Here is a 144,179-nt window from a genome sequence, read left to right on the forward strand (position 1 = left end):
AGATCTTCAATGTCTCCCATTTCACAGACTCTAAACTGTGTATCAGCTGTCCTTCTCTATCAAAGATAAAGACTGAGGAGTTCTTCCATCCTTATTTCTGGTCAACACGAAGTTGTGTGGTGCCGTCGACACGCTGGAAGGGAGGGATGCCATCCAGAGGGACCTTGACAGGCTGGAGAGGTGGGCCTGTGCCAACCTCATGAAGTTCAACCAGGCCAAGTGCAAGGTCCTGCACCTGGGTCATGGCAATCCCAGGCACAAATACAGGCTGGGCGGGGAATGGATTGAGAGCAGCCCTGAGGAGAAGGACTTGGGAGTGCTGGTGGATGAGACGCTTAACATGAGCAGGCAATGAGCCCTTGCGGCCCAGAAGGCCAACCGCATCCTGGGCTGCATCAAGAGGAGCGTGGCCAGCAGGTTGAGGGAGGTGATTCTCCCCCTCTACTCTGCCCTGGTGAGACCCCACCTGGAGTACTGTGTCCAGTTCTGGAGCCCCCAACACAAGAAGGACATGGACCAGTTGGAGAAGGTCCAGAGGAGGGCCACAAAGATGATAAAAGGGCTGGAGCACCTCTCTTATGAGGACAGGCTGAGAGAGTTGGGGCTGTTCAGCCTGGAGAAGAGGAGGCTCCGGGGAGACCTGATAGTGGTCTTCCAGTACCTCAAGGGGGCCTACAAGAAAGATGGGGAAAGGCTGTTTAGTAGGGCCTGTTGCGATAGGACGAGAGGTAATGGTTTTAAAATAGAGGGGGGTAGATTTAGATTAGAAATTAGGAAAAAAATTTTTATGATGCGAGTTATAGAACACTGGAACAGGTTGCCCAGAAAGGTGGTGGAGGCCCCATCTCTGGAAGCGTTCAAGGCCAGGCTGGATGAGGCTCTGAGCAACCTGACCTAGTCAGGGATGTCCCTGCTCCTTGCAGGGGGGTTGGACTAGATGACCTTTGAAGGTCCCTTCCAACCCTAACCATTCTATGATTCTATGATTCTATGATTCTATGATTTCTCTTGGTGTTACAGGATCCTCCAGTATTCATTTAGTTATATCCCCTTCCACAAAGTCCAAGTGAAAGGGAAGATCCAGAAGACCCAGAAAGATATAAGAGATAATGTAAGTTGTGACTTTTCAAGCTAATTTGTATCTGTGAACTCAGTGGTTTATCCCCCGCCTTCCTCTGCAGTTCAGATCTGCTAGGATCCTCAACACTAGAACATGTTGCCCAGAGAGGTGGTTGATGCCCCATCCCTGGAAACCTTCAAGGCCAGGTTGGATGAAGCTCTGAGCAATCTGATCTAGTTGAAGATGTCCCTGCTTCTTGCGAGGGGATTGGACTAGATGACCTTTAAAAGTCCCTTCCAACCCTAACAATTCTGTGATTCGATGAATATCAAGGAAACCAAGAAAAGGCTGAAGTTACCCAGGCAGAGGGCAGAAATATCTGCAACTCACAGGCATTGTGCAGAAGGCTGGCTGTTAGAACCTTTCAAAGCTTGCCTGAATGCAAATTACCATTTAAGCCATGTGAAGAAGGAATCACTTGCAATAAAGTACGTATTTATTTCAGCTCTGTGAGCTTGTGGGCTTCTTGGCATCAGAAGGGGATCAATAGAAGCCACTTACGATCAATGTTTCCTTTAGTGATAGGAGACTTACTATTTTTCTGCGTATGTGAAGCTATTTCTGCTTTCTGGATAGTGCTTTCAGTCTCAAGTACAGTTCCTGTTTGTCAATATCATCCTTCATTGTTCTGTGTGTAGAAGGGACTGGAGAAAGTACAACTTTCCTCCCAGAAGGGTCCAGAATTAATTTCGTACTGGGTGCATGAGCATCTCTCCAATCTTTTTTTCACAGAGATTGCTGCAATAGGTGTACCTCAGTCACAAAAGAGTGGAAAACACAGAAGGCAAATGTTATGTTGCATCATAGAGTGTGCTCACTCTATGTGTGCAGACGTAGTCAGCTGGTCTCTGAACAAATCTAGAATCAGAGGCTTGCCCCAAACCTATATATTAATAACTTTATTTCCTTTAGCACTGTAGATACAAATAATTTTAAGCTTAAGTAAAATATTTCTCATATGTGAATATTGAAATCACGATATACCACCATCTCTCTACAAATGAAACCAGAAAATTTTGGAAGTATGGTACAGATACGCAAGGCAGATTACACGGCAGCAGCTTTAGTGTAAATGCAAAATGAGCTGGATCAATGCGCATGTCTGTGAAGAACTAGGCCAGGGCTACTGAGCCCAGGTTTTGCAGGACTCAACATGAGTCGGTAATGTATGCTTGCAGCCCGGAAAGCCAACTGCATTCTGGGCTGCATCAAAAGAAGCATGGCTAATAGGTCGATGGAGGTGATTCTCCCCTTCTACTCTGCTCTCGTGAGACCCCCACCTGGAGTACTGTGTTCAGCTCTGGATCTCACAGCATAAGAAGAATGTGGACCTGCTGGAGCGAGTCCAGAGGAAGGCCACAAAGACAATCAGAGGGCTGGAGCACCTCTCCTATGAGGACAGGCTGAGAGAGTTGAGAGTGTTCAGCCTGGGAAAGAGAAGGCTCCGGGGAGACCTTACAGCAGCCTTCCAGTACCTAAATGGGGCTTATAAAAAAGATGGGAAGAAACTCTTCAGCAGGGCCTGTTGTGATAGGATGAGGGGTAATGGTTTTAAAATAGAAGAAAGCAGATTCAGAGTGGGCATCATGAAAAAAAAATTTACAATGAGGGTGTTGGAACACTGGGACAGGTTGCCCAGAGAGGTGGTTGATGCCCCATCCCAGGAAACATTCAAGGCTCTGAGCAACCTGATCTGTTGAAGATGCTCCTGCTCCTTGCAGGGGAGTTGGACTAGATGACCTTTGAAGGTCCCTTCCAATGCTAACCATTCTCTATGACTCTATGACTGCGCTGACATGGCTATAGTAGTGAGTGATTGCATCTGTTCAACACTGTAGGAGCACACCATTTAGTGCTCAAATATTTCAATAATACACGTCAAGAAATAAAGAAGCCCGTAGGTTCTCCTAGAAGCATGTAATTTCCTTGCAGTGTTTCAGCAAGTTGCTCCTTCGCTTCATGAAGGAAAACATTTCAGTGCAATGTGGTAATCAAGTACATATTTTATTACAGAAAACTATTTCATGCTGGTATCTTGTGAAATCTCAGGTCATTACAGTATAGAGGATTTTTACTTTCAATGTTTAGACCTGTCTCCCATGCCATTCTCTTTTATTTTCCCATGCAAGTATTTATTTAAAAAGGGTAGTCTCTTTTACTTATCCATACATGCACTTGCTGTGTGCGCCTGCAAATAGAAAAGACTGCCCTTCCACAGACACTGCAATACCACAGAGATTGAACTTGACTTCAGACACATCATAAAATGTTTTATTATAGTGGATCATATAAAAGGAATCAGAAACAGAAAAACCTAACTTCTGTTAACTGATCAAACATTATTCAGCCTCCATGTATACATAAGCCACTTAATCTCTCTGCAGTCTTTGTTCAGCAAGATGTACCACGGAATAGAAAAATTAGTTTATTTGGGCAACCCAACTACTACTACTGTTCATGAACTTTTCATGCTCTATAGTACATTTATTTTAGGGGCATTCCAGTGCTGTGAAATATCTTTCAAAGTTAAACACGGTAAGACTGCTACTTGCCCTCTGTCACTTCCATGGGAGAACATGGAGATCTGCACTATCTGTATTTCAAATCCTAAAAGCAACAAGTCATTATTCCTTTTCTAATTTTTTTTTTTACTTCATTGTTTTTATGATTCATAATCACCTCAATCAAAGGCTTGGGGATTTTAGTTTTTCAAATATAAAACATCATAGGAAAACAAAACCATTTTCCAATTAGGGAAATGTTTGATTTATTAATTTTTAAAACAGATTTATTAGAGTCATAGAATCATAGAATGATATAATCATTTAGGTTGGAAAAGATGCTTAAGATCTTAAGATCATTGGGTCCAATCATAAACCTAACACTACCAAGTTAACCAAATGTTTCCTGATATCATAAGAATAAATTAGAAGTTAAGTTAAAATTGTAAAACCTTTACAGATTATTAACTGAAAAGCACTCCAACTCAGAAAACGTCATTTATTAAAATGTCATTTGATAATGGAATAGGTTAAAATACTTAAATTAAAAAGAAATTTCTTTTCAATGCAACAAGAAGAAAAAATGTCCCATTGCAAGAAAATTCTTCTCCTCATATAATACTAAAATATGCTATAACTTTTCAAATTATTGTCTTAATCTAGAATAATTTATTTTTTTCACTTTGAATAATAGGAAGAATGGTTTAATCTTCTTAAAAGGCACTTAATGTAAGAACACACTTATTTATGTAATTGAGAATGTCATTAATTTTTTCAGCTAGATTTAGGGCACAAAAGACCATGACATTTCTCTCAGTACTGCAATCTTTTAGGTTACTGATCTACAAAATTGTGTTGAGAATTGTAGATTAAGTAACTTTCCAGCTGTCTTTGCCGTGCAGTGACTGGCATGGTCTGTGATCTGTCTATACCAAGTGCCTCTGTTACGCCTGGCACCAGCCACACAAGGGTCATGGAACAACATTTTAGCAGCCCTTTGTCAATATTGCGGGGGGCTCTGCATCCTCTTCTTTCATTGCCACATGGAAGACAAATATGAGGAGTTGTATGTGTGCACATATAATCACATATACAGACATCATACACTTATGTAATATATAGAAGCATGTTTCTGGATGAGCTTTTGCTATGTTGGTCCCTAAATCCAAAATCAGAGCCTCTATAGCAAATTTTGTTCTTATGGAGTCACACAGAGGCATAAATGTCTGTCTGTGAGACTATAAATCCAGGTTACTGAACAGATTTATGATAAAAACCTTTTTTTCCTCAACTTTTACACAGTAAATTAATAGATCAACCTACAACGGGCAAGCCATCAAAAGAGGAGCCAAAACACAGAAAGTGGTGTGGAAATAAAAAAACTTCATGAAAGTATTTTCAAATTCTCTCTTTGGTTTGAATAAGTGAACTAAGCAATATCTAAATTGCTTTACCTGAAGAGCTGTGCTAGAAGCACATGTATAATCTAGAGATATTTTCTGAGTTTTTTTTCTTTTTTGTTGCATTTGTTTTATTTTTCTTAAATAGGTCATCTTCCCTCAGTAAGCCAGTATAGCTGTAGAAATATGGATTACAACATCTGTGGACTACACAATACTGCATCACCAAGCATACTTAAAATCATATAGAGAGTTTAAGATGTATAGCAGAGAAACCAGAGATGTGTTTTTAGAAGAAAATCAGTAACAGTATTTTTCCATATCATCTTATTTGATAACATTTATAATTTCTCACAAAGGCATCAGGGTAAGCATTTTCCGAGGTTCTTAATGTAAAAAGATTAACCTCTCTGCATTACCACATTGCATGACATGTTGTGCAATACAAAAATTTTGAAAAAATAGTGACAAGTGATAACAAAAGACCAGGCTAGCTAGTTGCATAACAGTCTTTGATTTTCACTTCAGGAAAGGAAAGGGTTATCATTGGCCTCTAGAGGAAATTTTAGAAAATAGCTGTCTACATTGGCAGATGAAAAGAAATACCTTCACTCCCATAATTACACTCAGGAGGTGACAAAGAGAACTGTGAGATCCTTGTCCACAGGTTTAAATCAAGAGAGAAACAAGAGGAAAAAAGGGTGGGAAAAGAATGAGAGAGAACAGCTTGAATGTCAATGATCAGAATTACTGAGCCTAAAAAGAACCTGCTTTTTGAAGGAATTCAAAGTCATCAACAAAAGCCCTTGTATAAGTTGTCTTGCTGACTAGCAATTCTTCCACAGAAGGGAAAACAAACAAAAAAAAATCTTTCTTAGAATACAAGGAATTAAAAGCTAAGGGCATTAATTAATTTAATTTAAAAATAAAAATGAAAAAAAAAAAACAAAACCAGAAGAAAAAACAACAGCCAAAAAACCAATCAAAAACCAACTCACTTTCCAATTGCTATAAGCCTTGCTAAAATTTGAGAGGATGTCGTAGTTCAGCCCCGATCAGGGGGCTCCATCCCTGCCAAAACCAGGACAGTAGAAAATTTAACTGCAACAATAATTTCTTTGTATAGTAGATACTTTCAGTGTGAATATTGTTATTTCTGTATCAGATACAGATAATAGTAGTTGCTGAAGTATTGAATTCCACTCCTGGTATCCCATCTTCTCAGGATGATTTGCAGGACTGAGTACTAAGTCACATGCATGATGCCCCAAATACTAGTCCCAGTACAAAGATCAAAGCAACTTGAACTAGATAAGGAAGTGCAGTGTGGCTGCACAGTGATTAGAACAGTAGAAGATCACATTAGCAACAGTGTTATAGATCACCAGAGTAAGGCTGGATGTCTGCTGGTGACGGTATGGTAATATCATATAAAGAAAAACAATTACAGTATGAAAAGAAGGCTCAGCAGGAAAGAAAAATGGTTTCAGGGATTCTTGGTGGAAATTCTTGATAAAATGTAACAAAAAAAAAAAGTGGATTTAAGAGGACAAAAACTGAGAGAACTCTTTCATTTGACCTTATTATACATCTTACTTCTTTTGCAGTAGTGCACGTAAAGAGGAAAATAGCACTAATTAGTACACTTTTAAAGAGACCGGGGCATTTTTTTTGCCTTATTTTGATCCAAAGATATCATTACAGAGGCAAAAGTCAAATAAGCAACTCAGTAATTTTTGGCTGGTTTTTAGTACGAATAAATAAGCAAGTGCCTAGGAAGCTTAGTCATGTTTTCTCCACTTTTCTTACAAAGTCTTCTCCGTATCAACTATATCTTTGTCTGCTGTAAATTTTCAAAGAATTTATATCATACAAACTTCAAGTAAGCATATCTGGGCCTATGAAAAAGATGTGAAGTTATTGTAACAAAGGCATGAGTCTTTAGGGAGTGGACAGATACGTGTGCCATACTGGATCAGGTCAACGGTTCATCTGATCTAGTTCCCTGTCTCCAGTGTTAGGGATTACTAGATTCCTCAATGGAATTGCCAAAAAATACAACCAGAGAAAGACAAAAAATCTTCTGCCCTGCCTACACTGAAGAGCATTATTCTAACCTTGACAAGTAGAGTGGCAAGGTTGATGTATTGACATAAGCACGTGCAAGTCCTCAAAAAATTGTTGCATTTATTATTGTTAATTTGGAATATCTTTGCTAAGTGAATATTTTCTCCCCAGAATAAAAACAGAACATAGCTTCTCTTTACATTACGGACCCTGGTATAAGGTGTGAGAAACACAGAGTCGTTTGAATTGTTAGCTTCCATGCTGTGGAAAGGTGCTGAAATTACAGTCTACGCTCACATAGCCTTATTCTCACAGAGATATGTGTCCTTATTTCCCTACTTGCTCTTCAGTCAGCATCAGACTGAAGACTTAAACACACTATTAGCAATCATCCTACATCATACAAATTTAGCACAGGTCAGTATGGATAGCATGTAAAAGCTAGTACATTTAGCTTCTACTCTATGTATCACCACCACATGAATTTACCTGGTAACATGGTGACTTCATCTTCTGCATCTGCTGCTTCAGTCAAACCAGTCTTTACTTCAATTTATCATATTACTTAGAGTTAAACTAAAATAAAAATCTAATGACTCTATAAAATATAAGATTTGCCATCAAAAACTTTGTGCATGTGATTATTGCAACTTCCCTAAGGACAGAGTTTTACATACTAGAATCATTATCTTAGCTAGATGCTACTCCATTGGAAAGAGCATTGGAAGACTGAGGGAGCATTCCTTAAAATAAGGAGTCTTGCCTTAAAACAAAAGGAAAAACAGCTTTAATGCAACCTATGGGAGATACATTTGTGTGATCATTTTCTTCCTGGAGTACTGCTGCAAAAGATAAACTTAATATGCTGAGGTAGAATGTTTTTGTTTGTTATTTGTAATTGCCAGAGAGTTGTAATCCTTATATCTGCAAAATTGTATTAAAAATATTTCTTAGTTCCCTCCAGCTCTTACCCTACAAAGAACTCACCAAATTTATGGAAAGGCAGTAGACAGTTCTGTTCACCGTCTGCCCGCTTAAACTCAGACCATCCTTTGGTGCAACAGAGATATCATATTCCCACTTAACAGGAATGATAGTTTTGCACAGCCTCATTGCAGGGTACTGAAACTCATCAAGAGGATCAGATGGTGTCATACTCCTGTTAGATTTTATGATTCTTTTTCATGGTTTACCAATAAAGAAAGGAAGTGTCAGCTAGAAACAGTAACTTCTACAATACCAGCATGAAGAAAAGCTAGCTCAAGACTTTCAAAATCATTTGAATGCATAAAAAAAAAAAATAAAAAAATTAGTGGGTGAGGAGGGAAGGATTGTTTTTCCTATGATATAAAAGAAAAGTAAAAAAAAGTAATGTCTCTACCTGAGACATCATTTTATGTTGCTTTTATGCACAGAAATAATTCTCCAGTGCTGCATGCTGGACAATGGTCAATAAAATGTTTATTCTTACTTTTCTGCATAGCATTGTTTACAATTAATGGGTTCTAAAGTGTCCAAGAAGTAACAAGTAGCTGAATGCCAACCGTCTGATTTTTAAGCACTGTACAATTACTTACTATGTATAACGGTATATGGTCCTCTGTAAGAAAAAAAAAAAGATATTAGAGGAATAAAAAGGTATCGTACATTAAAAGTGCAATATTTTAAAAATAATGTATGTCCATAAAGCCCTGGGATCTATTGATATTCTCTTATGTTGCAGCTCTTGTACTGTAAAATGAAAATACATGACAGGTACTGTGTTAAAACTGCAGTAAACCAAGCTTTAAACAATAAAAACAATATCATCTACTGTTTTTTCAGTGTAATTCTTCTTTTAAAAATGCTATAGTCATGACTAGGGGAGGATCCTTAGGGTTAGATTAAAATTATAACTTCTTAATGTAAAGAATTTAAGACATTCTGGAGTTTTAAATTCTCCATTAATCTCTAGTACATGCTTGCTTCAGAATCCTCTAGGTGGTTGTTATCTTTTAAAGGTAAGATTGTCTCTTGTCTTCCACATACTCTGGGGAGTAAAGAAATATGGAAAGCTTTTAATTCCTTGGCTGTTTGGTTGTCTGCAAGGCATAATATAGGACAGAAGAGATGGCAGATAAGTCTCTTTAGAGACACTCTTGTTCTTCCCATTTGCACTAGAGGGGAATAAAGAATTGTTAATGAGAAATATTCAAAAAATTAGTTTCCTTGTACTGTGTCAGATATCAGAAATGAATAAATATTAAGGGAGAAGTAATCTGCTACAAGAAGTAATGTTTTTCCTGGAGTAAAATAGACACTAAGTAAATGAACTGTGACTTCCACTGGTATGTTTTTCAGAAGTTTCCTTCTAGGCAGTGCTGTAATGTGCTGCCCCTGACTAATGAGATATTCTCAAATCTCCCTCTCACTATGTCCAAATGTGCGTGTCTCAACAGCCAAAGAAAACTTCCCGAGTTTAGGTGGAGTGAGGCTGGAAGGGAGGAGGAAACACGAGTTCCATTTTATATTAAACCAGACAAATAAATAAATGTTATTATGAACATTAGAAGGCAGAATATCCTCTCAACTCACCTAAACTCCATGGGAGAATAGTACCTATAATAGACAACAGATTTATTTACTGTGTTCTCTCTCTTCTTGAACATCATATCCATGAGGATATAAGCCTTACTGAATGTACTCTTCCTCCCCCTGCTGATAATTTAAGGAAAATTTATATAAAATGTGGATGTGCAATTTTGATTTCAAGTAGCTATGAATCTTTTTTTTTGTTTGTTCTCCTAATACAAGGCTGAAGATAATGCACTGAACTACATGTTACATAACTATTCATTTACAAGGCAGAATTAACCACCCTGAACTTATATTTATCTCTGAAATACCTTTTCAAACAGGGGGGCTTTGTTCTGAGGAACATCAATTTTTCTTTAACTTTTAGATTTTGTTGGACATTATTGAGCTTTGCTACTGCTACACTCCAGCCTAAATACTTTAGGCAAAGTGTGAGTACCTGTGCAGAACACTGCTTTGTGCCGCATGGATTTAGCCTGAAGTCATTAATTAGCTTCCTTTCCTACACACACACAAAAAAAAAAAAAAAAGACATTAAACATGTAGTGAATTGTAATATTTCTAAATGCTGAAATGGGATTCAACAGCTGAAGGAAGGCTTTGAGTGTCCACATACTGGATGTAATCAACTCTTAGTCATTCTACTTTACACTTCCTGTGCATTTACCTCTGACTGAGCAACCTATCTGAATTACCAGAGATTTTCCACTTATATTCCCAGCACAAGATGAAATCCTTACCACATTGATGAAAACAGGAGGAGTTTCAAAGGATCATGATTTCATTTCAGATATTTCTTGCCACTCAACCCTTTAAAAATATTTCTGCCTCTGTTTCCTTACTCAGAGCAAAACCGTTGTTGAAGATGCGTGAAAATTATCACTTCCTATCACTAGTCAAAAGATAGTCACTAGTAAAAAGATAAAGGATAAATTCAGAAAGCAGTGTGAATAAAAATGTAGCAATGTTATTCTTTTAACAAATCTTGCTGAGTTTTTCGATGCAGCTCAATACCATAATGCATCGTAATGGCTTTCATAAAATTGTTATGGCTCTACTGAAACTTCACTACTGTCCATCACTTGCAGACTGCCCATACTAATGTCTGTCTGGATTACTTGTAATCTTATGTGGTAGTACTAAAAACCATTTGCTGTACAGCATATGGCTATTTTTCTTTATTATGCCAGCTACTACCAGGCTAGACTGCAAAACTACGCACTTCATCTTGCAAGTGACACACACTACGATATGTATTAGAGTAGTGGCCAGGTGCCCTAATTAAGATCAGAGGTGAATCCTGTTCAGCATCATAGGATCACAATGGGAGCCATAAGCAGCTTACTAAAAGTATAAACAAAAAGGAGGGAGGACAAAATTCAAGGAAATAGATGCACAGGGAGATGGAGAGATTGAGGCATGGCCACATAGTATCTAAGCAGCAGTGAAAAGGTTGTAAATCAATTTTCTTTACATTCTGTTTGCCATTAGACCAGTGTCTCTCATTCACAGCTTCATGAACGGCTCTTAGCCTACAAGATATAGGCAGGAAATCCACAAAATTGGGCTAAAAAGAGTACACCTGCAATTGCTTACACCTTCCAAGTAATAAATTCATGTTTAAACAGAGTGTAATCAACCTGCCTTTTACATTGAGGAAAATGAAATTACATATTTTATTAATTATGTGTCACTGTAAGTAACAATGCTTTGTTTTATATAGTTCGACATGAACCTGTCCATGCCACGCTGCTGACTGGAATACTTGTGTAAGCTGCAGGTGTTGCAATGTGTCTTCACTCAGCGCTGGGGCTCGTCGAGGGATCTCTTATTGTGACACTGAGATGATCTATGCTTGCAAGACACAAATGCAGAAGCATCAGTCCTGTTTCCTCTGGGGCTATAGTCGACTCTTGAGTGCCCTCTCTGCTTTCTGCTAGTTGCAGTTTGCAGCTAATGGCCTGGGCAGTGCGCCCATCCAGATCTGAAGCCAAATTGCCTGAATCAGACATCAACACCTAGCAAATGTTCAGCTACACTCCCATAACTGATTTTACAGGCTCTGTTCCTGCAAATAGCTAATCCTATCTTTCCTGCGGTGAAGCAAAATGTTAGCCATATGATGCCTGTGTGTACCTTGAAAGGAGTCTGGGGGTTGTTTGGGAGTAGTTGAGATCCAAACACTAAGTTATGGGGAATAGATAGATTCTTCATTTTGAAGGTGGTGAGGCACTGGAACAGGTTGCCCGGAGAAGATGTGGATGCCCCATCCCTGGAAGTGTTCAAAGCCAGGTTGGAAGAGGTTTTGAGTTACCCGATTTAGTGAAAGATGTCCCTGTTCACAGCAACAGGGGGTTGGAATTAGATGATCTTTGAGATGCTTTCCAACCCACACCATTCTATGATTCTATGACTCTATGATACTATGATGATGATAAATTCAAAAAGATGTCATTCAGGATTTTGTGATTACATTCTTTTTATAATAGACTTCTTTAAATGTTTATATGTCACAAGAGGAGTTGTATTTTTTCTTCTGCCTGAACCACCAGTGTGTCATGGGTGTATCATCCCTACTCAGCAACAGAGGGATTCAGCTTTAAAAGGAGAACACAGCCCCATGGCAAGTGTTCTGCAACATCTGCGAGGCATCAGAGTACTTTGTACAAGCACATTTCAGTGTCATGCCAAACAAAAATCAAACATTGCTGAATTGCTGAATATATTTTCTGAATTCTCCATTTCATTAATATTGCTGCCTCCCTTCTGTATTTTTAATTTCTCTGGATAAAGAATGCAGACTGCTATTTCCATACCAGAATTTCCTTTTGAGTACCAGAGATATTAAATAGTCTTTAAGAACACTAAAATATGTCTTTTAAAAATATATAGGTGTATCCTTCATTAGTAATATTTTCTCACAGAGCTCAAAAATGACAAAAAAAAACCCCACATAAATATGAAATCTGTTCTTAACGGAATTTCAAATTGTGCTGCTGGAGACTAGCCCTACAGATATTTTAGACTATCTGTTAGTGTGTTTTTTAAAGTAACTTCCAAGATATCAAATTTGTCTCCTGACATGTTAGATGATTGAGATTCAAGCCTTAACAGATGTAGGACCACGGAAACAACTGTGTACAGCCTGAGTAAAATGTGGCATCTCCCAAGAGAGCAGTGCATTTCTGATATCTGTGGGATGAAGCAGATCACATAGCCAAAACCTTCCTCATTTTAATTTATGAAGAGTGTCTACATAACAGTCCTGTTAGTGCTTACAATGTAGAAAAGGCAGAGAAGAGTGTATTTTATCTTATTTTTAGCTAGCTTGCCTATCCCTAGGAAAGTGGCAGTGGCACAAATTATCAGTTCTGATCCATGAGTCAGACTGTTTTTTGACTAAATTTCATACAGTCATGGCTAGACTGCAACCAGTAGATACAAAAAAAATAGTTGAAAGTTTTCTTAGCTATTTCTGTCCTATATTTCAGTCATTTCTGTGGGGGAAAAAAAAACCTAAAAATAAAAAAAAAAAACCAAAACAAAACAGAAGTCCAGAAACCTACAAATCAACAAGTTTATTTTTGTATCACCACCATCAAATTTTTCCACTCTTGACTTATGACATGTCCTGTAATTATTTTCTGTTGCCAAAACCTAAATACAATGTTTACATTATTCTCTGCTATAGTGTTGAAAATTAGAGTGCGAAAACAGGCAGAAATTATAATTGTCAATTACACCCTTGGGATGCTGTACAAAACAGTGGTTGAATCAAAAGAAAAGATAAAAGCAGAAGTTGGCCATTTTATATGGTTCATTATGTACTATGTTTTAATTTATATGCAGATTAGATGTAATTTCAACATTAAAATGGGTAGAGGAGGTTGTTCGAGCTATTTGCACAAAATATTTAGTGAACATCTACCTCACCAAACAGAAAGCATAGATTAGAGAAGAGAAGTCTGAAAGAACCCAGCAAATACAGCTATCAGTTTTATCAAGAATTTAGAGTGCAGTCACCACTCAGAGCACAGACTAAGGTCTCATTGCAAACTTCCTACTCTCATCTTTATACAGTGAAACTTCACCTGTCTTTAAAAGTGATATACAAGCACTGCTGAATGTTATTTGTGATTGTTCATAATAGTCTGAATTCTACTTTAACTTTACCTTTACTTTTTCTTCCTTATACTAAAGGGAAAATTTCCTAGTAAGATTTAAAAAATAAAATTGTTCTCAAATTAGACATTTTGGAAGCCTTTACAACTGAAATTTTTAACACCTACTCAATTCATATTAACGAAAGATAAAAAAAAATACATATGTTGCAAATGCTTGCAGGCGTTTTAACCCTTTTTAACAGCAGACAATAATAGCACAATGCATTTTAAATATCTTACTAAAAATGTAATTTTCTTATATTTGAAAACATTTTAGTTTTTCTTGGTTTTAGAGTGAGGATAATAGATATTGTTAAATTCACTACAGATACCCAGCAAACATTTCACAAAAAAAAATACAACATGTGAAACAAAGTCTATCCTTTACTGAGACACAATGAACATCTGTCGTAGTTCAGCCCCGATCGGGACCAGACTACGCAGTCTGTCTCTCGCTCCCCCCACCCTCCGAGAGAATAGGGGGAGGTGATATAAGAAAAACGGCTCAAGGTTTGAGATAAGGACGGGGAGAAATCCTTAAAGTTACTGTCACGGGCAAAACAGACTCGACTTGGGGAAAACTATTCATTTATTACTACAAACAGCAGGATAATGAGACAGGGAACAAGATAACCTCCCCCCACCCCTCCCTCTCCCCAGGCTTAACATTATCTCTACTACCTTCCCCTCCCGAGCGGCACGGGGGGGGGGGAAGGGAATGGGGGTCGCGGTCAGTTCATCATACGTTGTTTTACGCCGCTGTATCATCGTCGGGGGAAGAACTCCTCGCATTCCTCCTCTGCTCCAGCGTGGGGTCCCTCCCACGGGCCACAGTCCTCCGTGAAACTGCTCCGGCGTGGGTCATCTCTTCCACGGGGTGCAGTCCCTCTAGAACAGCTGTCCCAGCGGGCCCTCCACGGGCCACAGCCTCCTTCAGGCCTCCACCTGCTCCGGCGTGGGGTCCTCCACGGGCTGCAGGTGGATCTCTGCCCCTCCGTGGACCTCCATGGGCTGCAGGGGGACAACCCGCTCCACCATGGTCTTCACCACGAGTTGCAGAGGAATCTTGGCCAGGAGCCGCATTACTCCTCCCCCTCCTTCTTCACTGACCTTGGTGTCTGCAGCCGTTCCTCACAACAGGCTGGCAGACGCCTCTCAGGATCCTTTTTACATCTTATTCACTTCTCATCTCCTCTCCACTTCTTGCAGCCAGGCCGGGTCGAGTCGGGCCCAGTCGGCTGCCTGGCGGGAGGCCAGAGGGTGAGGCCTGCAAGGCCCATGAGGCTCGCGCCTCCCCCTCTCTGCCCCCCGCTCAGCTGCTTCACATCTTCTCCTCCTCTTTTTCCTGTTTTCCCCTACTTAAATACGTTATCGCAGAGGCGTTATCACGGGACATTCTGCTACCAATTGGCTCGGCCTTGGCCAGCAGCAGGTCCGCCCTAGGCCCGGCCGAGTCCACTGAACAAAGGGGAGCGACTTCTAGCAGTTTCCTACAGAAGCTACCACCTTAGGCCCCCCCTCACTAACAAAACCAGAACAACATCTCAACTTAAACTTGCGTTCATTAAATATTTCAAAACTTATACTGGATTTCTTAGGAGCGAACAGGGAATTCTTGAGGATAGTATATTAATGCTGCTATGGGTTCCTATCTCCAATACCACAGATTCAACAGACTGAGTAGTTCAAACATCGAAAAGGAACTATTTCCAGAAAATACTCTCCTCTCACTGTAATACAAAATAATTTCAGTAGATATACTTTCATAACTTCTTTAGCAAATCTCAAATCTACAGACATGCTTGAAATAACCTTTATTCCTTCAGTATCCTTTAAGGAATAAGTCCAATTAGATTCTAGTAAAGGGAAACAAGAGACAGTTACAAAAGAAACGAACTTTTAATCTTTTCAATTATTTAATGATCTTAGCAGCACATCACTTTTTCCAACCAAGTTCAAATGGGAAATTACACTTTTCTTTTAGCACATATCATACAGACATTTGTTCATTTCTTTGCTTGTTTTTTTCCTTTTATGTCTTAATAAGTCTCCACTTAGGTTATTGACTTTTTGGGGAACTTCTAGGGTTCCTGGCAATTAAGCTCAGGAATGCCAGTCTAAGAAGAACGTGACTTCATAACTTGAGAAGTTATGATGTCAATGTGCGTTTTTTATGGTTTTGGAGTTGTGGTCATTCCTTTGGAATATCTGAAAATTGTGGATTTAAGGAAGTAGCTACAGTCATTCCAACACTACGAACAAAATTATTATTTAATCTTGGCCATTTTTATAGTAAAGCATACTGAAGCCTTCTACCTAGCTATCCTTACATGGAATTTGCAAAAGTACAGTGGTGTTAAGATAGGTCCATCAAACAGATATGAGTGTATGATATTATTTCCTGAAAAGTGGAGGTTCAAATTTTGCAACATCCATGCACAACTTACAAAGTTTTCAGGACAGATAGTTCATCTTAACAGCCCACTAAGCTAACAGCAAATCAGCTACTTTGGATAACACACAACAGAAACATCCATGGATTCGAAAACAGTGAGATACCTTCTTACACCTAGCTTTAAGATAGAAATATGGATAGTAAAGGGTTATCTTTGACAGACTGTAATACGGGTGATAAGTTGGGTACATTTATTATCTTATCCTTGATGACTTTTCTCTGAGGTTTAAAGATATCTTTAGAGAGTACAAGCTCATAGAGCTTTGAGAAAATCTTACAGTGCATTTATTTGACAAAAAGATGGCCTAGTAGAAAAAAGATCCTTAAAGCAACTACAATATAAGGAAACAGCCATAAAAAACTACGTGAATCTCCAAATATTACTGTGCAAGTCAGTACTAGTATTGAAAATTCAACTGCTGTCTCTTTGGCTTCTAAGCATTTATCCATCAAATCACACACCTGTTAATTTTGGGGAGAGTTGATATCAAAATATGATATTCCAATTTCTTTTCAATAAATATCTTAAATGCCATAATTTTAATTAAAACACTTATTGAGTATAATATATCTAATAATTCCTTGTTTTAACAGGTATTTAATTCAAATACTTATACTTAGGTAGTTTTACAAGCAGTAGACTCTGATAAAATATTATATATAACAATATGCATATATTATTAATGCTGCCAGTGCTTGGAAATATTACAGAATGTCCCCCCTCTGCAATATTGGACAAACTGCTTGTCAAAAATATTTTTTGTACATACTGAAGTTAATATATATATATATAAAAATATGATGCAGAACAATAAAGTTCCTTTGTGCATGTAATTTCAATTGTTGCATTCAGAGTATCTCAAATAAGCCCCAGGAACTAATTTAGATTAATCTATCATCCTATTTCAAAGAAAAATCTATCTTCCATGTTATTCTAAAACTTTTTGATATACCTGAAAACATTTCATATTTCCACTCAAATCAGTTATCAAAGATGTTGCCCTTTTCTAGATTAAAATTAACACTTACTACTAGATTGCTCCAAGGCCATCAGTTTGGACACTTAGAGAACAGCAATGTACAGGTCCAAAGAGTAGAAGCTGCTTTACTTTCCATCTCTGCTTCACGTTCATAACTTTCAGAATTACATGAAGACACTTCTGATTGATAGTTCTCAACAAAGAAGGATTGTAAATACGGGGCAATGTACCCATAAGAGGTACATCTGCAGTGCAAATGCCTCACAGAGGGAGTAGGAGTGGAGAAAAATGTGGAAACTTAAGATTATAACAATATACCCCGGTTATCTATTTTCTAAAGTGCAGATCCAACTGTTTTAATAGAAAAAAATACTCCTTGAATATATGTATTTATTTTGATCCAAATGCACAGTGGCAATCCATGAGGCCTTTTAAATACAGCAAGAATTCTTTGGTTTGCAGACACTCATGAGAGACAAGGCACCAGATGTTTCATCCATTCTTGCTGCCCACAGCTTCAAACCTACTAGCTTCTAGCTATCTCAGCATGGAGAAATTGCAGGCGTGATTATTTACATCAAATGACTTAGCAGAGCAATAAACAAGGTTATCAAGGGATTTTGAGACATGAGAATGTGTTGTTTACTTGAAGTAAATAGATGTGCATAGATGTGCAGAGTTTCATTCAGATTTCTCTGTGGGATTTTCTGTGTAAAGACTGAATCTATCTCAAATATTAAGACCTAAAATTGCTCTAGACAGTTACTACACACAATTCTTCATCCAATTTATTAAAAAATCAGAAGCAGAGTGCTGGGTTCAAGCTACAGTAAATTTCAAATATGTATGATGGAAAAGTTTTTTTGACCATTTGTTGTAGAATATAGCACTACTCGTGTAAAAATTAACTGCACATAAATATGACTACTTGAATTTTAAAGATTTTGTGATGAGCCGTCTGGCCACATATTCACTAGCAACCAGTTTCAGCTGAGTTAACTCCCTTTGCTTATGTTTTCTGCTGCTAGAACAAGAGAGAACAAAGGCAAGATTCTTCCATAAGGGTCATAGGTTTGGATTAAAAACAGAGAGGAAAAGATTTACTTGTGTTTAAAGTTAATTTGTTTCTAACAAGAGCTCAAAACAAAGAAAAACCCTAGCTAAGGAAAGGTCCATTTCATTTCAATGACCTAAAATGTCAGCTCTTGCTAACTATGATTAGACTCTAAATTACCTTTGCAGTGGATCAGGGAGGTGCAGAACACAACAACCACATACTTTAATCCACTTTTTTTTCAACAGAGAGCAGAACATCTCACCTTTATGACAGAAGCAACTCATACCTACTGGATTAGATGGGCTGAAAAGAAATCTCCCCTATATTGACTGTGCCAGTGAAGGTCATGTCCTCTCCCCTAGTCTTACATACAGGCTGTACAAAGCAGGTGTTTCCTTAGATGCAGCAAGTATAATACAGTCTTTCTGGTGCCCCTAGAAAGTACTCCTTCCTTTCACCTCCTCAGAGCCCTGATTGCCTGCCCCTTGCTCCTCTCAGCAGCCACTTTTCTTATGCTATGTACTCCACTGCTTTTCTCTGCTTGGCCCACTTCACTTAAAATGTTTCTCCTAGCTCAGTATGTGGCTTCCCTGAGGGCATGTGAGCAATCTCATCCTCTCGTCAAAGTATGTCACTTTACCCTGAGTGTAGGAGGCAAGAAAAGATGTCACATGTGCATGGATTACATCTCCAGGGCCTTCCAGTATTACTCCTTCCTGCTGTCCAGTCACAATCTCTTTACCAAACGTGTAGTAACCACACAATGAACTGAAAACAAAGAAGAGTTACATTATCTATCATGTAAGCATCAAAAATGTGGCTGTGTATTTCTGCCTAAACATAAAATGTTTACCATTACTATATACAGAAATGCTGTTATTCTAGTCAATTTACAACTCTAAGTGGAAAAAAAAAAAAAATCAATGTAGCATTGTTAAAGGGTAAGAAGCCATACCTGGTGCGTATTGTTGAGCTACCAATCAATTCTATGTGGAGAAATTTTTCTCCGAATCTTCTGAATTTCATTATACTGAATATCTATGCTATTCATTCTTTGGAACATCATAGCCAGATTCTCAGCAAATACAAACTTCTCCAACATCCAAATGTTCATATTCAAAGACAATTTTTTTCATCTGTTTTTTTGTTTACACACATTGAGAAGCAGAGTTTCTGGGGACAGAAATAAGACATAACTGAAAGCCATTATGTCAGATAGCCTGACAGAGTTTGTACAGAGAAACAATGACTCTTCAGCCTCTCTCCTACCTGTTTTCTCTCTGCAAAAATGCTTTTTAACTGTATGTCCACAAGTCCCTGGAATAGCTATGACTAGATGATCCCTAGGAGCTAGCAAAGAAAAGCATATCTAGTTGTCCTGGTTTCCTGTCAGTAACTTAAATTTGGGTTATTAAGAATTGGAAAAAATGTACCTCTCCTGCAGGAACTTTAAGAGTCTGTAAGTCCAAGAAGACTGACAAGGGTTATTTCTCTAAAGGAATCAAAGATCTGATTTCACCAGAGCTGAAACACAGAGCTGTGGATTGGTATGTGTTAGAATTGCAAAATGCCAGGATACCTTCCAAAGCAGCTCAAACAAAATCACTGGAAAATCTCTACAGCATCTGTAACACAAAGTCCAATGGTGGCTTAAAACAAAAAAAAAAAATCAGTGCAACTATTTAATTTTAGTATTCATTCTTCTATATATGAGATACAAAAGGCTATAAAGGCACTATGCTTTCACTCAAGTTGGAGCTGATGAATTTTATTCTCACCTTATGAATAAATATGCAGTTACAAAATAGTTAATTTTTTTTTTCAGAATCTGAAGCTGCGTAAAAGTCCTTGCAATCTCTTTTTAGCTGCTATGCAGTTCTATGATAATTATTTATTCTATTGATATATTGAAAAATACTCAGCTGGGTGTGTGGGGAACACCATATACATCTTCTATAACTATTAATGAAAATTGCAAGTCTAAGTGCTTGCATATACCTCACTGGAAATGTATTCCATAAAATGTTACTTTATCTCCTGATACAAACTACTAAAAACAGCTGAGACCTTGGGTGAACAATATGCCCATGTTATCTAAGATGCTAATATATCTTCTGAGAAGCTTGGAGAGGCAAGGAAGCTGTACTGGCAGCACATATTGCTTCTACCTTTACAAGACCCAAGAGATCTCCAGGTAATTTATTGTCTATGATTTTTCCTTGCTCAGTAGAATGATTTCTTTCCATTTGAAGTTTTTAACATGCTTAGGCATGCACAGGGAATAAGAGCCGACTCCATTTAAGAGATATTTTGAAAGCATGAGGAGTGATTTAAATTAAATGACAAAAAGTTTTATCAGATTACATATTGCAATTCAAAGCAGTGTTTTGCCAGAACTGTTTTCAAAACTAGATTCACTAGGTACTGTCATTGTCTAGGAGACTTGTCTTCCATGTTGTTTCATTTGTGCCAGATTTATATTGTAACCCCTCTTTGTAGAAAAAAAAAAACAACTCTTGTTCCAGCTCAGACCCTTACTGGCCCCTCCACAAATCACCCATCCTTTCAGACCTCTTTGGGAAAAAAATATGTCTCAAGTTACAGTATGGGACACCAAAATTAACTCCCTGAGACAGATGCTTTAATAGAACTGAATATACTATAAATTAGTGCATAAGAGGTTCATATTATTCAGAGTTGAAAGATACTGACTAACAAAAAAAAAAAAATTTGAAAGCAGCCCTTGACAATTTTGAAGTTTCTGAAAAATTACAGTAGCTTCCCTCTGAATCTGGTTGAGATTTTAAGCACAAATGTTCAGATATCATGAGAAAATGGTAATCTTCCAATAATTTTTTAGCCAATGCTAAAAAGTTGTAGTACTCTGACCAAGCCTCTTGTCAAGAAACTTATTTTGATGTTGACTCTCACTGAAACTGAGCTTTGAGTAGCACTGAGTCAAGAAAATTTAGCAGAGTTGGTGAGGAAGCTTTAGGCCAAACAATTCTCTTTAAAAAATGACATGTCATGGACAAGTATGTTTTTGTAGATGATGAGAAATGTTTTAATTGGGAAAAAAAGTTTCAACTGAAAATCAACATACAAATCAGCTTCTTTATGGACAATGACTTTTCATTTTGAACATATGCTTATTAAAAATTTTTAAGTAAGACATTACTGACATAAAAAATAAAATACAGTTTTCTGAGTGAAATAAATTTATTAGTGTAGCACTCCACCCCTCATACACACATACACTTTCTTTCTCTATAATTTATCATTTTACTTTTCATTCTACTTTTAGGAGGGAAAATAATGCACCATTTACTAAATGTTCGAGAGATAAAAAGCTATGTTTCCTAACCTCGTGCATTATTGAAACTTACCTATTATCCTCTGTACTTAGATAATAAACCACTAGTCAGTTAATTTTGGCCTAGGTGCGTAGTAAACACATGGGATCAGCAGCTGCTGTAATTAATGTTTATATTGTTTACATGGCAGGTGAGTTTAATATTAGTTGGATCTATGGTTTATATTTACTATTCTTTCTAGTCAGAGATCTTTATGTGCTCTTCATATCTATTATTCCCTCTCTGGCTCCTTATAATTTAATTTTTGCTTGCATTCAATTTATTAACCACTAACCTGGACAATGTGGATTTGTATAGATGTAATTTTCCTCTCCTTGTTATGTCAATCTCACAGTTATATCTATACTCATTGGTAAAATCGCTGAGGGATCTTTCTCTGGGTCTGGGGCCATATGGCATGGCACAGCTTGCATTCATAGAGCTGAAGTCTTTTTTCTTCCTAGCGAAGGCAGTCTGTCATAACAGATTGTTGTGGTGGTCACTAACCCATGCTAACCCCTGGCATCCTATATCCTGACAGAAAGCAGAATAGAATAGAATAGAATAGAATAGAATAGAATAGAATAGAATAGAATAGAATAGAATTTAATTTCAATCAGAAGGTACTTAAAATGATCATCTAGTCCAACTGCCTGATTAATTCAGAGCTGACCAAGTTATGGCATATTGTTAAGGGCATTGTCCAAATTCCTCTTAAACACTGACTGGCTTGGAGCATCCACCATCTCTCTGCCAATTTTTGACGAGCCTCTAAGTAAAGGAATACTTCCTAATATCCAATCTAAACCTCCCCTAGTGCAGCTTTGAACTATTCCCACACATCTTGTCAGTGGATAGCAGGATCTCTACTTCCCCTCCTCAGGAAGCTGTAGAGTGCAATGAGATCGCCCCTCAGCCTCCTTTTCTCCAAACTGAACATGCAAAAAGTCCTTAGCCGCTCCTCATAGGACATTCCTTCCAACATTTTCACCAGCTTTTTTACCCTCCTGTGGACATAATTGAGTACCTTAACATTCTTCTTAAATTGTGGGGCTTGGAACGGCAAATAGTATTCAAGGTGAAGCTTCACCAACACTAAATACAGTGGGATAATGACCTCTCTTGTCCCACTGGTTATACTGTGTTTGATGTACCCCAGGTTCCGGTTTGCTCTCTTGGCTGCCAGGGCACACTGATGTCTCCCATTGAGCCTGCTGTCAACCAGCACCCCCAGATGCCTTTCTGCAGGGCTGCTCTCCAGCCGCTTCTCTACAGTTGTGTCCAGCATTACTCCATCCTAGGTGCAGAATTTGGTATTTATTCTTGTTAAATGTTGTGCCATTGATGATGTCCAACACTCCAATCTATCTAGATCCCTCTGCAAGCCTTCGTGTCTCTCAAAGAGAGTCAGCAGCACTTCCCAGTTTGGTATCATCAGCAAATTTGCTAATAGTGCATTCCATTCCTGCATCCAGATTGTTGACAAAAATATTGAATAAAACTGGCCCTAGAATCGGAGTCTGCTTATAGTCATACGCCAAATGTGCCAAGGAGAACGCTAATAATTTCACAGCAGGCATAACTGTGAGCTAGCACTCAGGTCCAAGACCTCAAACTGCTTAGTTTAATAAGAAAAAAAATAGTTCAAAGTTATTTCTAAGGAATTGGAAAGAGTACTTAAGTAAAGCAAAACTACCATTAGGGAACTTATATTTACCATACAGATACTTCAGAAAAAAAAAAAACGGAGATACAGAGGTCAATTCCCAAAAGCTTGTGAACGAGCAACATTTGGCACATCAGCAGTAGGATGAACATGTTAGATTTGTGGAGTGCCTTCCTGAGCTGCTTCCTAAGACCTTGCCACTCTTTGCCCCTGAACTGGGGGAACATCAGTGACCATAATCCCAGCGCAGTACTTACTGATTCTCAGGGGTGAATGAGCAGGTGACTGTATGAGGTGCTTCTCATCCATGAGGGCAACACACGCAGTGTAAATTTATGTGTTTTCTAAGATCTGTTATTTAAAATCTTGTAATTTAAAAAGGATAAACAGAAACATAAATTGGCAGTTGCAACCTAGCAGGGATACCCATCAACCTTTAAAATCCTCTAGATAAAGACAAGTTCCACCTTCTAGCCAGCACCGCCTCTACTGTGCTAAGTTCCAGTGCCCAAAAATCAAGGTGATTCAAATCTCAAACCCCAAACACAGTCTTCAGGTCTGTTGCAAATTACTCTATCCATAGAAGACCCTCAGTTTTACTGCTAAAATCCCTCCTAAGCTGCTCACAGTAACAGCAAAAATGTTTAAGATAGGTAATTGATATTGATTATTCTGACAGCATCTATTCACCTGAGTGCACAAGAGGCAAACAGCAGCAGGAGTAAACTGCCTTTTCTTTTAATGTCTCCTGACTGTAAGTAGAAATCTTTGTGTTCACCCACAGATTTAATACCCATTTATCCCGTCCCAGTGAGTTGTAAACACTATAATAAAAAAGAAAAACAAAAGTAATAGTCCAAAACAAGAGTTCTGCATTCTGTCCATGCCATTACATGCTGCTATCTTCTTCTGGTTTGTGGAAGCTCCAGTTAACAATGTAGGCAATACAATAACCTTCATTCTATTTCCTTTGTGATAGAAAATGCTTTACAGAAGTATTCACACTGCAAAGGTGGTGACTTTTAACATTTCTGAAGTACATAACCATTACACAGCGGAAGATTTCTGTCTATATTCATGTTCTTGGGCTCCCTTGAGTGCCCCAGCTATCCTTGCCTGCATTGTCAGAACCACAAATGCTTGAGGGAGTACACTGGGAGCAGCATATAGCTCAGCATTGGTTTGGAGCTTTACCAGAAGGTGTAGGCTTGGGATGTCTGCAGTTTGAGAAGTACAGACAGAAAACGCGATATTACAGCCTTTGCATGAATGCTCATTCTTATTCTGTGAAGGACTGTACAGAATTTACACAAAGATATACCAGTGTGATCTGACTGTAGGTACTTAGGGGAATGTCTGAAAAATGCATTCTGTCAGGATGGTTAAAATATGTTAGAGTATTTATGGCTTAATGAATTTTATTGCCCCATATTTCTCACTGGAATAGGCACGAACCTTTCCAAGATTTAGAGGACACTCAGAGCTAAATCTTGACCTTTTGTTCAGACTTTTCACCAGCTGCAGATACCAAGATACTCTCCTGGAAGAAAGCCCATGAATGTTCAAGCATGTGTTACACAACAAGCCACACCATATCCCCGAGACTACAAACATGACATTTGCAGGCAGTAAGCATACACAACGACTTTACATAAATCATTCCAACTTGGAGCTCGTCCTCTGCTATATACATACACTTGAAGGTTATTCCCTGCAGAGGAATAACCACTTTGGTGGTCCAACTCAGATTTTTTTACAGTATAAATGTAATAAACCAAGAGATCATTACTTTGTTTATGGGAAAACAGAACCTAATCAAGGCTATTGACATATATATTTAATGCTTTCTAAATAACTGTTTACCTCACATGCAAGCATTTTTTGAACAAATTAAGTGTGTGTGGGGATTAAATATTTAAGCAGCACAAAAAATGTAGGTGATTAATTTGAAAATCTTACAATAATTATTAGGAAGAAAGGAAGAGTCATCTTAATCCTTTGTCCTATATTATGTAGAAAGGATACAACTGTGCACCGCAATGAGCAAGAAATAGAAATTACTCCTATTCTGCATATAAGGAAATATGTGATATCAGCATCTTATGGAGCCGTGAATAGGTCTCCTTTCTTCCTTCTTCTTCCTTTTCTTCCCTTTTGTCATGCATTCTCAATCACCCTGTAAACATAAATATATATCCTCTTAACACCAGTTTGGGGAAAGAAAACACTGTTTCACTTTTGTAGAGACGGCAGAGAGTAAATGTGAAGGCCAGGGCCATAGAGAAAGTCTGTGGCTAAGCCAGGTAATGGAATATGTTTTTCAGGGTTTCAGATCAGTACTTTCACAAGATATTTCAGCCTCCTAACAAAGATTTGTCAGCAGCAAATTAAATGCTGCTAGCAGCTGGATAAAACGGTTCTTTTAATCAGTTCGCAGATGGTGGAAAGATTCTTAAAAAGTTTCAGGGACATGCATATGAAAACTTGAGAATTACAATTTACAGATAATATACATCTGTAAAACACAAAGCAATACAGCAGGTAGTATTAAAAATAATCAAGAGAAAAGTCATATAGGTTTAACGAAAACTTTGCACTAAGCATAATGTGCCACATCTGTCCAGCTTCTTGAGAAGACCTTTACTCCTTTATAGCCATTTATGCCAGACCTGGACAGGAGATATGCTTTTGTATTATGTGATGGCAGAAAACAGCTTAGGCCACAGGCAGAGCTACACTGGGGTTGGTCCAAGCTTATCAGACACCAGCTGGGCAGCCCTGCAATACACTGCAGCTCAGCTCTGGTATATTCTAGCAACAGCACATCAAGGACCTTGGCACTGAGGATGCTTCAGAAGAACATAAAAGGCTCACAAATGCTTGGTACCTACTCACCTAATGAAAGTGGGAACTGGGAAAAAGTTGGTGTCTGGTGAGCCAGGTTCCTGTTCAGGCGCAATGAGCTTTGCCCAGACCTTTCAGCTCCAGAGACCAACAAAAACAAACAAGGAGAAATATGCTAAAGAAAACTAACACACAATTTGCCTAGGGTATTCCAAAGGTAAAAAGCAGTTATTGTACTTTAAAACCTTTTCATATATAAACTAAATTCATATATAAACTAAATTCAAATCCTCTTTCAAGGCACAGGAGACTAGAAGTATTGTTAGTAACAAAGGATGTAAAAAGGAGAGAAAACCAAAATGTGTCCTATTTTTGTCCTGTATTAACAGTAGTCAGACAATTTGGGTTTATTTGGTATTCTATCAAAGCATCAAGTTTTGAGAAACAGTGAGGATCTATTTTCTCAACTGCATTCAAAGGGAGTTGTAGCAGGTGCCCAGAATCTCTTGGAAACCTACTACTGTAAATAAATAAAGAAAATGAATACAATTAATTTGCTCTATATGAGGAGCAGAGATCTCAGGAGCATAAAGATGTCCCTGCCTCTTGTAGGAGGATTGGACTAGATGACCTTTAAATGTCCCTTCCAACTCGAACTATTCTATGATTCTGTGATTTTAAAGTAAATCAATGATGTCTTCAAAGTGTCTTCCAGAACCCAAGACAGGTCCTCCTCCATCTTTTCAAAGTATTTCTCTCCTCTGTCAGCTTATAAAAATAAATTAATTGAGAGAAAACTGCCTTAGATTAAATGCATCAGAGTGCAGGTAGAGATTAGGAGGGCTACACCATAAGCTTCTGAAGTGCAGTTTCCAGCATTAAAATTGCTCCTTTAATACTCATGGGCTATATGTAAATTAGCACTAAATTTTAAGCCTTAAACATTTTACAGTTCTGGGGGCAGATCTCTTTATCTAGGGTTTCCAAAGGATGTTCAGCTCCACAGGCGTATTGCTCAGAAACTAGGTGGGCAGGAGAAAAGATAAAGTGTATTTGTTCATATTTGTGTGAGAATCAGGGAAATTAATTTCTGAATGCTTTCTATTTTAGGTCACATAAGAATTTCCTCAGTTCCATTACAGACCATTTTATAAAATCCATATTTAAACTAAGAAGCAGAGCAAGATACATGGTTTATGTCATCCATAAAATTTCAACAGAAAGACTAGTTTAGTTGTTCTATTAAACATGTACAACTTGTATTTTATGAATCATATCATATATTTCCTTTCTTCTTCAGCAGACCTGTTGATGACTCTATGACATCTCAGTATCTACACAAGTCTTCCATGTAAGTAAAGCTAGGAGAAGCCTGTTATTTGAAAAACTGTGATCATCCATTCAGTAGATCCAGCTTCTTAATTTGATTTTGAAAAAAAAAGCTGTATTCTCATCTCAGTTACAACTGCAGACTACATATGAAAGAAACATTATCCAGCCTAATTTTCAAGGGTAAAAAGGCTGCAATAGCACCCAGACCAATGAGGCTGATGTAAGCAAAACCAAAGACAAAAATGTCAGTGTGCTGTTGACAAGAATATAGTTGAAGAGTACAGAGTTTTGTTTTCATGCATAGACCCAAAGCAGAAATCTACTTTGTTAGCATTATGTTTCAATAAAGATAAGCCTCCAGGGAAACGGGTCAAGTACACAAGGAATTAAGTACCAAGCTGTGCTAGAACTCATGAGGGGGAAAAAAAATTGTTCTTTCTGTTCTGACTTGCCTTCCATTTAGGATAACATTAAAACACTTTTGTTTCAGCTGAGGCCACTATATGCTAGAACAAGAAAAAAATTTCAGTCTAGCCAGTGCAATCTATCACACTATTGAATATTTTCTTAACTTTTTCTTCAGTCTAAATAGCCTCATTGACATACATAGTATGCAAAATTTTCAAAACAAGAAACAATGAGGAAAAGTAGTACTGAATACATTACTAGAGTTCCATGGCTCATCAAAATATTCCTACTGAAGTTAAAGAAGTGAGTAGAAGCACTAGTAGAGAGTAAATACATCTCTCAAGCACAAGCAGGAAGAGGAGATGAAGTTAGAGATAACAGAGTCTTACTTAGGGTTTGTTGCTTGGTTTAATGACCAAAGTGTATAGTTAGAGACAAATGTGCAAAATAATAAAAAAAAAAAAGTTCAAATTACAAAAATAGGAGAAGTACCAAAAACTAACTAGGCTATTTGAGGTTCTCTGAAAACTGCTTGCTAACAATATTTTGTCAAACAGAAAAAAAAAAAAAAAGGCAGTGTTTGGGGAATTGTTTTGTTTTGTTTTGTTTTTTAATGCTCATGACAAAATGGTAAAATTTTATAACTTAAAATGGTAACTTAATGACTGTTTGAGTCTTTTTGGTCAGCAGAAATTACAATACTGTGGAAAAGCACACCCAGAAATTCTTACTATATTCATTATGCACAGTCACTGGCTAAAACTTCTTTTCCAGAAACAGAGTTTATATCCTTGTTTCACCTATAAGCTGGAGCAAATCTCTTGGGTGCTTCAGCTTTCTCATCTGCAAAACGACATAATTAAATTGTTTTATGTAGTAGCTGAGCCAGTGACGAGAAGCAATGCATGAAGACGAAGTGTTACTATAAAAGTACAAAAAATATGTGTACATCATGAAAATACATTTGCCAGGTAATTTGTTGGTTTTTATGAGTCATCTGCTGTACGCTTATTTGTGTAACCACAGTAGTGGAACTACATGATAAGGGAGAAATTTGACCCAATACCTAAAGAATATGACCCAATACATAATAAGGAAAGAATGAATTTTCTAACAAATACTACTTTGATCAATTAATTGTAAAATGTTTATTGGAATGTTTAGAAATACGTTTATTTTCATTTTAAATTTACTGGCAACTATAGAGTTAAGCAGAAGACATTGCATAGGATTTCACAATGATCTATTCAGTGTTAGATTTTCATTTCTGAATGAAAAATAGAAAATAAGCTTACTAAATTTACAAATGCCTCAAAGATGGAGGAGCTGCATGTACACGGGAGCTCAGGATAATAATTCAAAATGTTTTAATTTGAGCTACAGCCTGGAAAATGGGGAATTAAATTCAAAATACCTTGAACATCTAAGGATTTAAAGTGAGGATTGAGAATGACTATTCAAATAACTGTTCAAAGAAAAAGGCTGTAAGTATTACAAAGCTGCATATGTCAGCTGCATCACACTGTTACAGAAAAGACAAATACTTGCAAAATGTAGTAAAAGCAGTCTTCTTTGTAAGACATTCAGTAATCCTTCAGACTTCCTTGATATCTGCTGCTTCCCAAAGAATTCTGGATTTGGATGCTTCACTTCAAGAAGACATAGATCAACAGTAGAGACCCCAAAGATGAGTACTGAGAAATAGCAGAGGTCTGGGAAATCTGACTGATGAAGACAAATCAAAAGCATTGTGGCAGGAGACATCAGTCTGCAAATGTCTGCAAATCAGTTATACAGAAGTAGAGAAGAAACTATTTTTCTTGTCATGTGTGGGAAGAATAGAGAATAGCCATCTGAAATGGAGGAAGGGAGATTGAGATTAGATTCAACGAGACATAGAATGGCTGGAAATGAACACCAAGAAGAAATATTCAGTTTCCATGCTTGCAACTCTAAAAACAAAACAAAGCAAAACAAAACAAAAGTCTGATTTGATGTAATAGATATCGATTTTGAGTGGGAAACCATCATGAAATCTTGAGGTAATTCCCACATCTATAATCTGTTATTTCTGTATTCATAATACTTGGAAAGAACTGTAAATCTGGATTAACTCCATTTAAGTCATCTGAGTTCCTACAGTTCTATACTAATGAACCAGAAAGCAGCAAATGGCCTAAAATGGCCAAAACCTGCCTCACTTTTTTCTTCTTGTTTCAGAATTGATGTTCATCTCTCTTGAGTTCGCTGGTACCTTTGCTACAAATGCTTCCTTCGAGCTGTTCTGTGTAACTGCCTCTTGTTTTAAGCAAACAGCAAGAATTTGTAGGCATGTGTTGTGTGCTCAGGGAAAAATGTCTTAGTGATTTTAATGTATTACACACCTGCAAACAGTAGGAGTTGGCAGTTCTGATTTCCCAGAGTTCTGTAGGTGGATGACAAAGATCAGTGACTGTTTAATCTGTAATTTCAGCTCACTTCCAGGCATCGAATGGTTTGAGGCAGCTGGGAGCCCAACTTGCCTTTTCACGGGGGGCCAGGGAGCCTAGTCACCATCACCCAAGGGGGCCCAGTGGATTTCTCAATGGATTGCTGAATAGGATGTTCAATGGAAAACGTGACTAGAAATATATTCTTAAGGTGTTAATGATGTCTTCTATTTCCTTTAATCTATTAGAGACTGGTTTTGAGAAGGTGTGATAAACAGCACACCCTTTTTTTTTCCTCTCTTTGTAACACTCTTCTGTGAAATTTAAGCAAATAGTACTGTTTCCAATAAAAATCTGGTGGAACAGTAACTTAGTAAAATCTTTTCCTGTTCTTTTTTTTTTATTATTTACTTTAGTCAAGAGCTCGTGCTACAGTTATTAAACTTTTCAGAGGAGTGAAAAAGTTGTGCTGCTAGCTATTTCTATCTGTTTAAAGTAATTTTCAATAGATATTTCTAATGGAAAGGTTGAAAATATGATCTGTTGCCAAGAAAGCACTGTAAAATCATCTGAGAGCAGCTCAGATAGAAAATAATTTAGTGTATTAACAGAAAATCTACACTCATCAAATTTTTCTGTCTGAATAAAACAGTCACAGGGAAGTGTAGGAGGATCTCACTGAAATGACAGCTATGTCACATAATCTCAGATTTAATTACTTCAATTCAAAACTCCTTCAGTCCAACTGATAATTGACTTCCTCTAATGATGGCAGAGTGGATAATCTTTTTATTGCAATTTTTAGCAAAGCAATCTTGTAAGCTTTTAAAATGCCAGTTTTGACAGAACCTCAAGTATACTCCCTTGTTGAAAGGTAGATTGGGGTGCTTTATTATTGTTGTATAAAAAAAAAATTTCTATGTCCCAATTGATCTGCTAGAGCTAATAAATATGTTTTTAAAAGACCAAATTATTTCCTCTTATCAGCAATATAGTATCATTTTTTTAAAGTGAGAGAAAGAGAAATGATTGACTGAAGCATATTGTATTCTGAGTGCTGTTATTACTATTACTGGCTTTGAAAACTTTTACACCTGGAAATTTAATCAGTAAAGTTAAGTCTTTTTCTGAAATGCAGTTAGCTAGACTGATACCTTTTTATTTAACTGATTGTTGTGTGCATTGAATTCATAGCTATCTCCTGTTAACACATATTCTCAAGCTTTTCTCTTTTTCAGAAAAACTTTTTGAAGGAGGCTAGAAAGAACCATTTATTTGTAATACACACTGACAGTAAAAACAACTGCTGGCCAAAAGTAAGCAACCTGGTGTGAATATTTGTCGGTTTTCTCATAGAACAAACCTTCCATTAAAGTTTTGTATGTTGTTATTTCTGAAAGTTTGATTTCTTTATTAAAAATCTTAGGACAATTTCTGAATGATGCATTACAGTTATTCTCGATACAGATGTTCTAGAAGAGTTCAGACCTCATGACCAACTGCCATATTTGCTTATCATAGAGGAGAGCTGAGGTAATATTCTGCTAGAAAGAATTAGCTGACTACATTATTTTCTATATTTATAGTATTTCTTAATGGAAGAGACTCACACAGAAGTATATTAGCTTGATAGTCCATTTTATCTAATTAAAGATTAATACAGTTATCCAATGGAAGTGAAAACATTTCTCATTACTAAAGTAGACTAATATTTTTTCTTTCTTAGACCTATCTTCCCATCACTTGCAACTTCATTAAATTTAGAGTGTCAAGGTAAGACTTTCCATATGAGTTATATCTACTAGGCTTGGTTTTATTATCTTTTGTGATTATTTTTAGACATTTTAGAGAATGAGACAAAGGGAAAATACACTGTTAATTCCTCACTGAAATGTTGGGGAATTTTTTTAAATGTGGTTCCCACTATCATACACTGATAAGAACTGAAATTTAGCAGGGGACCCTCTCCAAGTCACAGACATTCCTTTGGATGTTTTGGGGTAAAATCTGCTCCAGATGTGCCTTTGGTAAAGGCAGTTTGCACACAGTCAGTAGAAAATGCTTACAGTTCATGCTAAATCCCTTGAAGGTCACAAGTGAACCTGAGCTAGTTGACAGCCTTGTATTCCCTTCAGTTGCATCTCTGAGCTTTTATCCATGCTTCCCCAGGAATGAGGAGACCCATCTGAATATTCTGCACCCCTGTCCTCCATTAGTTGTTTTTCGGGAAACTATCCTCCTAAATCTACCTCTCAGCATTACTGTTTAACAGGTGCACTTAACCCTAGAGAAGGGGCCATCACTCCTGTGATCGTAGTGACATTGTTGGCAGCAGGTACAGGAGAGGGACAAGAAGCTGACTGGCCCATCCGTGGAAAAGACAAGTGTTAGACCTGTAGGTGAGCAAAGGGGAATCAAGAAGCCATGAGCTGTTGTGAGTGAGGAGAGGTTAAAGCCAGGAGCATGTGCTAGTACCCAAAGTTGTTCAAGATATAGGGAGAAGCTGAGATGAGGTCATGAGGTGCATTTGATAACCAGTTAGAAAAGCAGAAAGATGAAAAGGTGGCAGTAAGGACGAACAAGAAACTGGGAGGAGAAAAGTGTAAGTGTCTGGTTAAGGAAACTGGAGGCTTCTAAGGAGAGGATAGAAACTAGTGAAGTGAGGAGAGCGAGATGGGGGGAAGACTCGTGGGAGAGAGAGAAGATCATGGACAAGAAAGAAAGAGTTGGCTTTGAAGTTCAGTCCCCAGTACATACTTAATCCATAACCAGGAACATAATTCAGAGTTTTTCTTTTTTCTATTTTATTTTCCAAAAGTTTCACCCTTTCATGAAGGATCAGAGAAAATTACAGTCTACTGCTTTATCAGCTACTCTGTTAGCTCAGGTGACAGAAATTTATGTGCTGGATCAAAAGCTTAAACATGACTGATGATTCACATGGCCGTCAGCATAATCGTTTCTTTAAAAAAAAGAAAACCAAACAGAAACCCAAATTGAGGAAATTTCACACATACATGCATACACATATAAAACTTGTACTGAAAGAATGTTCTTAAACAGGTAAAATTAAGTTCATCACATGTGGGAAGAACCAGAATCATTACTGTATTTGTAAACATAATTCAGTCCTTTTTGTACATTAAAACCATATATTTGGGGGGCTTTTTCCACTGAGTCCCAGGGAAAAAAAAAAAAATCATACAGAAGGGATCAGGTCTAAGAGAGAAACATCATGTAGGAAACGATTGAGCAATGAAGGAAGCTCTAGCTGCTGATCTTCTAGTTCATTTGTGGCAGGAAGCAAAAAACTTGCACTGAAGGCTGTTAGTGAAGATCACTCTAACTGAATGTTCCTTGTTTTCTGAGTGTCTGACTTGAGACATCTGTGGCTTAAGTTGCAGAGCTGCTATAAACTCATGGCTGCACATGAAGTCAATGTGAACTGTGCTGGAATATGTGAATGTTATGCAATATTAGAGACAGACAAGATAAATCCAAAGCGCTGCAAGCTAAACAACTTAAAAGTAATAGTTCTTTAGACAATAACTTCTGTGCCTATCAATCCCCATCTGTTTAGAAAAGATAAAAATAAAGCTTTTTATCATAGTGTTGTCAGAACACAGACATTACTGTTTATGAACCACTCATCCGTGAATACGATAAGACCCAAAGCAAAATCTATGAGGAAAATCAGTTTGGCCTCTGTGAAGGTAGAGGGTGTTGAGCTAAACGCTACATAGCAGTGCTCATTAGGGCAGCATTGTGCATTCTGTATAAACCCTGTGCTACATACAAGGGAGGAAGTAACAAAAATAAAATGAGATTAGAAAGTATAAGTAGAATGGACATAAATGAAGACAATCTCCAGTTGGATTCTAGCATTACCTAAGTAATAAGTAATTTCATTTACAATGCATTGCTGTTATTCGAACACAGATTTATTTTCTATATACAACCTGGATAAAGATAATGTTCTACATCAGAAATGTTCCTTATTTTTTAAGGATTACTTTTAACAGCAGGGAACTTATATTCCATTATCTTAAGACTCTGTAATCCATGAATCCTTAACATATTTATGGAGTTAATATGTATCACAGAGTCGGAGAATCAGAAAGCCAGCTTACTGTTAAATTCGCCTAAATTATTCTAGTATTGGATACTGATTCTTGTAATTTTACCAAACTTTAAAATTTGAATGAATATTCCTTATTCCAGGTTCTTCCATTTTTTTTTTTTCATTAAGTAATCTCATTCATTTTGGTGAAAAAATAGAAGTTGAAGCACCTGTTTGCTCTTACCATCTAAAAGAAAATAGATATTTTACAAGAGTGATAAAGCTCTGATACAGGTCATTCAAGCTGAATAGTTGTATACCTGTTTCAAAGAACATTCACTCTGATTTTAGGTTTCAAATATTTTCCCTCATATTTATATGCCAATTCATGAATAAGTCCTATGTAAAGAAATAACATAATACAGACTGTTCTGTCTAGCAGGATTGTATTTGCTAGACAATTTTTAACTCAACAATTTACTACAGTGTGAAGGAAAGTCCATTCTTGGGATGACAAGAAACAGTTTGACACTCAAACCACATCTGCATAAGAAAGCTGGAGGTCTAGAAGATATTTCTTCCATTTCTTGTAACTCCATTAATCTTGCTGGATTCAAGGAGCTCACTGGACAAGTGGATTAAATATGTCCACTCTTTCATACCACAAGGCTTGCCGTCATCAGAAGTCCTTTCTGAATAGGATTCAGTGGTCATTTTTTAATTGCTATAGGTCAGTTCAGAACAAAACCATAAAGGGGGCACATTCAGCATTCATATCAATGTACTATTTTAAAAGTCAGACTTTCTTAAAGTATATGATGTTCCTCTTTCAGATGCATGTTTATTATGTTAGAAATGTCCAAACTCTCTCTCTTGACTGTTTCACAAAGAATTCCCAAAATAATTTTGATAAAAAAGATGCTTTGGTTCCCTCTTCCTTGTTTTTGTTCTCTTCTATTTCTTCAGAAATGGTTTGACAAAAGCAGGGTAACAACATTGAGCAATCCCAATGACAAGGACAAGGCACTTGCAAAGACAAATGCTATTTATGTTATCACACAGGTTTTAGGTCCCCTGCAAAGTGTGTACTACAAAAACATCTCAGAAGTGCTATCAGTGCTGTAGAGAATATTCAGAAATATTAAGAAGTTAGAGAGACACAATATACGTTTATCAAAATGCATCCGTAAATCATGCATATAATCAATGAATATGAGCCCTTCTATCCAGTGCTCTTACCAAAGAAATACTCGCTGTGAGTCTGCATTATAAAATTCCTGCAATAGCTTTTCTAGTTAAACAAACCACTTAACACTTTTAACAGCGTACTTACATTGTGCTCTGAATCTTATGAGGATAAAAGTTATCCAGTGCTTTTTACGATTCTTGTGGGGAGCAGTTATCTGGTAAGTATATGCATTAATGCAGTTTTTACAGATGAAATTCACTAAATGTTTTAATTTCAATATTTTAATTGCATGGCTGACACTTCTTCTGTGTGTTTTAACCTATCCAGTAGCTGGCAGTTGTTGTGGAAATTCCTAATCTTCTAGTTTAAAGTGTCGCATGGTGCAGTATTGACCCTTTCTTTTGGTTCATTCAAAATTCCTTTCCAGTATCCTAAGATGTGTTGCAAGTAGACCAAAATGGATTTATAAATCACTCTCGCTCTCATCTTCACTTCTGTCTTTCCTTGTATTCTACTTTTAGACACTGCCACTATTGCATCATCTCAAAATTCAGATGGAAGCTCTTGCAGGCAAAGGTCATGACTTCCTGCAAAATCCAATTCCCTTCTTCCACTAAAAATAGTAATAAAAAAAAACGTACCAAGGAAAGAGAAAAAAACACCTTTGCCATATGTTACTTTGACGTACACCTGCAGTAACCTAGCCTTCAAGGAAATTCATTTTAATTGGTTAGGATGAACAGGAGACATACTCTGGATGATAACAAAAATCCTATGAGCTCACAGTGAGAACATACATGAGGAACAGAGGAGGTAGGTGTCCCAATACCCATAACATTCAGTGCAGGGCACACTTAATCCTGGGCATAGCCATGGCATAATGGGTGCTCAGCTGTCCTCCCTGGTGCAGACCAGAGGTGCCTCCACTCCCAGATACAGAGACACCTTTGAAACCAAACCTTAGAGCACCACGCTCTGGTTAGACACATCAGTATGCAATCATAACACAATATTTGCACAATAGTACATTACTACATGGGCTTGTTGAAGGCAAGGAGGGAGATTCCCTGCTTCCCTGATAGTCTTAATTTACTAGCAATGGTCAGGTTCCTATTTGCTCCAAAATCAAGTACATATTCCTGCTAGAGGGAGGATAGAGTAGTAGGTGGACCCAGCAGTCAACCCATCATTGCTGGTTTCTTACATTAATCAGTTGAGGTTCTGCTACTACAGAGCCTCAGTTTAAAATATAATTATCTAGCACAGGGGGGCTTAAGCTCTTAAAAGTTCTATTCTAAAATCAGTTAATCTCAAATGTAGAAAAGGTCAACAGGAACAAAGCAGGAGCAATAAAGCAATAAAATCCAATCCTGCTAAGTGAAGAAATTTAATAGGAAAAATAATCTATACGTATGTTTCTTCATACTGTAAAACAAGAAAGTATGCCCTGTACAATGAAGCATGGCATGTCAATTTTAAAGCAGTAAAGGTACTAAAGAACACAGCTGCTAAACAAAATTCCATTTTAATTGAGTGACAAAGACCAAGGCTTCCTGGCTACAAGTCATTATGCTGATGTTTTTGGCATTAAAACCTTATAATAAATAGACACAGATAGGCAGTTTATGTTTAGGAAGACATTTAGAGGCAAAGAAGACTCCTGCCACATCTTCATTTATTATAAACACATTAGGAGCTAAGACAATTGGACAAAAATTCCAACAGCACTATAATAATGTGCACTATTACAGCAAATGACCACAGACCATCGCATCAGAATCAGAGAAGATAAGGTGAGATAAATTTGCATCTTCTACTCAGTTTTCCTGCAAATAAACATTTGTTCTTCAAAGTACAATTTCAAGTGTTTTGTTCAGCTTAGTTTAAAGTCTCTGAAAAGACAAATACACCAACTCTTTTCTTGAGATTGTAATCCACTCCCTTTCAAACTGCTGAGAATCTTTCCTTGACATTCACCCTGTATCTCAGAACAGAAGCAATCAAGCTTGTCTCACAAGACTTCCCTTCATCTACCCTTAATGCTTTGTGACTGCTTATCCAAATAGCAAAGTCAAGAGCCACCTCAGTACAAAGACATTTCTAAACAAAGGAAAAGTCTTGATTCTAAGAAAACAAATCACCATATTGTTATTTTACTCTTTTTACTATTTCAGTGAAATTATAACACTTGACTTGGAATAGAGTGCTTTATGGTAAATAGGGCCACTTTAGGCTCTTTCCCTGAAGACAAATTTAAGAGCCAACAAAGAATGACTTCATGAAACTTGTAAAACTCAGGGATAGATTTTAATCTGATATAAAACTTCCTGTATACATTAACTTCAATGGAGCTCAGCCAAGTTATGATCTAAGGATTTGTACCATTAAGTTTAATACAGTCTTTTCAACAGGACAATCACCATTGGTTAAATATTATCATTTGTATTATATAAATGCCCCTGAATATGAATTTTATTGGACTTTCCTTAGCTACTTCTCTTAATGACTTTACATTGTGAAAAGAACATTTTTAGCTTAAAATGGCACAACAATTATGAACATGCATTTGTTCATGCTGGCATAAATATTTTGACAACCTAAGTTTCTGAATAAAGCTCATAATTATACGAAGATTACTATAGCCTTTTAAGATAGTCATAGAAGAGAATAATGGCCAGTGTCAAGTGCAGACACAAAATTCCCTGCAATATATCAGTCTGAGAGTATTCCAGAGAGATCACAAAGTAACTTTTACAATTTATGACTCCTAGAAAACCTGAGAAGAATAAATAATTTTCACCCAGATAGGATTTAGAGCCTGAAGAAATAGTTATAGAGTATCAATAGCTCACAGTTGAGACTCTGCATCTCTTGACATCACTTAAAGTGATGAAGATCAAGTCCATGAGCAATGGACCCTCTCACAATCCTTTTCCACTTTACCTCGCTGAGCCTTCACCTTCCACATAACATTTTCCATTTGCATAGGTAAAATTAACACATCATATATCTGGAAATAAGTCACTTGGGAAAAATAACTCACAGATGTGTCACTTATCTTCCTTACTTGAAAATCTCAGCAGAAATCAAACGTCTCTACACATGTGTCTGATGAGGCTGCTGTGACAGAGAACTTTATGACTGAGCCTATAAGAAGTTGTCTATTGTTGCCTGCAACACAATGTAAGAAATGAGCTAGATAGAAGTCTCACAGGAGTCATGTTTCCTTGATAAAACTGTTTGTTTTCTGGTGTTTTTGTCAATACAACATTACACTGTTGGATACCTGGAGTACCAGGGGCACTTAGTGAACAATCCAGACTGAATGGAATTGTTATGTTTGTGAGCAGCAGGCCTCAAGGACATCACTGAAGTCGCTTGTTAGAAAGTACTGAAGCTGCCTGTAAGAAAAATACTGAAGCCACCTGTGAGAAAATAATGAGGCTGCCTGTGAGAAAGTAATGAAGCTTCCTGTGAGAAAGCAAACGAAGCAACCTTGAGAAGAAGGAAAACAGCTGGCATACGTGACTGGGGGCTGAAAGTGAAGCAGGGTGCAGGTGGAGAGAGCCGTGTGCGTGAACATAGAGACTTAAGGAATCATATTTTAGCTAGGAGCGTGTGCATGATATAGTTAACCAATTAGTAGAGAGCTTGCGCATGATACGGAATTAGAAGGGCTATATTAACCGGGATGTATCAACAATAAATCGGCATTTGCTTTATCATATTGGTCGTCAGCAGTGTCCGTTACTTCCGTGTCAACATTACACAATTCTTCATTCTTTTATCTCAAGTCCATCATCTAACACAGGCAGTACAATATAGTTTGTGTGGTCCATAAGACATTGCAATAGCAAAACAAAGCAGTACCATCTGCTTTGTTGCAGTACCATCAACCTAATGTATGATCAGTAGTACGAAGGACTTCAGCAAGACCACTTGCTATGCGTGAGCTTAGTAAAAGCACAATCTTTGCACTAAAGGAGAGATACAATGGAAAAATGTCTGGTCAATGACTAAAGCTTCTGAGCTCAAACACAATATAGCAGTAGCAAAACAGCATGAGGTATTTGTTAGGGTAACCAGACTTACAGATAATTTGATTTGTACAATAGTTCTCAATGAGCTGAATTCACTTTTCAGTCAACCATTTAATATGCTTTATGAATTGTAACTTAGGAGTTGCTTTAGAATGTAATTAATTTTTACAAAGAAAAATTTTTAAAAAACAAGAGCCTATAAAAAACACTTTAACAAAACTTTAAAATTAAATGCCACTTTGAATTAAGAGATATATTTCATAAAATAAAAAATGCAATATGCTTAGATTAGGATTTTTTTCTGATGAAAATTTTACTCAATGATTGGTGATGTCAACATGGAATTAAAAGATGACTGACATGCAGTAAAAATTAAGAAAATATTAAAACTGAAAAAAGCAAAAACATTGAACTCTCTTCAGAATTTTCAGTGAAATTATAGTGTTCCTTACTCATGGAATAGCCTTGAGACTGTATACTAATTATCTCATTATATATTGCTATAAATATCCATATTAATATACAGTTATATGAAGGAAATGGATATTGTATCCCTAGTATGGAAGGATCAACAGAGTATTTCAGGATAATTACTGAATGAATGAGTCAATTGACAGTTCTCTGATGCAAAGACTTTTCTATGATCAAAAAATAGTAAATTCAGACAGGAATTCACCACAAATAGTTGAGAACTGCATCCACTTTGGATGACCAAAGAAGTGAATGAATCATAGAAACACCTAAAGGAATGCAGAAGGAGGAAAGGAAACAAAAACAAGGGGCCCATTTTTGGTTTTGGAGACTGTACTCGAGGTAAGAACAAGCAGTGAAGCTACTATTGTAGTGACTTGTAATTAAGTGACCTATGTATTTCTAAAAGTAAAAATCTGAAATACTTGACATCTTCAGAAATTCAGCATCAATCAATACGTACAGTGTGCATAGCATCATGCATATACCTGTTTTAAAACTGCTTAAAAACATAGTAAAATCTCAGTGATGTCAGAAGGTCAAGACACCTTTGGTGTTCCAGTATAGATCAGTTGCGCTAGGTTTAACGAAGTAATTACTGGTAACTTTTACAGTGTAATGTACAAAAAGTAGCATAAGGGTTCTTGAAAGATGTTTATAATAAAAATGCATTTTTATAGCCTGTCATTTAAGATATACATACAAGTTATTGATGTTATGGTTTTATAGTCAGATGGACGTTAACACAAGATTTGGTTTGTGAATCTCTGACAGTAAAATCTACAGTGTCTGACCTTTAAATTTGATTTTGTAATATCAATGTCACCTGGAGAAGTCCTATTTGTTAGTGTCATAGTTTAGCCCTGCTCAGCACCAAGTTACACAGTCTCTCACTCACTCCCCCCACCCTACAAGGGAATAGGGGAGAGATAATACAACAAAAAGCTCGAGGTTTGAGATAAAGACAGGGACAGGTCATTGAAGTTAGCATTACGGGCAAAATTTGACTTGGGGAAACCTATTTATCTACTATTATTATTTAAACCAAAACAGGATAATGAGGAAGAGAACAAAAACAATTTCCCCACACTCCAGCCTTTTCCTGCGCTTAACTTCATTTCAATTATCTCTGCCTCCTTCCCCCTTCTCGAGCAGTATAGACGGGAATAGGGAATGGGAGTTATGGTCACTTCATCACATGTTGCTTTATGCCACTCCTTCCTCCTCAAGAGGAAGAACTCCTCACATTTCTCCCCTGGTCCCATCCTGGAGTCCCTCCCATGGGCTACAGTCCTTCATGAACTGCTCCAGTGCAGAGTCCTTTTCTATCAGGGTGCAGTCCCTCAGGAATTGGCTGTCCCATCATGGGCCCTCCACAGGCCACAGTCTGCTCCAGGCATCCGCCTGCCCCAGCATGGGGTCCTCCACGGGCTGCAGGTGGATCTCTGCTCCTCCATGGACCTCCATGGGCTGCAGGGGCACAGCCTGCTTCACCATGATCATCACCACAGGCTGCAGGGGAATCTCTGTCAGGAGCAACATTATTCTTCCCCCTCCTTCTTCATTGACTTTGGCATCTGCAGCCGTTCCTCTCACAAAAAATTCTTCACAACCAAATTCAGGCAGATACCTCTCGGGTTCTCTTCCATATCTCTTCACTTCTTATGGCCAGGCTGGGCAAGCAGGAGGCCAGAAGGTGATGGCCACAAGGCCCACAAGGCTCATGCCTCTCCTTCTCTGCCCCCAGCTTCAGCTTCTTCACTTCTTCAACTTTTTTTTAATTTTTCCTCTTCTTAAATACATTATCACAGAGGTGTTATCACCGTTGTCAATTAGCTTGGCCCTGGACAGCAACAGGTCTGCCCTAGAGCCGGCCAAGTCCACCAAAGGGAAAACTTCTAGCAGCTTCTTAGAGAAGCTGCCACCATAGACCCTCCCACTAAACAAAAGCAACACAGTCAACAAAGCTATTGGAGATGTGAAAAGCTACTTTTTCATAGCCATGATGAGAAAAAAATACCAAATTTATTTCTTTAGAAAAGTCATGAACCTTAATTTCCAATTACTCTAAGGACTACTCATCATGGCTTAGTTAAACCATCAAGTCCTGTTTTCAGGAGTAGTGGGATATAACAAGCTTCACTGTGAAAAAAATAAAAGACAAATTAATGATCTTCATCACCCTCAACTGTTGATTATAATACATGATTTCTCTCTAATTATTAGAGCACGGCAGCTTTTCCAAGCTTTCAAAATATTGATAATCTCCTAAACTTAAAATAAGTCAGACAGCATTTGATGTTACTCCTAATTTATCATGTCAAAAATGTAAGATTAATTAGAATTTGATCTATGGGTCTGCGAGTTACGGTCTAGCTGAAATGTTACTTTTGAACATATGATTATTGTGAATGCTACCACCACCATCTTTTTTTTGCTTATCAACTCTCCCTCACATGCTAAAAATCTCCAGCCAGCTCTCTTAAATCTTTAACTAGTAAATTATTTGCTGCCTCAAACACATACCAAAACTCTACACTTTACTTTAAGTAACCTTGATTAATTTAGATTAAAATTGTACATATCATCATGATACTTAAGGTACGTGTTTACTGAAAAAGAGACTCATTTATCCCACACTGTGGCTCCTTTGTCCTGTGGTATGGTCAGAGCTGGACATCAGTCACCTCTGGCTACACCTCTGAATGTGACACACATCTCCAAAAGTATGTGTGCCTATCATATCTAAGTACTTCACTAGTTCTAATAACAGGGCTGCTTTCAGTGCCGAGTGTATGTGTTTGCAAATAGCAATGTGTTAGAAAACTATACTTTTGAAAAATAAAAATTAAATAATTTCTTTTCTTCTGCTTCAGTAGTGAAGGTGCAGTTCATATGCATATTGCACTAGAATTTAAGGGCAATTAAGGCACTTTACTTGTGATTATAGTCACAAAGTTTATGACCAAATGTATGTCTTCATGTACTTGAAATTTGCCCTGACAACCAGAAATCTCCAATTTCCCTAAATTTTACATTTGGTCCTCCATGCCAATAAATGTGATTTTCCAATTCCTTGCAAAGCTGTATTTCAACCAAACGTCAGCACCTACTAGATTAGCCAACACGGTATTAGGGATAAGAAGCTCAAATAATCCACTCAGCTGTTATGTGACTTGATAAGTAAGCAGTGACTAAAGAATCACAGAAAAAAAATTGCATGACTTCATGCTGTCCTAATGCGTAATGGACAATTTTTGATGATTGTATTGATCAGGATTCTGGGTCAATGGACATTTCAGGATAGTCTTAAAAATAGAACAGCAGGAGTTTAGTCTAAATATAGTCTTAACCTTAGTATGACCCCCCTTCACCTGATGCTAATATTAAGTGGCAATCGACATCAAGAGGAAGTTGAAGGAGGAAAAAAGACAAAAAGTCAGAAGCAGAGCAGTGTCTGAAAACTTTAAAGTTGCAATAAATAATTGATGAATGCAGAACTACTTGCCTTAAAGTAAATAGGTAGTAAGACTCCAAGGTAAGTTAAGCTTAACAACTCACTTTCTTAAACAACCTGTACACTTTCTTAAACAACCAGTACTTTTCCTATTTTGTTTTAACATTCCTGACATCTAAGCACACTTTCTTGTCCTATTAAACTGACCCTCTTAACTTACTGAGGTGACAATCAGGACAGAAATCATACAGCTTAACAAAGAAATATAACAAAGAAAGATTCTCTTTCAACAAAAGATCAGTTGATAAGGAAACTGGATTGAATGCATTGTGCAGTACAGAAGGACTGTGAGAGTGGAATCTGTCTGGTTGTGCCAATCAGCCACTTAGATTTTCATCCTACTACTTCCTCCCCAGGAAAAAAAAATAAATACATACCAAGATATTTTACATGTTTTACAAAGGACAGAAAGTTCCACATAGTAAGAGAGTATGATTTTCACATAAAATCTAATTAATTTCAGAACAATCAATTGTTTTTTTATGTGGCACTCGGTTTGCCAGAGTAACTTTATGGTCATTAGAGCACATTTTTTCTTAGCCTGGTGTCTCAATCAATATTTAGAATGTGATCTCAGGCAAACACAGATAGAAATAGAGGCTACCATTACCTGTCACTTGCTGCGTCTGTTCCAAACTCACTGTCTGTTTTTTCAATTAAAATTGTATATTGTAACAGAGTGACTATTCAAAGAATATTTTGGACCATAAATTTTTCAGAATAACATTGCTAATACTAACCTTCATTACAGCATACAAACTTTCATCCTGGAGGTAGTGATATACAGGTTTATTTTCAAGGATATGAACAGTAAAATTATAAGCTAGTAGGCTACATAGAAGAAGTATTTGCATATGATTTACTCAGGCAAAAGGAGCATTCAAGTATTTTTAAGAAAAAAAAAATACATCCTAGGTATAACAAAAATACAGTGTTGCATCCCTACCCATTGAAATGTAGAAGATCTCATGATGTATGGCTGAGTTTGGTACTGCTTTATTTAACTCAGCAAGTTGTTGGTCCAGTCTTGTTTCCTGTGGTAACTCATTTAGGCTCACCTTTATTCTTCCCAGCTTGTATTTTCTCAGTAGAAATTTGCTAGAAAATTAATATCATTTTAGTACATTTAGCATTCTTTTTTTAAAGAATATAATAATTCTTTTTTAAAATAGCATATAGTACATATGTGGTTAATGCTTCAGCACTTTACTCACTGCTGAACCTGAGATAATTTAATATCAGCCACAGAAGGAGGTATGGAACATTTAAGCTGAACTTTATTATGGTTAGTGGACCATGTTATTAAATATATATCATTAAAGAGACATAGTTTTCAAACTCTGTTGACTATTAGGTTGCAAGGAATACAATGAATTTTGATTTAATTGCATACTATGTGTTTGACCTAGACTTAAAATTGTTAACTGGAGTAACTAAATGCATGTTAGCATAAATAGCTTATACATGACTTCAAAACAGCAGAAAAAGAATGAACTAAATGGTGGAACTTCTTTTCTGAGCAGGCAATTACCAGTTCCCTGCCAACTTCATTCACCAACTGCAGAAAGGCTTACCTTCAACTGCATTCATGTACCTGATATATGTTTCCTGCTCAGTTAGGCAGTTGGCTGAGGACAGTGATTTGAGGTAGAGCACCTTCCCTTGCACTTTTGACAAGCGAATGCATGACTGCTTGGAAATGAATGTGAATAATGTCATCTCTGGGACACTTGGGAGCATCAGGTAACCGATTTTATGTGAAATACATGGTCTGGATTTTTAGCTTTGTTTAAAGAAAGCTCAAGTATTATTTCTAGGCAAGGTAAAAGATGAAGTAGCTGGAGTTTGTCTTAGCTTATACTAGTTTCCAAGGGACTTCATATGAAGGAAAATTTGCATTATATAGCTACACTGACATATTCCTTCTATGCATAAATTTCCTTCTCTTTCCCCAGAAGATGGGTATAAAAGGTTATCTAGGTGGATGTTTCTCCTTAAAACTCCTTGATACCTATGGAATAAGTCAATCTCTGTTATGACTGGCTGAGAAGAACATGAAATTTATTCTTGTATGAGTGAGAATGAAATATTTAAACATAATAAATTCTGTATATTGTTATCTTCATTTTGATTTGAAAATGGGCCAGAATTGCATTTCTAACTTCACTACAGTATGACATCTTATCTTTCAGATTCATTTCTTTGAAAATTTGTCACAAATGGTATTTGATCTAGATTGGATCTGCTAACAGACAAAGTTATCCTATAAAATCAGTCAGGCAATTGAAATGTTAACCATTCCCTATTATTTCTATATAACCCCTACACATATATCTTAGGGATGCATTCAATTGAGAAGTATACTGATTGATTTATTTATTTAAGCTTTATTTTTTACACATTTTAATTACGGAGTAAGCAAGGATCAGTTCAGGAAATTATATGAATTAACACGAGAAAGTATTTCTGAAAATAATAAAGAAATATAATCACAATCTGATTAGCTTTACTGGCTACAGAAACACTAACTATGGATAGGTCATATTTTGTATAATTACAAAACAGTTGCTCTGTGGATTCAAAGTAAGCGAAGAATTTCCATTTTTAACATGTTATTAAAAAAAATTCAGTCTCCACCACAACCTTCATTTTCTTCATCCTTTGTGCAGCATATCATGGGGAAAATGCTTGAAATTTTTGATTGTTACTTTTCCATCTTTTACTTAAAATAAAATAACTGTGAAAAAGGAGCAAAATAGAGCAAGAATATATATTAAGAAGATGCAGTTTGCATTTCCCAGACTGCAAAGCAAACTCAGATACCACACTAGAGACCTTCAACACTAAGGAAGTTTTCTGAGGACAGAATATGATTAAATTACTCAAATACAAAGAAAGTGATGATATTAAGTATACTTTACAGTGTCTTTTTGTTATGATGAGAAAATTATTTTGTTTCTTTAAGAAAATAATGCTTTAAAATCTAATCTTACAAATTCTGGTCAGATAACTCTGATTCATTTCAAAACTTGTAAAAGTCTAAAAATCATATGACTTTTCAAGACCTTTAATAAAGTATGGAATTCCAATATTGTAAATAATCCTTATTTTTACTTATCCAATTGAAGAATACATCATGTTTTATAAACACAACATCTATATTCCATTTTATTTCCTAGGACAGAAAAAAAGACAAATATTTGCCTAAAATGTGGCAGGTTGCTTGTGAAAGAGAAGGGAAACAAAGACTTCTGCCTCTCAGTATTCTGCTACCGTTGTCACATCTGTTCATAACGATCTTCCTTGTGGGGAAAAAAAACAACAAAACAAAACAAAAAAAAAAAAACCAAACCAAAACCACCAACAAACAACTTTCTCCTAGATAACTTTATTTTTGTTTTCAAGATTTCTGAGAAAATTTAGTAACCATTATCTGATTGCTTATACTCAATGCCTTTACACATTTTTCTTATATATTGTTCTCTGCCAGAGTGTATCTCTACTGCTTTCCATATGACTTTGAATTTAAATAAAAATCGTTAAATGTTCATTAAAAAAACCATGGAATTTGACAAGGAAAGTCCGATCATATATTATACGACATTCTGCCACTGCACAAACCATGACATGTTGTTACGGCCCAGAGCCGTAACAGATTTGTTATTCCCTCGGACTAAATTAAGGTGAACCAACACCAAATGATCGTTTTAGGATTTTATTTAATATTTGGAGGAATGACTTAACTTTGGAAACTTGGTGTCGCAGTTCAGCCCCGATCAGGACCAGACTACGCAGTCTCTCTGTCGCTCCCCCCACCGTCCGAGAGAATAGGAGGAGATGATATAAGAAAAACAGCTCAAGGTTTGAGATAAGGATGGGGAGAAATCCTTAAAGTTACCATCACGGGCAAAACAGACTCGACTTGGGGAAAACTATTCATTTATTTCTAAAACTAGCAGGAGAATGAGACAGGGAACAAGATAACCTCCCCCCACCCCTCCCTCTTCCCACGCTTAACATTATCTCTACTACCTCCCTTCCTGAGCAGCACGGGGGGTGGAAAAAGGGAATGGGGGTCGTGGTCAGTTCATCACACGTTGTTTTACGCCACTGCTTCATGGTCGGGGGAAGAACTCCTCACATTCCTGCCCTGTTCTGTTGTGGGGTCCCACCCATACGCCACAGTCCTTTATGAAACTGCTCTGGCGTGGGTCATCTCTTCCACGGAGTTCAGTCTCTCCAGAATGGTTGTCCCAGTGGGCCCTCCACAGGCCACAGCCTCCTTCAGGCATCCACCTCCACCGGTACGGGGTCCTTCACAGGCTCCAAGTGGATCTCTGCTCCTCCGTGGACCTCCATGGGCTGCAGGGGGACATCCTGCTCCACCACGGTCATCACCACAGGCTGCAGGGGAATCTTGGCCAGGAGCCGCATTACTCCTCCCCTCCTTCTTCACTGACCTTGGCGTCTGCAGCCATTCCTCACAACAGGCTGGCAGATGCCTCTTAGGATCCTTTTTACATCTTATTCACTTCTCATCTCCTCTCCACTTCTTGCAGCCGGGCTGGGCCGTGTTGGGGTCAGTCAGCCACCCTGCGGGAGGCCAGAGGGTGAGGCCTGCAAGGCCCACAAGACTTGTGCCTCCCCCTCTCTGCCCCCCACTCAGCTGCTTCATATCTTCCTCCTCTTTTTCTGTTTTCCCCTTCTTAAATAGTTATTGCAGAGGCGTTATCACGGGACATTCTGCTACCAATTGGCTTGGCCTTGGCCAGCAGCGGGTCCGCCCTAGGCCCGGCCGAGTCCACTAAACAAAGGGGAGCAACTTCTAGGAGTTTCTTACAGAAGCTACCACCTTAGGCCCCCCCCCCACTAACAAAACCAGAACACTTGGAAAGCACAAAGGGGGTTGTTAGCTGGGGCTCTTATCGGGATATTTTTAAGAAGGAAAAGGAAAACAGAAAAGAGAAAGAGGGAAAGAGATTTCACCACCCTTGGATCCAGCAACAAGGATGACGGGCAGGAGCACAGATCCTCTGGTAGGGTAGCGGGTGCGTGGCTTCTGGTGGTGGGGCTGCGGTGGGGGGCAGCCATGATACCCTTCCAGTGGGGTCTTGCCATACGGCTCCCTCAGGCAGTGTCTTTTATAGTCTCATCCCTGCCTCCGGTTATGCCCCGTGAATGTCTGGTTCCAGAAAGTTCTGAGTCCTCTGCGCAGGTGGCAAAGTGGGCGCTAAATGTGAGGAGTGGTCGGAAGCTGCCTCCTCAGATGACCGCTGTGTGACCCCTTGGCCATATTTGGCACATTATTAACAAGGGCCTGGGGAGCTGCACATCCCCTATGTGGCTTCCACCTCCCCTATGCAGACTGCACCTGGAGCCACAGCCACAACAGTGTTTGAGACATTAACTCTTTCAGTCCCTAACACATGTATCTTCTCAGAGCACTTGCTATTCCAATCCTTTGCTGTGGTAAATACCAGAATTTTTACCTGGAACTCTGGATGCCTGTGTCACTTGGTCCCATAATACAGAAAAATGTAAACAATATGGGTGAAATCCTCAAACCACTGTATCTGTGGGGAAAAGTAATACTGGCTTCAAAGAGTCCAAGACTTTATAACTGAAGGACAGGAGAATATAGATATATTAGAAAGAAGGTAAAGGATCATAAACTGGGTCATTATGAAACCCTCCATCCTCACATCTTTTTTATATTCCTGTAAATAGAGCAAATTTGAGCTTTGAATTTATCATCTATTTTTTCACTTCTCTCAGTTTCGGCACAGTGAAAAATGGCTGACGTTCTTCTATAAAGCACATTATTAATTCCTAAAAGGAGAGATTCATAACAAACCAACCTTATTGAGTTGAAGGACACAGTAACTGAAAAGCAGGTAATGATGACTTTTTCCAGAAGAAAACAAACAAAAATTCAGCAGCAGAGTAATGAATTTTGGAGTGACCATGAGCTGCTAAATGAACACAGGTGGCTATTTCTGCAAGAAAGCTATTTGTAATAGACTTTAAATTAGCAGGAGGGAGATACAAGCCTTAAATACTTTTGAAATCTCACAAGTGTGAAAGACTTCATACATCATAACTGAAATAAAGGAAGGTGATTAATAATTGTACTTTACCTAATTGAGTTGCCAGATGCACTGACTCTCAAGTGTAAAAAAAAAATTTAAAAAAGGTAAAAACAAAGTAATTTGGAAAAACTAGTTATTCATGACGCAAAATTGCCCACAATTCTTCCTGATAACCCTAGCAAGTTAAAAGTGAGTGATTCTTCAAAGATTAATTTATATTAAGAGCTCCAGCAGGGAATCATAGGCCTGCTTATGGAATTTTAGCTTTGAAAGATGGCTGGGTTCACTGGTCTCTCTAGTTCAGCTTCTCCAGTGTAACATTCATGAAGTCACACATAACAACACAAAAGCAATAGCATTGACCTGAATTAACTTGTCTCATATGCTTAAATAATTTGCTGAATTCAGGTGTTAAATTTACATTTATTATCTCACCACAGAGGCAATGTTACTGTGTTGCCATTTGTATTTTTTCATTATTGTAATGTTTTGCTGGAATTGCTGCATTTATTTATGTTCTCTGACTTCCTTTGTCCTCTTAAAATACATTTGGAGAATTTTTCCCAGATTTGTGTGGAAGAAGATTGGAGAAATTAAGTCTTCCAGTCAACAAATAGAAGCAGATGACAGACACAACCCATCAGCTTCTAGGCAAGGCAAGGCAATGACTACAGTGAAAAGCAGGGATTCCTTCTTTATAGGAATCATGGCAGAAAAAGAGTGGTGTTACAAGAGGATTGTGAAGTTAATACAAATTTGAAGACATGCAAAAATATTGGGTAGCACCCTTGCTCCCGAAAAGTCCTTTTTGTGGCTGTTATGATCATTTTCTGCATCACTGCTCCACTGGAAAAATCTAGTTCAAAAGTGTGGACAGATAATGGTGCTAGACCACTATGGTAGTTTTCTTGCAACCAGGTACACAGAGAAAAATCCTTGCCTCAGTTCTTGCTTCCAAAAATTCCCCTCTATAAAAAACAAACATTGTAAGATAGCCTGTATATATTTTTTTTTTCTTTTATTTGGGACTATCTGAATGTAGTTTAAAATACAGAAGTAGTTTTTTGCACTTTCACAACCAGAAATGTTAAGGTCCACATATATGACCCACCACTTTACATCTTCTACTCATTCAGATATTGTATATTTTGTTATTAGTGAAGTATCAAATCACTCAAAAGATGAAAGATTAATTTGACTTTTTGTGGAAATGTTTAACACACATATACATAAATGTACATAACTTGCTTTTTCTATTTCCCCTAGTAATTAAACTTTTTATACTTCGTATCTGAGATGTCCATTAATAACATGAAATGCCATCAGTTAAGTAAAATGGATTGATTAACCACACTTAACATGTATAAGCTTTTCTTTTGTCAGCTGTGATCTTATTTGGCAGGAGTTATTCTATGCATCCTGAGTGGATGATATTATTTAAACAAACAAATTTGTTGTCAAGTAAAAACTTTCACCTGCTAACTATACTTTTAGCTTGTTTCCTTAACAAGCTTTTAAACACTTTAAGCTAGACTCTATGTAAATATTATATGGAAAAAAACCCTCATACTTTACAAACCCTTTAATACTAAAAAATATCTATTAGCATCAATAAATTTCATGAGTTTTCAAACTGATATATATGCCTTCTCAAAACCAGACTGTATCAAAGTTTTTGTTGGGATTAGTAACAGGTGTTCAACTGAGTTTGAAATTTGCAATGGAATTAAAAAAAAACCACTGATTTTTTACATTAATAACTGCCATGGACTTCCATCTTAATTTAATTAAATGCACCTCTTATTATCTGTTTCTACAGTTTTATGTTCTGGTAATATTAGTTTTAGTGTGGGGCTGGACTGAATGGTAGTCTGACCCAGTGCAGGTTCTCTTTTTCTTAGTTATCCATTACTATAAATTAATATAATTTTGTAGAAAGAACTCAAGCTCTCTACTGAGTGCTGAGAAGTGCTACTCCATTCTATAATGATGTCTAGTGCTGATATGCTCTGACAGCTTTTTCTCATCAGATTTCAATATAAGAGCTTTCAAAATCAACACCTCTTATCAGTTTTGTACATATCTTCCAGTTCAACTTTTTAAGGAGACTGTATCAAACTTAATGCAAATCTGATTCTCCAAAATTACCTTTAAAGGAAAAAGAAAACACTGAGCATGTAATTTGCATTTCCTGCAACCATTTCTGCTCAGGATTCATACAATATTTACCCTCTGACCAGATACAGACTAAATAAAATGAGTGACCAGGAAACCACTTGAAAGAGCAGGGAATTTTTTAAAAAATGAAGTCTACTATACTTGATCTGTGGCTAACAAAGGACATTTTAGAAGATAGTAAGCTCTTCTTCACTGCTGAAGGCTTAAATAAATTATCTAGTTGGCATAACTTTCCTAATTTTCACCTAGCAAGGAAAGTGATAAAACCAATGTATTACATATTACCTTAGTAATGTTGCTGTTTGTGAAGTGTCTATTCCCTCATCTTCTGCCTTTTCCCCCTTCTATGTGCAATTCAAACAGGGGCTGTCTAACCTGGATGTGGTCCACCAAAGTCAATAATTGGCCTCAGGGCTTGTGGCAGACAAAATGGTTCCCAAATGCCCTTTCAAGAATTCATATATAAGTCTACTACTGCAGTCCTAAAATACTACTAAAAATGTTTCTTGACAAGTTCTTACAAGACTTTATTAGGCAGGGACACTACTTATACTTCTAAAAACACAGTCATTTAAAGTAGTTCTGATTTCACTGCTGTTATGCAAACTTGTAATTACTAAAAAATCATTTCCATTCTCATACTCACCTCCATTAAGCGTTCTCAGAACACTGCTCCTCTTAAAATAGTAAAGGTTTGAATTCTGGAAATACTTAAATTTTAGATTCATGTCAACGTGCCTCAGAAACAACAGTGGGTAAAACAGTACAGCAGTTTTCTCTTTCTGTTCAGTTGGTAGCTGGTTTTGGGATGCACCCTGGTGAGAAAAAACTCAGTAATAATGATATATTGGCTTACATCACTACTGTTAGCTTGGTTTAATATTGGTTGCTTTGGTTACTTCCTGGTTTAGTGCTTGCCAGACATTCATGGCATAACTATACACAGTCTGAAGCAGACTGAAAGTTGTTCCAGTCCACATCTACATAATATGGTCCAATAGGTATGAACTGGTACTGAGGACCTCACATCCGTACCATACACACTTTGGGGACAAAGGCATATTACTTTGCACGAGCTGTAAACTGAATTTATGACTGAAGACCCATCTTCTGGTTTAATTCCACCCCAGAGATGCACTGCAGTGTAAACCAAAGCACACAGTAAGGAGGAGTGATTGGGAAATTTTATAAAGAATAGCCCTGATCTCAGATAATATATTGAGTCAGATACACCCATATTTCAAAAATATAACAACTAAAAATGAGGTCTGGGAAAAGAAAGTTTTCTCTTTCTCATTTCTAGGGTATATTTTGCCTCCATAACAAAATGGCTATGTCTTGTTCTCATGTATCACTATGCAACTTGTGGATCAAAAGGACATCCCTGAGTTTTTTATCAAGAAGAGAGGAAAAAAAATCACTAAGCAATAAACAAAAGTACATGTCAGCATTACACAGTTGGAGTACTTGAAGGACAAAGGTAAGTTCTTAACCTTAGGCTAGACTTCTGTAGTTCTCATCAAGGCATCTTTAGAACTGTCAGTGTTATATTGACACAAGCAGTTAGTTCCAACTTTTGATAACTTGGAAAATACATTTGATATTTCAGAATTGAGTGTCTAAGAATGGAGCTTCAGAATACATGACCTGACTTTCAGAAGTGACAAGTTAGTAAAATCTGATTTTTGTGAATCAGGATATTTATTCTAGTAACTTTATGAGGACTGAACTATCTAACTTTTAGTACGCTGTTTCGGTAAATATATTTGTAAAATCCACAGTAAGTCACAATAAAAAAAAAAAGTGCAATTAATCATCAATATCAAACTTAATGGCTTATTAATATCAAACCTAGTAGGGAGGAATTAAAATTTCTCAACAGATCAGTGAACAAAATGATAATAGCAACTAATAATCTGATTGAGTCTGACCTGTGGGGAAAAAAAAAGCATGGAATCATGGAGAGAGTCAGTATGGCAGATAGATTTCTAGAATTGACAATGCAAGGCAAATTAGGGACAAAAATCTAATATCACAAACTATAATTTACTAGGAAGCTTAAGTGATCTTATGTCTATTACCACTGATAAGCAGGATTTGCTGACATATGACAAATTTGGTCTGAAAGCACTCATTAATGTTTCTATTCTAAATCGTGAAAGAATAGTCATGAGATAAATAACAGTCACTTGGAAATTTAAAGCATAAATGCCAGTTTTGAATACATTAATAGTGACGGGGTTTTTTATTTCCTTTTTAAAATATTTCTAATACTACTGAGAGTAGATTCTAGATATCAACTATATGATGTATGCAAGCATCACAACTAGTTAGCTACCGAGGCCAAGGAAAGCCTTCATGAGTATAGAAAACTGATTTCTGGTTTACAGATTTTTGTTTATTTGTTTCTAGTGTTTAAAGATCACAGACCTAAAGTCAGGTTTAAGCATTTCTATTCTGGGAGAAAAAAACCTAGATATAAAATAATTGCCAAAGTTAAGAAGAAGGTAAGTACTTTTAGTCACTTCAGAATAAGATTTAAGAAATTTTATAACCTTAATTATTTGTCTAGCTAGTTCAAAACATTTAGTTGGAAAGATGTGGTTTGAATATGTCAGTGTTTATTTTGTCAAAATAGTTTTGCCCTTGGTATCACTATGTTTTGTTCAGAGCAATAGCAGTATTCAATTAATTCTTTACTGGGATGTTGATATTACTGGTCATCAGATTATTGACTTGTTCATAGTAATTAAATAATTTGTATTAGAACTAGCCTACCCTACCCCTATCATGAAAAGGGCATAAATCACTCTTTATCCAGAGTGTTCAATCATTAAGTCATCACAAAACTATTGTATTTTACATTTTCTCTTTATCATAAGCCAAATTTAGCCTCAGGTGTTGATGAACAATTCAAAACATTATTGATGTGTGTTGTCATTTGCAAAAAAAAATATGTGCTTTTTGTGTGTTTATTGGAGCCAAACACCTCCATATGCTTTAATATATTCATGAGAAAAAATAATAACTTTCTATATTGTCTACATATTCCATGAAGAAACTAAAAACCACACCAGAATAAAAATACAATGATGAAAATTGCAGAAATCCATTTCTCCCATGTGTAAACCAGGGCACTTAGAGCACACGTATTAATCAAAATAATCTTCAGAACTTCATATTTCCAGTTGTATAAACATTATTAATTCAAGTTCTGATTAGCAGAGGCATATCTTCAGACGCTTCAGTAGCAGCTGAGACTCAGTCTTCATTATACAAAAATTGTATTAGGAAGGTAAATAGTCAGTATGAGAGAGGGTGACAAGAGGAGAGCATTGAGGTGAATATCAGTTTCTTCCACATGGTAACTTAAGGATAGGAAAAAAAAAGCTGAAATAATTAGAAAGACAAAACAAGAACAATAAGACTATTGATGCTTTTTCAGTTGATTAGAACATTTGACAAGAGTCATAGAAGAGATTTGTTTAAAATATTGCTTATATAGTGAACATTTTTAAGATTTAAATCTCCTGAAGTTTAGTTAGTTATTTAGTTAGCTAGTTACTTAGTTCATCTTAGGGAGGGGAAGGGGCTAGGGGGAGGGCAGCAAGAACATTAACATTTTCTTCTCTCCAAACTGATTTTGGGGATAAGAAAACAAAAACAAAAAACCAAGGGAACTGCTTTGGCTTTGTCACTAATTTTATGGGTTTGTTTTTTTTTTTTTTAAAAAAAAAGAAAGAAAAAAAGATGATTTATTGAAATATTTTGGTGTTTAAGTCCCATCTTGTTTCTTCCAGATTTCTTGATTCTTTTCTTTACCTGACTGAAACAAATCCTTAGCATTCAAGGCCAAAGCTGTTCTCCTATACCCATTCAGACTTCGACTGCAGTGTGTGTAACTTTATACAGTTCACAAGTCTGGCATAACATTAAAAAAAAAAAATTGATTGAATTTATAGGAGAAGAACAATAATGTAAGAAAAATTGTCCTGGCCTCAACTTCTAGCTGAGAAACAAATTTCTCTCTCATATATGACTTCATCCTTTATTCATAAGAATTTTCAGTTAAGCCAAGAAAAATGTAATGACAGTAGCAACATGGGATATTCCTATATGACATGAGAACACAGAGATAGGACCTCAAGAACTACATTCAGTGCTACAATCAGTGATCCCCTTAGAGGGGGAAAAAAGGGAGATGTGAGGAAGATACTAATAATTTAGCTAATAAGCATATGCTTTTGACTGATTTCTGTTATTCTAAATTATCTGCTTATCTGCTACTATTAAATAGTAGCTGTTTATCAGTGGAGTGTCACTGAGATGAAATGGCAGGGCCCAGACAAAAGTTTGGAACTAAAATGAAATATGTCAAAAATAGGATGCATGATTCGTTGTCAGTGACTACATGCTACCAGTTTTATGTACAAAGTAGTCTTTAGGAAAGCTTTAGAGAAATACAGCAGCATGAGTAGGCATTATCAAGCTTTTCATCTTACTTTTCACTAAACAAGGAAATTTAACCTGTACTGCAAATCATTGAATTATTAATTTAATTTTAAAAGCAATACCTTTTTCTCTTCTCTGATCCACATAGTCTTACAGACACACAGTTTAACTGAAAATCATTGTTCCTGTCAGCTGAATTGACATCTAATTCAAAAGTCACTCTTTCCAATATTTGATCCATTCACAAGAACTTTTAAACAATTTCTATGTGAAAACTCATCACTTCTCTTTCATTTCCCTCCTTGGCACTTCTCTGTTTCATCCTAACTATTTTGCCACAGGCAACAGTCATATACATTCAGCTGGGGCTCAGCTATCCCAGTGGCAACGTGCCATCAGTTAGACTGGTGTAGGTAACACAGGAACCTCACCAGTCTTCTGTAATTAAAACTAATCTTCCTACAGATTTTCCTTGTCAACAGAGCGCTGGAAATACTCATTTCTGTAGTGAGGAAAAGTAAGATGTTCTGATCATTTTTTCTTCCTTAAGAGATCATGTTGCATGTGGGTGTTGGTACCTCTGGGAAGGTGTAAGAAAGGGCAGAACATTGACCAGCAGTAAGGAGTGCAGAAAAAAAGTGTGAGAAACAGCTCTGTGAGCACAAAGATGAGAGAAGGAGGAGGGGGAGGAGATGCTCCATGTGCTGGAGCAGAGATTCTCCTGCAGCCCCTATACCATGGTAGAGCAGGTATTTCCTTGCAGCCCGTGGAGAGGACCACGCCAGAGCAGATATCCACACTACAGCCCATGGAAGACTCTAGGCCAGAGGAAGTGCATATTCTCTCTCTCTGAACCGTGGCCAAAGTGGAGAGCCCACACTCAAGCAGGGGAAAGGTGTGAGGAGGAAGGAGCAGCAGAAAGGAACTGTCATGGACTGACCACAGCTCCTTGTTCCACATTCCCCTGTGCTTCTCAGGGTGGGAGGAGGCAGAGGAATAAGGAATGAGGGAGAGAAGTTGATTCTGGGAAGAAGGAAGGGTTGGTGGGGGGAAGTATTTTAGTTTTTGTCTTTGTTTCTCACCATTCAACTCTTTTTTTAATTGGCAATAAATTAAATTAATCTTACCCAAGTCAAGTCTGGTTTGCCAGTGACAGTAATTGTTAGGTGATGTCCCCATTTCTATCTTGATCTGTGAGTTTTTTGATCTTACTTTCTCCCCGGTCCCATTAAGGAGGGGGAGTGAGAGCAACTGGTCGGACATCTGACAGCCAGCCAAGGTCAACATACACCACAGAGATATGAGAGGCAAAGAAATATATCTCACACGTCACACTCTAATGTCCTTCCCAGCACACACCGCTTGGCACAGTTCAGCTAAAAAGTATTTTATCTTTTGAATACTAGATACTCACCTCTACAATACATACATGCTGAAAGTCATTATCTATTACAATGACTCATTCCTTTTTGTAAAAATAGAAAAGTAGAACGTATAAAGATAAATTGTACAGTTGATGTACTTGATCGATGTAGTTGATGTAATAAAAAGATATAACATTTAAAGTTTTAAAATTATTGAAGTTATTGACATGATTCCAGTGAATACTTACATTTACTGTACTTTGTTCCCCAACCTCACACTGCCTCTCTGTTCATGCGTTCGTCATCTATACTATCTAACAGCTACAGTTTCAATGCACTGAAATGGCACTGCATCCATGTTTTGTCATGGCAATGAACACATGTTCCATCTCAAAATCACATATTTACACTGTCTGACAGTAGTCTGGAAGTGTACTATTTGAGGAATATTGAGATTCAGCCTATACCTTGTCTTCACTACTGTGTAACATATTTATGCTGTTTACAAAGCAGTTCACTAATGCTTTATAAAACCACCAGTCTCTAAAGATGAAGCACTACAGATCACAATTTTTTGAAAGAAGAGATCTAAAGAATGGATGCATATAGAGGTAAGTATTTCAGTAGTTCATTCAGTTTTCACATTTTATGCACATTTTTCTCCTGCTATTTAGATTCTTTCATGAAATTTCTTTCTAATTTCTAATACTGAATACTCATCAAATACATTGATAGATTTATACATAGACAAAGAGCTAACTTAAGGTGTTCAGTAAAAACTATTTCCTGTCTCTTTTGTACAGAAACACACACTATGTGTGAGATTTCTCAGGTTCCTGGAATATCTAGTTTCTGAAGAAACTGAATCATGAGGACCTGTGTTCACAGGTGCATGGTAAATTAATTCATTCTGTGACTTCCAGGGAAAATGGTATAAAATCTTAACACAGGAATGTTGTATGCATCTCCCTATCATGTTGAAGGAGATATAAAGGATACCAGTTGTCACTGATATCCATCTGTATTAGTCAATAGTTACTAAAAAACATAATTGCAGTTTTTTGATGATGTGTGGCATCTGTCAGCCAGCTAAGACTGTTACTGTATCCCTTGATACACATCTTGTTCTTATGACGGGTGTTCGTGACACAAAATAAGGAGATCTGATGAGCTCTCAAATTAGTTCCTGAATTGCCAAATTCTCAGATTGGCAGAATAAAGTAAACCAACTCTGATATTCACTGGAGTGGAGACTGAATAGCAAATTTTCCAGTTTTAAACTGCCTTTACATGCCTGTGAGATTGCTGTGATTTTATGTTATACATGCATATATTCTTAGGCAGATGATTCAACTGCAGTATCTCTGACACTGTGATGGGATAATCTCATGTAAACTCTTCCTGTTGATCATTTGTCAGTGTGCACACTAATTGTTAATGGTCTGACCCTGGAAGACACTGAACATGTTCACCTCCTTCTAATTTTAATTCTCAGCACCTGCCTGATCCTGTTTTCTAAGCAATCATCCAACAAACAGTTGAGAGAATCATACTGAAGAAAGTGACGATGAGGCAGGAGCTTTTCTTTCGGAACGGTTATGACAGCATTTGGCCTGACAGTTACTGGATCATCTCATTACCCAGACTCTGCCATATGTCCTGTAGCATAAGAACACAGGCACATCATGAGGATGTGAATACTCAGTGGATACTGATTTTTGGTTCTACAGAGTTCTGTATAGGTAAGACAGCAAGTAGGGGAATTTTCACTTTGTTTGGGTCAGTAAACAGAGGTAGATTTGTCCCTCAGGGACAGGTGACTGCAATAACCTTGCCATTACATTGTAAAGTCCTGGTCACCACTTTTGTTCCAGGACTAGTGTTCAGGAAGAGTATGTGGGGATTCAGGGTCACTGATTAATCCTTTCCCAAAAAAAACCTGTCCAGTGAGAACTTAGATGCTTCCTTGTAGAGAGGAAACATGTTAAAACTTCATACACCAGGCACTGACAGAACATTGCAGAGGCTTTACAATAGTGCTGTGAATTTGTAAGTAGGGTTCAAGTCATCATATTCCTGTGTTCCAGAAATCATTTAGCATGTTGTGAGTTAGTCTTTAAAGCATCTCAGTTTGGATTATGTAAATCTGGAACATTGTAAAGTGCTGAGTATGCCAACTTCAGTAAGAGGCTTGGTATCTGTCAAATTAACAGATTCTTTATGCTCCAGATCTCCCCTACAAACATAGCAAGAAGGAAATACAAAATCGAATAATCATTCAGGTTCTGGTTCTTCACCTATTAATGTAGAACAGCCTTTCCCTGGCCATCAAAGATCATAGAATCATAGAATAGTTAGAGTTGGAAGGGACCTTCAACGGTCATCTAGTCCAACCCCCCTGCAAGAAGCAGGGACATCCCTGACTAGATCAGGTTGCTCAGAGCCCCATCCAGCCTGGCCTTGAATGATTCCAGGGATGGGGCATCCACCACCTCTCTGGGCAACCTGTTCCAGTGCTCTACAACTCTCATTGTAAAAAATTTTTTTCTGATATCTAATCTAAACCTACCTCCTTCTAATTTAAACCCATTACCCCTTGTTCTATCACAACAGGCCCTACTGAACAGCTTCTCCCCATCTTTCCTGTAGGCCCCCTTGAGGTATTGGAAGACCGCTATCAGGTCTCCCCGGAGCCTCCTCTTCTCCAGGCTGAACAGCCCCAACTCTCTCAGCCTGTCCTCATAGGAGAGGTGCTCCAGCCCTCTGATCATCTTTGTGGCCCTCCTCTGGACCCTTTCCAACTGGTCCATGTCTTTCTTGTGTTGGGGACTCCAGAACTGGACGCAGTACTCCAGGTGGGGTCTCACCAGGGCAGAGTAGAGGGGCAGAATCACCTCCCTCGACCTGCTGGCCACGCTCCTCTTGATGCAGCCCAGGATGCGGTTGGCCTTCTGGGCCGCAAGGGCGCATTGCCCACTCATGTTGAACCTCTCGTCTACCAACACTCCCAGGTCTTTCTCCTCAGGGCTGCTCTCGATCCATTCTCCACCCAGCCTGTATTTGTGCTTGGGATTGCCACGACCCGGATGCAGGACCTTGCACTTGGCCTGGTTGAACTTCATGAGGTTGGCATCACATTCACTCAGTGGCTGGTTTAGCATCCAAAGTATCAACATTTTCCTTTTTACTTACAAAAAATAAGTGCTGTCTGTATCACTTCAACTCACAGAACACAAAAGGACCAGGAACAATGGCAGCAGTGACAGCTGTAGGTGTAAAGAGTTGGTGTTATTATAATTGTTGATAGTGTCCAGCTTCTGAAAACACCTACAGCTGTCCTGTCTTTACTAGGTCTACTTCTGTCTCTGGTGAAACTAAAAGCATGATCTGACTCATCTTTGGTGAGGGTAAAATTTTGCCTAATATTTTTTTATTAAAGCAAAAAAAAAAACCTAAAAAAAAATCATTTTCTTCTGTTATTTTATTGGAAAGACAAATGAAATCCTACGAAAGCTGACAGTATTACACTTATGAACATCTCCAGTACAGGAGAGGTAATGGTTTTAAAATAGAGGGGGGTAGATTTAGATTAGAAATTAGGAAAAAATTTTTTACGATGCGAGTTATAGAACACTGGAACAGGTTGCCCAGAAAGGTGGTGGAGGCCCCATCTCTGGAAACGTTTAAGGCCAGGCTGGATGAGGCTCTGAGCAACCTGAGCAACCTGATCTAGTTGGGGATGTCCCTGCTCCTTGCAGGGGGGTTGGACTAGATGACCTTTGAAGGTCCCTTCCAACCCTAACCATTCTATGATTCTATGATTCTATGATATATTTTCTGTAGAAATTGTCCTCTAGAGATTGGTATTTCACCAGTACAGAATAGAGACATATTTACAGGTTTTCTGTTTGTCTATTTCAGTAACACAAAATCCAATTAAAAACATAGCATCTAATAGAAGTGCAGTGAAGAGAGGAACAATAGCCATAAAGCTACTGTTAATGTTTGATCAGATGATAGATAAAAAAAAGTCTTAAGTAGTATTAAAATAAAATTATTTATTATAAAGTTATCTAATTTGTCCAGAGTGATGCATTATCTGTTTCATACTATTTTTCACATAGTTCTGGGAACAACTTGTACCTAGCCTTCACTGACACAAAGCTTTGCATTATTGTAATACCATTTGCACGCAATTAGGCAGAAAGTAACCTTGTGTATATGTTATTGGCTGGAAGGAGAATTAAAGATCATTTTTTTCTTGAAAACTTCAAATATCGTATGCCCACAAGTGTAATATGCTTTCTCCTTTGTTAAACTGTAGCAAGAAGAGGAGAATTAAGCCAAAGTCAAATGTCCAGCCATCTGGGACAATATCAGTTGTGGACACTTAAAGACCTGTAATTTTATTAGCTGTCAACAGTAAACACTTGCATAGCCTTTTGTTAGTCTAGTCCCCTACCCAGCAAGGAACTAGGCTTTGCTTTAACTATGAGAATGGTTTTACAGAAGCTTCTATGTTAAATTCTCTGTAGCAGTAAGATTTTAGTTTGTGGAGTAATCAGCTTATTACCAAATGAATTAAATTCTTAATAGCTGCTGCTCCGGGACATGTCACTGTATTAGGTAGAGTACTAATGGGGTTTACTTCGTTGGAGTCTTCAAAGATGTGTTGTGCATTAAGTGAACCCACACAAATGCTTAGTAGAGCATTAGTAGAGTAGAGTAATTAGTAGAAATTAATTTATCTTTAAGGATGTAACTGGCCCTGTTGACTTCAGTGACAAAATGTATATAAAAAAGTCAAGCATATTATCTGTGGGATTTCCTGAATCAAGTACAACAGCTTTAAATATCAGGAGAGAAAGCATAGAAAGTCATAAATAATAATAAAATGCAAATTGATTAAAAGATTTTTACAGGGAGTTGAAATATTTTTTCCCTTGCACAGGACAATATGCATTTTCATTTTTTTTTGTGGAATATCTCACAGTGAGTATATCAGGAGTGATTTCTGTGGAATATCTAACAGTACTTGTATACTATACAAGTGTGTTATTCGATTGCACTCTTCACTCCACAAGCCAAATGTTCATATGGAGATGAACCCTGCTACCAAAAACTGCTATGCCAAAGAGCCGCAATAAGGACATAAACTCAAGACAGTGACATCAGCATCTCAATAGGAAATTGTCAGCCAGATGGGACTGGGGATGTAGAAATAATCAAAGATTGTATATAAATTATTTGCAATTCTTTTTGCCTTGTAAAAAACATGTCAATATGTACAAGAACATTTATTAGATCACACATTTATTTAATCACACATCCACTCACTTCTAAGATTCTAGCCTATAATTTAAAAAAAAAATAAAAACAACAAAAATAAACTGTACAATCTTTATCCTTTTCATCCTTACAGGTAGGGATCCAAAACTTTTACTGCTTTGTGAACATATGCAAAATACATTAATGATTTCCTCTCAAGCAAAGTACAATGTTTTGTTTTCTGATGGAATTTATAATTGCTGCACCAATTGTCTCTGGAATTTTTACATTACTACTAGATTATTTTGTTAGTTGACCACACTGTGCTGTTACTTTTAGTTATTAATTTTTTTTTCTCAAAAGCCAACTGAGTAGTATAAATATCATAATAATAAAGTACTGTTATTGAGATGTTTTGTAGCAGGCAGAAATCACACACTTAAATGCAGCTGTGTATCATTACAGTGATGTTCTAAGCTACTGTCGTAGTTCAGCCCTGATCGGGACCAGACTACACAGTCTCTTTCTCACTCCCCCCACTCTCCGAGAGAACAGGGAGAGAAAATATAAGGAAAAACGGCTCGAGGTTTGAGATAAGGACAGGGAGAAATCCTTAAAGTTACCGTCACGGGCAAAACAGACTCCACTTGGGGAAAACTATTCATTTATTACTACAAACAGCAGGATAATGAGACAGAGAACAAGATAACCTCCCTCCACCCCTCCCTCTTCCCGGGCTTAACATTATCTCTACTACCTTCGCCCCTCGAGCAGCACAGGGGGGAAGAGGGAATGGAGATTATGATCAGTCCATCACACATTGTTTTACACCGCTGATTAGTCGTCAGGGGAAGAATTTTTCACATTCCTCCCCTGCTCCGTCGTGGGGTCCCACCCCTACGCCACAGTCCTTTGTGAAAATGCTCCGGCGTGGGTCATCTCTTCCACGGAGTTCAGTCTCTCCATAACGGCTGTCCCAGCGGACCCTCCACGGGCCACAGCCACCTTCAGGCATCCACCTCCCCCGGTACGGGGTCCTTCACAGGCTCCAAGTGGATCTCTGCTCCTCCGTGGACCTCCATGGGCTGCAGGGGGACAGACTGCTCCACCATGGTCGTCACCACAGGCTGCAGGGGAATCTTGGCCAGGAGCCGCATTACTCCTCCCCCTGCTTCTGAATTGACCTTGGTGTCTGCAGCCGTTCCTCACAACAGGCTGGCAGATGTCTCTCAGGATCTTTTTTACTTCTCATCTCCTCTCCACTTCTTGCAGCTGGGCCGGACCGAGTCTGGCCCAGTCGGCTGCCTGGTAAGAGGCCAGAGGGTGAGGCCTGCAACGCCCATGAGGCCTGCGCCTCCCCCTCTGCACCTCTGCTCCCGCTCAGCTTCTTCACATCTTCTTTTCTCTCTTTTTTTCTTCTGTTTTCCCCTTCTCAAATACGTTATCGCAGAGGCGTTATCACAGAACATTATGCTACCAATCGGCTCGGCCTTGACCAGCAGCGGGTCCGCCCTAGGCCCGGCCGAGTCCACTGAACAAAGGGGAGCAACTTCTAGCAGTTTCCTACAGAAGCTACCACCTTAGGCCCCCCCTCACTAAACAAAACCACGACATCTACTTATTAAGGGGCCATTTGTACTGAAAAATACAGAAGGGGATCACCATTTTTCTTAAAAATGGCTTGTATGCTGTATAAATTGTATACTAAACAAGAAGCCTCGCTGAATTGGAAACTATGTTGAACGTACACAGAACTTCTACAGGGACTGGGCATAATCCCAGCTTTAAAGAGTAGGAAAGGTTCCATACACAAGTGCTCAGATCTTCCAAGCCTGTCCTAGCCGACAGAATACTTTTCTCCCTCAATTTTTTTTTTTTACTAACTTCTTTCAAAATAGAAGATCAGATAAGTTGCAAGCAGAAAAGTATTCTACACTATACTATGTTTTGCACTTCCTTGACCCTTTATATACTCCCAGTCCCAAACTATCACAATTTCCAGTTGTTTCTGTATTTGAACTTACCTGTATAGTAGCAGCTTTCATAGAAGAGTTGACCTTTCATAGAAGACACTGCAATTTCAGTCACCAGATTGCAAGAACCAAGTTACAGAATTCATCACCTCCACTCAACATCAACACCTCTTCGCTCATTACCTTCAGAATTCCACTTACTCTTTTCAAAAATGTTCACATTTTGATCCTACTGCCTTGGTGGGCACTGCAGCTTTCTCGTGTTCCTGGATTCTAGGAAGCACTGATATAAATATGTGTGGACACACATGGGGTAATAGAGACACAAGTTCACCCTCACGAAGCTCCAGAAGGAAAACATACTGGGATTAAACAATAGCAAATGCTGTTCCAGAAAAATATTGCTAACAAAAGCTTCATTGTTGTGTTCAATGTTTAAAAATCCTGAGATGGGACGTAAACTAGTTGTTTATACTTTTTTTGGTAAACAGAGGTCACTAAAATCTGCCTGTTGAGACTGCAGACTAAAACATGCATTCTATTAATTCTAGAGGAGGAATGAAGGAGGGAGGTCTTTATTCATCACACAAGAATAGACATGTTGAAAGGAAGTTTTATAATTGGCCTCAGGGCTGAAGTTCATACATCAGAGAATAATTAACTTTCATTGTTAAAATATGTAACAGGCCCCAAGCTACTAAGTTAATTAACTTTAGGAATATTATTGAGCTAGAATTTATAATCAAACAGACAGCTGCATTTTAGAACCCTCTTTAAGCACTATGAAGTTTGGTTATATTTGTGAGGAATTTGATGATTTAATGATTGGCCAGCATTTATAACTAGCTTGTTGATGCTCTGACACTGCTGACTCATTCTTCATTTAGTTAAATATTAACCACAACTCTACTCTGAGGATATATTTTCTTGATGTTTTTTAGCTTATTTAGTAAGTTTCAACATATTGTGTAAAACAACAACACAAATATTTCACAGCACAAGATTTTTACAAAATTGCAAGGATCTGGGGCGATCCAGACAGATAACTCAAGAAACCTAGACTTTTGCAGTTCTTTTTGCAAGATGGCTAATAAACAAGATATTAGGTTAGATTTTAGAAAATGGTTGACAACATGAGGTTAATCAAGGAAAATTGTCATAGACAAGAGGAGAGAGTAGAAATTAATATTTTATTTGTTCTGTTATGACTGTCCAAGGAATAAAATCAGACAAGTTTGAGAAATTATAGAAAGAAAACTTAGCTAAAATTTTGTTCTACTGTGTTTAAATGAAGAGTTCATATCCTTTTACTGTTGTAGATCAATGGCAGGTGTCCTGCTTTCAGCAGAGATGGAGTTAATTTTCCTCTCCGTAGCTGGTGTGTTTTGGATTTTATATGTGAAGAATGTTGATAAACACCCTGATGTTATGAGTTGTTGTTAATGAGACCAAGAACATTGTCTGGCTTTCCAGGTCTCACTAATGTGCAGATGCAGGAAGCTGGGAAAAAGACAGACAGAATAATTGACCCAAACTGGCCAAAGAGAGTATTTCATGCCGTAAACATCATGCTCAGTATGTAAGTGGGGGTTGGCCAGGGGGGCAGTGTCTGCCTTCCTGGCATCCATCCCTCTCTCTCATTTGCTGGCATTGTTCCCTCTACCTTGCTGGTTCCCTTTCACTCTTTTGCTTACTGTTTGGTTTTGTTTCCATTATCGCTGCTCAGGACGGGCTGTATTGGTCATTCGGACATCGGGTGGTGAGAAAACATACATTGTTCATTTTATATATTTTAATATCATTATATTCTGTTATTATTGTAGTTTTCCTTTGTTATTTTAGTAAACTGTCTTTATCTCAACCCACGAGTTTTCCTTCCTTCCCAATTCTCTCTCCCATCCCAATGGGGAAGGGGAGGCTAAGCGAGAAACTGTGTGGTGACTAGGGCTAAACCGCAAGAGTAGGGAATAGATAATAAAAGTGGCTGCTCTGAAGCATCTCATCGCTTAACCTAGCCATAACTTCTTACAAATATCAACTATTCTAAGTGTGAAATTTTTAAACAACTGTATCTGATCTTACTCTGCAAGTACCTCTCTAATTTAAATCCATTACAAATAAAAATGGTACTTGGTCTTTAAGCATCAGAAACTATATTCTGTTTGTTCTTTGACATATATTGCTTTTGCTTTATATATGCCATATGAATCACATTTTTTGCAAGTACCTTTGCAGTTTTTTACTCATGCAAGATACTTATATATAAGCCTCCACAGCTGAAATACTAAAAACTCTTAAAGCATATAGCTAATGAACAGAAACATGGAGTTCTGTCACATATGTAATTAAGAAACAAGGAAAGCATTAAAGTATTAGGGAGGAAGAATACAAATTTTTACTTCCTTAAAGTAGTAATTTCCATTTATAGTTCTTTGTAAAATTCATTAGTTTCCTAACATTCTGCAATAGAGTAAAATATCAAAATTGAGGTGCTTGTTCACTTTTCTCTCATTACTATAGCTTTTGATAATCTAAATAATTTACAGAACCACACAATTCTAAGCACCTTCTGAACAGAGAAAAGAAATCTTCGCTGAATGACCTTTAACGCACAAAGCATTTTTCCACATATATGAGGAAACCTTTATATTTGTAGTGTATGTCTTGTTAAACATAGTTTTAGTGATAGATGGAGCTTCCAATTAGATCAGTGTGAAGCCATTGTATCTCAGAAGGCTGAATTTTAATGTTCATTTTATATAGATGAGAGAAGCTTCAGTTTCATTTTGAGTTTTCAGTTCTTAGAATGTCAAGTGAAATAAGCCAAGCCATGTGATTACTGAGAAGTCTGGTCTGAAATTTCCAGAGTTCCTGAAAATGACTGATTTTCCTATTGTTTTCAGTATAAGCACTTCTGTTGGTATTGCAAGAAGAGGACAATAATATTTTTCACACAAAGGATCAAATGATGGTTTAGTCTCCCCCTCTAGTATTTCTGATAAATAAGTGGCATAAAAGTCCATATCTTGTAAGCACAGATAAATTTATGAAATATTTTCTCCTTTTTTTTTTTTTTTCCCCCAATTTGCCTGTATTCACATTAACAGCCTCAAGAAGAGGATTCAAGAGATCTTCAAGCAATCAAGATAGGGGATGTCTGACCATCATCATGTCAATCCATGTTTAACTGCTGAAGATCACACTAAGAAATATATCTTTTGAAAGAGCTGAGTGGTAAGGTATATACATATTGTCAATAGAAAAAAAAATCATTCATAAAGAAAAGCAAAGGAATATTTATCCCCATGAAAAAATGAAATTAGATTTCAGTGAGTTCATACTAACTACTTAGGTGAAAATACAACTAATGCAAAATCTGGATAGACATACTTCATCAAATAAAAAACATTTCCATTTTTAGCAGGAGTATTGTCCATCATTCTTTCTTAATGTCACTCACATATTGTGTATCTTCAGTAACTTACACAGAAATATTTAGAATGGAGACTATTTCTTACCATGTATGCAGAAACATTCAAATAACAGAGGCAAGCCCCTAGCAATCACTGAAATGGAAATAATTAAAAATATTACTTTTATTGTAGTAGAGGGAAAAATGTGCTTAGTCAAAGGCACTGATATTTCAGCTTTAATTTCATTACAAAGTGAAGATTTGAGGAAGCAGAATCAACTTCTTGAAAATTCTACTGCTTTTCCATTATTTTCAGAAGAAGAATGCACATCATCTGATTTCTTTTATTCTAAATTATAATAACAAATAATAGAAATTATATTTAGCATACCATTGGGGTGACACGTCATGAGAGGAGTATTTTCTACATTACCTGAGCAGAGATTCTGTACTGACAGTTTTCAAAAGAGATATGTCTTACACACTACTGTTTGTGTGCATATTTGTAAATAATCATATAAAACAGATTCATTGTACTGGGCTGTAAGATGCTGGTAAGTATCTGTTCTGAAGAGAAGTATAAGCACTTAAAAGAATTCTGATATAGTCTAACAGCTTTAATTATTATTTTTAAACCAGCTGAGACTATAAGGTTTAGATGGAGAGGGAACTTGGTTCATGTTTGAAAGATGATTGAAATCATTCCCACTGTAAATCCATGCTGGGGATAAGGGTACATATCCTAGGAAACTCCTACTTAAACTTAATCATGATCATTGCTCCAGAAGAAAATGAAAAAAATCTCACACTGTTACCTCCAAAATATGATCACATTTGTCAATAAGAAATGAAATAGCATGAAATGAGTAGCAATTCTGGGAGGATTTAGGGAGTCAATTTGACTTGGCTTCATAAAATAAATTTTCTTTTTGACTAAACAATGCTGAAGTAGGTTTTTTTTAATTATTATTAAACACCAAGAATCTGTCTGAAGTGCTCATTAAAAAAAAAAAAACAAACTCAAAGCCAAATTCTGCACAAGAAAACATGTTTTGCTTTAACAATATTTCTCACATGCTTAAAGCTATCTTATTGATAAGCTAACTGGTTTGAGGTTGCAACTGAATTGTGAACACAGTAGGAAAGTCTTTTCTTTTACAGGCTTCAGTAAATGAACTCACTTTTATGCTTCTCATGTGCAAGTCAGGGATAACTGCACTGAAATCAGTACAGTAAAATCCTCACATTCAAAAAACAGTGCAAGCAACAAAAGAAGAAAGATATCATGGTCAGGCAAAAGTACAGATTTATGAGGCTGAGTTAAAAAAAAAAAAAAACAGTATATTTTTCCAATCATGGGAGCTAACAGAGATGCTAAAATAAAAGGCCACATTCAGAAAGAAAATATACATCCTGGTTATCAATTTGAAATGCTTTTTGTTTTGGACTAGAAAAAAAAAAGGGGGGCAATGAAAGTGTGGAATAGTATCTATGTCAGGCAGTAAAAAGGAAAGAGCTTATACAGCTGAACGTGAATTTGTATGCCAAGCATACAAGCATTAAACAGCAACTTTTATCCCCTTGCTCTCAAAACACGTACACACACAAAGCATTTCAGAAATGGATTTCCAAACTGACTCACGTTCAAAATAGCTCTTGCAAACAGCTCCTCCCAAGCACCTCACTCCTCTAAAGTAGTGATGTGGAAGAAAGAAGATTTTACAAAGCATTTGCAATGTCCTAGGGAAAAGACAAGTATGGAAAAAAGGACTGTAGAGGACGTTGAAAAGCATGCATTTAAAAAAAAAAAAAGACAAAAAGCTTCCCATGGGTAGGTAAAACAATATGCACGGGTGACAAGTATGGTACAGAAGGGAAAGAAGGAAGATCATTTTACCATTCTGAATAGCTGACATTCCACTTTATATTAATTCATATTCATAGATAGTGCAATAAGAAGAGCATGACCAAATAAAATTATTCATTCCTTATATTACCTCACCAGGTAATATCTCAGCTATACTGCAAGAAAGCAACTTGAAAACTTCAATACTTCCCTCCCAGTCACCATCTAGCTATAAAGTTCACTAAATACACAATAAGCTGAAAGTTACCTTTCTATGGAAAAGAATCTGCTCTTCCCAAAGTGTCTTCATTGTCAATGAACTGCTGGTGTTCAGGAAAGAAAACATCTAGGGTTTTTTTCAGCATCTTTGACAATACATTTGGATGACATGTAACCTCAGTTTTAAATATTTTTTTTTCAAATTGAAAGTTCTTTTCTCCATGTTACTGTGGTCTGCAGTAGGCACAGTGACAGGTTTGAAATAAACAAAACAGAAGTGTTAGCTCAAACGGAATTTTCAGAGATACTGTGGCAATCATAAAAAGAAATAGTTTTGTTGCAGGTGAATTTGAAATGTTACATTTCATTTCAGTATAAATGAAACTTTTTTTTACCGACCAAATCAAAATATTTCACTCATTTTTTTTATTACCTAATATTTTTATTTTAAAAGAATCCCAATAGTACCCTACTTATATATGGTATAGGTCAATTTCAAAATATAACATCACTTTGAAATAAAATGTTCTGGCTTTCCAAAAACCATAATCTAGAAAGTGGAAAATGCAACATTGTAAGTTCTCTCTAGTGATCATTTTTTTAATTTGGAATTACTTTTCAATCCAAACCAGCATTGCAAATAATTTTTAATTTGTTTATGTTTTATCTTTGGTGAATCTTTCCCTTGTTCCAATCCCCCAAATAATCAAACTACCATTGTGGTTTATGATCAATGGTCAATATTTTTGAGGGAAATGTTTGTAGCTTCATTGTCAAGTGTTAGCTAGCAAATGCCAAGTAAACATCTGAGACACATCCCTAAAGGACAATAAAAGTGCATTACAGAAGTTACTGAGTCAGCTTGGCCAATCTGGTAAATCCATATGCCACAGAACCATAACTGCTAGTCCACTATAGTCTGAGCTGATATAAATCCTTCCACTGAATCAGTCTGGGTGTTTGTTGGCACTAGCAAATGGAATCTGGATGGATACAAGAGGTCATTGACAGATCTTTAGCATCAACAGTATAACTCTGAAATTCTTATGGCAAATCATTTATTAACCTGAGATTTATCTCTGCAGAAGCAACGTCACAGTTTTCTAGAAATGACTCAATAATACGTATTCTTCATAAGCATATTGCTAAGAGCTTTCTATTCATTGTAGAAAATACATACTACTACGTCTTTATTCTGAGTTCGCTGTCATCATGTCTAAACTTTTTATGGGCCTAGTGTTTTGGTTTTGTTTAGTGGGGGGAGGGGGCTACAGTGGCAGCTTCTGCAAGAAGCTGCTAGAAGTTTCCCCTTTGTCCAGTGGACTCAATCAGATCTAGGGCGGACCTGCCACTGGCCAGGGCCGAGCCAATTGGTAGCAGAATGTTCCCTGATAACACTTCTGTGGTAACATATTTAAGAAGGGAAAAATTAAAAAAAAAAAAAAAGGAAGAAAGAAGAACATGTGACAAAGCTGATGCAGGGGCAGAGAAGGGGAGACACGAGCCCTGTGGGCCTTGTGGCCCTCACCTTCTGGCCTCCCACCAGGCAGCCGACTGGGCCTGGTTCAGCCCAGCCCGGCTGCAAGAAGTGAAGAGAGGAGATGTAAAGAGAACCTGAGAGGCATGTGCCTGCCTGTTGTGAAGAATTTCTTGTGAGAGGAACAGCTGCAGACACCAAGGTCAGCAAAGAAGGAGGGGGAGGGAGTAATGCTGCTCCTGGCCAGAATTCCCCTGCAGCCTGTGGTGAAGATCACAGTGAGGCAGGCTGTCCCCCTGCAGCCCATGGAGGTCCACAGAGGAGCAGAGATCCACCTGCAGCCCATGGAGGAACCCACACTGGGGCAGGAGGATGCCTGAAGGAGGCTGTGGCCCATGGATGGCCTGCGCTGAGGCAGCTGATTCCTGAGGGACAGCACCTCGTCCCTGTGGAAAAACAACCCACGTTGGAGCAATTCATGAAGGACTGTAGCCCATGGGAGGCACCCATGATGGAGCAGGGGAGTAATGTGAGGAGTTCTTCCCCCGAGGAGGAAGGAGCAGCATAAAACAACATGTGATGAACTGACCGTGACCCCCATTCCCTCTTCCCCCCTGTGCCACTCAGGAGGAGGAAGGAGGTAGAGACAATTGAAATAAAGCTAAGTGCAGGAAGAGGCTGGAGGGAATTAATCTTTGTTGTCTTCCACATTATCCTGCTGTGGTTTTAATAATAAACAAATAGTTTTCCCCAAGTTGAGTCTGTTTTGCCCATAATGGTAACTTCAATGATCTCTCCCTCTTCTTGTCTCAAACCTTGAGCCTTTTTTCTTATATTATGTCTCCCCTGTTCCCTTGGAGTGGGGCTAAACTATGACACCTAGTCATATTTGGAAATGTAAATTTTTCTTTCTTGAATATTATTTAAATCTATCATAAGTAGGCCAACATTTATGCAAAATATCCTCTAATAACTTTCTTATCCTCATGATAATGTGATTTTCAAAAAGTGAAATATTATCTCTGAAAATCTATTCATTTTAAAATTCCCTAAGATTAGATGTCCACAATCACCGATCAGTACAGACTTCTATTGTTCAAATATTAGTTTCAAACACTGTCTTGTCCTGTACCCAAGGACAGAATTTTCTTCAATAACGTGCTAATTTCAACTCATCTGTCAGGGTCTGAGTTGATTTCTTTTTGTTACCTAGAATTACAGATCTTCATGATGTCCTCATAACCAAAAACTCATCAGTAGTCAGACCTCCCAGAAGTCTACTGAAGCAAACTGGAGAAATGTCATAAATTATTCACAGTGACCATCTATTTTGCTTGGTCCTGTTTGAATTACCTTAAATCATTGCACATAGGCAGCTCAGTTGTCTCAGGTTGCCATGTAAAATAGACACAAAAATGGACTCTAAAGAATGATTTGATAAAAAGGAGGAAATCACCCCCCTCCTCGAGCAACAAATCTGTCATAAAAGCAGCATGGCTAATGGATTTCTAATGTAAGTTGAAGGTTTTAGTCAAATTGAGACAAAGGTGTGATTGACAAGAACAATTGTACCTTTTAGTGATATTCTTGGAGCTGAAAGGATACGACGGAAACAGTTATTTCACTAGTCCTGCCTCCTATTGTCTGCCTCTTTTTATCATTCTGCAGTAAAGGCTATATTTATCTAGATGGTAAATTTATATTTACTACTGTTTCAGTACTTTGCACATGTCTTGATAACTATAGAATGTTCCAGAAACTCATTTTGCTGCAAGGATGCTGGACCTGAAGGATGAAGTATAAAAGTAGCCAAACATGTTTTCAGCTGGCATTCAAGTTCAGTGAGAGCAGAAATGAGACATGTCAGTTGTGGTGACTTAAGCATAGTTCTCAGAGATAACATGTACATATCATAAAAATGTCTTTCTGCAGAAGTTATTACATGGATATTTGCTGTTATAAAGAAATAACTCCAACAAGGTAGCATAGTGTGACATGACATTGGCCTCCCTCCTATAACATATATGCTAGATCAGACCGAGGAGTTTACGGAAGATAAGTAAGGCTATTATTTACCAAGTGGGAGGCAAATACCTAGTCTGACAACAGAAAATATAAAATTATTTACTTAAATTTAACTCAGTGGTAAATAAGAGCAAAGTTTAAAAAAAGCAGATGACCCAGAAAAACCCAACTTTCAATATGTATAGGTGTAGGTACTTAAAAAAGTCCTCAGAAAGATATTTCTAGCTGCTTTAAGGAAAGAACTACGATATTCAGGACACAAATCAGAAGCCAACTTATTTTAAACGTTCTACCCTAGCCGAGCATTTGACAAGGCAGACAAATCCAAGAAAACATTTATGTCTCTTCCCAATTTAGCATGAGTCTCGATGTGAAGGCTATGGACAGGCAGCACACCAAGATAGCTGCCTGGTAGAACCCCATCCTCAGAAGCTTTGTGGGCCAGGACACCTGCCTTCTCACTGGATTTTCATTGCTATCATACTGAATAGATACATTATCTCCAGAGATTTGGAAAGCAATGGTTCCCAAACTTGTTTTCTTTGGATACACCGTGCAGAAATAGGGCATGTATGGGATGTTCTTAAGTATTGAGGATATAACCAGTATATCAAAGTTTATGTTATTTTACTGTATGGAATAACTTGTAACATGCCTTAGATCCTTGGTCTACTGAGTCTAGTAGAGTCTGTGGAGTACTGAAGATGTCCGATCTCAATTCATCATAGAATCATAGAATGATTTGGGTTGAAAGGGACCTTAAAGATCACCTAGTTCCAACCCCCCCACCCTGGGCAGGGACACCTTCCACTAGACCAGGTCACTCAAAGCTACATCTAACCTAGCCTTGAACACTTCCAGGGATGGAGCATCCACAACTTCACTGGGCAACTTGTTCCAGTGCTTCACTACTCTCATAGTGAAGAATCTTCCTTATACCTAGCCTAAATCTACCCTCTTCTAGTTTAAAGCCATTACCCCTTGTCCTGTCACTACATGCCCTTGTCAAAAGTCCCTCTCCAGCTTTCCTGTAGGCCCCCTTTAGGTACTAAAAGGCTGCTATGGGGTGTCCTTCTCCAGGCTGAACAGCCCCAGCTCTCTCAGCCTGTCTTCATAGGAGAGGTGCTCCAGCCCTCTGATCATTTTTGTGGCCCTCCTCTGGACTCACTCCAATAGGTGCATGCCCTTCTTATGTTGGGGGGCCCAAAGCTGAATGTAGTACTCCAGGTGGGATCTCACGAGAGTGGAGTACAGGGGGAGAATCACCTCCCTCAACCTGCTGGACATGCTGCTTCTGATGCAGCCCAGGATGTGGTTGGCTTTCTGGGCTGCAAATGCATATTACCAGGTCATGTTGAGAGCTCAGTAATATAAAATATGTTCAGGGAGGCTGCTTAGCAAATTGACTATATGGCTCTTCATGCAACTTCAGTTGATTTTTAAAGTGCACTGCTTTAATATTTCTGACTAAACTAGAGCTTCAAGGAAGCTTTTTAAAAATATTTCTATTAGAAGCTCAGCAATTTTTTCAACCTTCTGAAAAAAATTAGCATAGCATAAGCTTAACAGCAATCAGATAAACTTTATACTTAACATCAGCACAGACTCACTATAACCTGATATGCTAATCCTAAATTTTGTTTACAGGGAGGAGTTTGGACTAACTTTACTGATTTTAAGGAGAACTTTATTAAGTGCTCTGAGAACATCCATGTCTGTTTCAGGATAGCTGAAAGCCTTCTGAAGGCACTGAGAAAACTAAGGTCCTTAAAGTTTAATGTGTTAAATGCTTTCCTGAACAATGTTGAAGCTGCCAAGACTTTACCCTTAGAGTTAATAGGATCAAAAAGTCTGTAAGCACTCCATTGACCCAAGGTGTGTTAAAGATCCCTGATGAAGACATATTTTTACCTTATTGTGAATGCTCAGCCCCATAACCAGTCATGTTATCTTAGAATACACTAATCTATATACTAATCTAAAATTAAGCTCATGCTGCTTCTTTGTATCTCAATTAGGAAAGGAAGGTGATTTTACTTAGAATTTTGTTATTAAGCCAAATGTAATATCAGTCATGCCTGTGGTCTATTTAACTCCTCTATTTTAAGCTTTTCTGAAGTACCCTGTATGTGTTCAAAAGATGTAAGTGAATCTCTAATTCTAAGCAGGTCTATTAAATGCTCATTTTCCTACTGAAACAAGATGAAATCTCATTGATGAGATTAAATACTCACTTCTTACTGGGATTTCCTAGAAGAAGCTTCATCAGACAGGTTCAGTTCTCACAGGCTGACCAACATTTTGCAGCTAAGCAGTGGTGGTTTTGTTGTGTATTGGAGTTCAACATGGCATAAACTAACTCAATTGCCATTTCAGGAAGTAAACAGACTGCTTGCCTTTACCATGTTCCCAAAATTAGACTTGATCAGTCTATATGTATTCCAATTATTTTGTGGCAGATGTTACACAAAAGAAAAGTAAACAAGTACAACGCTTCTCTGTGCTTGCTGGTTCTCCCAAGGCACACCCCCTGGAAACGACACACCATGCCCTTCACTTCCTTGCACAGACATGCTTGCTGCTGCCGAGTGCAGCTCAGTACTCAGAGCCTCTACCAGCTAAGACCATCTTGTGCAGAACAATTACATTCATTGTGAGCTGGAATGGGTAAGAACATATCAGTATCAGTACCCTAGAGACATTTTATCAGGTAAATAATGAACCAAGTGTGTGTTATCAACAAAATAATATGGACCATTTGTATGTTTATTCATCAGTATTTCACTAATAAAATGCATTTAAACCTGCTAATTAAATAGCAAGCTGTTAATTATAAAGTGACAGCAGCTGAGGCACTGCAAGTGTAATTTTAAGATAGTTTCCTACCTTAGAAAATTATGGAGTCCATGCAGAACAAATAATCTCATTGCATAAAACAAAATGGGAGGGTTTTTTCTGTTTATTTTTAAGAAGTGAAGAATTTTGAAGTGTTAAAGTTGCTATAACAATCTCTGCTGATTCCAGAGGTGGTAGCTCAAAAAAAACAGTATCTGTCACTCCAGTAGAGTAAAGTAAGCATCTAAACCTTACTAGCAATATCAAACGATACTTGATTTGCCTCTGTATCTGTGAATTGACTCCATAGTTTGTAATTTAAATATACAAGAGCAACACCCTCATGAACCTGATTGGTGTTCTCCACATTGGGCGTCTTTATGTTCTCATTTTAAGTATTATATAAAGAAAATTAGAAATATAATTTACTTCTGTCATCAATGAGGAAAGAAATGGGAAGGCAGAAAAAGAAAGTAATTTAAAGCATTTGATATAAAGATGTGAAATATACAGTGCAGATATCTTCCCCTCAGGATACTGACCCATACGAGTGAGTATCCACAATTTTTCTTCTGTTTGAAAGGAATTGTATAAGTATAAAAGAGAAAGATGAATAGTACATTATCAGATAAGTAATGTTATTTTAAAATTATCTTATCAATGACAAATTTTAGTGTTAAATGCTTCAATTTCACTTCCAGGTCTATATCCAACTTAATTCTGCTATATCTTGTGCATAAAATGTGGTGTATGTTCCTTAACTGTATGATGATATATTTTTTACAAGATCTTAAGATCAGAGGTCACACATCCAAAGATTTCTAATAACAAGATTTTGCTTTTCCTTCTCTCATCAATCTCTTCTCCAGTGTTTGAAGAGTAGCATTTCTTCCAGAAAGAAAATCAAGAAGTATTAGTATTAACACTGGAAGTTGGGGAAAATCATAGCAGTTCATAGGGACAAAAAGTCTAGATAGAGAGAGGATTTGTCCAACATCAAGGAAAGTGACTCTGCAGGGGGAGAGGGAGGAGGGGAAATCTTCATGGGGATGTCCAATTTGACGAGATGTTGAGAAGACCCTTTCTGAAATCACCAAAGTTCTCAGGAGATACAAAAACATTCAGGCAGGGATATCGCTAAAGGTTTCTTTTCCCCCTCTCTCTCTTTTTTTTTTTTTTTTAACCTCTATCTATCTTGTTCCAGGTGAAAAATTGAATGATGGTTTTGAAGTTTTATTTTACAAGGTCTATGCAGTCATTTGCTATGGCTATCAGACATCTCTGACTAGTGATAGAAAGTCAGAGTGTCCACAAAGTGAGGCTGGACAGTCTAATTTACATGTGTAAGTTAATGAGCTGAGAATTAGTCCTTGGTTCTGAAAGCAGAAAGATGCCATTTCAGTTCAGCAGCATCATTCAAATTCTGAATGCTGAAGGTCTGCCAAGGTAAGCCCAGTCAGGCTCAGGGAAAGTCAAACATACCTGCATTTCACATGTTGGAGAGAAACACAAATGCATATGCTAAATGCAATATAAAAACTTGTGGTTGTGTAACAGGCAGACTGGGTTCTAGAATCATAGAATCATAGAATGGTTTGGATTGGAAGGGACCTTTAAAAGTCATCTAGTCCAACTCCCCTGCAAGGGGCAGGGATATCTTCAACCAAATCCGGTTGCTCAGAGCCCCGTCCAGCCTGGCCTTGAATCTTTCCAGGGATGGGGCATCTACCACCTCTCCAGGCAACCTGTGCCAGTGTTTCACCACTGTCACTGTAAAATATTTCTTCCTTATATCTAGTCTACATCTACCTCCTAAAACCATTATCCCTTGTCCTATCACAACAGGCCCTGCTGAGGAGTTTTTCCCTGTCTTTCCTGTAGGCCCCCTTTAGATATTGAAAGGTGGCAATAAGGTCTCCCTGGAGCCTCCTCTTCTCCAGAGGAGAACAGCCCCAACTCCCTCAGTCTGTCTCCAGCTGATACTGCTGCTTGTTACTTGTACCATTGTCTAATGTTAGAGCCATGAGGCACTAATAATTCATTTTCTCTCACTTGCAGTACGACAGATCATTTGGTATGTCATATCTATATCCAAATGTATTAATCTGATTTGAACACAGACATAATGCAAATGTTGCTCTTGACAATAAAATGTAGTTATAGAAACTAATAAAGATTTTGTTTCTACATACTGGAGAAGCACATTCAATCATTCAATTCCTACAGTTGCTCAAAAAATTAAATAAAGTATTTTTGAATTATTAAACTATACTGTAGACTATGTTAGTGTGATTTGTGTGCCCTTTTTCTTTAATTACTATACAGGAAAAAAAGCCTTGGGACTTAAGCATAAGCATTAGTCTTTATCGTTATATGTTTTCAGAGAAAGTAGAGGATTTTCTTCAAGTCAAAGATAAAATCAATTATTCGTGGTCACTTGTAGCACTGAGTTAACTATACTGAATTTCAAAAAATATGTTTTATCAAAGAAATGAAGAAAACTGAGACGTCTTACTCATAAGGTGGCAGATTGATTCCATTTTTCCAAGTCAGTTAGAGAAAGAGAGTCAGCACTCATGAGGAAATCCTCTAAGGAGAAATCCTATTAGACTGTACCAAGCCAAGTACAGTGCCTAGTCTTGAACTGACCTCTTTATATCCAGAGATAATGCTTTCATTTCAAAATGACAGGTCCAGCTGCACTTTTGATACACTCTCTGGACTGAGTACGTCCTAGCGTGCCACAGACCCTGATTCTTTTCCCTTTGCCAGAGCCAAATCACATAGCTCTACTCAGTCAGGGACACAAATTCACAACAGCAGCCCAAGCCTATCTGGAAAGATTCCATCAAACTTTTTTGCCTGCAGTTCTTCATATGCAATGAGTAAAAGTGAATCTCATGACTTCAAACAGTACTCAAACAAGCTTTTTTTTTTTTTTTTTTTTTGACAACAGTAAACGTTGGGTTTAATGTAGAAGAGGGACTTCGCTTTTGATCAATAATTTCTGCAAGGCTCCAGAGTTGGGAACCTCCAAAGGCAGCTCTGCATGTACAATTAGGGAGTCTGGTACAACATCTGCACCTCCTGCACACAGGGAGGAGATGCCTGACCAACTTTGCAAGAACAGGTAGAAATTGAAGTATGTAACTGAATTTGAGGATTCACACATTCAAGTGTCTCAAATAAAATCAATATGGCTTAACCCCATAAATGAAGTAATGACTATAGAAAGCTACAGAGGAGGTGCGTGTCCTCAGAAAACAAATATAAAATCTTAGGAGAATTTAGGTAGAATTTGTTGACACAATGTATTTACGTGAGTAACTTAAAAAAAAAATCCATTAAAATGAATATTTAAAAAAAATAGTTAGTGAAATACTTAATTAGAAAGACAGGTCTTGGAAGTTATGACTTGATCTAAAGGGAAAAAAAAAAACCAGTCTTGAAGTTTCATACACCTCCCATTTGATGAAAAAATGCTTAGCATTTGGTTATCCATGATTCCCTCCTATCTGATGATATGTGCTAATAGTCTGTCGTTGCTAAGGGATGTTGCTAAGCAAGGCAAAGCGCAGAGGAGGTCAGCCACCTTTTCACTGACAACTTCTAGCATCAATTATTTTCATGAACTACAGATTTCATTTTTTCTGAATGTTCTGCATATTTTTTAAGATAAAAGATTTATTGCTATAGTACAATGCAAACATGTAAAGACTGAAATCTTCTGCTGGAATTATCTCTTTTTCATTAAAATCTAATTTCTCTTCCTCAGCATTTCTGTGCACTCATCAGAAGGTAATAACCATAGCCTGACCTAGTTTTGTTCAGTTCTGAACAAATTATATGAGAAATTTTGGTGTTCTTGGTAAAGAAACATTTTAATGTTGATTTAAATTATATTACCAATCAATATTAAGTTTTATTTAAAGGATGATAGTTAATTTTAATTGGAAAAAAAAGTAACTTTTAACAAAGTAGAAACTCAAGAACCATTAGAAAGATGTAATAAAGAAACATATGTAAAATAATGTTATATTGAAAGACTAAATAATTTCTAAAATTGCATTTATTCTAAAACTGTTAGTTATTGGATTCCAGGTTCAAAAAGGAAGCTTTTATGTTTTATTCTTTCACCATTATATTAATGGTGACTGGAATGTTTTATGCTGCCAATTCCCATTTCATGACTGAAAGTCAAAAGGATGTAGTCTTCCAAATAATTTAAAAGGGAAAAAAAAAGCCCACTCTACAATTCTCCCTATTTTATTTTTGTAAATTGCTACGAATCATTTGAAGCCTGATATGAAATGGTTAGGGTCACTGCATTATCATCAAAGTATTTTTGAGCTGTCCCCTCAACAACCACTTCGCTACACGATTAGAAGCATTACTGTTCTGCGAAAGGTGGACAAGTTGAATGCATGCTGATCAGCATCAAGTATTAAAACTCATTTTTTTCTCTCTGTTAGTTTTTAAGAAAACTGTGAATAACAAGCTCCTAAGCTTTCTTTCTACAAGTCATAGTATATCTGGATTTTTCAAATGGTTCTTGGTAATTTCTCTTGTGGTCTAAAGCAGAAATGCTAGTTTGGGTCAATTTGCACTGAAGGTACCTTCAAAGAGACCAGTGAGAGTTTTGCCTCGTAGAGTGTAGAGAAATATTAGGAAGGGAATAATACATTTTAATTTTTCAGTATTTTAAAGAAATCTTTTGCTGTAATTAGGCAAAATTATTTGAAATGGATAATTAGTTTGCTAAGTGTTTCAGGTGAATAGTTAGGTGTTTGCAGCTCAGAAAGGCTCAATACACTTGATCCTTGGAGACAGCAAGTGAGAAAATTCCTGTCTCTCATATTCTTGTGACAGGATTTTTTAGATTAATTTTCTTAAATACTCTAAATAAAATTTCTTTTCTATTGTTTTCTTAACACTCCATTCTTTGTACATGGACATAAGCATGATGCTGAAACTTCTCTTAGTACTACTACTATTAGGCTCATATTCATGTAAGTATTAACTTTCCTACCAATGAATAACAACAGTAATTGATTTTGATCAGGGGGAACGGCATAGGAATCCTTAACGGTACTGTACGAGCATTAAAGAATTGAACTGCAGTATACTCAACTCCAGAGATCATTTTTTACCAGTTTCATCCAAAGGAAAAATTATATTTATGGTTACCTGTGAAGGTGATGATCTGCAAGTCTTTAAAAGGTTTCATGCTTTTAGAGAGCTTTAATATCTTAAATTCATTTTAACTTTCCTATTGAATATATTGCGTGTCTCCAGAGAGGACTGGATCAACATATATGTACTATTTAGGATTTACCCTTTTCTGAAGGCTTAGATGGGAGTTTGTTGCTTGTGTTTAGTCTGTGTAGATGTGTGTTTGTACTGAATTTCCTAGACCACAGTTGAAAAACCTTTTTATTTTTGACAGCTAATTGGATTTTTCGATGACAGTGCTAGGCTGCATATTAACATCCTATAATGCCATGGAAAAAAAAAATAACAGTCATAATTGTATGCAGTGAAGTTATAAATCCAATCCACATTATTAGCAACAGATTCTCCATCTCTTCCTAAAGAATATCTTAGTAGATTAATTGCAAAAGATCTACTGGAGACACAGCTGAATGGGCAAAATAGATTTTTTCTTTGGAAAAGAAATACATTTTCTTTAATCTTACGCAAACTAACAAAGTTCCAAAAGGACTCATATTACATTGTTTCCTTTGCTCTTACAAATATGGACATTTCAGAGGAAAATCAATATGTAAGGAAATATTGGCAAGCAAACTACAGTACAATATGTTGCAAAGAGCAGAAACACAGACTTAGCTACGAAGTTTCTATAGCAATCCCTCACACTATTCTTCTTACAGAAAAACAAAACGAGGTAAATCAGATTTCAGTCTTCGTGATAAACTACTCAGGAAGGGGACTCACTGCCCATAGGGGAAAACAATAAAGTCCTAAGTGAACAGGGAAATGAATTGACTGATACTCTGTGATCTGTATGGTGTATGTTTGAACCTCTAATTAAGAGAGTGGGACAATGCTACTTCATCCAAAGGAAATATCTGCTGGAAAAGCTGGAACAGTCCCATTTGCAATAATCATCAGAAGTATTTTATTTAACCAAGCTGAAAGAAGAGTAAGTTTGTATTGAATATATTTTTTTCTTAAACTAGATTTCATAGGAAAAATATTTTTTTTGCTTGTTGTAGTTCAGCCCCGATCGGGACCAGACTACGCAGTCACTCTCTCACTCCCTCCACCCTCCGAGAGAATAGGGAGAGGTTTGAGATAAGGACAGGGAGAAATCCTTAAAGTTACCGTTACAGGCAAAATAGACTCGACTTGGGGAAAACTATTCATTTATTTCTGAAGACAAAGCAGCATAATGAGAAAAAGAACAAGATAACCTCCCCCCACCCCTCCTTCTTCCCAAGCTTAACATTATCTCTACCACCTTCCCACCATCGAGCATCACAGGGAAGGGAAGAGGGAATGGGGGTTATGGTCAGTTCATCACACGTTGTTTTATGCCACTGCTTCATTGTCAGGGGAAGAACTCCTCACATTCCTCCCCTACTCCTTCTTGGGGTTCCCTCCCACAGGCCACAGTCCTTTGTAAAACTGCTCCGGCATGGGTCATTTCTTCCACAGGGTGCAGTCCCTCCAGAACAGCTGCCCCAGTGGGCACTCCACAGGCCACAGGCTCCTTCAGGCATCCACCTGCCCCAACATGGCATCCTTCATGGGCTGCAGGTGGATCTCTGCACCTCCGTGGGCCTCCATGGGCTGAATATTCTGCCTCCAATTGGCTCAGCCTTGGCCAGGAGCAGGTCCACCCTAGGCCCGGCCAAGTCCACTGAACAAAGGGGAACAAATTCTAGCAGCTTCTTACAGAAGCTACCACTGTAGCCCCCCATCACTAGATAAAACCAGAACACTCTCAAATAAAAAAAAAAACAAACAACAGTTAAAATCTAAAGTACTCGCAAATGAACATGCTCATTTTCTTTTATGTCTAGTCTCCTTTCCCTTCTCTGATCAGGAGCCTTCCTGCAAACTACCTCACTACAGCCAGGAAACAAACACAGCATTTTGTTCTTCTGGAAGCTGTGAGAAACATACTTTAACTAACAGCATAATTTATAAGAAGAATTATAATAGTATATAATAAGAATATAATAAGAACCCATATTTAATTCCCAAAATAGAGTGAAAGGACATGTTTCAGAAGCTAAATGTTCACCTATCTTAGGTCTTGTCCATTTAATGCAATCTTCTGGAGAGGCTTTATTTTTGCTATTTGCAGTAGCCGAGGTTGTCCCTGCTTTCTTTTTCATGACTCTTATGCTTGCACTCTATTTTTTTTCACAGAAATGGTATTATTTTTATCTTTCAGTTCCTGAAGCAGGAGATACTGCTTTTCTACCATATCTAAGAGACTATACAGTCTGACAAAATGCTTATAAAGCTATATGTATTAATATTTTCTTTACTATAAAATAATAGTAATATTACTAATGGAGAAGAGAATGGGAAGGATGCAATTGTCATCTTGTACTACTGCTAGTAGGGCTCACTCCTCTGTGAAGAGCAGAGGACTGCAGTTACCTTCAGAAGCTGACACACTGGAGGAAAATTGCAAATCCAGTAGTGACATTTCTGACATTTCTGTGAAGAAAGGGAACTGCCTGTGCTTTACGTAGACAAAAAAAAAAGTGGCATAAGAGGCAGTAGTAAAAAATAGAAAGCTATACACGTACATACACGTATGCAGACCTAACCCATCAAAAAAACTAAAGGAGTGAAATACAGAAATATGGAAAAAACTGTCTTTTGATTTTTCCAAAAAGAACAACTAAAATATAAAACACCTGAAGAATTTTATAGTCTTTCTTTTTTTTTTGGTTTGTTTTTAAAAGCTTTTCTCTTGTGATACAAACATCCATTAGAAGAGACAGGCAGCCCACATAAACAGCTCCCTTAAAACAACTGACTTAGTAGTTTCTAACAACACAGATGTGCTATGAGATAATTACAAGTAGAAGATAGAACTGTTCAAAATCACACCTTAGGGGTTTAGCTGGTAGTCTACATATTGAAAGAAATAATGGTAATCCTGCATTTGTAAGACTGTTCTCTCTTTTAAGCTCTCTGCTTACCTAATAAAATCATTTAGATGTAACATCATGATGTATAAAAGTAAGGAAATTGTGCCACTGGTAGAACTTTGTTAACTTTGCTAAGATCACATCAGCTTTAATATTCTAGGATGTCTATTTTACTGGTATTTTAGAAATGCCGCTTTGGCTTAAAGCTGTCTAATTACATTTATGTAAGACAAATAATTTTTTAATAATGTAATTATTTTCCAATGTTTTTCAGCATTTGATTTTGTAGGGTTTTGGCAGGAAAGTTCAGACCAATATGCTGTGCCTTAGCATTTATCATTTTTAAGATACCAATATATTTACCCAAAGACATTGGCTGTTTGATTATCAGATAGTTTCTAAAGGAATTTTCACTAAACTGTGGAAAACATATGTGTATGTTCTTTTAAGAAACACTTCTTTCTTGTAGTAGGCTTAAAATACCTGTTTCTTATCTTCACCTGTTTTATTAAGTTTTTCTATATGGTCACTCAAATTCCAACAAAAAAGTTTGGATGAGGTTATTGGGTGTTCCATGAAAAAACAGCACTTATTTACAATCATTTCTTCCCCACCAGTTCAACCAGAAATCTGAGAATAGAATCTATTTGCAGCACAATCTCTCCCTTGACGGCATGATCCCAGGATAAGTCAGTATGCTGTAAGGCAAAAATCTGTGACCTTCTGGGGCTAGTGCAGATATTTCTGCATACACTGGTGTATTGGGTTTATGTAGTAAGGTTTTGGTAGCAGGGGGAGGGCTGCAGAGGTACCTTCTGTGAGAAGACATCAAGATCTGCCCCTGTGTTGGCCAGAGCCGCTTCCAGTCGGCTCCAAGATGCACACACTGCTGGCCAAAGCTGAGCCCATTCAGAGATGCTGGTGGCACCTCTGTGATAATATATTTAAGAAAGGGTAAATAATGCTGCGCAACAGCAGCTGCAAGAGAGGAATGAGAATATATGAGAGACAACCCTTTAGACAACAAGGTCAGTGAAGAGGGAGGGGGAAGAGGTGCTCCAGGTGCTGGAGCAGATATTCCCCTGCAGCCTGTGGTGAAGACCACGGTGAGGTACATTGGTCCCCTGCAGCCCATGCAGAACCTTACACCAGAGCATGTGGATGTGCCCTAAAGGAAGCTACAGCCCATTTATGAAGGACTGTATCCTATGGGAGGGACCCCATATTGGAAAAGAAGAGTGTGAGGAGGAAAGAGTGGCAGAGATGAAGAGTTATGAACTGACCACAATCCCCATTCCCCATTGAATCATAGAATCATAGAATAGTTTGGGTGGTATGGGACCTTTAAGGTCATCTAGTCTATTACCCTATGCCTCTCAGAGGAAGGAGATAGAAGAGTCAGGAGTGTAGTTGAGCCTGGGAAGAGAGGAGGGGTGGAGGGAAAGTTGTTTTTGTTTTGTTTTTATTTCTCATTTTCTTACCCTGTTATTAATTTACAATAAATTATACTAATTTTCCCGAGTCAAGTGATGGTAATTGGTAAGTGATCTCCTTCTCCTTATCTTGACCCGTGAGCTTTTTATCATATTTTCTCTCCCTGTCCAGCTGGGCAGAGGGAGTGAGAGAACAGCTTGTTGGGCACCTGGCAGCCAGACAAGGTCAACCCACCACAACTGTTGTTTATATTTCATTGAAAAATGAAAATACACTTTCTAATGGACTAGTACTAGGGTATAATTCCTGTCCAAAAGAATTTACACTACAATGTACAAACCATTACATAGACCACACCAGAAGACAATGCAAAGGACATGAATAAAGATGTTTTTTTCTTGTTTTTTGTTTTTCGTCTTACAGGAGGCAAAGCTAGTCCCGAATACAATACAGTGAAAACATGTTGCTATTGACAGTGTTTAAGGCAGTGATCCAAAGTCTGGAGATAAAACTTTATTGTACAGCCATTTGAAACAGTGAGTTAACCTGCCTCCTACACAGAAAGCTGCTTGATCATTCCAGAGCTGGAGATCTCCCAAGGCCAGGATCTTTACCACCCATCAAAAAGAGGCCACTGTCTGAGTGCTATCCAGCTTGCAAGCTGCAGTAGGAGTAGCCCTGTCAGGGATGAGCAGGTAACTCCCTTACTCTACTGAGAAGACATGAAGTAGTACAGCAAAGGCCTCCCCTGTGGCATCATGCTAACAAAAGGCAACGATGTGGTCTCTACGAGTCAGTGACCAGCTGGAATGGGCTCACCTGGGGCAGTGTCTCCAAATGTCACAAAGTGTTGGTGGTCCGTGTGGCTAGTGCACACTTCCTTCATGAAACTATACCCAGCTAACCTTCATGGAAGTCTCCCACTAACCTTGATTCACACACATGTAACAAAGAAAGGAGGAAAAAAAGAATTTGAATTCTCTACCATTGTCATGGTAATCCATTTTGGAGTGGATTGGGCTGAGATGGTGATATGTACAATTCACTAGCTGAGTTGGCTTTTTTTTTACAGCTGAGATTAGAATGATCCTTTTTTAAAAGCAAACATTAAAAAAAAAAAAAAAGGAAATTCCACAACAAAAGTAAGCTTTTTCATCTTTCAGTGACTCTAGGGAATTATGCATTGTTTCTTTTTTTAGGTGCAAAGGTTCTTAAAGAAGAATTTTAAAAGTTAGCAGTTGAACTTACAGGTTACATTGTCACCTTCAAGGATTACATAGCTAATTTAGTCTAAATCTTGATGCAAATTTATTAATTTTAAATGTATAAATCCATAAACAAAATTCTTCACAAACAATTACATATGGCCTAGGAAAAGGTATGACAGCTAGACACTTTTTTGTTACCAAGGCTTGAGTCTATTGTTTAGGGTTGTAATCTTAGAATTATCATCTGGATTTCTTCTATAAAACACATCTAATGTCAAGCTGTCCTGGTTTCGGCAGGGATGAAGTTAATTTTCCTCTCAGTAGCCGGTGTGTTTTGGATTTCATATGTGGAGAATGTTGATAAAAACTCTCTGATGATATGAGTTGTTGTTAATGAGACCAAAGACACTGTCCTGCTTTCCAAGTCTCGTTAAAGTCTCGTTAATGTGCAGATGAAGGAAGCTGAGAGAAAGACAGACAGAATAATTGACCCAAACTGGCCAAAGAGAGTACTCCATGCCATAAATGTCATGCTCAGTATATAAGTGGGGGTTGGCCATGGGAGGGGACATCCTTGACATGCATCCTTAGCGTCCATCTTTCTCATCTCTCTTGCTTGCTGGCATCATTCCCACCTTGCTGGCTCACTTTCATTCCTTTGCTTGCTGCTTAGTGTTGTTTCTGTGATCACTGCTCGGGATGTGCTATGTCAGTCATTCGGACATCGGGTGGTGAGAAATCATACATTGCTCATTTTGTATATTTTGTATATATTAATATTGTTGTATTCTGTTATTATTGTAGTTTTCCTTTGCTATTTTAGTAAACTCTTTTTATGTCAACCTATGAGTTTTCCTTTCTTTCCAATTTCCCCCATCCCACTGGGTAGGGGGAGGGTGAGTGAGAAACTGTGTGGTGATGAGGGCTAAACCACCACACAAGTCTTTTTAATGAAATATTAATACTCATATATTTCATGAGGAAATACAAAAAGTGTCTACATATTTCCAATTGGGATTAAAATTCTCTACAAACTTGACCTTGTCATAATGTTATTATACCTATTTTCAGTACCTATGCTACTTATCTTGGCATAAGCACTAACCCAATCATAACAAGTCAGATTTAACTCCCAAAAGATAAGTGAAATTATTCCTGTAGATAGGATCGATATACTTTATAAATTAAAACCACTTATAATTTAAATCACATTCTTATTCACTTCTTTTCCCAAGGAACAACTAGAAGTAAATTCCTGCCCAGGCAACTAGAGCTCATTTTAAAGAATGAGTAATATTGTCCCTCTCAAACTGATTAAATTTCAGAGTCCCTTTAATTTTTATAATTGTATCACAAATAATTAATATACATTGCACTACATGTGAAAATATCCTTTTACAATTCAGTGTCTATTGTCTAAATTGCAATGTAGGATCATATTTGTCCAATTTTCAAGCACATTTACAGTTACTCTGTTACATACCTGACATTTCCTAACACCTTTGTTCATTTTATAGGTTCTTACAGACTACACAAAAAGGTAATGATGATATTGTAATATAGGGGTGGAACAAAGTGCTTAATGTATATCTGTACCATAGTAGTTGGTAAAATATGTGGTACCACAGTCCATGACATGAGTGTCACAAAAGAACATGTGCCCAGTTATAATATTTGTTAACTAAAATTTCTGTTAATCTCATTCTTTTATTATGAAATGTCCAGTATACACTGCAACAGGGACACCTTATAGCAGCCTTCCAGCACCTAAAGGGGGCCTACAAGAAAGCTGAGAAGGGACTTTGACAAGGGCATGGAGTGACAGCTTTAAACCAAAAGAGCGTAGATTTGGATTAGACGTGCGGAAGAAACTCTTCACTATGAGGGTGGTGAGGCACTGGAACAAGTTGCCCAGAGAAGTTGTGGATGCCCCATCCCTGGAAGTGTTCAAGGCCAGGTTGGATGGGTCTCTGAGCAACCTGGTTTAGTGGAAGGTGTCCCCGCCCAGAGTAGGGGGGTTGGAACTAGATGGTCTTTAAGGTCCCTTCCGACTCAAACCATTCTATGATTCTGTGAACCAAAATCCATCACAGTTTATAGGACTGCTTAGGTATTCAAAGGCAAAGATATTTTGAAGTGCTTAACTGAAGTTACAAACTGAAGGAAAAAAACTTAGAAATATTTGCCTTTCCAGGTAATAACTCTTTACAGAAAATTACTCAGATTCAAATTGTAAGAATTCTCTCTTTTCAGTAGGAGAAAATGGTCTGTATTGTAAGAAATTATGATTTTCACTGAGAGTGTGATTATACTCAATTTTTGAGAAAATATTCCAGAAAAGAAAAAAATTAGAAAACCTGTATTTATTTATGGATATGCATACATAGCTGTATAAAGAGTAAAAAGGGACATCTCCTCCTAACTCAGTGTTCCCCATGTTGTTCCTGTTGTCATCCAGCGTTTTGCCCTTCCCTACCCAGGGTTTTCCCAGGCCACCACCATCGTGGCTGAGGGGCTCAGCCATGCCCTGCGCTGGGGCCGTTGGAGCCGTCTGGAACCAACTGTGTCTGGCACGGGGCTGCCCTGGCCTCTGCACAGGGGCCACCCTGCAGCACCCCCTGCCACTGCCTGGGCACCCGCACCCCGTACATAAATATGAAAACAATATATGTATCTTTTTACTCTCCTTTGACATTCATAGATAGACAGATAGATTCTGTTCTTCATATTAATATATGCAAGAAAAAAAAAAAGAAAAGGAAAATAAATCAGCTTAAAATGCACACACTAGGAGACATCCTACAGAAATACATACACAGAATAATTTACAACTTGGAAATGTAATCATGAAAAAGATAGATGTATAGTCATTGAACTTGTTCTGTGTCATAGCCCCATCAGTGACATTTGTAAGCCAAACTGACAAGGTTTTATGTTTTTATAGGCTGATTCTGTATCCTTCATATTTGTACACAAAGTCAGTTTAGGTGCTTGGCAGAAAAGGTTCCAGTGCCTTGTCAAACACGTCTTTCGTAAAGGTTTATTTCATATACGAACAAGGTGTGAAATTAAGAGTTCTGTTGAAAGAGATCACTCCAGGTGATTACCTCCATAAATTCCCTTTTTAACAGAACATATTTCATTCTACTCAAAGTCAGAACAAAGCTAAAATGTCCTACCAAAATGCCTCACTGGTATTTTGCACTTTATGAACTGTCAGTGTGATATAATGTAAAATCAGAAACACATATATAACTATATCACTATCCAGTGGGATGGAAAATCTGCAGAGAAAGCACTGGAAAAAAAATAGAGACAATGACAGGAAATATAAAATTGAATTAAGTATGTTACTGGCAATTTTTGCTGTTGACCCAAGCCTATTTGTACTCCAACTAGCTTTCTCTCCCTTTCTGTAAAATTAAAAGGAAGTTTTTAATCTATAATAATTTCCCATCCCACACAGCAAAATGTTGGATGCCATGGACTGACATTAGACAACACCTCTGAGGTCTCCTGGAAGTCAGAGCCCTCACATTGCTCTGACAGCACAGCTCTGGAAAGCTGCTCGTTCTCTCCACATGGTGACTCCTCATTGCCCAAGGGCTTGCCACCTGGTGAAAACAGACATAAAAGCCGGCTGCTGGAGTGCAAGTGCTTTCCAGGCACTTTTACAGGGGGCTGTGCTGGGGACAGCTAAGTGTCTTGGCAGAGTATAGCCATTCTTTTTCTAGGAGATGGCTCTAGCTTATATACTTCATATGCTGCTTTAAACTCTGCCAAGCCCCAAGGTCACCATAACAGTGGCCCTGTAGTCTGTGAGCCATAACTAACTCCTCCACAGTCCTGCTCTAGTGCACCCAGCAAATATCAGGTGAAGTAAAAAATGTGTCCCCACATTTAGGCAGCATAATCTTCATGTCAGTAAGTACAAAAATTTCCTGAAATATTGCAATATTTTTATTCTTATAGTGGAGTTAAACATACTCCCTTACAATCTCCTGAAATAAAGGGATCATGTAGCTTTCATACAAACTTCTTTCTAAAAAAAAGAAAAAAGATTTTTTTTTTTCTCTCTGTCTTCCAACCGCACAGCCATGTATTATTTTGTAACTTGGTAGATAGAAATAATAGTCATTCTTTCTGCTGGTAGACTGTACTATTCTAGACTATAAGACAAAGTATATGATCATTTTTCCTCAGCCACCATTTTCTCCTAACCGTACTTTTCCCTAGCAGGAAAAGAATAGAAAGCCAGTTTGAATTAGTTTACAGGATAAGCAAATGTGGATGACATTTCGCCATGAAATGGTCATTTACACCAATATAAACCCAGATTAATTCCACAATCATGTTCTGTGGTGAGGTGACACTAGTCTCTGGAATTCCAGCTGAGCACAGACTGTCAAAGAAAGGAAGGACTGGGAAGGGAGGTAGTAGGGTAAAACACATCTAGAGACTTTAAGAGGAAAGAAATAATGAACCATTGAAGTAGGGGGAAAAAACTCCAACTACTGGAGGTTTAAGCAAATTTTTCATTTAAAGGGTTCATTTTGTCCTTGAAAAGAGTTATCAATCTGCTATTAAATAAATATATTTTTGTAGGATTTTCAACCTCACTTATAGAAGTATTACAAGAACTAAAATAATTACTTTAGTATGGGAAGATTCCTAGCTAAATTTGATAACCAAAATCAAGTAGACATTTTCAGACAAGATTTACAAAAAATCTCCAAACTTGCCATGATTTTTATCTGAATTGAAGCTCTGAAAAATGACTCATCTCTCTAGCTTATTAATAAATGTAGAAAACAGCTTTTATAGCTGTACAAGTTACAAAAGTAATTTGAAAATCCTTATTTGTATTTTACAAAAGTTAAATGAAAAATAAATCTCAAATTTGTGTTTTATAATGTCATTGTAGCTCCACAAAAGTCAAACTTGAATTATATTATGAAGAAAACATGTTTTGTTTTTCACATTAAAACCTAATCCAATGTGGTACCAGTGTTTCAACATGTTTATCTGTTTAGATATGATGTGTAAGAGCAACTAATTTATTTTTTTCCATTTAAATCTACTTGCAACAGAAATAATTTTTATTCAGAACTTCAATAAACATTGACACATATTCAAAACTCTAGCTGATATTATTTTTTTTCCATTGGATTTCTTCCTATCTTATCACTCAAAATCTAACACTTCACATGTGTATAAAAATATGTTTATCTATGTGTTTATTAATGAAAAAAAGCAAGCAAATAGAAACCTTGTTAACAGACTGAATTTTCCCTTACAAGGGTAACTCACACACATACATACACATACACAAAGTTTTCAAATTTGCAAAAAGATTTACCGATTCTGTATTTGGTCAGAAATGAAAAACAACTTAATGTAAAAATATTTCAAAACTTTTACATTTGCATCTGTGATGTAAATAGGTTATTGTTGATGCTTCATTTAATTAATTCTATAATTTGAAATTTGTAATAGTTCACTGTGTCATCTGCTATCTACTTTCTAAGCACGTAAACAGATCTGTAACTGATATTCAGGAGCATGATCTGGATCACTCTTGTGTGAACTAAAACATTCTGAAAAATAACAACACACTATGCAGTCTAGTGACAGATAATGCACCATATTGTCCATGAATACAAACATCTAAAGCGACATGCCTTTCTCATTATGTTATTAATATCATGTACAAGTAAGGCAAATGTAAGATAAAAACATAGATTTTAGTTTTATTTTTTAAATCAAGTCTAGGTATATTTTTTTAAGCTTTCATGGCACAAAGCAAACAAGTATTAGTTATATGCCCAGATGCCAAAGCAAATTTGGTTCCCTTCTGAAAAAAATAAAAATAAAAATATTACCTTCTAGAAGTTACATGCAGTGGATGGCTTTAATCCACTATCTTACCTAAGCACAACTTTCCCTGGAATAAGCAGTGTCTGATCAAAGAAAAGAAATTCCAAAGCTTAATATGGAATCAAAGTCACTCATTCCTTGAAACTGTTTGTACTTTTTCTCCTTAGTAGGGAAAAACAGCAATGGCTCTCAGAGTTCTCATGGAGCTGGCTACACTAATGCTTGCATTTGAAATCTGGATATGAGCAAGACCTCAACTGCATTAAAAAACAGCATGGAAGTAGGAAAACATCAGTAAATACTAGCTGAATGCCTGAGTTCTGCAAGGAAAAGGATATTTTATCATTTATTTTCTTTCATGCTGCAAGTTGAATTTATACTCCACTACAGAGTAATCGCTGAGAAGCAATTGTAGAACAATGTAGAAGATGAACAGTATGCACACATAGATAGACGCCCTTATAATGTATATTGTAGAATAAAAATTTGAATTAATTATGTGGAGAAATCTACTGAAGATTCTATGATTCTATGGTTGAAATTATTTATATATATAAAGTGACATTCTTAAATGCCCCTGCTTACTTTCAGGAGTCCCTGCAGTAATTCAGATACCCTCTTACTTGCCCAAAGTCAGCCATCACGAGTTGAGAATCTTTTAACTTTGCATAGCTCCTTAATTCCCTTTACCCGTATCTGTTCCCTCTCTTTTTGGGACCTGGCATTTTTATAACCTTTTTGTTATTTCATAATAAAGACATAGGATTTTGACCTTCCAGCATTCCTTCCATTTTTATAGAGCAGTTTTGACTACATCTTCAAATTAATATTCAGGGAGTCTCACTTCAGTGCAGTGAATTTCTTACCTGTTGACTGAATAAAAATCTCAGGCTCCTAACTTTCCTAATCTAGCTGCAGTGTATATCAGATGATCAAATAGGCTAAAATTTAGATAATTAGAACAAAATGTGTTAAATACATGCATGATATTCAATTAGGGTCTTCATATAAACACATAAATTTAAGTATCAGTAGGTATACATGTTCAAAAATATCCCTTTTACCTTCCAGCATAAAAAGGACTTTTTTAGTATTAGCAATTGTGAGAGAAATACATGGGACTGAAGAAATGACAGTATTCATCAGGAGCTAAACCCAGAAATATCTGCAGGTATTACAGTAAAATTTTTAGTCTTTATTATGCCAAATTCAGAAATTTTTGTATGCTTCTTAAAATAAAGATCTATCATTATTTTTCTTTAATTAGATATTAAATTGCTAATTTTTGTATTTAATTTCAGTACCCCATTCTGATCTTCATTCCTTTCCTTTATTCTGTAGAGCTTGAAAAGGTTTTTCTAAAACTCCCACACATATTCACTTACTATTGTAAATTAAATATCAAAGTCAGATTGTATTTCCAGTTTTTAGGTCAATTTTTATGTGAACTTCTGGTGAAAAATCAGGGGTTCAATATGAAACATAAGTGAATAGTGATCTCATTAAAAACTTTCACATGATATGTATTGTTTATTTATTTTACTTCAAATCTCTTCATATCATGAAGTTGTTTATTTTGTACCATTGGCAGATGACAGAATAAATACAAAATAAGAGAGATAATCTGTAGTGTTTGTGATGTCTAGTGAAATCATCTGTATGATATTGTCATAAATCTCAAGTTTACACTATTTCTTGTTATTATTAGAGCAGGTGTAAGATAGTGGTGACTATGATGAATGACATTGCCATTTTTCTACTTCACTGTGATACCTAACACCCCAAATATGAAGGCAGAAAAAATTACAGATTTGTGAATTTGACATTTTGACTTGGCACCCTAAGACCAAAAGGTAGAATATTTCTGAAGCTCAGTGACATTTCATTTCATCTGAAGCAGTCAGATCTTTCAGTTTTTCAGAAGACCTGTTCTTAATTGCATAGATAGTAAAATTGCTTGATTTTTTTGAATGGAAGGGGGCTACATCACTGAAGCAAGAAGGACAGGAAATCCATTCCCCCTGAAAGAAGTGATAATTATATGCTAACTATAAAGGAAGCAGGTTGGGCGTTTTGAAGTATGATGAATCTTGACCCTGTGTTCTTCAAGTACAATGAAATCTTTGCCAGAAAAAAAAAAAATCTTTTTTTTACTCCTACTTACTCTTGAATAAAGAATCGAATAGCCCTGGAGATGTGCTTCAGACATTTCCCTGGAAACCTTCAAGGCCAGCTTGGATGAGGCTCTGAGCAACCTGATCTAGTCGGAGATGTCCCTGCTCCTTGCAGGGGGGTTGGACTACATGACCTTTGAAGGTCCCTTCCAACCCTAACCATTCCATGATTCTATGATTCTATAAAGCCCTCTAGCAAGAGTCTCTTTCTTCTTTCTCCATTAACTATGGAAGGAGCTTGTGGAAATTAGTGAGCAGGACAACATTCATTAAATTGGCAGATATACTTCTTCCCTCACTGACCCAAAAGCAAAATCAAAAAAAAAAAAAGGAAAAGAAAAAGAAAAAAGGTTAGAAGTAGCTGAAAGTTCTTCATCAACTTCACACTCAGAGATGCTCTTTTCACAGCTATAGAAATTCTGAAAATCATTGAGTGATAATGCATGTAATACATCTCATCTCCCTTCTATGTTTTATGACATAGTTACAAACTGGCTTGATTTACTCATGACTGTAAATTCTACCTGAGAAGGACAAGACCTTTACTTCTTCTGAGGCTCTTTAATACTTCTTTCTGTGGCTCTTGCCACGCAAAATGTCCTAAATAAAGCTTAATCACCTATTTAAGAATTTTCCATGCAGATATAGAAATCTCCAGATGCTATCAAACCTACATCTTTAGTGCCAGCACTCTGCCTGTTCTCCATAGTGTGCCAGTCTTACTGAAATGGCCCTTGGTCTGAGATGAATGATGAACAATTTTGATCAACGGGTGAATGTTTCTGCAAGATTTTTCCAGTAGCATGTTTTAATGTTACAGGTGACGACCATTATGATCTTCCATTATTACATTTATGTAGGAGACCTTATAAAAAACAGCAATTCAGCTTCATAGTTTTAATATGTTTACATGTTGTGAGAGCCATAACTCTCCAGAAGGGATTAATGGCACTCAGTATTCAATGAGCATATTTTTTCATTTTTACAGTATTTTAGACCTTTGAAAAGCACGTTATCTAAAGTATCACTTACTACAGACAGCTGAGGAGGAGGGAAAAAAGAAAGAACAAATAATGTCATTAATTTTCAGGCTCTGTGACAATACTTCTGCACACATTCTCAAAACAGCCCTCCAGTGCATTACGCTGTTGCTACAGCTAAACCACTAATTTAGGGATATTTTGTCAGTAATTGATTTACAATTAGTAGAACAGGGCAGTGCTTTACAAGGCTTTTCCAAATATTAATACAAAATGTATTTTACCTACTACTACGGTTTTCCTTCCGGGCAGGTTAGCACAAAGCTTAGCCAAAGATAATTTAGTTTCAGAAACTCAGTCTACAGGGGCTAGGAGGTGATCCCAGTGTGGATATATGACAACATGTTAAGAAAGGGTAAACTGATTGTGAACACAAAGCAAATTTGATGGCAAGCAGCCAAACTGTCTTGGGAAAAAAAAATGTAAGACCACAATATATCACCTTAGCTTATTTTTTTTTTTCTTTGTCTAAAATCCAATTAAAAAACAGAACACAGTAAAGAAACATTAAGCACTTTCTATCTTAACAGAAGGTCTGTGTTAACTGAAAGTACTGTTTCCAGTTCTGGCCTCTGCAGTACAAGGCAGACATGGGCATACCAGAGAGAGTACAACAAAGGACCACAGAGATGACAAAAGGGACAGGAGCATCTCTTCTGTGACAAAAAGTTGAGATAGCTGGGACTATTCAGCCTGGAGAAGATTAGACTTAGGGTGAAACTCATCAATGTATGTAATTATCTGTAAGGAGGGTGTAAAGAGGATGGAGCCAGGCTCCTCTCAGTGGCACCTAGTGATAGGACAAGACACACTTGGCACAAACGAAAACACAGGTGGCTCCATCTGAACATAAGAAAACTTTTTTTTTACTGTAAGTGTGTCTGGGCACTGACACAAGTTGCCCAGGGAGGGCATGAAGTCACCATCCTTGTAAATATGCAAAAGCCATCTGGACGTGACCTTGGGCAACTCCAGGCACTAGGTGGCCCTGCTTGAACAGGGTGCTTGGACCGGAAGACCTACAGAGGTCCCTTGCAACCTCAACCATTTTTTGATTCTGTGATTCTGTGAAATCTTTTGGAATCAAACTAGACTCCGTGAATTCCCAGTAGTGGCTTTTTTCCTATTTTAAAGAACTTAGAGGTAACACATTGCTCTTTGAATGAAAAGTTGTCATTTTCACAGACTGCTCAAAATTCTTTCTTCACATTGCAAAGAAAACAATTACAAAAGAAGAAAATTGCGCATGTGGCCCTGATGACATATAAGTTTAGGATTACGAACTTTTGACTTTCTCTGTAGTTCTAAAGAAATAAAGGTCTTTTTTGGTGCCAATTTCACTGTGAGGTTACAAGAAATATATTTTATAATAGTCAAACCATTGGCCAATAAAGACTAGTGAAAATTTCTTATTTATAATTTAAGAGATGTAAGGCATTAAGTTTCTCATAATAGAGAATGGCAATAAAAAGCAAAAAAAAAAAAAGCAATTTTGTTTAAAATTATTATTTTTCCATAGAACTCAAATGGAATCAGTTCTTGGATAACAAACCCTGGCACATTTTTTGACGAGGATTCTCAAAGGCCGCCTACCTGAAGCTCCTAAGTATGGATACCCAAGGCTTGACTAGAACAGGCAATCAAGCAGAAAACTGGTGGGAAAAAGGGAGCATTTTTAAGCTTTCTAGGTGGGGTTAATAATGTCAGATCACTACCAGATTAAATAATAACTTCTGTGCAAAGCATTTACCTGTGCATTTTTAAATGAAAAAAAAAAATCAGAAAATATTTGAGCAGCTTTGTTTCCCTCTTTACCAAGCTGGAAAATAGAAAAAGAATGCTTCTGACTCAAGCACAGTGAAGTAAATTAACTCCCAGAAGAACATATGGCTTTGCAAACAAATGTCTTCAAACATTTTAAGATATAGGCTGCAAAGAATTAAAAAGAGCCACATGCAGTGTATAGTTTATACCTCTAGCTCTATAGTAGCACTAGTATAAAATCTGAGATAGTATTTTAAACCAGCATTTGTGTCAAAGTCTAGAAATAGTAGATTAGATCCATCTGCATTCATTGTACATTCAACTGTTTGCAAACAACATCAGCACATTTCCAAAAGCACTGAAGAAGCATTATCTCACACTAAATTATTCTTTGCATTTTAATGCTTTGAATATAAAATTTCAATGGCTTTATTTCCTGTTTTAAATGTAATGTTTGAGTTGCAACAGCAAAAAAACTATGGATTTTTTCATATCGTAAAATCCTGCTGTAACTTTATAATGGAACATTTAACATTATAATAAATTATTTTATTTACACTTTATATTATTTTTCTTCTTTTTTTAATTTTTTAATTCCTGTCCAGTGTTAGTCATTTTCATTTGCAATTTTTTGAGATACTGTTAAATCATGCTAAAATAAAAGATTCATAATTCACTGAAACAAGTTAAACAGGCATGTTCTTGATCTTATTTACATTCCAAAATTCCTCCTCTGTTGTTCTGCTGGTGCCTTGCTCCTCACAGTCATCTTCTTGGCATTCATTTCTTTTTTTACACATAATTATACAAAAAAAAAAAATCAGTATTTCAAGGAATTAAATACCTGTGTTTACAATTTGTTATGGACTGTTGGGTATTGGGTTTGGGGTTTTTTTGGTGGTATACTTAACTTCTATATGAAAAAAAAATACAGAACCTGCAGTTCATTCTGTCCATGTTCATATAATTTAAGATTTCCACCTAATGAGCTTCAATATGGCATTCTTTTATCAGCTATTTAACATTGCCTGTAATTTACATTCAAGTGATAATTGATTGGATATTAAAACTTCTAAAAAGAGAGTCAAGAAGCTCTTACATGTTGCTTAATATTGTCCCTACAGCTTTACATTAGGCACCTACAGTTTTAAACATGACACGAGCAGCTTTTCAAAACATGCTTAGGTCATATGTTTTCCATCAGTCTCCCCAGATATCTGTCGCTACCTTCCAGTGTCCTTTTAGAAGCCCCTTCTTCCCTCTCCCTTCCTATAATATATAAGATATGGTAGAAATAGTTCAACAAGCTGTGGAAGTACCCAAGAGAGTCATGTTGAGGCCAGCAGTACAGTAGATCTTGACTCAGGAACCTAGTGATTTAAATCAGAGGATAGAAAGATTTTACAGTCAGGCAAATGGTAAAATCACCCTTTCCTTTGGCAATTGTACTCCTGTAAGTACTGGTTGTTCACTATGTGTTTATCTCATTTAGTTTCACCCAACATTTTTCCAGCCTTCTGCAGTTTTTGAAATTTGTAATACTCTTTAAAATATATGTTATAATTTCAAGCACATTTTCTTGGAAGTATGAATTCAAGAAAATCTTCATAAATAAAAAATTTCTGAATAAATGTTGTTCCTTTTTACTGTCTTTTTCAATCAAAAAGTTCTTGCTTCATTATGATTCCTTCCACATTTTTTCAAATGTGCTATAAGGTTCATGGTACACCTAGAATAGGTATCATTCCCTATCCACCATCTGAAAAAAAAAATTACTTACAAGTAATCCCTGCAAGATATGGGAAGACTCCTCTATTGGGCAAATGGATGATTTTGCTAAGTGTTCATCTTGGCTTCTAGCTTCTTTCCATTGCTATGGGGTGTCTGGTATTCACCCCAAGCCAAAGCATATTCCAGAAGTCTCAAGAATGTGTTTGTACAATGGGAGAACTACTTCTATATAGCTATTGTAACTCTGGCATGGGGTCCTCCAGGGGCTGCAGGGGGATCTCTACTTCACTCTTAACCTCCATGTGCTGCAGGGAAATCTCTGCTCTGGAATCTGGAGCACCTCCTCCTCCTCCTTCTTCATTGACGTTGGTGTCTGCAGAGGTGTTTCTCTCACATATTCTCACTTCTCTTTCCCCATCACTGTGCTGAGCTCGATGCAGACATACATCTGGGCGTGAGGCCAGGGGCAAGGCCCACGCCTCCCTGCTCTGTCTCATCTGCTTTTTTTCCCCTTCTTAAATATGTTATCATAGAGGCACTACCACCATCATTGATTGACTAGGTCTTGGCCAGCAGGAAGTCCATCTTGGAGCAGGCTGGCATTGGCTCTGTCATATACAGGGGAAGTTTCTAGCAGCTTCTTACAGAAGCCACCTCTGTAGGCCCCACTCTACCAAAACCTTGCCATGCAAACCCAACACAATAGAGAGATGTTTTCAGCAGGTGAGGAAACAGTTTCAGTAGCATGCCACAACTGTAAGCATGTAGAAACAAGTGTTTCCTAAACCAGGCAAGAGTAGTTTTGCTATTTCAATAAGTAAATTTTAGATTGTGATTTGCACTGAAACATTGAATCATGGAAGAAAAGTCTTCAAATTATTAAAAAAATGTTTTATAAGGGCATAATTATTTGTCCTACTTTTTTTTTTTCTTTAATTGCTAACACTAGAATTACTTCCTCAATATTTACAGTCTCACTTCTTCACACCTACCTGAGTGACACATGATGCAACGAACAGGATTTCTGGAATATATTTTAAGCTTTAAATAAGAGAAAGAGGCATCATGTTGATGTAATCACATACACTTACCAACTGCCATGAAAACAAAGTGTGCAAAGATACAAATAGTGCTATTTAGAATATAAACATATAGGTAGCAATATCTGAAATATAACATGTCAAAAAAAAAAGAAATTAGAGGCTCTTGAGAAAAATTCATGGAAGGACTACCGTTCTAATAAAGCTTTTATGAAAACAAATTAAAAAATAGATGAAATGCAAGTAAGTGTTAAACCAAGCAGCACTTACCATACTGAAAGCAGTACAGTGTATTAATAAAACATGCAGTAAGCTCATAAGATGTGTAGTATATTTACTTTAAATTCTTTGATATCCTCAGTGATGTGGTATATCTGGATATGTGCCTATTGTTGAGATTAATTAATTAATATACAGTGAGAAACAATTTATTTCCATTCTTGTTCATCTGTCCCCTGGATAACAATTGAGTTATCAAGAAAGTAATGTGAAAAAAAAAATTTCATAATGTGTTATTTCCAAAGTTCTTTCATATGGATATAAGAAAAGCTATATTGAGATCTGATACAAAGTGTAATTTCAAAGATAAAAAGAGTATTTCTTTGAATGTTAAAAATATTCTTGTTCCTTGCCTCTAAACATTTCCTATAAATCTCTAAGCATGGACAAATACACACGAAACACATACAGCTCACCATATACTATTTTGCAGATTAATTTTTAAAAAGTGGAGACTTGTTTCCCTCGCTTCTTGGCATAACTGTTCTGTGCAATGGCCCCAGTGTTGCACAGTCTGCACCAAACAGATGAGAATCTCATCACCAGCCCCAGTCCTTGGTACAGTGTGGCACTGGAAGCAATATGATATCAGGGAATTATCTCATGATTATTTGATGTTACCAGTAGCTTCATCTACTGCAATGCCAATTGGTGTGCATAGAAATTCCTTCGGTTGATGTCCAAAAGCCTCTGGAGAAATTCCTGTACTTTATTCCACTAAAGCTATCAAATTCCACCCACTCTGTTCCAAATCAATTAAGGGATAGATGTACTTTCAGAAATATAAATGTACTTTTCAGAAATACAATTGTATTTTTTTTATGTTTTTAACATATATCTAGCCTTCTGCTTTCTGAAATATGGAAGATTTCAAAGAACTGTTGCTAAGTTTTGGATCTAACTTTTTTGAAGCTGCTCGATGGTCATTCTGTGGTATTACATAAAAACTAAAATTACTAAATCAGGTGTAGTTAGAAACATGTCAGTCAGCTACTGACACTGATTGGTTAACGTCAAACATCTAACTTTGTGCAGGAAAAGACTAGGTTGCGTGCTATTCCTACTCAATATACTTAGTTGTACCTAACAGACTCTGTTTATCATAGCTAATATTCTCAGTACTGATCGCCAACAAGAAGAAAACTGTTGGCAGATGAAGGACGTTAGCAAACAGATGGTGAACCATAGGTCAGTCCTTTTGTCATAAAATTGTTATAGTAAAGTTCCCCCTGCCCCTGAAAGATGATACTCAATAGACTTCTTCCTAGCTTTTCTGTGACTAAAAGTATTCTCCCATTTTTTTTTCTAAATGTAGAGAAAAAAGGATACATGATTTCATATCGGTCACCTTATCCATATATCTTCTTTTGATTTTTGATGATGGATACAATTGTCAAAAGTTTCCAAGTCCCTTCAGCATTTGTTTTGCTTCCAAATTTCATTTTTTTTAATGACTTTTCATTATAAAATTCTCTTTGGCTTATCACTGTGTCTCCCAGATTGTAAACAGTGTCATGAAAAATAATGCTATACTACTTTCAGAGTAAATAGGAAAAGGAGAATATATCTTAATGTATTTTCTGTATCTGAAGTGTAAGCATTAAAAATAAGAAGATTACAGAGTTATTTAAGGATGTGCAATTAACAATCAAATGTGCTTAATCCGCTTCCCTATTCTGAACTGTAATACTAAAAATCCTTTTGAAATTTTCCATATCACTAGCATGATAATTATATATTTGCATAGGGTTTACATATGAATTAAATTCAGGATTTACATACAGATAAATCTTACTGAACATAACAGAGAAATATTTTCAGGGCCTTAATATAGTTCCACATTTAACACGAGAAGTGCAAATCTGCAAGTAAAGCCCTGGTATAAATAAGTAAAGGGAACATGCTGATATTGCTAACCTTTCAGCTGCAAAACATCATTAAAACTATTTGCTAACTTTCAAACTATAAACAAATATGCACAATCACCCTTTGAATTACTAAAATGCATATCTTGACTAACATTCTTAATGGCTCAGAAAAGTGCTCACTTTCCTGTGCAAAATATAAACTATATTAAGCACAACAAAGCCTGATTTTTGTAACACTCACACTGCTGTAAATCGGCAGTCCTAGTGAATCAGAGAAACAATGCTGATGCAGACCCATGTTGGTAAATACCTATCAGGTGAACAAGTTTAATAAGGTCTCCTAAACATAAAATTGTTCTTCATTATTTCAGTACAAGCAGAGGTGAGAAAAGACAAATGAAGAGCATAACTAGTCTGTCTCTTGTGTTAGATTATAATTTATCATTTACATTTTGGCTGAAAGATAACAGAACTTCAGTTTTACCACAGAGGTTTATCTGAGGTTTGCATAAGGAATTATCATCCACACTTATCACAGTTTAATATAATGAACTAGGTGATAAAGACTATTATGGAATACGTACATGGGACTCGCTTTGAGAAACCTGGTATACTGGAGGCTTATGGGGTTCACCTGACAGAGAAGGGGAAGAGCATCTTTGGCTATAGGCTTGCCAGGATGGTCAACAGGGCTTTAAACTAATGTTGCCAGGGGAGGGGAACCTCAATCCATCCCACTACTGTCAGTTGGATGCCAGTACCAGCAACAGATGCCCAGAACCTGGGGAAGGATCACAGGTCAGCAGGAGAGCACCAGAGGAGCAGGACAAAGGAACTCCAGCCGCTCCAGCCAGCAAGTCAGCTTCATCAGGATCCCAACTTAAATGCCCCTCTGTGAACACACATAGCACAGGGAATAAACAAGAGGAGTTAGAGACGTGTGCACACCTGCAGGGCTATGATCTTATTGGCATCATGGAGACATGGTGGGATGGCTCCCATGACTGGAGTGTTGGAATGGAAGAATACAGGCTCTTTAGGAAAAATAGGCAGGGAAGACAAGGAAAGGGTGTCGCCCTCTATGTCGATGACCAGCTGGAGTGCGTAGAGCTCTGCCTGGGGATGGATGAGGAGCTGACAGAGAGCTTATGGGTCAGGATTAATGGGAGGGCAGGGACAGGTGACATTATAGTGGGGGTCTGATACATGCCACCTGACCAGGAAGACCAAGCGGAAGAAGCCCTCTCTAGACAGACAAGAGCAGCCTCATGATCACAAGTTGTGGTCCACATGGCGGACTTCAACCACCCTGATATCTGTTGGAGCAACAATACAACAGGACATAAACAAACCAGGAGGCTCCTGGAATGTGTTAATGATAACTTCTTTCTCCAAGTAATAGAGGAACCACCGAGGAGAGGTGCTATACTGGACCTTCTTCTCACTAACAAGAAGGGGTTGGTGGGGAATGTGGAGCTCAAGGACAGCCTTGACTGCAGTGACCATGAAGTGGTAGAGTTCAAGATCCTTGGGGCAGTGAGGAGGGCGTGCAGCAAGCTTTCTACCCTGGACTGCAGGAGTGCTGATTTTGACCTCTTCAGAGATCTGCTGTGCAGAGTATTTTGAGATAAATCACTGGAGGGAAGAGTGGTCCAAGAAAGCTGGTTAATATTCAAAGATCACCTCCTCCAGACTCAGGAGTGATGCATCCCAACAATGTCCAAGTGGAGACTGGTGACAAGTGGTTTTCCTCAGGGGTCGGTATAGGGACTGATGTTGTTCAACATCTTTGTGAGTGACATGGACAGTGGGATAGAGTGGACCGTCAGAAGGTTTGCCAATGACACCAAGCTGTGTTGTGTGGTCGACACACAGGATGGAAGGGATGCCATCCCAAGGGACCTTGACAGGCTGGAGATGTGGCCCAATGCAAACCTCATGAAGTTCAATAAGGCCAAGTGCAAGGTCTTGTACATGGATCAGGGCAATTCCAGACACTAATACAGGCTGGCTGGAGAAAGGATTGAGAGAAGCTCTGAGGAGGAGGCCTTAGGGGTACTGGTGGAAAAGAAGATGAATATGTGCAGCAGTGTGTGCTTCTAGCCCAATAAGCCAACTGTATCCTGGACTGCATCAAAAGAAGTGTGGCCAGCATGTCGAGGGAGGTGATTCTCCCCCTCCACTCTGCTCTTTTGAGACCCCACCTGGAGTACTGTGTTCTCCATATGCATTACGTTCTTTCTTTTCTATTTTTCTTCATTTTCTATCTTTCTGCTCTTTCTCATTTGTCTAATGTCAATTTATTAGCAGTTCCAGATTGCTTCAATCAGTTCTTTACCTTTAGGATGAAGTTTTCTACATCAAATCAATCTGAAAACATTTAATTTCCTTAAAACTCTCTCATTATCTTATCCTGCTTCAGAGTGAGCATGACCCATTACTGCAAAAATGCATTAATCTTTTTTTTTCACAAGGACTGATACAAAAGGTATTAGACAGTTCAGAGCTGTCAGCATCAGCCTTCTCTTATTGCTCAGCAGCAGATGAACTCTTTGGTTCTTATCTTGGTTCTAACATAAATATTTCTTCACACTTTTTGTATATTTTATTAATTGCATCTCTGTGCTTCTATATTTTGTTTCCACATTTTTTTCTTTATTTCTTTATATTCATCCTTTGTAATCTGAACTGATTTTTGTTTGCTGACACTATCTTCTTATATCTGTTCTTCATATAGAGCTTTTGGCTTCCTTAAATAATATACAGTCTCAATTTCCTCTGCATTAAAATAATTTGTGATTATGTTCTCACTATCATTCCTTTGAGGAACTCTCAGATTTATATAATTATTCTTTCCTTAGATTAACATCTTTTCCTTCTTTCTTTGAGTTTACAAGGATGATACAGCTTTTAACCCTTTTCACAGCTATAAACTAAGCAGAGAACAAAATCTGTATTCCTACTACATCAGAAATATTTGCTTGATCATTATTAAACTCCAGTTCAAATCACAGAGTCAACATCTCCCACATTTCAAAAAATAAGTTTGTTTTCCATTAGGGCAGTGCCTTTCACAATCATATGATGAGTTCTTTAAATTCTGCAGTATTTTGTCACAGAGTAGATACTCTATTGTGAAGTACAGTTCTTATTTCCTTCCCTTCACAACACAGAATGTATTTTCTTAGATTCAGTTTAGAGTACTTCTGCATTTTATAAATATTATTTGTTCTGGAAAGCTTTGTTTTTTTGTTATCAGTAATTTTTGTGATTTAAGGGAAAACACTTCAGTTTATATCCACTTTCTTTCTTTATGCCTAACAAGGAAAGAGAAAATTGTGACTAACGTTATTTTAAGCTAAATAAACTTCAACTGATTTGAAGGGAACCCTATTAGTTAATTGTCACTGACAGCCGAAACAATTTCTCTTCACTCACAGTTTCAGAATATTTTTGCAAAGGACTTTGGAGCCGTCTATCAGCTTGAATTTAAAATGTGGTATACTTCCATTAAAAGTATTTTATGAAAATTTACTGTAAATAAATTAATTAAATTTTGCTGTAATTTTTATTATTAACATTATATTATTAATAACTTTATTACTGTTTGTTTTCATAAACAGGACAGAGAAAAGGATATGGATTGCAAGTTACTCTTGATATTCAACTATTATGGTCTTCAAGAACAAATAATTTTGAATTCAAGAACAAATAATTTTGAAAAAAGAGAATTGCAGCAAACTTAGAATAGTACCTCCAAATGTATTCATTTTATTTTTGCTTTTGAACCATTTATTTCTTTGTTCTTATTATGAGTACAGATCCAAGAGGGTCAGTCATGTACAATGGACTTGAGCATGCATGTGATTAAATACCCATTCTTAAATAGAAAAAATTTCCTGAACTGAAATAACAATTAGTGCTGAAAACCCTGATATTATTCAGTTCAATTCTGTATGAGAATTTGGTGGCTTCATTTTTTAAACTTACTGACAAAATTATCCTTTAAAGTAAGTAATAATAAAATAATAATTGGCATAAACTCTTAAGGGTACAAAAAAAAAAATCAAGTAAATAGAACTGCTAGTGAAGAAAAAGTTTCCCCACAGTATAAGTGTCCCTGCTTAAAGGTTATCAATAACTCAAGAAAATAAATAACATCTACCCACATCCAACTCATTTGCTATCCTTTGTACATTACGTGGCTGCTGACCTCTGTGATGACATTTATCTTCACTCCTGAGAAAGATGGAATAACTCACCAGTAATGTTTACACAACAGACTCATTTCTCTATTCATCTCCAGCGTGGGTAAATGTCATCACATAGATCAGCTACTGTTTATACTCACAGAGCAGAGGACTTTTGTCTGTTTGCACCTCGCATTTTAGAGAGTTGCCGCTTAAAATCTTAATACAAATGTAGTTCATAATGTTCCCTTTACCTGTGGATTGTCAGATTTTCAAGGGCAACAGTCGCTGAGTAAGGACATACACTAATTCTTTGATCCTCCATGCCATCTAGCAGCCTGCCTTTCTTTGAGTCCTGTGCTAGCACCTGATTCTGGAGAACCAGCAGGCATCACCTCTGGAGAGTTTGAGATCAGTTTGCTTTGTTTTGATCCATCTTCTTAACCAAACAGTAAGACAAGGACTGCAGTCCAACAGCAAATTTCCCTACTGGGCCAAACATGCTGTCAATGTCATTTTGCCTACTTGATAAGAAACACAGAAGTCCCATTTCTGTGATGCTTTTTCAGAACAAAAGCAGAAACCATTTGTTTTGTGATTTAAAACATCCAGACAATACTCTAAGAGGCCCAGGTGAACTGTAAAACAGTCTGTTTTCTCAGGAGCCTACGGTCTATCCCAGCCCAGCTTTCTGAGGCAGGAAGAAGAAATTCCAGGCACTACTGCAGCCAGGAGGCTGCCTCAGGCTGTGTTGGCCCATAAAACTGGGACAAGATGAATTATTTTTCTGTTGCTGTTTCCCATTATATGGCTGTTTCTGTTTGTCTGCCATACACATACCATGTTATCAAATGAAACACAGCTTCCTATCATTCAGCTACCAAGGAAGCAGTTCTTACAAGTCAGACTGCTGACCAGACATAGGAGTATTTTCTAGTGATGACTCAGTTTCAACTGTCTCATGAATCACCGGAACAAGTTTTTTAATTATGGTCCTGAATTAACAATTGTTATGGTAGCCTTGTACTTTAACACAATTTCACACAGATCTAATATAATGCTATCAGCTGGTTCTGCAGTTTAAAGCACACAGTGAGAGCTTGTATCGTCAGTCACATTTTTACAGGAAAGATTTTATTGAAGTATTGACAGACCAATCATACTACTGTAAATAGCTCATCTTCTTATCTTTGGGGAAATGTCAGAGCTACCTCTCTGCATACTGTACCTTCTACGCTTCTCATTTCTGACAGCTCAAAAAAAACCCCAGCAAACCAAACCAAACTACATTCTTGACCTCACTTCAGCAGATTTGCACTTTTCTGAAGATAAATAAAGAGAAAAATTATTACAGTGGTAAGATATTATTTCAGTAAGAAATAGAGAGTCTGTGAAAGAGACCAAATCATAAAGGACTCTGAAGAAGGGAGGACCAGAGTGATGGTGCAGTCCTGACTATGGCTATACAAAGACAAAAGTTAAAGCAAGTGTTTAGATTGCGTAAGGGGTAAGCCCACAAAGAGAAAAAAAAAAAGTACCAGTGATAATTTAAAGATAGATCTCTTGCTTTTCAGTTCCTACCTCCACAGATGTTCAAAGTCAGCCACCACATTATCTGATATTGAGAGTCAGTAACATACTTAAGAATCATTAAGAAACAAAGTAAAAAGCCAGGTTTTGAAAGTATTATTGCAAAGGGGTTAAAGCATGCTATCTTTTGTGAGCACTGCAGTTTCACTGACGTCAGTGAAGTTACATGAGAGATAAGTTAGAGACATAATTTGCAATTCAATGTACCGTGTAATTCACAATTTTCGAGATGGGTTTAGTGAGTTCATGTAATCCTGCTAAGGATTCTGCAGTATCTGAAATGTCTCATTATTCTCTTGGATTCTAAAAATAAGCCTAAGCAGTGTACAGCTGTATTCAATTAGGTATCCAACCATTCTTCTTCCATAAGTAGAGATCAATCCCCAATGCCAATTGCATAAAGATTAGTGCAATTGTTAAAAAGAACGAAGACTTGCTTATCTCCTGGGGGTTCTTTTTTTAAATGTATAGAATAACTTAGACAAATCTTTAAGCTCTTCAAAAGCAGAGTGAGTCTTTTAACTCTACTTTTTCCCTAGAAAATATTTGTTTCAGTTTATGACCAGATTTTCTAGCATGGGTAGATTGAAAGGTGCAGACATGACACAATATTCTTAAACTTCATTTTTTTTAAACCCCCTTACAGTCCTGTATAACCTTTTCAAAAACCTCAAGTGGGAGTCAGGTCTTCATTCTTTGAGGTCTAGGTATTCCACACCACGTAATTTATCCTAAGTGAAAGGTAATCCAGAGAGGTGAAGAGAAATGCAACAGGTATCTGCTATGAGAATTTCCTCTGCATTTTTCCACAGGAACAAAATTCCCTCCTCTTCAAGAGAAGATTTGCACAATACAACAGTATGTACAGTTAATTAATGCTATTTGACTGAAGACAATAGAGGTACAAGCAGATAGTCCACTTAAAACCCAGACTGTGAATTTTCTTTTGGATCCGAACATGAAGTGATTCAAACCTTTTCAAAAGCACAGCAGGCTGGCATAAACTCAGACTGTCATGAGTCAACATTTTGTTTCACAATTTTTTTCTCAGATCTAGAAACAGCAATATGTTGCAAATAAAGTAACTTCTGTGTGTGTCATTTCATTTCTGATAGGACTTAGAGAAGCCCATGGGAAGTGTCTTCCTCCTTTTCAATGGTCACGATGTGGCTGGTTTAGGCACTATAAAAACAATGGTCCAAATATTCACATATATTTCCTCCTTCACATAAAGATGTAAAAAAGGTGCAAATTAAATTTTTGTGTAAAGCAGCTAATGTTGAGTAAGTGCAATTTATATCATAGTTCATATTCAGAACTACTCATGAGTGGTGTTGCCAATAACACATGGAATATTTATTATAATTCAACTACAAACCAGATCTATCCCTCATCATTTTTAAGAATGACACATAAAACAAATTTCCTAAAACTTATTTGCAAACAAAAACATCCACAGATATTAAAATGTCCCAAATTCTGGAAATTATTCTGAAAAAAAAAAAAAACCAAAACAACAAAAAAAAAAAAACCAAAAAAAAAAAACCACCAACATTCTCTGGCTAGATTGGGCCATGATCATCATGTAAAACTTCATCTAGAATGACGCAAGGGGATCATTTTGTCAAAGTCTCAATGGGTGAAAATTAGTTTCCTTACGCTGTACCAGCCTAGTTCTATGCCAAATTAACTTAACGGATGTTCTGCAGTAACGGTGAGATAAACAGTTATCAATTCTTTACCTATAAATCTATTACTTGCAACTTCTATTCTTTTGTATTTCTGCTCTTCCTAAAGTAATGCAGTAAATTAGCTTGTGGTAAAGTACCCCTAGTGAAGGTATTTCTAACCAAGAAAATCAGGATAATAAATTACCATTTCATTCATTAACATTTTATTTTATCAATGGCTAACAAAAATGCACTTTGGGGAAGCTTCTCTATTGTTTCAAAGTAGTTTCATGAAAATGCTGTTATTCCTATTCTGCAACAGAACCTAGGGGTTGATTCCATTCTTGTCACAGATGTGGTTATGCATTCCCTCTAGTCTTCAAACTGAGTATCTTTCAAACACAGAACTCCGTAGTATTCTACAAACCTTACAGAAGCTTAGTTTAATACTTATCAGTGCTGCAGATCAGAAGTGAATCAAAACTGTTGTCTACTGCTGTGCTTCCACTGATGGCTGAAAGAAATCAACAATTGCTTACAGTGCAAGAGATGCTTACTAGCCCAAGGCTACAGATTTCACATTACCAGCCTTTATTTCCCTTGAATTTATAAAATTGCTTTACTTCTTTCATCAGAAGAAAAAAAAAAATTCTACTTTAATTTATATGGAAGTAATTTAACTCTTTGCAACCCTGTGTTAACAAGTAATCAAAGGAGAGAGGAGCTGTTTCCAAGTTCTGTGAAAAAAAAAAAAGTACTTAATGGGCTTTTAGAAGACCTTTAAAATATTGTACGTGAATGAGATCCTTCAGTACTGACCTTTTAATGTGTAGTTTATTCTAGAATAGAGAGGGAAGCAAAAACAGTCATTCAGAGGCAGAGTGTTCTAAATAGAAAAGGAAGAACCTGAGGCATAGAGGTGGCTCAAATGTTCGTAGAGTAGGAATAAAAAGTAACAAAGTAACAGTGGATAAATGAAAATGAAGATTGGGGAATGGGATTATTTTAGCCTACTGTCACTGTCAAGTACCTGGAAATATCAAGGCATGAAAGGAATTAGGGAAATATGGTTTCAGATCGTGCTAATTGCTATGTACAATTGAGCACTAAAAATATGTGTTTGGGTACCTCACCTGTGTAAGGAAACGTGATCTTTTATTATTTTAGAATTTATCAAAGTGCTGTTCTTCCCTTCTTGCCTCAGGTCAAGCATTTGCAGTATGAAAAGAAATTAGATTTGCATATTCATTGTTTTCTAATGATCCTTTGGCAGCTAATATTACCTCTTCACTCCCATGGAATACATTTTGAGAAGGAAATTCTTAATTAGCTAATACAAAATAATGTATTTTGTGAGTGTCCAAAAGGTAATAGAAAACCCCATCAAAAGGAATATATATTGTAATTAGTGATTAGTAAATGGGCCAACTTTAATATCCTTAGGGATGTTTCCATGGAATCAAAAAAAAGAAAGGGAATTTTTTTTTCAAGTATTTATCATTTAAGTCACCTGGGTACAGATGATTATATAGAATTCCAAGTGGTACAGGCTGCATAAGGCCAATAGATCAGAATGCAAGAAAAAATGCTTTAAGATGGACTTTAAGTGAAGAAATGTGCAAGAGTATGGCAAGGAGAAAAGCAAAAGGATACTTCTGCTCATAAAGCCGGACAGGAACAGATATCACAATTAATGTGAACTTAGAAACACTATTAGCACAAGTGAGTAAAATACATGAATGAAATAGAACCGTATGTCATAATAATGATAATCAAATGTAAAAGTGGAATTTAACTAAAATATCAACAACGTAGAAGGGAAAGGGTCTTTTTGCAATAGCATTAAAGAAGCCCTTGTTTAATGGTGCATGAAGCCAGCTAGCACTTGAAAGTAGCAATTTTAGTAGTAGTGTCAGGTAACTTATTTCTGCGGAGCATCTCTGTTTTGTTATTTTTTCAAGCATCTCTCTTCCTTTTCATTGCCTGAGCAGTTGACAGTATTGGAATTTCTTTATTCTTGAATTGGATGACAAACTTTCACATGGAAAGTGATGAAAAAGTTCTATGTTTCTAAAAAGACATGATCATAGGTCATGCTTTCTGCTTTTGCTTTGAGACACCTAAGACAGAGCGATCATTAAAAATAAAGAAAAAGCATATAACCGAGAACAGCAAAACACAGTGGCCAGGCAAAACAACTCCTACACATATCACATAGCACTGAATATGCTGTGCAACTGAGCTCATTATATTTTAAAAATGAAGTGTAAATCATACAAACAAGAAAAACAAAAACTCAGCCCTTAGCCTCAGACCTCCCAAGTTTCCAGCACCATCCACATAAACAGGGAAGCTTTTCCAGGTGATGAGAAATAGAGGGGATGTACCAGCTCACTTTGTGGGAGGGTGCTAGTTTGGATCTTCAAAGGAGAAGTACCTGTGGAAAATATTCACTGGCTGAAGCCCTGTGGCCTATTTCACTCCATGACTTACTCTCACTCAGCTGCTCACCTTATCTAGGACCAGCTGAGCCTACCAAAGAGAAGAAAATATGTACGTGATGAATAGCCTGGATTATGGAAAGGGTGAATGAATAGGTAATTAAGCGTATCTGTAACATCAGTCTCAATGAAATCAGAGATCCTTTGGGGTGACTTAATGTACAGACCTGAAGCTTATGATATTTTCATAAGCTTTAGGTCAGAGCATTTCCCAAGTGGGAAAAGTCCTTGGTTGGTAAATAATGTACTGCAACAAAGCAGCACTTCTCTTCAAAGTATGAAACAACAGATGTTTCACTGTGCTGTGTCAAGAAATCAGAAAAGAAACTGTAGAAAAAGATGAAGACTACTGCTGTTTAATATTTTAAAAAACAAGATAAAAATCAGTTCCAGTGACCTTATGCTGGGAAAAGATAATATATTATTTATTTGTACATGACTGGAAAATAAAAAATCATTAAAAAAAAGAAATTAAACTGTGGAAGTCTAATTCTTAAATATAATATAGATTGCAACAATAATTTTCAATCCTTCTGTCTAGCAGCAGGATAATCAGATGTATAAGTGACAAATTGCAAAGCATGAACAAGAACACATGTTTGATATTAAGGGTATAAATTGTCCTTGATCTAGGAGTGGAAAATGATTTGTACTTCAGAATGATAATGGAAGCAATAATATGAAGAATCACTGTTACAGATGGCAAAAGTCCAGAAAACAAAGCAAGGAAATATTCTTCATGATAATAGTAATAGTTGCTTTCACAAAGTCTTACTAATTTTGTAAGTACCTTGAACATTTTCAAAACTACAAATATACAATTTTCAGGGCCCAAACAAAAACAGGATCATAGAATCATAGAATGGTTAGGGTTGGAAGGGACCTTCAAAGGTCATCTAGTCCAACCCCTCTGCAAGGAGCAGGAACATCTCCAACTAGATCAGGTTGCTCAGAGCCTCATCCAGCCTGGCCTTGAACGTTTCCAGGGATGGGGCTTCCACCACCTTTCTGGGCAACCTGTTCCAGTGTTCTACAACCCTCATTGTAAAAATTTTTTTCCTAATATCCAATCTAAATCTACCTCCCTCCATCTTAAAACCATTACCCCTCGTCCTATCATAACAGGCCCTACTGAACAGCCTCTCCCCATCTTTCTTGTAGGCCCCCTTGAGGTACTGGAAGACCGCTATCAGGTCTCCCTGGAGCCTCCTCTTCTGCAGGCTGAACAGCCCCAACTCTCTCAGCCTGTCCTCATAGGAAAGGTGCTCCAGCCCTTTGATCATCTTCGTGGCCCTCCTCTGGGCCTTCTCCAGCTGGTCCATGTCCTTCTTATGTTGGGGGCTCCAGAACTGGACATAGTACTCCAGGTGAGGTCTCACCAGAGGAGAGTACAGGGGGAGAATCACCTCCCTCGACCTGCTGGCCACGCTCCTCTTGATGCAGCCCAGGATGCAGTTGGCCTTCTGGGCCGCAAGAGCGCATTGCCTGCTCATGTTGAGCTTTTCGTCCACCAGAACTCCCAATGTTCAGTCTTAAAAACAAAGCATAAATTATGCTCTACAGACAAACTGAATGGTGCATGTTTTGTCAGTTCTTAAGTTTTGAATCTATTTTGGCTTTAGAAGGAATACGTTGCTTGAAGGTTAATAAACAATAGGCCTTTTCTTCCCTTGATACTGACCTATAAATACCAGCTTCATTCCTGATTTAGTGACAAGATATGGCCAGCAGAACATTCTTAACAATACTGTGATTTGCTCACATAGGTATAACTTACAAACAGTGGCTTCAGACTTAAATTATTCTTGTAAGACAATGTCAAACAACAGAACAATATTCGTGTGTTGCACTTGTCCCTTAGAATAAGCTCTTCCAAATGTAATTAAAAGGAGTATGCACACAATAAGCATACATCTTTTTTTACATGCTGTCTCCTAAAATTATTCCAGAACAAATGCCTATTTATGTTGGAAAAAAAAATCCTTGAAAGCAATCTCATAAAGCATTTTAATAAAGCAAATGTTTCCAAATGAATTTGCCATTCAGCTAACATGCCTATATCATTCCTGTCATTTCAAGAGCTAGAATCTTTCTGTTTCTTTCACTATTAGACAAAGAAATGAGAAACAAAATCATTAAAATTAAAAAATAAAAACTGTCAGAGACCCAGGCCCTTTTTCACCTTTACATGGTCTGCCAAGCTTGTAGAAAAATCTCACTGAATTAATTGTGATGGGAAAATTAATTTCTCCAGAGTATTTCCATTTACAGAAGTCATATGTAAGAGGGTTTTAAAAGGCAAAACCAATCCTTTAATTACAGGGACGCCATGTTGGATCCAGTACTATGAAGAGGATTCACATATAAACTAAGTAATTTTTGAATTTTGAGAAGAAAAAAATTAAAGAATGAATGAGTTAGTCTTCTCTTGAGTAAACACACAAAAGGAAGAGATAGCTTTTGTGCCCCATATCATACCAACTGTGTGGCCCATTTATATAGATGAAAGTTAAATTTTCTTCATGTACACATGGGTATAACTTTTCAATGGCTCATCAAGATTTTCATAGGATCATAGAATCATAGAATAATTTAGGTTGGAAGGGACCTTTAAAGGTCATCTAGTTCAACCCCTCTGCAAGGAGCAGGAACATCTTCAACAAGATCAGGTTGCTCAGAGCCTTGTCTAACTTGGCCCTGAGTGTTTCCAGGGATGGGGCATCTACCACCTCTCTGGGCAACCTGTTCCAGTGTTCCATCACCCTCACTGTAAAAAACTTCTTCTTTCTATCTAATCTAAATCTACTTCCTTCTAATTTAAAACCATTACCTCCATTACTTCTTTTCCTATCACAACAGGCCCTGCTAAAAAAAGTTTCTGCCTGTCTTTCTTATAAGCCCTCTTTAGGTACTAGAAGGCTGCTATAAGGTGTCCCTGGAGCCTTCTCTTCTCCAGGCTGAACAGCCCCAACTCTCTCAGCTTGTCCTCATAGGAGAGGTGCTCCAGCCCTCTGATAATCTTCCTGGCCCTCCTCTGGACTCTATCCACAGGTGCAAGTCCTTATGTTGGGGGCTTCAGATCTGGATGCAGTACTCCAGATGGGGTTTCATAAGAGTGGAGTAGAGGGAGAGAATCACCTCCCTCGACCTGCTGGCCACGCTGCTTCTTTTGATGCAGTCCAGGATGCGGTTGGCTTTCTGGGCTGCAAGGGCGCATTGCCAGCTCATGTTGAGCTTCTCATCCACCAGCACTCCCAAGTCCTTCTCTTCAGGATTGCTGTCAACCTATTCTCCACCCAGCCTGTATTTGTGCTTGGGGTTGCCCTGACCCACTTGCAGGACCTTGCACTTGGCATCGTTGAACTTCATGAGGTTTGCACAGGTCCACCTCTTCAGTCTGTCAAGGTCCCTCTGGATGGCATCCCTTCCCTCCAGCATGTCGATCGCACAACACGGCTTGATGTCGTCGGCAAACTTGCTGAGGGCACAGTCTATCCCATTGGGCGTGACACCAAACAGCATCAGTCCCTATACCGACCCCTGAGGAACACCACTCATCACCGGTCTCCACTTGGATGCTTTTGGGATGCATCACTCCTGAGTCTGGAGGAGGTGATCTTTGAATATTAACCAGCTTTCTTGGACCACTCTTCCCTCCAGTGATTTATCCCACAATACTCTGCACAGCAGACCCTTGAAGAAGTCTGCTCTCCTGAAGTCCAGGGTAGAGAGCTTCCTGCACGCCCTCCTCACTGCCCCACTTCATGGTCACTGCAGTCAAGGCTGTCCTTGAGCTCCACATTCCCCACCAGCCCCTTCTTGTTAGTGAGAAGAAGGTCCAGTATAGCACCTCTCCTCGGTGGTTCCTCTATTACTTGGAGAAAGAAGTTATCATTAACACATTCCAGGAGCCTCCTGGTTTGTTTATGTCCTGTTGTATTGTTGCTCCAACAGATATCAGGGTGGTTGAAGTCCGCCATGTGGACCACAACTTGTGATCATGAGGCTGCTCTTGTCTGTCTAGAGAGGGCTTCTTCCGCTTGGTCTTCCTGGTCAGGTGGCATGTATCAGACCCCCACTATAATGTCACCTGTCCCTGCCCTCCCATTAATCCTGACCCATAAGCTCTCTGTCAGCTCCTCATCCATCCCCAGGCAGAGCTCTACGCACTCCAGCTGGTCATCGACATAGAGGGCGACACCCTTTCCTTGTCTTCCCTGCCTATTTTTCCTAAAGAGCCTGTATTCTTCCATTCCAACACTCCAGTCATGGGAGCCATCCCACCATGTCTCCATGATGCCAATAAGATCATAGCCCTGCAGGTGTGCACACGTCTCTAACTCCTCTTGTTTATTCCCTGTGCTATGTGTGTTCACAGAGGGGCATTTAAGTTGGGATCCTGATGAAGCTGACTTGCTGGCTGGAGCGGCTGGAGTTCCTTTGTCCTGCTCCTCTGGTGCTCTCCTGCTGACCTGTGATCCTCCCCCAGGTTCTGGGCATCTGTTGCTGGTACTGGCATCCAACTGACAGTAGTGGGATGGATTGAGGTTCCCCTCCCCTGGCAACATTAGTTTAAAGCCCTGTTGACCATCCTGGCAAGCCTATGGCCAAAGATGCTCTTCCCCTTCTCTGTCAGGTGAACCCCATAAGCCTCCAGTAGACCAGATTTCTCAAAGCGAGTCCCATGTTCTAAGCAGCCAAAGCTCTGCCTGTGGCACTATTCCTGTAGCCATTTGTAGATTCACTGGATTTGCCTGGCCCTTTCTAGCCCCTTCCCTTTGACTGGGAGGATTGATGAAAAAAAAATACCTGCACAGCATAGTCCTTTACCATTGCTTCCAGGGCTATGTAATCCTTCTTGATAGTCCTCAGGCTGCTCCCGGCTGTGTCACTGGTGCCCAGGTGAAACAGCCACAGTGGATAATGGTCAGTGGGCTGTACAAGCCTTGGTAATCTCTTGGTGATATCCCTGATATGAGACCCTGGTAAGCAGCTCACCTCTCTAGAGAATGTGTTGGGTTGGCAAATGGGTGCCTCCATACCTCTCAGAAGGGAGTCACCCACTTCTATCTCCTGTTGCCTTTTCAGTCGCACTAGTCATTCATTATACAAGCAGATCGGGCTGCCTTGCTCAGCTCCAGCATCTTTCCTGATGTGCTGGGTCTTTCCTCTTCGATCTGCAGAGTGATAAAGTAGTTCTGCAATGGGACCTCAGTTTTTTTCAGGAATTCTCTTCCTTCTGCTGGTCTTTGCCTTTGCAAGCTTTGATTCTTGAGTATCATAATTGCCCTGCCCTTTCGTGTACATCTGTGGGGGAGTTTTTGGCTGTTTGGCCAAGAGCTATGGTTCCAGTGCAGACTGTGCTTGGAACCAGTTATCTAACTCGTTCTCAGCCTCCCTGATGCTGCACAGACTTCTCATCACCTCCTGCAGCTCAGCCATCTGCTGCAGGAGCTCCTCCACCTGGGCACAAGTTTTGCAGGCAGGTCTACTGCCTGTCCCTGCCCCAGGACAAAGGTCTATGCACTTCCTGCAGCCTGAAGTCTGCTCTGCAGCCTCTCCCTTCAACTGCTCCATCCTCATGGAGCCGTTGGCCACCGCTGGGGTAGCTGGTGCAGAAGCCCTAGCCAGAGCTGCAACCTTTGCTCTCAGATGAGTGCCCACCATTCTTCCTTGAGGGTCAGGTAGGATGAATGCCCTTGGCCTGTGCAGATGGTCACAGAACAGTGCCCAGACACTGTGTTATGTGTACTTCAGGTCTCCCTCTCACCCAGTGGAATGCCCTTCCTTCAAAGAGGAGGTGCCCTCCCCTTCTGTACTCCCTTCTGCCTGAACTGTCATGCAAACTACAGTCCCACATCCTTGTAGACATGCCATGCCCTGTTTGCCCGCCCTGGTTGCTGGCACTCCCTACGGGCTGGCTTTACATGTGGGTAGAGGACTGGGCCACCATTGCACCTGGTTCTGCCCAGGTCTCATCAGCCACTGTTGTGCAAGCTGCAGGCTCCTGATGGTTACTGAGGGCTCCCTTGTTTTACCTGAGCGCCTTCAGTTTAAAAACCCACCCTGTGCACTGCACTAGGACACTCCGCTGAAGATTGTGCAGGCACCAAAGTTGTTGCCTTGGCAACTGAGGCAATTGGATTGTCTTCAATTAACAATCCACATCCCCATGCTGATCTATATATCCTTTAACATAACAGAAGATATTTTGAAGAAAAATTGAAATAATGAAATAGGTAGTTTTAAACGTCTCCTGTGCAGTGAACATTAGAAGGAAACACAGAAAACATTAAGAAGATACAAGATGTATCTCATAATTTCCTTTCTACACATACAACACAGTCCCTGAAGACAAGCATTTTCTGATGACCCCATGAGACTTGAGCTAGCCCTTTCTTTCCACTTTGGGAGCTTTTTGCAGTTCTTTGCATTTTTTCTTCTTTTTAAGAATCCCACAGCTATTTTTCTACAAAGCCCTGCCATCTGTCTTTTCTCTTATGAGTCTGTGTTTACTCAGCGATGTTCTGGGATAGAAGCCTTTTTACTGGAAAGGTGACATCCCACGTCATGTAACTCTGCTGAGCAATGGGGATTCATCCTGTCTCAGCACTACCTACTCAGCCTCTGCAGCAGAGCAGACATCTGCTGATGCATTTCTTCCTCATCCAAGAGTGGGAGTCCGGGGGCGTCTTCACCAACAACTTCTCCAGGCCAGCCCTGTCAAATATTACCATGCTTGAAGATGGACCCTACAACGGTCAAGTCTCTTCTGTGTTTCACAGCCAAGTGGACATCTTTCTACTGCATCACAACTCAGAAATCTAACAAAATCCTGGTCAGTAAAAATAGAAAGCAATTAGAATTTGTTCAAATGTGAACTACGCTTTATGTGAACCACGCAACGGATGTAGTTCTCCGTAATCTCATGCATCTGACAGCTTATAAATGCTGAATCACCATGATGTTCTCTGCTCTAGCCATTTAATCAGAAATACTGTGCTTTTAATAAAACTAACTTGGAATGAGACTCACAGGAGAGGCATCCCACTGCATTTGCCTAAGAACAAATTTTAAAATGAACCTATGATCAAGAAGGTTTCATTTATGCATAAACTCAGAACAAACTTTTCACAGGAAAAGCCTTTCAGTACATATTTATTGATTTGTGTGCCTTTCTTCTTGTTACTAGATGTCAATTTCATAAACCAAGAATAAATCAATTGCCCAGACTTACAATATTTTCAGAAGATCTATAGCACTGTAGGCCCTACAAAGCATTATCAACATGTTGGAACAACTCCAGTAAAAAGAATGTGTAAATACAGATAGAAATGTCCAAATTTATTTATGTACTTGCATAAGAAATTGAACATAGACATAGAATTTTAGATATTCTACTTTCAGTGAGTGTGTTGCTTAAAAATTAAAACAAAAAAAAAACAAATAAAAAACCACTACAATCTGTTTTATTTTATTACACCACTTTAATCTTTGTAAATATTCATAAATCCTAAAGGAAAACTGGCTTTTAAAATCTTTTCTTTTGGATTCAATAAAACTTCTAACTCTATTTCTAATTCCCTGTATTTTATGTAGTAAAGAAACAGATGCACAAAATGTGAAACCACTGTAATATAGGAAAACAATTGTAAAATAACAATTATTATCAATTAAGTAATACAATAATTTTCTACTTCAAAACACAGTAAATAGAGTAGAGAAGAAACAGAGCATAGCTGAGAGTCACATTAAATCTATGTTATTTTCCCACTTCATAAAGGTAACATTTTTAATATAGCAGATAGAATTTTTTTGTTAAGTGCTTTAAAGCTTTTGACAGGCTTAAAATTCGTGAAGCAGAACAAAATCTCAGTGTGAGATGGAGAACTGTGACAAACTATTTTTATTGTGCATCAGTCTCCTACTGCTAAGAGCAGTAATGAAAATACAAGCCTCATGCTCCTTATCAATCCATTACAACATTTTAAAGTAACTAAATAAAAAAAAAAGCCTTCAAAACCAACATTCTGTTTGCACTGATTCATTGTAAAAAAAAAAAAAAGTTCTCAACTGGTTCCCTACTTTCATAATTACTTTATCTCTGTGCTACCCTTTATGTAAAGAAGAAATACTCAAAATGCACACCAAGACAGGTGGAAGTCAATCAACATCTTTGTCCTTATGTAAAGTAACCCTGGCTGATACCTCAAATACTTTTCTTTCTTCTTTAGGGTCTTATTTATACCACCTCTGCCTCTTCAGTGCTCCCCTGTACTGGTTAGAGCAGATTTCAGTATCACCCTGAACACTCAGCCCATGCCCAGGTTTAGGTACACACAGGGTCCATCTGAAATCAGGACATCAGAGTTCTCTGTTATGTGCTCCACAGTATTTTAAAAATAAAACAACACATCTTCTTTCCTCCAATAAAGGCCAGATGTCCCTAAGGGTAGCAGAACTCTGTCTCTGGCTGAGTGCTGGCCATCGTTCCTTGTACAGCCACAGCCTCCTTAAAATTCACATTTTACTCCTATTATTTTATATTATTCTAACTTTAATATTGTAATTTTGCATATGCCTATACAGGATTTCAGAATACACATCTGATTTAATTTGATTGCAAGCTCCCAGACACTGTCATCCTATGACTGCGTCAACAATGTAACTAAAGTTTAAAAAAAAAAAAAAAGACGTATTTTCTTGCAAATGTTACTGTCTTTTTCTGGAAATAGCACTGACTGTCTCATAACGGAAATCTGTAACCTGGTAAACTGACCCCAAACCAGCCTTCTATATCTGAAACATAGTGGCAGACTACAGCTATTTTTGTAATTTGCGTATATAAACCTAAAATGATAGCTTAGGAGTAATCCCTGTTTCCAGAAATTATAGTCTGACAGATGTCCATTATGAAAAAAAAAGGAAAATCTGTAGCATAAATTGATTCTCCATTGATACCAAAGTAGAGAACAAAATCTCTAACAGCCTCCATAGTTTCCTAAAGACTCTTTTACAACAAAGCTTACCTTATTCAAAATCAACACCACAAGAGCCTTACTGTTCAAGAGAAGATAGTCTCTTAGATAAGGAAACAACAGGTAGTAGGTAACCTTGTGACATTTGACACCACAGAACTTCTGTTGAAGCACAATATCTTAATTCTTCTCAAATGACAGTAAATAGTATTCAGCATCTCAAATAAAAGAACCTATTTCATTAAGATATGAGAAAGTTTTTTGTTCTAAGAGATCCACTGAGTTTATTAAAGCTTAAAATATAGAAATCAGATAAGAATCTCCCTTTTAATACAAGAAAAAAAAAAAACCAAATTAAAAAAGTCAGGTAAAACTAAAACTTAAAAAAAATTCCTTGTCTTTTTTTTTTCCTTTTAGGTTTTGTATTGCAACATAGAACAGGTTTTGAAAACAAATCACTTAGAGAAATAGGTCAGATATTTTATTTCGACCTTATTCAATGTGATTTTCTGCTTCTAAGAAAACCTTTCCCAAAATAACACACTTTCTAAGCAGCATCAATTTCAATGAAAAAAAGGTCTTCCAATTGCAAGAATGGAGAGGAAGGAATCATGTGGGAAAAAAAAAAATACTGAATGGTAAATCACCATGAAATCTTTCCTGCCTTGCTTTATTATATTCACTCATTAACACAACATGTGGTAACATCTTTCTTAGCTTTTGTTCTAAGTTGAGCTCAAGATTGTTTGCATTACTCCAGTAAGCAACCAATAGTGCAAAAAGTGTTGATATAGAAAAACATCATCACCTGATAAAGCGTGCAACTATGTATATGTGTGTGCTGACCTAAGCTCAGAAAATAGGTCATTTTGGTCAAGGAGACTGACATTAGATATTCAAGTTAGAAATTCTCAGATCTACAGTAAAGTGTAAAATAAAATCCTACAGACACCTTTCCCTTTTCATTCTATACCAATTCATCCTTTCCTCCAGACAAAAATCTATCTTTCATATACTTTTATGAAGTTACTGGAGTTCAGCTAGTGCAATTTTTCATCACAGTCTACATATATTTAATCTGCTATAAAAAAAGTCTCAAACCCTTACAAATTTTGGTTATTTGCCACTATACTGAGCTATTCTACCTCTAGCAGAAAAAAAAAAAAGAGAAACACCTCATATAACCAACCCACCCACTTCCCTCCCACAAAATTTCTCATGAAATGTAATTAAGTACCATCCTGTACTGAGGGTGAATCACTACTGAAGATAGAACTATAAGAAGGCTGGTCCATTTTCTCAATAACTTGTATTTATGAAACTGCCAATTAACTGATTTAACAGGATTGCTAGCAAATGACTGCTGGTCTATATGCAACTGAAGCTTCAAAATCAGTTCTTAAATTCCAAAGATATCACTCTGCCCTTTGTCAGCTTACCTGATGAAGAAAAACACTGTGGCAGATAAAATGGTTCAAAATCCAAAATTTCATTTAATCTGAAACTCAGTAGGATGAGAAATGGAAATTGGGATGGTGGTGTACCATTAACTAAAGTGATTTTAATTCTTAAGTTTGCATACCAAATAACTTGTCTTTGGCCAGTGTATGCAGTGGTTTATTTAAACTTGAGACTTCCTGGCTTAAAAAAAATATCAAATCAAAATGAAATTTAAAAAAAAAAATTATCAAAGTCCTGGTTATATTGCTGAAGAACAAGACCATAGAAATTTGTGGGGTTTGGTTTTCCACATTTTAAGTTTAAAACTTGGTGAAATTTTGAATTTCGGAACGATATTGCTGATGCAATGGTTCTAATTCACCAGTTCTGAACTCAGATACATTTTCTATAAAAAGACGTACTGCTTACACATTGTTAAGAAATTATTAGCAAATACATGAATTTTCAAAAGCTCTGTTGTCAACATTTGTATAGATTCTACCTGTATTTTTTTAACTCCGTCATTTGATTTATAATAAATAGGAATGATGTGCAAATTTTCCTTTCCTCTTGCAATTCCTGAAACATGAAGGGATGTAAACAATTATATACTCAAAATCTTTCTAAATTAGTGCTGACATCCTAAGATAATAAAAAGGGACTCCAAAAGACATGCAATGATAACATTGCACCTCTAGTATCTCTCAGTGATTTACATGTCTACAACTTTGAGACTCTAATTTTAGAATGGCATTATTCTAGCCATGCAAAGGCCCTCTTGCTTGCTTTAATGAATCAAAGGTCTTAGGGAGTACTGCAAGCAGCTTATTAAGTTAAACTGTTTTCTCAAATAAATGCCTCAAGGCAAAAATATGTGATTGATTACAGAATAAAGAGGCTTTAAATCACAGTGTTTATTTCTGTTATAAGCTAGGAAGTAGGAGGAGGACATTGCTGATTCAAAGATCAGTATAGTAGCAAAAATCTTTTCCAGGACCAATACTAATGCAAAATATTCCTTCTTTTCATATAGTCACATATTTAAAGTAGAAGCTCTCTCAGTATGCTTTAATCAGGTTATCAAGAAAAGCTTTAGTGCATCAGGTGGTCTGAAGAACCCCAGCAGTCACTGAATAACAATATGCTTACTTATCTGCCATCATAGTGTCATAGTCCCCTAGTGTTTTGACTGTATAGGCTGCAAAATGTATTACTTTCTTAGTAGAGAGAATGGGGTTGTACAAAAATTTTGACAACGCTTCAAGTAGAAAACAAAACAGACAAACACGGAATGACTGAGAAGCATCTAAATTGTCATCTCAATAATACACAACATCCTGCTACTCTGGCTGTCGACACTGTCCAAATTCTTAAAAATAAGCCAGTGTCATATTCCCATGGCAATACTATTTTCAAAGGCAGCCTTTATAATCAGCAGCCTGAAGCACTTTTATTCATTTGAATTTTGTTTTTCTTCTCAGCAAATGTCTGAAAGTTCAAACTGACATTTTAGTTCAATGTTAGGTCTACACTGGTCCACAGCTGATGTTTCAATGGCTGAAGGCTGCAGAAGCATGGAAGGACAAATTACTAATCCACATATTACTAAGTACAAATACAGGCTGGCCAGAGAATGGATTGCAAGCAGCCCTGAGAAGAAGGACTTGGGGGTACTAGTGGATGAGAAGCTCATGTGTGCTTGCATCCCAGAAAGCCAACCACATCCTGGGCTGCATCAAAAGGAGTGTGGCCAGCATGTCAAGGGAGGTGATTTTCCCCCTCTACTCTGCTCTGGTGAGACCCCACCTAGAGTACTGCATCCAGTTCTGGAGCCCCCAACATAAGAAGGACATGAACCTGTTGGAGCAAGTCCAGAGGAGGGCCACAAAGATGATCAGAAGGCTGGAGCACCTCTCCTATGAGGACAAGCTGAGAGAGTCAGGGCTGTTCAGTCTGGAGAAGATAAGGATCTGGGGAGACATTATTGCCACCTTTCAGTACTTAAAGGGGGCTTATAAGAAAGACAGGCAGAAACTATTTAGCAGGGCTTGTTGTGGTAGGACAAGGGGTAATGGTTTTAAACCAGGAGGTAGATTTAGACTGGACATAAGGAAGACATTTTTTACAATAAGGATGATGGAACACTGGAGCAGGTCGCCCAGAGAGGTGCCAGATGTCCCATCCCTGGAAACATTCAAGGCCAGGCTGGACAGGGCTCTGAGCAACCTGATCTAGTTGAAGATGTCCCTGGTCCTTGCAAGGGGGTTTAGACTAGATGACCTTTAATGGTCCCTTCCAACCCAAAATATTCTATGATTCTATATGCCCAGGAGATATCAATTCCAAAAATAATTTCCAAAAATAATTTCCCATTCCTTTCTTAGACCCCGTAAGAAAGGCAGTAATTTGTGAGAAGTGATGGACCTGCAGAACTACATTTAAATTGAATTTATGGCACGGTAGGGAAACGCAGATGCTGAAGTAGCCTGAAGAGGGACATATTATAGAATCACAGAACCATCAAATCTTTAACGTTGGAAAAGACCTCCAAGATCATCAAGTCCAACCATCAACCTAAGACCACCACGTCCACTAAACCATGTCCTGAAGTGCCAAGTCTACATGTTTTTTTAACACCTCCAGGGATGGTGACTCCACCACTTCCTTGGGCAGCCTATTCTAGTGACTGATCACGCTTTCAGTAAAGAACTTTTTCCTAATATCCAATCTAAAACTCCCCTGATGCAACTTGAGGCTCTTTCCTCTCGTCCTATCATAAGTTACTTGGGAGAAGAGACCAACACTTCTCTCACTACAACCTCCTTTCAGGTAGTTGTAGAGAGCAATGAGGTCTCCCCTCAGCCTTCTCTAGACTAAACAATCCCAGTTCCCTCAGCCACTCGTCACAGGACTTGTGCTCCAGACTCCTCACCAGCTTTGTTGCCCTTCTCTGGATGAGCTCCAGCAACTCAACATCCTTCTTGTATTGATGGCCCAAAACTGCACACAGTATCTAAGGTCTGGCATCATCAGTGCTGACTACAGGGGCATGATCACTTCCCTACTTCTGCTGGCCACACTGTTGCTAGTCAGTATTTTTTCCACTTTTCTATTAGAGAACATTGTTTTTTTTTTTCACGTGTTCTGGTTTTGTTTAGTCAGGGGGGGGCCTAAGATGGTAGCTTCTGTAGGAAACTGCTAGAAGTTGTTCCCCTTTGTTCAGTGGACTCAGCCGGGCCTAGGGTGGACCCATTGCTCGTGAAAGCTGAGCCAATTGGTAGCAGAATGTTCCGTGATAACGCCTCTGCGATAACATATTTAAGAAGGGGAAAAGCAGAAAAAAAAAAAAAAGAAGACAAGATGTGAAAAAGCTGGAGCAGGGGCAGAGAGGGGGAGGCACGAGCTTTGTGGGCCTTGCAGGTCTCACCCTCTGGCCTCCTGCCAGGTGGCTGACTGGGCCCAACTCAGCCCAGCCCAGCTGCAAGAAGTGGAGAGGAGATGAGATGTGAATGAGATGTAAAAAGATCCTGAGAGGCGTCACAAGAGTTTTTCTTGTGAGAGGAACGGCTGCAGATACCAAGGTCAGTGAAGAAGGAGGGGGAAGAGTAATGTGGCTTCTGGCCAAGATTCCCCTGCAGCCTGTGGTGATGACCATGGTGGAGCAGGTTGTCCCCCTGCAGCCCATGGAGGTCCACGGAGGAGCAGAGATCCACCTGCAGCCCGCAGAGGACCCCACACTGAGGCAGACGGATGCCTGAAGGAGGCTGTGGCCCATGGAGGGCCCGCACTGGGGCAGCTGTTCTAGAGGGACTGCACCCCGTGGAAGAGATGACCCACGCTGGAGCAGTTTCACGAAGGACTGTAGTCCGTGGGAGGGACCCCACGCTGGAGCAGGGGAGGAATGTGAGGAGTTCTTCCCCCGACCATAAAGCAGCGGCACAAAACAGTGTGTGATGAACTGACCACGACCCCCATTCCCTTCCCGCCTGTGCCGCTCTGCAGGGGAAGGTAGAAGAGATAATGTTAAATCCGTGAAGAGGGAGGGGTGGATGGAGGTTATCTTGTTCTCTGTCTCATTATCCTGCTAGTTTTAGAAAGAAATTAATAGTTTTCCCCAAGTCGAGTCTGTTTTGCCCGTAATGGTGACTTTAAGGATTTCTCCCCATCCTTATCTCAAACCTTGAGCCTTTTTTCTTATATTATCTTCCCCTATTCTCTTGGAGGGTGGGGGAAGCGAGAGAGAGACTGAGTAGTCTGGTCCCGATCAGGGCTGAGCTACGGCAACATGAGTAAAATGTGGGGATTTTAGGAATATTGATGGGTTTTTTAAGGTATCAAAATATAAAATTACAATTTTTTCTTTGAAAAATGCTTGACTTTAACTGCATATTCAAGTAATAGTCATATAATTCAACAAAATTTATCTTACGATGAATTTTTCACATACAATACGTAATTTCTGAACTAATTATTTTATAGCCAAAGGAGCAAAAGCATGCATAGTAGCACCTGTGCCATTTCACAGGCATAGGTACACATTAAAATACAGCACTGTCTTACAGAATGAGCCATATGCTAGAACTCATCCTGTCTGTCCTGGAAAGCATATGGTGATTTATAGTTCCACTTTGTTTCTTCTGAATTTTGAATAGAAAAAAATAAAATTTGGAAGAATTTCTTCTTAACAGACAGAAAAAGCTGAAACGTATTCCTTTATTTTTTAATGTAATTATAATGCATGGGACAGACAGCACTTTGAAAGCTAGTAGCCAGTAAAGTTTCTCACAGTAGATAATTCTTTTTTTCTTCAAAGATGTGGAAGTCCATCTCTTAAAGAGATGCCTATCAGCTCCTTGTGCAGCTGTCAAACCCCTCTATTCATTCTTGTTCAGGCTTTCTTAACTGTTGGTCCAGAATCTCACAAAGAGGTGGAAGGAGAGGAACTTTCCCTTTAGGCCCAGCTGTATTATAAACTGATGGCAATAGCGATTTACAATGTAATATAATGTAAGAAAATTATTTTTTTCTATTTCCGTTAAACTTGGAGAATAATTATCTAATAATTGATCTGTTTTTGTTTAACATGTCATTCATCTTTCATAAATACCTTAAGAAAAAGATATTGTTGAACCTAACAGCAAACATTGGTAGAAAAGAAAAATCTATATAGTGATAAAGAATATTACAGATCTACAAGCTGGTTTTTTAAGTGTTGGAAATTGTCAATTTCAGATGTTGGTATTCCAAAGTAAGTATTTTGCTGAACCAGTCTGACTGTGCAGAACTACTACATCTACATGTATTATGTAAATTACATTTTGAAACACTTTGGGGTTTTTTTCTGCACTGAAAAAAATAGGTATTTTACAAACATTATGTAAATGAGATAGTCTTTTTTGTTTTTTTCATTCCAGAGAAATTTATAAAAATCCTGAGTATATTTGTTTCAGCAAATTACAGGAAGAAAATATTTAAGATACTGTTTTTCTTCTTTCCCTGTTAGAAAAGAAATATTGTAATGGTTAATAAACATTCACATTCACAGTCATTTTTGTCAAGGCCAAAGGCTAAATCTAGAGTTACAGAGAGCAATTGTGCTTATAAGGTAATTTCTTCTTGAATGAATGGTAATAAAATTCTCTTAAATGGATGCATGCTTTTGTAATCCAAACACTGTCTTATGGACTTACAGTGCTCTGACGGAGCCCACAACCATTTTAGCTTCTCTGTAATCGCTACCCACATTAACAGGATTAAAGCAAATGGGAAATGCTCACTTCTAGCAGTAAATTGAAGATCTGTTGTCATACGGAATTATTTATGCATATAACTCATGACATTAAGTGTGATATAACAACTGAAATGATTGCTTTTGCAATCCTCAAGAGTTCTGAGAATATCTTAAAAAGCTGCCTTCTCAGATTTCCTATGTCCCTCCAATAGCAATGGAGAGACAGCCTGGACAACCGGCATGTATTAAAATTTGATTGGCTGAAGGCAGGTAAAATAAATTCACATCTTCAAAAGTGTGGTCTGTAGATACCTTTTGAATTAAAAAAAGAAGCTACCATGAACAGAACTACCATGTTCATAACTAAGATAAGCATGATAGTTAAGTTCACTATTCAGCAGATAAACTGTGAAGAACAGAGGAAGCTTTCACAAGATATGTGTGTGGGGAAATTAAATAAATCAAAATTTCAGTGTCTTGTCTGAACAATTCCACTATTTGTCTGTTTATGTCTGTAGTGACATGTCAACAAGATCTGTCAGGTTTCCATATTTTAGAGTGCAACTTTATAACAGATCTAGTAATTGGAGAATTATCAATGTATAACATGCATTTTGTTCCTTTTCACAGGCTTTTCTTGAAAGAAAAAGAAAATTATTCACAAAAAGATAAAAAGAAATTTTAAGCTAGAATGATTCAAAGTCCTGAGGCAGATATTTCTATTTGCAAAAGGTGGATTTGTAAGGATAAATAATTTAGAAAGTGAAGTAATCTTAATTTCCGCAAGTTTTCCCACCAAAACAAAAGATCCTTCCTTAAAAGATTCTTAATGAAGCACAGACTATTGGGCTTAGCACAGGAATGACTGGATACAAGTCAAAGTCTTGTTTTATACATTTAAACCAAAGTGATGTAATAGCATTAACTTATTCAGTTGTAATTATATTTTCAGAGACTGCCCTTATGGAACAAGTAGCAGAATACTTTTCCTTAATTGAATTACCTTACTCCATGTGTTCACAGAAAGCACATCACCATCCAATTCTACTAAATTTCGAAGAGAAGAGGTGTAGAGAGATGTACTGTGTAATTTTTACCTCCTTTTAGCCTCTCGTTTTCATTGTTTTTACCTTTGAAACATCTCTACAGACATCCCTATCTAAAACATTGGAGTTAAAGTAGCAATTGCTGGATTAATTGTTTGACTTGTAAGCAACTACTGGAGGAACAGGTTCTTCCTTTCTGGACTTAATGCATGAACATATGTCAATTAAAGGACCTTATGTTGTTAATGGTATAACCCTTCTGAGAGGACAACTTCTTTCACATTACTACCAACTACAGTAAGCACGCATGGAATTTTACTTTTCTCTATAATGGATTGTTTAATAAGTAATACATTGAGAAAGAAGACCATTAAGACAGATCTTAAAATAGCATTCCTTCCCTTAGAAATTCTGACATTTTGAAATTTGGTATGCCACCAAGCTGAGGAAAAGTTCAGGATGTCTGAACGGAAAAGAACAGCACCATTTAGGAATATAAAAATAATTTTACTGAAATATTTCGTATTCTAGAATATCAAAATAAATATGAAATACTGTCTCCATTCAAGAATAAAGCAATATAGTTAAAATTAACATCACCAGAGTAGGTCTAACTGCTTTGAATTTTCGCTGCTAAAAATCTGTCAAAATCAGTACATCATCAATGTTTAGATTTCAGAGGAAGGCACAGTTCCACTGGGAAATCATTTTCATGTAGGCTTTCACAGCCTTTCCTACAAGCCATACCACCTGTGGCAATGTTAAACAAAGCATTACATTTGGGAAATCAAATCTCTCCAGCTCAGAATCTATTCTAAGAACAATTAAAATAAAACAAAAAGGCTTGTAAAATAAGGCTGTTTTGGTGTCAGCTATTACTACTGGAGGTAAAGGGTTGAGAGGATCCTTGGCATTCCTTATCTTAATTTCTTACATTGTAAAAGAGAAGTTTGATTTAGTATTCAACATCAGTTATTGCCACACTATTTCAAATCCAGCTTTGTTGAAAGCCATCTGCTCTTTATTAAGTTATCAAAGAGCTTATTGTTTTATCTGAGACTTAACTTGTCTCAAAGGAAAATATTATAAGGTCTTCTGACAGCTTTTAATTTAATTATAGAGAACACAGTGCTGTTATATCCTCCTTTTTAAAAATATGGTAATAAATTAACAGAAAAAGCAGCAAGGACATTAATTCCTGATATGACTTAGGAAGAACAGCTACCATACATGTCACCAAAGGTCCATCCAGCCCCATGTTCTGTTTCTAATAGAGATTGGTTTTGGAAAACACAACTGATGGCTAGAGAAGGGTGAGGGCAGGAAGAGCCACAGATGACACCTCTTTTTAGTTCTCTTCCTGCCTCAAAGCATTTTTAGTTCTGGGGCTGCCTTAGTGGAATATGATTTCTACCTGGTAAGTAACTTCCCAGAAATTTCTCTTCTGTAAGTCTGCCCACTGTGAAGTTTAATCAGATAAATAAATCCCAGAAAATGTTTTTACAATGTTTGCGCATTTCCCAAAATAAAACTTTTTTTTCCAAACTTACTGCACATAAAAACCTGTACACATTAGATTTATCAATCTTAACTGTACAACTGCAGCTATACCATAGGCCTAAGGATTATGGATAAATGTATAAACCACAGTTCACCTAACAAAAAACAACCCTATAACTCCTGGTAGAAATTGTATTACAATATTCTATTCCAGCCAGATTCTTTTGACAAGTTAAATGCACTCCGTTCTCACAAACTTCATGATTGCAATAAGCTGCCTGTCATCAGAAACGAGGCTCATTTAACCAAATAAGTCAGATGTATTTGGGACTGAAGACAAAGCCAATTGAAATCAATGGCATTTGTTCCACTGACTTTAGTTTGGTTTAGCTTAAATCCTTAGGGTCTCTTCCAGCTGTCCATCATTTCCAAAAGTGATTTTAAGCATGTGCTTTAGTGATTTAGCTTTCCTGAAGAGGGGTGTGTTTAAGTATGTGCTTAAAGGACATGTTCAATTGGGATTTTAAAAACTGAATAGGAGTCCAGGTTTCATTTTCAGTGAATTTCCTATTATGTGATCACAAATTCTAAAGGAAGTGTACTTGTGCATGTAAATTTAGTCAAATGATAAAACAATGAGTAAGGATAATGATTCACTTATGATACACCAAATAATTTGATACATACTTTTCTCTTTTTAGAAGTTAATTTTTTTTAGAACAATATAAAGCTTAATGGTCAAGAACAACAGACTGACAGTTACAATATAAAAATCACTTATTTTTTTAAGCAATTAATGCAACAAGGCAAACCATTATAATAAAACATCTTTAATTGCAATAGCAGGTGATAATCCATAGTTAATTAGCTTTAACTATATAAACCTGCTATGATTGTTAACTTTTAGATGGAAAGTATAAATGTTAAAGCACTCTGAGTTCCAAAACAGAAGCATCCATGTAGTCATCCTGATTATTCACTTTCATCCAACCACTCCTAGCTGCAAATTTACTGATTTAAAAATAATTTCTGGGGCATAAGAAGAAAGGGCTATAGCTGACACCCCACAATATAAAAGACATACCTGTTAGTAAACCTCCAAGTTTTTCCAAAAAACTGATACTGAGGATAACAATACAAAATATCTTTAAGTTACCCGTACATGACTTAGATTTTGAAATTACTTTTAACTGCTCAGTATGACTGCACCTGTGATAGGGAGTTATTGTTTCTGGATAAAATTCTGATCTCAATTACCATGGTGTTAATAAGTAATTTTTTTTTCAGAATGGTGGGCATAAGGTCAGAATTTGGCTTTGTATTACCTGAAAAATACAATCCTGTAGATATGATCAAGAAGGTCTTCAAAACTGAGATACCTGTGATGGAGACTAAAACATAAGTTCTTGGAATATAGGGGTAAACATGGAACAATTTAATATGTCTATTTTACTATTAGTCCATCCAGAGAGAGTTCACAAGTTGAATTTAAGTTGAGAATAAAAGAAGTAGAAAAAAATAGTAACAAAATCTCCAAAATACATTGACTGTAGCTATATTTCCATTGCAATAACTATATTCCTCCATTTTTTCTTCTTCACATTACATTTCAGAGCTACTGTGTTACTAATATATTTTATGGAAAGAACATGCATTGAAAGTAGAAAGATTGTTTGAGATGTTTTATGGTTGTTTTTTTTTTCAGAGAAGCTAGTGGTCACCAGCTCTCATGCACTGTTAATTGTATTCCAATTGTCCAACTCATACCCTTCTTCTGGAGAACATCTGGTTATGAAAGACTATGGCCATCAGTACCAGAAGAGTCACATGCACTTTAATGTTACGAGGACAGTATTTGAAAACAGAAGGGTTTTATAGGTCCTGAACATGTATATGATCTCTGTCTTTACTTCTGCTTTATTACTTCATGCCTTTAGCTGCAAAGAGTTAAAATTAAGCATACGTGCAATTTATGTTACCTAACATCATCTGCCTTTTAAGTCTCCTCTAGGTTAGTGAAATGCCTGTCTGTGTGTATCATGGACTCTCTTTTCTGCTAATAGAAAGCATAGGAACCTCATAAACCTGCATATTGATGTAGGCTGAGATTTTGTATGTTTGAGACACCTTTGTTGGGCAAAAAGACCCCTGACATTTTCAACCCAGCAATTGAGAAGGCCTACAGAACCCTTCAGGAGCAACTAAACTATGGGAAACACCAGGACGCTGATTGCAATGGTAACTGAATGGATCAAAATGCAATTTTGACTGTCCTGACACAGCCATTGAGTAACAGTACTCAAATGTTATGTAAAGGTCAAAATTATTTTGTGAGCTGGATATTCGGGGATCTGTTGCTCCCTCAAATCAAGAAGCATATTTTTCTCCTCAACATCGTGATCAAGTATATGCAAAAATGGATGTTGCTATTTAGAAATTCACTTCAAATGGTTCTATAAGCTTTCTCTGCAAACGTGTTTCAACCTATGGAGATCTATTGGCTATTGCCTAGAATAACTTTTCAGAGTACACACAATCCAGGCTGGACTACCAGCCCGTGCTTGCTAAGTTATCTGTCTGCTCAGTTCTTAACCAAAATAAAGTGTTTCCCCATTTCAAATAAATAAACATTCTATGCTCATTTCCTCAACCAGATCTTGCCTTCACACGTATCCGTCACAATATCCTCTCTTTTTTAATGCTGCAATTTCTCCTGAGATTTACCCCTGAATCCACATGCAGACTTTATGCTTTCACATACACCACTTTTCTATCATGCAACTGGTGAAAGTCTTTGCCTTTGCTGCCAATGGCACTGCTCCTTTTTCCAAATTTGTCCTATGAGGTCCCTTCCATGATCACACTGAACACATCTCTCTCTCATCACATTGGTATTTAAATCTTTATTGAAGGTCAACTCCAGCAGTACTTTTCCTTGCTTTTCCCCCTTCACTCTTGAGATATTCCCACACTTGCCTGATTCAGTTTGCTAAATTGTAATGTGACTCTGAGCAAGTTCAAATGTGAGGCTCTACAGGTTCCCATTTAAGTCCTCCTTGAATGCAAACTTCTGCCATGCTGCTTATCAATGCTGCTGACCTGTACAAAAGCCTGATATTTTCCTTCTGCCCTTAGACTTGACTCTGAGGTCAGGAACTACTCCTTTGGAAATACATACCCGCCACAAAGTGAATGCCACTGAAAATAAACAGCTGCCAAAACACGCAGTTCTTATAGAATTTTCAGACAGACATCTACCCATAAAAGAAATTTTGCAGATATACTTGTGAACAACCACAGGTATCTGTCTGATTCACAGTTATCTAATTGGTTACCCTCATTTATGGCACAGCTTAATGTCATAAAAGGTCTCTTCCTGAAGCTGGTGTTCATTCTGCAAATTTAATCTTTTATTAAAATAATGAATACATTCCTGGTGGTTTCAGTCAAAGCATGGCCCTTGCTCTTTTCTCTATGTTCTTCACATGCTCAGCTTTTCTCTTGCTTTTTTTTTTTTTTTTTTTTTTTTTTTTTGTGGTGGAGAATGACTTCACTAATGCTACTAACTTCCAGGAATACAGCAGAGACAAAAAGAAACTACTCAAAAGTTAAATGATACTTCCCTGCCTTGAGGACAGTTAAAAAATATCATATCACTTGCCACAATTTTACTATACCATGGTTACAGGTGCTGATGACACTTCTCTCAGCACCTATAACACTGGGACTGAATATTGTCATTTGATGTTGCCCCTCTTGGGGACTTCTCTTGCTGCAAAAAGGACTTCTAACTGCCCCTGTGAAAACCAGTCAGTGAGCGTTAGAGGCAATTATGGCTATGCCCCACACCTCACACTGAAGAAAATAAATTTTGGCAAAAATCTATCAAAACCCTATTTTATGCCAAGATATTTTTAAAGATGTTTTTCCTGTCACAAGAAAGTTCTAGCCACATATGATTTCTTTAAAGCTTAGAATTAAAGCTTTTAATCAATTTCTGACAAAATTGTCTGTCCATATAGACATCCGTGCCAAATTTTCAGATGTAAATAAGGGATAGACTCGTAAATGCCAATTGCCATAAAGTGAGGCATAGTTGTTCCATAAAGATATATAGCCTGTAAAAGAGCACACAGTGACAATGATTTTCTTGCAACTTCAACGCTCATCAGCAGAAATTTGGACAAGGCAATAAATCAATCTGATGTCATTCATCAATTTAATCAGGCAGTTACTTAGAAAAGCCATGAGGCTTTGAAGTCTGTAAAATGGCATTTGTCCACAACATTCAGTCTGCCCTCAAACATGTAGGCAGTGCTATCTTTAGAGTTTGCATTAGTGACAAAATGAAGAGAATAAAAAACAAGAAGAAAAATTAGGTCAGTTTTGTACAGTGATATTAGGAGGAAACAGGATGCTAAATTGAACAGGAATTGCCATAGCCCACTGGAAAATATAAATGTCTAAAGCTACAAATACACAAAACATTTTGGGTAGGCTTGAAGTAGGATTTACTGTATTCTGATAGTTCCCCTGAGTATTCTTTTAACATGTATTGCAAAGCTTTTATGTCAACAGTCATTCAAGGGAGCTTCACAAATGTCAAGAATGCTTAAACATGACTGATACTTGACAATACACGATAGAAAAACAAACCTGGCATGTGAAAGGAATGTAATAAAACTTTTTCCACAGTGAATATAAAATGTATAGGATCGATCAAATATGTTGTAATTCATTTCTGTTAATTAATTGTGACACAGCAAAGGCTACATAATTTGTAGAATCGATCAGAAAACACGGATGTCTCACAGAAAAGTCTGCTTTCATCAAAATATGCAATTTCTTAGGATTGAACTGATTTGAATGAAATTTTCAACAGAAACAACTTAAAGTATTTAACTATTTTTTTTTGTCTAATGTAGTGTTAATTTTCTGGTTTAGTGTTTTCTTTGTCTATTTTCTTTTTAAGTAAATTGTAATTTTTATATATACAGCCATTCCATTGTATCCAAGTAAAATATTACAGATATTTTGTTTTGCAAAATACTGATAACCTGCTAAAGTACAAAAAGAAAACAAATAGAACTCTGACCTCTATTTCATATTGATATTTGTGTACATTTCTAAGAAAATTATTTTATGAAGTGAACATTCTCCTCCACCATTTTATCTGAAGGTGTTGAAGCAATCTCACTAACCACTGTAAAGTGAGAGCAATATACAGTAAGTATGAGGATAGTACTATATTGCATAAGAGCTTTTCCCAGAAGAAAATCCCCTGTTCAGAGACTACACAAAAAGAGGATAAGAAGGCAGTGTGTTTTTCCAAAGTGTTTTTAATCTAGAGTAAAAGAAAAATTGATAAAGAGAGAAGATTGAAAACAATAAAAGTGAACAGTGATACAGTATTGGTCATGCAGTTAGAAAGAATTTCTGTGTAATGAATCACAGAAATAGAAATCTTAAAGGCTAAGCTCAAAGAGATCTACAGTTGTGGTTCCATACATGGTTTTGGAAAACTCTTTTCAAACTATACAGACAGGCAGGAGGATAATACAGAAATCTTTGTCTGGAAATTTACAAAGGGATGGTAGCATCTCTAGATGATAAGTCAGTCCAGAAATCAAAAAAAAAAAAAAAAGGTGAATAAACTGTGTCTTGCAAATAAAGGCAAGTAACTGAGATATGGTATAGAAGAGCTGAGAGATGGAACAATGCTTACTTACATGGTCAAATTCAGCTCACGGAAATAGCCTGTGCTGTGTTCTGACGGGATGGCAGTGGTGTCCTTTGGCGCTCAGGTACAAGTTGGTGAACCAGTAATGGAAGTAAAGTAGTGTTATTTATCTCCTGCTGGCATGGAACCAGTATCAGCAGAATTGCTAATTATTTATTTACTAGAGAAATAGAAGTCCTTACCACTACCTTTTTTCTCTAATACTGTGGCCATCCAAACTTCCAATGTACCTAAAAATAGCAAATATAGGTGCTAAGTAAATTTAATTAGGGAAAGTAAGATCCACTTCCCTAGTGGTAAAATAAGTTTGACTAACTCTTCTTAGCTTCCAAAACCCAAGCCATGATTTACTGGAATCTTAAAAATGATAAAGCTGAAGAGATAGCACCTCACTGTATCAGACAACAGGAATATATAATAGTTACTACTGCAGCTATATGCATAAATAGGAGAAAGCCTAAGGATGCTGCTAAAACATTCTGATTTGAAGTAGCAGATGATCTGATCTTGCAATACCTTATGTCAAGAATAAAAACCGCCCATGAGTAAGTGTGATATGTTGAGCCATGACAAGCAGAAGATTATATGTTTAATTTATTGTTTCATCATACTCTAGTAACACAACTACAATAATATCACTATGTTGTCTATGTTTATACTATTTGGAGGATTTCCAATAAGTTGTTAAGTTTCTGTATTTGTCAGGGAGGACAGCAGAACAGAAGAGGTTGGGAACTACTGAATTGACAATGAAAACCACTAATTGTACATGCATTCAGGGAATTTAGACATCTAAATGACCTTAACTGTTATCTCTGCTCAGCTCAAACAAGGTTGTTAGACACTGCAGTTCCTTTTACTGTTCAATTCCTGCTTCATGTTACTCAGTGTCCATCATAACGCTGATTATGAACTTGGCAAATGTAGTTCATCTGATATCCCAGAGAAAATGACATGCCCTTCAAAATAAAATTACCGCATTCATGAATGATCAATCAAGCATATATCTTACATGACTGAACACACTCTACCTGTACAGTTTTCTCATGGTAGAGCAAATTAGTTTTGAAATTATGTGTTTATAGTTCTTACTGAAGTGCAGAGATTGCCAAGCTAGTGCTGCTTCACTGGTTAAGTCTAGGCAGTACAGGGCTTTTTAGCCTGGCAAAATGCAAATGCGGCTATTTTACTTCCAAGCTCATGCTATCTTTGCCTGAGTCAGCTTGGGTTTCCTTGCATGGTACTTTCAGTTCCATGCCTGCTTTAAAATATCAGCATCTGCAGTGCAAAGTCATAGTAATTGACATCAGACCAAAATCCAAGACTCACTATGAAATAAAACAGCTGTAGTCTTCTCTGGTGGGTGGGGAAATTACAATTTCAATACATTTATAACTTTCTGGGATTTTGACCTTCCCAAAGACTCAATAGTCTTACTTGCCAAAGTAACTACAAGAGTATCTGTCCTGAATTCTCATACCGGAGCTACAAATCAGTGAGGCTTGCAACACCTTCAGCAGGTGGCTGTGAGAGTACAGCCCAAAAGTGATGGCACCCTAGCTGAGAAGCTGAAAACCTAATCCAGCTTGGGTCTTTTCTAAAACCTGAGTTGGCAGTCAAATTTTGCAGTGCAGTTCTAATAAAAACTGTTTTCATTAACTTTATTTTTTCAGACCAGCTCTCTGCACCGGGTTTGAAACTGACCTTTCGTATCCTGGGTTTCATGTGATCATTTCTGATTGATGGGAATTTTAAGGCTGCTATGTGTTGAACTGAGTGCAATCACATTAACCAATCCAGCTTTAAACACGTCCTCTCGACAAGTTCATATGGCAAGAAACTCTGCCATACCTGAAGAGGTTATGCTCTAAATTGAAAGAAAAAAAAAAAATAACCAAAACAACAGGCCAAAGAATATATCAAAACAAACAACATTCCTCATAAAGAATATGGAATTGTTTTTACCTATCCAACTCTAAAGGTATTTTTAATCCTACTGACCTCTTTTAAGAAACACTCCTGAACAAAGGAGAGAAAGAAAATGGAGAAAGCTGCTGAGGAAATGCCCATTGTCTGCATAGAATAAGAGTTTTCCCGAACTCCTCTGTTTTACTGAGACCTTTTTCTGTCTTTTTCTAATGAAATAAAAGAGGATATCTTTTGATAAAAATGAAAACAGATTAAAAGTGGAAAAAAAACACGGAGTTCAAGTTCCATTAAAAACTGTAGTTTCTCTCCAAAAAAAAATCAAACCGTACTGGTTGAAATTTGACTGTCAGAAATGAAAAGTTCAGCCCCCAGGATATTTTGAATTATATCAGTATTCCATTATAGAATCATCAAATTCTACCTTCCTCAGGCCTTAGTAACATCTGAAAGATTCCTTGAATTTTGTGAAGTTTTCGAACTCTATCAACATAAGCTTCATTCTTTCACAAAAAAAAAAAAAGGGTAAGTTAATAATTTTCCAAGCAAGTATCACAAAAGATTTTGAGACAAAATGATTTGAAATTGAAGGAAAGAAAAGGAAGGAGGAAGGAAAAAGAAGAAAAATATATTAAGCAAGAAATGTAAAGTAGGATAATTTTTCATAGTGTATGAATTAATAAAATCTGAAAATCTATTTTGTAGAACTACAGGAAGAAGTAACTGTTGCAATATGACTTGTTTTAAGGCTTGGAAGAACAAAAAAATACATATATAGCATACTGCAGTAAGATTCCTTTCTGTTGGTTAGCTTATTCATCGTAAATACCACAAAGACATTTTTACAGTGCTTCGATTTGTGCTAAACCTTGCAGGATCAGTCTTTTACGTATCACAACTGCTAAAAAAAAAATGAGTTTTTAGAAAATTTTGATTAGACAAGAATGTGATTCTCCTTGAGAACATACTAGCAAGTCTGGACAATGACTCAAGCAAAGGAACATCTTGAAATGCACCATTCTCAGATGAATAAAATTACTTCAATGTTAGTTATTTTGCAATGCCTGTCTCTTCCACTCCGACTCTGTATGGAAGGGTTTAGCTGCTACCTAAGATGAAATGGGAAATATGTGAAGGTCTTAAACTTTTATGAGATGAAAAGTAGTTTTTTGGCCAGTTCTGCTGTAGTACACTGGGTGGTATCTCTGTCACATATGTGACTTCCAGAAGTGACACATCTCTCTTTGTCTCAAGAAAGCCAGTTAGCTCCCCACAACTGCGAACCTCTGTTCCATATGGGTGGAGAATCTGCAACAGGTTTTAGTGGAAGCTGATAGTTCTGTTTAAATAAAATAAATGCAATACTTTCTGGAGGGTTATCATATTATTTTTTTTTTAAAAAAAAAAGACAAAGAACTAACAGAGATGTGATAAAATTTTCATCAAAAACAAAATCACAGAAGATTGAGGGATGATGCATATTCTTTTTCAAAACAGAAAGTCAAATTAGCTCAGTAGGTATTCAGGAACTGACCAAAGTTTTGTAACTTCGGTAACTTCAGTGAGCCTTAGTGACTTCAGCACTTGAAAAATGTGCATAATCATTTATGACTGTTAGAAACTGACTAATAAAAAAAAAAATAAACCAAATTTTCATGGAAGAGTAAGAAACAGAAATACTTTGGGCAAGTTGGAAATTCTATCTGTATTAATTCCAGCCCTAATCTACCGTGGTTTATGTTGATGGCAAAGGAAGCAAATACAGGAAGCTTTTACTCATCACACATTACAAAATTGTTGGCAACAGATCAAGGAACTGGAAATCTCATCTTAGAATGTAAACGATCTTATTTGGTGAAATATTCCTGTTCCCATTAACATGTATGTAGTGTCTGGATTAGTGACAGAAAACCACTTTAGTGAGAACTGTGATTAATACCATTTAAATTTTAGAAGTCAGAATTAAGATATACAGAGAATAATTTGTGTTTGATGGATGCCTGTCATTATCTCCAAGAAAGGATGGAAAAGAATCCAAAGAATAATCCTTCAAGTTTTTGGTCCAGTTTTTAAGACTGAGTTAGATCTGTCACTTGTATCTGAAATATACAGAATAAACACCTGGGACTATTCTAGTTCATTTGTCTTCTGTTTAAGAAGAGGATCTCCTAATTTGAAGTTTTGATCACCTGATTTGACACATACAAGAAAAATATTACTCCATCAGGAGTTTTCAGTATCTCTGAACTGGAAGGACAGTCAGTTAATCATTTTTTACTGGACTGTAAACTTTTTACCCTCTAAACATCCTTCTGATAACAAAAAAAAAAAAAAAAAACATTTTACAAAGCATGAGACAGTCTAGCTCAATGATGCTCAATGAAGCATCAGTGCTACATAATCTGATTCTTCTGATGCTTTAATAATGCAAAACATGGTTTCTGCTTTATTACATAGCTCTTAATGCAGAAATGATATGCTTACAGAAGATTTATTATATTACTATTTGCATATAGGTTTCCTTAATAGATGACAGTGCTTACTGCTCCTTTGAAATCAAAATATTTAGTCTAGGTGTTCTGCACTGAATAAAGACTGCCATCTTCTGCTGCAACTGCAGCAGATACAGATACTCAAATTAGTATAATAAGAGGGCAATATATTATATTGGACTTTTCTTAGTATATGTTTTAGAATAAGTGACTCCTTTTCCATTAATGTAATAAAATATGTGATTACAGATCTTTACAAAATATTTCGGCTTTTTACAATGTGCCTTTTAGAGCTACATATCTGTATGCTTTTGACCCCTTTGTGAAGAATAGGGAGGTAGCAACGTGGAAAATTATTTCATGGAATAAAAAAATATATTAACCTACCCAGTCATGAAGAACTATTGTGGATTACAGCAGCAATTTCACTGCAAGACATCCTTCTCTAGACTGGCAGAATTACTGCCATTACTGATTCCAATTCAAAGCTGAAGTTTTTTAACTTAGGAACAGTTGAGTTGTGTGTGGTTCAAAAACTTCCAGTTGAGATTACTCAGATTTCATATACTCCAGGAGTGGTATGTGGAAAAGCAGCCCAAGACCCAAAAGGATGATTTAGAATTCTGAGAAATTTTTTTCTGTTTTAGCCCACAATTGATTAGGTATCCTATGAAATCTGAAACTCCAGCTATTTAAAAAAAAAACCTAGTGCGAATAATCTTTATTTACTCAAAAGTCAGCAGAAATATGATCTCAAACATGAAGAGAGTTTAACATCAAATTGGCATCTGATATAAGAGATTTTAAAATTAGCAGAGAATTTATTGAAGATCATGCAAGCCATGAATAAATACTATACTTAGATAAATTCAGCTTTACTTTGTCTTGGCCATTCCAAATTCTTTCACGTTTGTACAATGCAATCAAGTCCACTGCTGTCCAGAAAATTCCTGACAAAATGTTTTCTAATGAAGTACTGCCTATTGGTAAAATCATATGTTTCAGAGAAATTTGGAGAACTTTGGACATAACAGTTTCTGGTCTTCCACATTCTCAGACTTAATAGCACATTCTAAATAGTTCAAATCACTGCTGAGTGATACTTTCATACAACAAACTAGAAAAGCAATTGTCGTAGTTCAGCCCCAACAGAGACCAGACTACGCAGTCTCTCTCTCACTCCCCCCACTCCCCGAGAGAATAGGAGGAGATTTGACAAACAAAAGAAAACCAGAAGGAAAAAAACCAAACAAAAAGTAAATTTAACAGTAATGACAGAAGAAAACAATAGAGTGATGGAACACAAATACAGTACAATAGCTCACAACAGATCTCCACACCCAGTCTCTTCCAACTAGCAGGGGGCCTCCCTTCCGCACCCTCCTCACTTATATACTGAGCATGATGTCAGATGGGATGGAATAGCCCTTTGGCTAATTTGGGTAAATTAACCCCAGCTGTTAGCTAATTACTTAACTATCCCAGCCATAGGGGCTACCAGCTTCAGTTCTCCACCCAGCTCAGGTAAATATTAACTCTATCCTGGCCAGAACCAGGACAGCAATACTTCTATCTTGTGGGTTTGGAAGGCTGTGGGCAGAAAGAGTTGTGTCTTAACAATCACCAGAGGAATGTGGGTATGAAAAGGTATGTAAGAGTTTGGACTACCTGGCGATACTATTGGATGAATTTCTATCCCCTATTAATATGGCTAGTTCAATAAGTTTCTCACAGTTACTCAATCTGTCTGAAAAAGACCTTTCAACTATGTGTTTCTTACTTATTCTGCTCAGTACTAAAGATAATGTATAGCAAGGCCAAGCATTGCAAAAGACATTCTTATAGGTTACCCCAATTTAGAAGTCTGGCATGCTAATATATGCCTTCTCATAGATTTATAAAATGTTCAAAGCACATAGAAGTGAACAGAAAGTTTCCCATGTGATGGGAATTACAGATGATAGACTGTTCTAATTAAGTCTTTTGTTAGAAAACAGTAATTTGTTCACATAAAAATACTTCTAATGAATGTATGATCTAATTTCAACAGGATTGATTACT

The sequence above is a fragment of the Chlamydotis macqueenii genome, chromosome 1, assembly GCF_036417535.1.
Source record: "Chlamydotis macqueenii isolate bChlMac1 chromosome 1, bChlMac1.mat, whole genome shotgun sequence".
NCBI lineage: Eukaryota > Metazoa > Chordata > Aves > Otidiformes > Otididae > Chlamydotis > Chlamydotis macqueenii.